At 34.4% G+C, this 144,179-nt stretch overlaps 5 protein-coding genes and 1 non-coding gene across 7 annotated transcripts; 3 read left to right on the top strand and 3 right to left on the bottom strand.

The window, feature by feature from the left end:
* Nucleotides 1-10,560: 10,560 nt before the first annotated feature.
* On the top strand, nt 10,561-65,128 carry LOC131843569 (uncharacterized). Its single transcript, XM_059192241.1, has 29 exons — nt 10,561-10,605; nt 14,722-14,777; nt 15,555-15,733; nt 17,757-18,135; nt 40,276-40,654; nt 41,107-41,262; nt 41,578-41,763; nt 43,869-43,993; nt 44,802-44,961; nt 45,385-45,474; nt 45,979-46,103; nt 46,560-46,680; nt 49,367-49,891; nt 49,923-50,042; nt 50,074-50,181; nt 50,213-50,335; nt 50,367-50,489; nt 50,521-50,643; nt 50,971-51,102; nt 51,559-51,696; nt 52,297-52,459; nt 53,342-56,134; nt 58,466-58,570; nt 59,148-59,263; nt 59,719-59,863; nt 62,147-62,263; nt 63,239-63,362; nt 64,046-64,202; nt 64,715-65,128. Exons 1-29 carry the CDS (start codon nt 10,561-10,563, stop codon nt 64,802-64,804), a joined length of 7,203 nt encoding a protein of 2,400 aa, XP_059048224.1. The 3' UTR covers nt 64,805-65,128.
* Trnac-gca (transfer RNA cysteine (anticodon GCA)) lies at nt 14,997-15,068 on the top strand. The gene has a single exon. It is a non-coding gene; the product is annotated as a tRNA-Cys (tRNA).
* Nucleotides 65,129-70,150: 5,022 nt separating the features above from the next.
* Nucleotides 70,151-80,790, bottom strand: LOC131843550 (inositol oxygenase-like). The gene is made up of 7 exons (XM_059192223.1): nt 80,709-80,790; nt 77,816-77,993; nt 76,715-76,923; nt 74,961-75,097; nt 72,588-72,722; nt 71,621-71,716; nt 70,151-70,569 (listed from the first exon to the last, which is right to left on the bottom strand). Exons 1-7 carry the CDS (start codon nt 80,721-80,723, stop codon nt 70,461-70,463), a joined length of 879 nt encoding a protein of 292 aa, XP_059048206.1. The 5' UTR covers nt 80,724-80,790; the 3' UTR covers nt 70,151-70,460.
* Nucleotides 80,791-82,567: 1,777 nt separating this feature from the next.
* LOC131843549 (inositol oxygenase-like) lies at nt 82,568-88,483 on the bottom strand. Its single transcript, XM_059192222.1, has 7 exons — nt 88,405-88,483; nt 87,656-87,830; nt 85,469-85,677; nt 84,643-84,779; nt 84,324-84,458; nt 83,317-83,412; nt 82,568-82,813 (listed from the first exon to the last, which is right to left on the bottom strand). Exons 1-7 carry the CDS (start codon nt 88,420-88,422, stop codon nt 82,705-82,707), a joined length of 879 nt encoding a protein of 292 aa, XP_059048205.1. The 5' UTR covers nt 88,423-88,483; the 3' UTR covers nt 82,568-82,704.
* Nucleotides 88,484-94,249: 5,766 nt separating this feature from the next.
* LOC131843543 (protein suppressor of white apricot) lies at nt 94,250-106,300 on the bottom strand. Of its 2 annotated transcripts, none has more exons than XM_059192213.1 (15): nt 106,052-106,300; nt 105,091-105,260; nt 104,584-104,744; nt 103,583-103,799; nt 103,293-103,354; nt 101,962-102,187; nt 100,960-101,139; nt 100,484-100,753; nt 99,474-100,208; nt 98,496-98,626; nt 98,029-98,119; nt 96,639-96,693; nt 96,492-96,527; nt 95,094-95,436; nt 94,250-94,391 (listed from the first exon to the last, which is right to left on the bottom strand). In XM_059192213.1, the coding sequence occupies exons 1-14, from the start codon at nt 106,243-106,245 to the stop codon at nt 95,094-95,096; spliced, it is 2,871 nt and encodes a 956-aa protein (XP_059048196.1). In that variant the 5' UTR covers nt 106,246-106,300; the 3' UTR covers nt 94,250-94,391. The 2 variants fall into 2 exon arrangements, with proteins under 2 accessions (XP_059048196.1, XP_059048197.1); XM_059192214.1 differs by lacking the exon at nt 106,052-106,300 and adding an exon at nt 105,856-105,949.
* A 554-nt stretch (nt 106,301-106,854) lies between these two features.
* LOC131843559 (eukaryotic translation initiation factor 4E transporter-like) lies at nt 106,855-142,931 on the top strand. Its single transcript, XM_059192232.1, has 24 exons — nt 106,855-107,308; nt 116,684-116,855; nt 117,174-117,252; nt 117,589-117,880; nt 119,538-119,667; nt 120,453-120,545; nt 121,601-121,669; nt 122,087-122,192; nt 122,499-122,660; nt 123,511-123,624; nt 124,260-124,368; nt 124,604-124,699; nt 124,751-124,840; nt 126,077-126,198; nt 127,101-127,325; nt 127,934-128,045; nt 128,469-128,587; nt 128,962-129,103; nt 130,518-130,690; nt 139,099-139,203; nt 140,017-140,091; nt 140,771-140,828; nt 141,855-141,950; nt 142,404-142,931. Exons 1-24 carry the CDS (start codon nt 107,230-107,232, stop codon nt 142,580-142,582), a joined length of 2,997 nt encoding a protein of 998 aa, XP_059048215.1. The 5' UTR covers nt 106,855-107,229; the 3' UTR covers nt 142,583-142,931.
* The last annotated feature ends 1,248 nt before the right edge of the window (nt 142,932-144,179 follow it).

The following is a 144,179-nucleotide window of genomic DNA, read 5'->3' as shown; positions in this document are numbered from 1 at the left end:
ACGTACTAAAACATTTACAAGTAGGTACATGGCGACGAGTTGAGCTAAAAGCGCGTTCTTTTATATTTTTGCCCGTCTCCTAAAAATCATCAAATGCGAAAAGTATTTTTAAATCACACCGGTAGTTTTAGAGATTAAGGCGTTAAAGTGTTGTCCTTCAGTTTTGTGTATCTTTTTTTATCGTGTAGAAAATCTTCAGAAGACCGTCCCCATTCAGACTGATGACAAGAGGGTGTGTGGGATTCTTACCCATTAAAAACCATACGGTGTACCTACGAGCGCCATCGCCGGTGTCGCGAAGTTTATATACCTAATAGTATTTCAGATGTTAGGCCCTATATATGTATAAATATATTAGAATGTAACTTTATCAGTACTGGACTGATACAGCTACATGATTGTGGCTACCATCATTTCACGATTGTAATCATTGATAAATATTTTTATGTCAATATTGACTAAACTTGGTTTTTGTGACAAGTGATTTATGATTTATTATGAACTACTATAGCTGTTAAACGTGACTTTGTCGCGTGGATCTTATTTTATTATTAATTTAATAATTTTTCTAACATAAATGTATTTAAATTATTCTTTATAACATTAGCTATCTACGAGTGAAAGTACCGTCAAAATCGGTCTAGCCATTTCAGAGATTAGCAAGAACAAGCAGACAGACAATAATTTAAAATTAATTTTTCGATGTAAGCACTGTATATACTTTCATATACATTTAGTGAAAAGCTTTTAAATTATAAACAGTCACTTAAATTTTATTTATTTGTATAGATGATAAAAAAATATATCAATGATTGTTTTGAGTTCTATTTCGTTGATAGTCCTCGTATAATAGTTTTTCTCGTATAACTTGTATGTTAAGAAAGAAACCTATGCTAATGGTATACGCTGGCGGAGCACTAGTGGAGGATGATAGGATTAGCATAAAAAATAAATAAGTTATAAACAGATGGACAGCGTTATATTTTTGTATTTATATTAATATATAGGTATTAGTTAGAACTATAATATAGTAGGAAGTAGGATATTGTGCCCCTGGCGTTAAAAATCTGAATAAAAATAGAATGTGGTAATATTAATGTTATTAAAATTTCCGTGTAGTGATGAATTCGTTATTTTTTGCTAGAAAAGGAAATAATCTGTATTCATATTAACTTAATATAAGCAGTTTTGAATAGTCATATAGTAATAATAATATAATAATCTCATGACAATTCACACAGTGTGTTGCGGGTTGAATATGATTGATGTTATTGGTAGAGACGATGTATATTACAGATGATAATATGTAGACTGACAATATGTATCCAAGAAATACCAGAAATCCTAATAGATTGGTACTTGCTAAAACCCATACAATGACACAGTACACAAAAAACTGTGAAAATATGTGTATAAGAATTTATAATTGTATTCCTGAGACATTGAAGACGAATAACAAAATTTTATTTAAGAAGACATTACGAGAATGGTTAAAAAATAAGGAATTTTACAGTTTAAAGAACTTTTTTTGACAATATATAAATATCGACTAGAGAGATTTTACTATTATTATTATTATTATTTCTTTCCGTATAGTTAATTATATATAATTTTAAACATTACTATTTTGCCACTACTATGGCAAAACACATGATACTAAGTTTTAATTACCATCTTTTATACTGTGTTTTTTGAGCAAATAAATTACTATTATTTACGTAAAAATATTGATCTTATGTACTAAATGACAGTAGGGAAATGTAAGGTGGGGTGACACAGTTTAGACACAGCAGTGCTTAGTAGACAGTATTGGATTTGTCTTACCATTATTAAATGAAATTATTATTTTGATTTATCTAGGTAACTGTTTCCCATACAGCGCAATCTAGACCCAAGTAAATAAAAAAAATATGTATCTAAGTGTTTATTTTAATTGTATAGTTATGGGCAAATCACAAGCTCTACTTAATTTGGGACCTGGTGGCGCTGTGTGAATTGTTAAGGGTTAATTAAATTTATAACTGTCTACTCAAATTGCAGTAGTTATTCTAAAGTTAAGGATAATTATAACAACTATTTTGATAAATACTAACATACCTAAACATTTATATTGTAAAACCATTACCATACGATTTCCGGTGTGCAATTTAGTATTCAATATAGGTAAATTAACCGGATATTACGTACAAAAACTTTAAATATTACACTTTTTAATGTAGTTTTAAAAATTTAACGGCCCTATGTAATACCTGTACCTTCACTTTGTTGAAGGTCAGCAGAAATACAGTTTACAAAACAAATGTTTATTGCTATTATTTGACGGCCTCGGTGGTCTAGCGGTTTAGCACACCTCCTTACTTCCGATCGCCGCGGGTTCGATTCAACACTTGTATTCATGAGTATGATTGTTTATATCAGTATGGACGTTTTTTATGTATTTTATGTACGTATTTACAGTATTTATATCAGTTGTCTAGTAGGTACCCATAACACAAGCTCTGCTTACATTGGGACTAGATGCCATTGTGTGAATAGTTCAGGGGTATTATCATTATTTAATTAATAACCAGTAATTGCACTCATACGAAGCTGAGGAGCTCGCCAGTTAACTACCGTCTCTCTCTAATTCTCCTATCTCTCTTCTCTATTCTACGGACTTTGCTGTACTATGTTTGAACTAGCGACCTACTACTATTCTATATATGAAATGTACTACCAATACAATATACTATATTGTATTGCTTATATACATTTCACAATGGGCCTGATGTATTGTATATGCATGCTACGTCATATGCGCTCAACCTTGTCGTTTTTGAGGTGTGCCTGATGGTAAGTAATCCGATCACTAAAATTATAGTTGTCTGTGCCACATAACATCTCTGGTATTGAAAATAAGCAATAATCCTTAGATGCCAATAGTATAAATACGAAAGTAACTCTGTTTGTCTGTCTATCCCGCTTTCACGTCAAATCTACTAAACCGATTTAAATAACATTTGGTACACATATATTCTAGACCCCGAGAAAGAACAGGCTACTTTTTAATGCCAGAAAAGGGGAAAGGGGAGATGAAAGTTTGTATGTATATCGTCATTCTTAAAGCTAGATACTTGACACTTATTTTTAGACTATATATTTATATATAAATAAATATGTTTGTAAAAATTATACCCTTAAAAGTATAAAATTAGGGCTAAAATAAAATAGGAGATGAAAGTTTGTATAGAAATTCATAATTTTTGCACTTCGAAAGCATGTCGGTTAATAATTAGGGTAGGCAGGAGCACCATGAGTTTTATCCTGCGACATATGACGTTGGACATGGGACTTGGAGTTTTCGGTGAGTAAGAGTCTCACAGTACCCGTTTGCCACCTGCTGGTCCACACCATGAGGGATTTTCTCCAAGTTAAAAGAAGGCGAGAGTACCATATCATTATGCGATAAAAAAATATAAAGACAGGGAACTCTTGACGTAAGAGGGCGCTTTCATCTTATTAATTTACGGAGGAAATAAATGCAGTCAACAAATCATAATACAGTTAAAGTTACGCCATAGTTACGGTCTGCATGTAGAGCGAGGCGTAGCGATTGCAACAGAAACGCCCACGCTTGCAACTTGCACTGGGCTGTTAATTCTTAATTGCGGTGAGATATTAAATAGTATCATACCTGTGAAATAATTCATGATATCTATATTATGTTATCTGTGCTAATATGTAATCACTAGCTAGCTAGCTACTAACTATACTAGCTGTCCCGGCAAACGTTGTTTTGCCATATAAATTAATAACGCTATTAAAAAAAGGGGTTGATGATAGAAGGGTGAAAATTTAAGATTGTATGTATTTTTGTATGTTGTGTCATAAAAAGAAACTAAAAATTTTGTCAAAAAAATAATAAATAAAAATTATTTTGTATTGATTGTAGGTGGACCTCTAACATTTAGGGGGATGAAAAATAGATGTTGGCCGATTCTCAGACCTACTCAATACGCTCATCAAAATTTCATGAGAATCGCTCAAGCCGTTTCGGAGGAGTATGGGAACGAAAACTGTGACACGAGAATTCTATATAAATATAAGATTTTATTCTGATGTATAAGCTATATTACTGTAAAGTTTCATCAAAATCCGTTCAGTAGTTTTGCGTGAAAGAGTAACAAATCTCCATCCATACTCACAGACTTTCGCGTTTATAATAATAATAAGATTAATTTATAGATATTATGAGTTCTCTTGTCGACCTCGGTGATCTAGCGGTTTAGGACACGGCTTTACTTCCAATAGTCGTGGGTTCGATTCGCATGGTACAAACATTTGTATTTATAATTGGCAAGTTTGATTCCTTGCACGATGCAAGTATTTGTATTCACAAATATGATGGTTTGTATTCGTCTGGGTTTTCTATGTATGTATTATTATGTTTTTAGTAGTCTAGTACCTACTAGACTAGATGGTGGTGTCAGAATTGTCCAGGGTTATTATAATTAAAGGCTAGTATAAAATAACAGGGATTAATGGAAAAAAACATATTACGCCGACCCTAAATAAATGTGATAAGGAAGATGTAGATGATGATTCTGTTCCAAATTTCAGTCACTGTTCCAAAATTACCACAGTAGTATTATCCTATGAATGTTATAAACGCAAAACATTGTGAGTATGGATGTTTGTTACTCTTTCACGCAAAAACCTCTTAAGTACTAACAAAAACTACTTAACGGATTTTGATGAAACTACGGTAATATAATAATAATAATAATAATTTTTATTTCAGACAACATGATCCATTGTGTTAGTAACAGCTTAATGACATAACTTATCCTATGTTAGTAATAAAATATATAATAAAATAAAAATATAGCTTATGCATCAGAATAACATATTTTTGCATTAAAATTTATATATTGAAATTTAACGCGGGAGTAACCGCGGGTACAGCTAGTATATAATAATGAGAAGCATTAATATAAATAGACTATTATATTAATAGACACTTATGCGTTGTACATGTTTGTTTTTGTATACATTACTCAGAAACAGTAGACAAAGATAATGGAATAATGGGTGTGGTTTTATCAACTGCCAATAGTCAACAATCGTCTCTACTAAAATAATCAGATTTATATCTAACTAGCTGTACCCGCGACTTTTTTCGCGTTGAATTTAACTTTATTTTTCTAAAATAAAAGTAGCCTAAGTTACTCCTTATTACATCAGCTACCTGCTAAAAAAAGTCCCGTCAAAATCGGTCCAACCATTTCAGAGATTAGCCGGAACAAACAGACAGACAGACAGACAAAAATTTTAAAAAATGTATTGGTGTATGTACCTTATTTATATTTATATGCATGTAGTAAAAAACGGTTATTTCAATATTAGAAAGAGATTCCAAATTTATTTATATGTATAGATAGTAGAAAAAATAAAGTCTGTCGTTTATCACTTACTTCTTTATAATTTAATTAATCTACTGCTCTTCTTTCCCTGGGATCATACTCATAACTTTGTGAGATTTTTTATTGTTTTTATATAAAATTCGCGTGTCGTAAGAGTTAGTTGCCATACTTCTGAGAAACCGCTATAGGTATGTATACTCGGTAGATCTGAGAATAGGTTGTTATCTATTTTTATACCGCTAAGTGATAAGGGTGGCCTACCCCATTTTTTTATTTTTTTTTATTTTTATGGCATTTTTTTTATTTTATGGCATAAAAAATACACACAAAATTTAGGTATAGCTACACCTAATTTTTCACCCTTCTACTACCAACCCCTATTTTTTAATAGCGATATTAATTTATATGCCAAAACAACGTTTCCCGTTGTCAACAAGTAGTAGGTATAGAACTTTGCCACTCTGGAGTGACTCTTACATTTCAAACAGTGAAAGATTTTCTCAAATCGTTGTACCTAGTTATTTTATTATTTCACATTTTTTATAACAGAATCCACTGTAGTTTTCTTCATAATATTTAGTATCCATAAAAAAATCTGCCAATCGTTTTATAACTTGACAGATTATCAAATATATACTAATAAAAAATATTTTATAATCTTATCTTACTGATATTATAAACGCGAAAGTTTGTGACTATAGATGGATGGATATTTGTTACTCTTTCACGCAAAAAATACAGAACGGATTTTGATGAAACTTTGCAATAATATAGCTCATACGTCAGAATAACACATAGGCAAACATTTAAAAATATTATGTAAATTGGGAGAAATATAATGATAAATGTCAAGTAAGTGTGATGCGGACGAAATTGCGCGGGTTAGCTAGTCTAATAATAACCATGAAATACATAGTCATAATATATTATTTTAATTTTTTTAACGTAACATTTCCTGCCCTTTACCACTCTTTTTTAGCCTTGTCTATGTAGGTAAGGTTGTTTGAATTGTATTCGAAAGTGATAAACTCATTTAGGTACCTACCATGGAAGATAGGATAACATAAAACGTTTTGTTATTAACCTTGCTCTAAATTTTATCTTATCAAGAGTGATAATGTCAACACATGTGTCGTTTGATAATGGTCATAGTGAAAAAAACCATGGGATTCAATATAAATTAGACTGGTCGGCTCTAATCACAATGACTGATTTAATCTTAGTTACTTAATCAGTTGATTGTGTGTTTAGTAGTTTGACTCAGAGTCAATGCTAGTTGGTAGTATTTCAATAAAAACAAAAAAGTAACAGCAATTATTTAAAAGAGCAACACGCAAGTTTCTTACTCGTTCTTCTTGTGATGAGATAGCTATCCGAATGAGCGGTAGATTAAAAACATAAGTACGACTATTTTAATGTGTTTAAATGTAAGTTTATTTAGATTAATTATTTTCTATACTATTCTACTTGAAAAGAAAAATATTGAAAGTTTCGCTCCCCATTGGTACTCACATTACAGATTAAGGAGGCATGACCGGATTGGCAACGTATGCCGACATTGGCACTCATGAAGACTTGACGATGTTACAGACGTCATGTATATGTATAGCCACTTACCATCAGGTGGGCGATGGCCAAACGACGAATGGTAAACAAGCAGACGAGCTTGTTGTCCTTCCAGTTACATAAAAAAAAGTGTTAAGGAGGTGCTATCGAATAATAATTTAAATTGTTTGTTGCCATTCTTACCTTTGATAAATTAGACGACATCACGTTAAAATATACACTGTCGGAGTCATCTGTACCACAGATAACATAATATTACATATCTATACCAATTAACTGTATTTTGTTTTAAATAGATAATAAGAGTATGGTGCTCCCCCTGCACTGCGGTCTACGCAGGCGGGACACGAGTAAAGGATGATAAGACGAACATGAGGTCAGATCAGTTAGCCTATCGTGAGTTCACTAGGAATATATTACAATGGTTTCCAATGAGGAACGTCGTGGAGGTCAATCTGACACGGTACCTTTCTAGCAATCGGTTCTTTTGTCCTTATTATTATCAATCCCATTCCTCACCGAATGACTGTATATATGATGCGAACAAAAATATGACATAATAGGTACATAGGTTATTTGTTTTTTTTTTTGTTAATTTATTTGAAAAAAGGTTGTATTATTATTTTAAATTTTCTCAGAACTAGCTTTTGTAAAAATATATATATATACATTTGCTTTATCATATGCTAAAGGAATTCGCGTAGTAGATGTGTCTTTAAGCTATAGTCGCCCTACTCACGATAACTAAAAAACTATTTAAGGAACTTATTACCACCCTTCAACTGAAATTCATTTCACAAAGATGCAAAGTAACCTGCCTGACGGCTGAAAGAGGTCAGACTGAGATAATTTCTAGAATGTTTTAATGTCATTTGTTTTGTATAAATTGTGTGATGACTTTATATATAAATGATATCATTGCAGTAGGGATCAATGACTGTAAATGTTTTTATATCGACTTCATAAAGGGTGCGGTGTGGGCGAAATATACTGTGGAGTAAGTGATAAACTTACTGCCAATACTATTTTTTTAACAGGACCTACCATAGTATAAATTATTAATGCAGGAAAATTAATTTATAATACTAACAGAAACTTGTATAACTTCTTCTTTGTAACTGCATTTCCTATGGGAAATTAAAATATATAATTAATAGTTAGTAGTAATTGTAGTTAATAAATATATTCCCATTTATATAACCAGAGTCTGTCCTGAATACTAATTATTTCTTGTTAGTATCTAGGTAATTATTTAATCAGAATAGTTGTTATCTCTTGCTCTCGCTTTCTCTATATGTGCTTACACTTGGACTTTACTAACACTACTTTATTAACACTCGGAATCTTTCTATTAGAATAGAATAGAATAGAATAGAATAGAAAATCATTTATTCAAATAAACTTACATTGAAGCACTTTTGAATAGTCATTACATTTTTTAATCTACCGCTCGTTCGGAAAGCTCATCACAAGAAGAACGAGCAAGAAACTTGCGTGTTGCTCTTTTAAATAATTTTATTATTACTTTACATTTTTAAGTTTAAGTGTGTGAATACAAACCACCAATTAGCACTAATTCTATTAAATACTCAAATAGAAATAATATTGAATATATAACCAACTGGTTAAACAATTAATAAGAGGAAATCAGTCATAGTGATTAGAGCAGACCAGTCCCTACAAGCAGCACCCGTTCACGAGTATGACGGATGAGCCAGCCATCACTGCGCTCGACCATATTTTAGGGAGCCCAATGACCCGGCCCACCACGCCGCCACAAGTCTGGACATTTTAGTAGCATGACTACTCAAAACACTAGACCACGTCAAAGCTACTCACAATTGCCATCTGATAGTTATAGTATACACATTTTACATAAGAATGCATGCGGCAATTAATACAAAAACCGCTACGCTTTCATATTTCTAAAATCAATCAATTAAATCAAGAAAGCAATGATATATTAGTTTATGTCTCTACATAACTTAGATTTATGTTCAATCTAGTCCGTTGAGTATTCGCAATTTTTATAAGCCACAACAATTCTTATATAGCACACTATCAAATAAACTTGCTAATGTGTATATACACTGGTATGGTATAATACTGGTATGCCACTACTCAGACATTACAGGAAACAAATAAAATAAGCAGCGACACCTCATCATATATATTTATAACGCTACAGTGGCGAGGATAATCATAGGGCTACATATTCTTTTATAAAAGAATGAATAGAATAAAAATAATCTTATGTGCTGCTTCATACATGCTTAATATAAATACATTAGAGTCGTATTTTTTTCATTGCACCACACATTCGGAAAGCAGACTCATTACACGACGAATGATAAAATGATATATAAAGTAAATTGAACTAAACATTAAATGTGGAAATAGACATCTTCAATATACTCGGAGCTTGACTTACAAATAGACCAATTGACAAAAATGAATTTAAAAGGAAGATTCCAGATAAACCAATGGACAAAATATACTTAAAAAATTGATCGCTTTTTCTTGTGACCTACACCAGCACAAGATTTGCAAATTTTAGCACACCTTAAGGCGGTGTCATTCAATACTCTTGTGGTAACTCTGTTTGGACGTAATTATTGTTTCGCTACACTCCACATGGGTGTCACACAATGCCGGCGAAAGTGCAAGGTCAGTGTTGACATGTAACTTCGTTATTATTTTATGTTTCAAGACAATAAAAATCTTAACACCTTTCTGTAGATCCCCGGTCAAACGGGAATCGTAATTACGACTATGACGATCTAACGCGAAGTTTCTGCCCCTAAAAGAGCCCTCAGAGTAAAGTCGTATCTGTCAAACAGGAGTTGACCTTCAGCCGCTCTATAAGTCCCGCGGGTATGGGGTGTCCTCTGCACTCACCCTCATTTTCGCCCGGGTAAAGCTGTAAAAAGGTCAGATGCGGCCAACAGCAATAAGGTAATAAATGAAATAGTTAAAAATATATTTCTACAGCTATGTATCAATAAACAAAAGTTGTCTGTCAATAATCTGAATGTATTATATTATAAACTAGCTGTTATCCGCCACTTTCTCCGCGTAGAATTTAATTTAACCATATTTTTTATTAAAATTAATACAAAATCTAGAGTTAGAATAGCCTAAGTTACTCCATGTGACATTAATTGTCTACGAGAGAAAGTCCCGTCAGAATAGATCCAGCCGTTTCAGAAATGAACAATAACATACAGAGTATTATAGAGATACAATTATTTTTTTAAATTAAGATATTGATGTAAGTACCATTATATGTATATCATAATTAGGCATTTAGTGAAAAGCTGTTTAAGAAATTTGAAATTACAAACAAACACTTCATTTTATATGTAGGTAAATAAAATTGAGGCGTCTGTGTGTGATCACCTTCAGTTATACCATAAAATCTTTTTTAATTCTCTTTTTTAATTTTCTTGTAAACTTATCACTTTGACATATATTATTACGTTACAAAGTACATTGAACAAACTGTCAATTTTGTCATCAAGTAAATTTGTTTACTTTTCAACAGCAAGTAATTTAAAGATAATATAATAATAAATATTTAAAGGCAACCAAAATGTGGACTGGAGTGCGCAGAAGAAGAGAATATCAGTTCATAGTTGTAAGAAAAAAAAATTCACTCAATCTCACACACCAACACCACAGATAACATAATCTAACACCCAGTCGATACGATACTGTAACATTACAGGAATATTCTTTCAATATAATATTGTGTACTATTATAATATTGTATTATATAATATTACTTTTAATAATATACAATATTACTATATAATATTGTGCACTTGATGGATTTCTATTGTTTTGTTTAATTACACTACCATTTACATCACAAATATTCGGTATGGAAACCTGACCACCGCTATTGGAAGCGTTGCCAACGTTACCGCTATTGGCGATAAAATTCCAAATTTTACCCTTTTTGCGACACAATGACGCCCTCAGTGGTTTAGCGGTTTAGCCGCTTTACTTCCGATGGTCGCGAGTTCGATTCCTCGCATGGTGCATTGGTATTCATGAGTATGATTGTATCGGTCTGGGTGTTTTCTATGTATATTGCGTATAGTATTTCCAAAAAAAAACTTAGTATTTATATCAGTTGGGCGTCGGTAGTCACTACATGGCGCTGTGTTAATTGTCCAGGGATATTTATTTATTGTTATTATGTATTGCCTTTGAACGCGGTATCATCAGGCATTGAATAGAGTTCCCATAAACCTTGTAAGCATATTGTGTTGATTGTTCAGCGACTAACAGTCAACAATGGTCCCACATATGCAATTGGTAGCGGAATTAAAGAAAATAATATAGAATAGAAAATAATTTATTCAAATAAACTTAATTTAAACACTTTTGAATAGTCATAACAATTTTTATTTAATCTACCGCTCATTCGGAAAGCTGTCACATCACAAGAAGAACGAGCAAGAAACTTGTGTGTAGCTCTTTTAATTAATCCTTGTAAGTTCACATTTTACAAGTCAAAACGTGTGAATACATATAAATTCATTAAGTAATGAAATGAACTTCCACAAAGTAACACCAAATTTGATAAAATATACACAATTATTTTCTTATGAATGGCAACGCGGAGTAAAATTAGTAGAGTCATGGGGCAAGTGTGCGCAGCGGGTAAGTGTACGCACTCGAAGTATTTCAAAAACGGTTTATAGGTACGAACTGATAAACCCCTCCTCATTAGCGCACAAAAGGCTATATTTAGTGCAACTTTTTCACTGTCCGCCGGTGAACCATTTTGTTTCCGTAAGTGAGTATTGTTTTTTGCTTGAAATATTGCGATTTTTGTCTTAAATGAGAGACTCATTCCTTTGTAATATATTTATATTTTGAAATCATGCTTTATACCATCGAACAGTACATTTTATGTAATATAAGCCGTGTTTAATCTTTTGGTGATGACGATTACGTAATATTGCTCAGTTCTGGTTAAATTTTATTTTGATGGTTTGGGGTAAGTGTGCGCATACGAATGTCGGGTAAGTGTGCGCATGCGAATACTTACCCCGCTCCGCTTTGGCTTTGTATTTATGATGCAATTTGTTATTTCAGAGTTTAATTATACATAAAAATGCCTCGATTATAAAAGAAATATGCCGGATAGAAGTGTTGTCACAGAGTAACAGCTAGAAGCTGTTAAAAGATTAATTTCGGAGGTTGGTAGCAAACGACAGTGTGGCACCCGCAATAATGAGTGTACCTTCGTCTAGGAATGAATATGTACGACTGTCATCCATCCAAGAAATACCGAAGTTGGCCTTAGGCATTTCTTGGATGAATGACTGTGATTCAAAATCGGCGAAAGAAAGGCAAAAAGTCAATCATTGATACTGTAAGTCCTTATAAAGTAGAATTGGAAAAACAAAAAACAAGAGGAAGAATAAATTGCCAAAAAAGAAGATACGACTTGATCTGAAAATAAATAAAATGATGAGCAGGAATTATTTTGCCCACTGTGTGGAGAAAAATACATATTTCCACCGAATGAAGACTGGATCCAATACAGCATCTGTAAGAGCTGGTGGCATGAACAATGCAATAACTTTGAAAAGGAATTATTTGAACTGATGTATTATTAGGTTGAGGATGTCTATTTTCTGGTTTATCATATGAGTCTGACTCTATTTACTGTATGTTACATGTTGCGTACACTTACCCGCACTACTGCGCACACTTACCCCTATACTTGGGTAAGTGTGCGCATTTAAACAGTTTTGATTTTGTTGATTTCCAAAGAATTTGTGTAAATGATAATTATTTATTTTGCGTTTAAGTTGTTGATTATTAAATATTTTATATAATAAACCTTGTTTTGTTCCAGTTAACTTCAAATATTTTATTATATGATACTTCAAACCTTAAGTGCGCACACTTGCCCCACGTGACTCTATATCATATGGTTTGTATATTCCAATCGGTTTAGACACATATGGGTATGAAGTCACGTGCTGAGCTAGGTTGGAAACATGAAACGCGTTAAGTAACTGATACCTTGCTTTGAAAATCTACTGATTCGGAAAACCGCATCATTCCCGTGGGACGAAGCGGCGTAATTCGAAGAACTATCTTATTTATATAAGCTCATATGAAACTTGTCTCGTATGCAACCTTCTAAACGTCTAACCGTGTTTCCGCTTTGAAATTTGAATCCACATGTCATGCACTTAACCTTCGTGGTCTAGCTGTTTAGCACACCGCTTTACTTGCGATGGCTGCGGGTTCGATTCCGCGCATGGTACTTTGCAGCCGTACTTAGCTTGGGACTAGATAGCTTGTATGAATTGTCCAGGGATATTATAATACACTTCCAAATTTATCAGTTAAATTAAAATAAAAAATATATTTATTTTTCAATAAAATTAATGATGATAATAAAAATTAAATATAAATTATTATTATCATTATTATGATAATCGCAAAGTCTCAATGAAACAATATTTTAAATTTAAATTTAATTAATGACTTGTCTAATATATAATCAACTTATAAAGAATTGATGATAACAAATTATTGCATCAAAGATAAGCTAACGCCGAAGTTCTGTAAATATTGAATTACTTTATTTAAGTCGGGAGTTAAGTGCAACAATGTTTAGAGGCTCTGTATGTATATATATATTTATTAATAGTATTTACATTCAATAATATTCATTCGTGACACGTCGTAATTGTTAATTAATTTAAGTGAACAATAATAAGTGAAAATGTTATCGGTTCTTTTATCGAACGTGTGGAATTATACCAAATTCCACTTGACGAATTTTATGTTAGTGTTACCATAAACAATTTCCCTTCATTTGTAATTCTGGAATAATATTCTTAATGACAATTTCATTTCCGACTTATTTTTTTACTTTCCGACTTATTTTTTTACCTTTTTGAAATTGTGTTTTCGTTAAACCAAAATGTGTGTTTTGACAACTGTGTTTAAAACGATACTGTATTTAAGAGAAAGGACAGGGTCTACTATCAATATATCATGTGAAGACGACCATCCTGCAGTCAGATATTTTGCACTGGTATTCTATTAAGAAGGATGCAGGACGGCGTCGATAGTAAAAGGAACTAGCATCCTTATTTTCAATGAACTATGTCGAGTCGATTTCCCTGTGGTCCCCCAAGAAGCCGTCATGGTTAATTTGTGGTTCGCCGCGATGAAAAATGAGGTCCTTAACAGAACCTTTAAGTTTCTCGTATATGTTAATGTACCATATCAAAGATTATCCAAGTTTCAGTTATTTGAATGGTTCTCTAGTACACTAATCTATAGTTTTTAGAGAGTCCTCTTTGTTGGTATTGTTCACTTATTTCTGCCGCTAAGCAGCTTTCTTTTGTATGTAGCGATTGTGGTATGAAACATATCATTATTGAAAATTTTTAAAATACCTTAGTACTTCGGAATTATAATAATGGTGACACGTGACAACATGGCTACTTTCCCTCAGATTAGGAGCTGAGGACCTTAGCTTGCTATACCAGTTACACATAAAAAAGAAATCATGATATTAAAAAAAATACTGAACGTAATTGCAGCACCTATTAAAATGTAGTGATTACTTGCTTAATGGTAGATACAAGAAATGTGACACTGGGTATTTCTAATGTGTATTAAATAAAATCCGGTCGAAATACAACGAAAATGGATGTATAACTAATTAATTTAGATTTATTATTAAATGTTCTTTTATTTGTTCCAGATCGAGGAGGTTATGCAGCAGAAGGCGCCGGGGGTGCCTAATAATATTCAACTTCAGTAAGTCTCGCAGCTTCAAAAGTTCAGCCAGTTTCTAGAACTCTGTTTTACAGATAAACATTTTCTAGAAGAAAGTAATCTATAAGCTAGTCTTATGTATAGCGCCATCTATCTTATTCGTGGTGAATTGCTTAGATGTTGAAGTAAGTGTTTAAAATGATAATAGAGGGCAGTAGTTACTGTAACATGCATACGCTACTTTCGTATTATGTTGTCATTGGGGATATAGCTCAGTGGTAGAGCATTCGACTGCAGATCGAGAGGTCCCCGGTTCAAACCCGGGTGTCCCCTATAAATTGTTTTTGTTTTGTTTTTTTTATTATCATAAATATACTGAATGTATTGTTTTATAATTGACGCAATGTACATATTTACGAGAAATATTTAACTTAAATACTAATAATATTTACTAAATCTAGATATCTTAAATTAAACGTTTAATTACACAATAGTTTGCCCATGGAGGTTATTTGTTGACAGTAGTTTATATAATTATGTCAAAAAGGCCAATAGAGCTTAAAGATTTTGTACTAGCTGACCCGCGCGTCTTCGTCTGCATTACACATTCCTACTTGTATTACATTTGTCATTATATTCCACTCAATTCATATAATATCTTTACCTATTACAATACTCTATTCATCAAAATCCGTTCAGTAGTTTTTGCGTGAAAGAGTAACAAACATCCATCACCCATACTCACAAACTATCGCGTTTATAACATTAGTATTTTATATAAAAAATATTTTTCTATGGTACTCTTATCTGTGTCCATAGACAATCCCAAACGAGCTCGAAGTCCCTAGCAGCCCGGCGAGGATTCTCGTCGAACCTCTTCAAGGCTACCTTCAGCTCGCGCAGCAAGGCGGTCCTTACCGCCCCACCGGAAGTCGAGGCAACCGCCAAGATAGGCAGCGCGGAGACCAAACCTGTCACTAGGAATAGGCCTAAAACAGGTAAACATTTACCTTTATTTTTTTTATCATCTCTCCTTTTCGTGAATCTGATCTGCTTTCTTTTTGTTACGTTACAATGGTAGCAAACAAGCATACGGCCCGTCTGATGGTAAACGGTTACCGTAGCCTATACACGCCTGAAACACCACGGGTGTGAGTTGCGCGTTGCCGACCATTAAGAAAACTTAATATATATCATAATTAACTAACTAACCTTAAACCCTTCTTGAAAAATTCCATGCTGTAGTCTCTCGAGAAAAACTCGGCAGGTAGTTTATTCCATAATTTAAGTGAACACGGGAGGAAGCCCCTCTGAAACCGTACTGTCCGAGAGCAATTAGGTTCCGGCGTGTGGGAATGTAGGCCCTGTAGATGGCGAGCGATGCGATGGTGAAAGTTACATAGCTTGTAGGGACTGGTCTGCTAAACACTATGACCACAGATAATATAATATTGCATTACATTACTTAACCAGTTGATTGTGTATTTGATATTATGACTCTAAACATGAATTAGATCTAGTTGGTAGTTTATATTCACACATTTCAACTTATGACTTAAAATAATTCCTATACATTATAACTTATAACTTAAAATAATCTTACGACAATTATTTATAAGAGCAACACGCAAGTTTTAAGGTCATGCTTTTTGTGACGAGACAGCTTACTGAATGTGTGGTTGATTAAAAATGTGGTTGATAATAAATATGATTATTCAAAATTGCTATAAGTTTATTTGTATAAAGAGTTTACTATTCTATTCTATTTAACTGGAATGGCAAACAAGCTTACGGCCCACCTTATGTAGGAGCCAGCCGTCGCCTATATTACATGAAGAGCATAATAGTCTTGACGCCGCCCGTCATGTGGCGCCAGTAGCACTGATATATTATCATTCCAAAGGACAATATGTTATACCTGTACTGTAATTTTATTGCAATTTTCAAAAACTGGATTCTACAGGATAGTTAGGTTTACATGAATCACATACTATGAGGTTAAGAGTCATACATTGCTGGGAACTTTATATAAAGGTTTTGGGTTGACAACATTCAATAATTAGAGATATTTACGCTTTTTCTTGATAGTTAAAAATTCGTTATAAAACGGTTGTTCACAAAAAATGTTCGCAATATAAATGTTTTTTTTTGTTTAATTTGTTAAATCGAGGAAGTCTTTACATTGAGGTACGTTATATTGAGGTTGCACTGTATTATGGTATTATCTTATCTGTGGTTATATTAAAGTATGAAGTACCTAAATTTATTATCAGCCATAATGATCCTCGTATTGTCCGATGATCAATTTAATAAATTGAAAATAGCATACTTTTTGCTTACACTAAAATAACATAACCAAAGAGTTCATTAATAAAAATAATAGTAATAATAATAAAATTATTTAAAAGAGCAACACGCAAGTTTCTTGCTCGTTCTTCTTGTGATGAGACAACTTTTCGAATGAGCGGTAGATTAAAAAAAAAATGTGATGACTATTCAAAAGTACTTCAATGTAAGTTTATTTGAATAAATGATTTTCTATTCTATTCTAATAACCTAGGATAATTCACACAATGCACAGTAGGTAATCCCATATCCCAACCCTAATTTGTGTTATACGTAGGTACTAAATTAATTATTGTTGTTAAACATATATACTATACCGTAATATCTTATCTGTGACTACTGACCACACATAAACTGGGAGGGAAGGGGATTTTTAGTATTGTGGAGTAATAACCCAATTGCTAGCAATGAATACCAAGTTAGGTTGATTTCCACGCGGTTCCCCCTCGAAACTATCATGGTAAATTTCTAAACTAGGTGTAGTAGGTAGGTGATAGACTGACTGATCTGATTTCATACTCATATTATTATTCTCCATTCCATTCATAATTAAAAAATATATATGCATAGACACAGGCAGACACAATGTATCGTATAATCATACTCATGGACATAAATGTTTGTACCATAGAGTCGAACTAATGATAAATAATAATAAAAAAATAACAATTTCAGCGCCGCCGTTACCGAACTCATCATCAAAAGTGAAGCTAAAGAGAGCAGATCATACCAAACCACCTCTAAAGAAACCTAACAAATTGTCAATTGAATTAAAGCGGCCGGACAAAACAAGTTTAAAAACACCCGATCCTGGAGGGAAATTATTAAAGAAAACCTCAAAAAATGACCTAAAACGATCAGACTCCGTCATTAAAATAGTCAAAAAGTCGTATGTGCCCGAAACTCCATCGGATAGTCTCTTGCCACCTTCGTTGAAACCGAAAGTGATTGATAAAAATGAAAAACCAGCCAAGATTGTTAACAACAATGACATTTGGATGAACGCAAATGAAATCAAAAATACTAAAAGACCAGCACCTCCGACTCCAGTGAGGTAAGATCTTATTTTATCTTTTTAATCGTAATGTTTAACATACATGTCTATTTATTCACTTAATTCAGTATGTTTTAAATAACGCGCTAAATAGTCAGGTAAACAAACAATAATGCTTAATATTTATATTATGAAAGCTAAATTGTATCTTAAGGTAATGATATACCGGTCATTATACACTGTGACTATCTCTTGACAGATGCACACGTGACGACGAATGATTGTTTTTTGTCTACAATACACCTATTTCTTTCATGCGCACGCTCTCTTTCATAGACGCCGGATTTGTACTCTTCACACTTGTACAATATTTTCCTCCATGTATAAACCGTCTAATTTAAACGATCGATTGAGTTCGTTATTATCAAGTCGGTAGGTAGAATCCTTTTAACTTACTATCGTAATAGAAAGAAACGTGATATATTTCTGTCTCTGTCTTCGGTATGAGAATGGAGCAAGCAAAAGCAAGAGACAGCAAGTTTGTTTGGTACGTTGGACCGTGAATGTTGTCCGGTGGCCCGGTGTTTAGTGTTTTCTATCGAACTTTTTTAAAACGAAACGAACTTTTTTCATATTTTATAATTATGGTGTGTTAATTAGTTTGTGCATATTTGTGAGGTGTGTTGTCCGTGATTGGAATTAGTGAAGTTATGTGTTCGGGTACAAGTAGCTACACCAGATGTGACCAATACAAGACAATTATTGTAACTATCTATTTGCTTGCTGTCGGTTTGATGGTGGGACATCAAACATTGGCATTATTGTATTGAGTGTCTATCTTGTAAAGCGTGATGTGAAAGTTGTAAAAATCACGAGTAATGTTCGGGGAATAAATTACACGGTGTTTGGAAATCATTTGGCCAATTGATTTCTATTCAATCCACATTACGGTGGCGACAAATTGTTCTCATACCTAGCAAATGTATTACGCATACGGCCCTAGTAAGATTTTTAAATGACTATTGTTTGTATGTGTGACTATTATAAATGCTATACTACAATGCAGTTGTGCTTACGTCACGAAACGCTTAACTTTACACTTGTTAACGGTGTCCAACTGTTTCTTACTTCCATTCTGACTCAGTTATTTTCTATATATTTCAATATGATTATATCTAATATCTTCTATTAATAATTACAGAAATATACGTAATTATTAAGAAAACATATCTAGTAAATATAACGCAACGTCGACTGCAACCAAACGGCACTGGATCTAAAATGGTGCCTGGAATGACCAGTTATTGGATCGTATCTACATATATCTACATATCGGATCATAGCATAATCATAATGCATTGAGGTGCCTGTTTGCATGCATTGCATAGATAATTCAGTACCAATCCAGACAACCGATCTCGAGAATGTAATGAATTCTGGAATTATGTAGGGCGGGCGAAACTTATATTACCGCGATCCGAGAACAAGAAACTTAATTTCATTTTTTTTTAGCTAATTTCTTAGCGTTATTTACTCATTTAAGTGTCTCTCTAACGTAAGAATATACCTGCTTGTAAAAATAAGAATCGTCTTATTTACAAATTTAACATTATTAAAAGGTGGATACAATTGTCTTTATCTGTATAAAGCTATGTTATGTTTGACTTTATGATAGGTATAATCTGCTTTTATTCCAAATTTAATTCATTTCCGTCCAGCCATTTAGTCATGACAAGTAAATAAATAAACATACACACTTTCATATGAATATTAGTATGAATTCGCTTATCTGCGATCTAAACTATCAAATCTATCTTATTCACTTACATTATGTAGGCTAATGTAGTATTATTGGATCAAGTAGAGGTCACAGATGTACCGGTAGTGATGCTATAGTTGCTTTCACCTTGATTCTTTTTTCTTTTGCTAATCGTTACAAGAAGCTATCTTTAAATCACGTCACACAAATTACATATTTTTTTACATTTGTAAGACTCCTGCCCACCGCCGTCTTAAACTAGGCTGGGGCCCTTGGGCACACACAAGAATACTGGGCCCTTTTGGAAAGTAAACAAAAAAGGTCATTAGGTAGAAGAACAATAACATTACTGATTTGTGAAAAAAGTGTAGTGTGCCCGACAAAAATCTTTTGAGAATGTTGTGTGTGTGTGTGAGTGTGCGAGTGTGAGAAAAATTGTCAGTCTTTCGGAGGCCCCCTGAGAATGGGTACCCTGGGCACGGGCCCCGTGTGCCCTTATGGTAAAGACGGTATTGCTCCTCCCTCTAGTTTGAGGTCACACATTTTGCAGTACACTAGTATACCAAATGAGGGGGAAGGGATAAGTAACATGGTCTGACCCAATTGCTAACAAAGTACTTTGTTAGGTTGAGCTCTACGCAGTTCCCCCAGGAAACCATCTTGATAAATTCCTAGTGCATTTGACACTATGGTTAGCCCATCGTACCTGACCTGAGCTTATGTTCATCTTAGCATTATCCATGGGCGCCCCAACAGCGTAAACTGGTTAGTGCAAGAGTGGCAACATTCATATAAAAAAAAAATTCATAACATATCAAAATTATTTTTTTGATGTTTTATTTATTATTGCAATTTAGTGTTATGTATTTTCGTAATGTTACTTTCCACCCCTTGTACACAATGTAACACTTTGTCGACTCCTTGTCATGCAATTTACACTTTGTCCACCACTTTCCCTTCTCTACAATCTGTGATGTAATTGTGGATGGCACCCAAGATATCACACTCTTAGTAATAGACTGTAATAACCCAAAACTTATAAATTTCGACACTAAAGCAAAATTTTAAAGTTGATTTTCTAAAATTTATAGTTTTCGAGTTAATACCTACGTTTTATTATCAAGTATGTGATGTGCTACGTTGCTGAGACATATACTATAGACTACTTAAATTGCTTGATTGCTAAAATCATAATTTAATTAAGGTCGTGTGACTATATTATATTTTTATTTAATAAATAGCTGATCCGAGGAACTTTGCATCCCATACGAGTAAGAAAGAGAGAAAGAGAAAACGAATAAATTTTCTCCGTTATCAGCATTTTTAATTTAGCTTCACTGCTATTAATCGTAGCATAATATAGTATACTTTATACCCTTTCTCGATACATGGGTTAAAATCATTTTTAACTCGAAGCTGAAGAGTTTGCTCGGTTGAACATGCTTAATCTTCAACCAAACAATCTCTTCAGCTTTATATATATATATCTATATATTAATACATGACGCAAAAACTATGAACCCTTTTATACGAAAATTGCGCGCAAGAAGGAGTATAAAATTTCGCACATTTGTAGTTTATAGAGAAGGAGTGTATAAAGCATATATTTTTTTAAATTATGTATAAAAATATACTAAATTAATAAAACACTTTTGTCTATGTTTAATATTGTTTCTCTTTAATATTATTTGTCTATAGTCTTACTGACTTTTATGTTAATTATGGCCGAATTTCGAGAACTGTGCGACCACTTGTTAATATATATTCGTTTGGTCGACCAGAATTTTTTTATATATTTGCTATTTTGATTAGAATCCCGTTTTCATTTTATAATTGCGCAGGTTTTTATTCACCCTTGCATCAATACTTGTGTAATAACTGGTTTTAAATTAGTATTGTGACTACACTCTCGCCCACAATGCACAGTCAGTGCAATTTAAAAACAATATTGTCGAGAGCAGCTGTTGTTGGATTGTGCAACTTTGTTACCAACTTATTTCGTTTGAAATAAAATTAAATTAACAGTTCAGCGAATATTTTATTAGCAAATGAATGAATATTTATTCCTTTCACCTGATGGATCCCGAGCATAATGTTATTTATATAAACTAGTGGTCCCCCAGTGGTCGAAATTCGATCATAATTAATTTGACATTCAGTAATACTATAGGCAAATAATACCTATTCTCAATTTGACCACAGACTTTAACAATAAACAAAATAGAATATATGTGTATGTTTGTCAATTACATGATAGTGTATGTAATTTTCTTTATTAAAATAATGAAATTATATACATAATTTTAAAAACTGTGCTGTTGTTTGCTACCTATCTAGTATAGTATAGTGATAGCTATAGTCACACAATCTAGCTACAGATGGGAATATGATCTTTGCTCTTTGAGAAGCGTAGCTTAATTGAATTTCACATCTGTCTGTTCATGCAGCTTAATAAGTCACATCGATTGTGGGAGAATTGTATATAAATGTGCTGAGTAGATTCAGCTCTTTATGGCTTTAATTAAAAACTTAATTATGCACCTATTTCTTAATATTCTAAGGTTCATAATGCCGAAGCAATGACGCGATGAATGCCGATTGTCCATTAAAAACTTTTAATGGACAATCGGCATTATCAGATAAAACCTATTTTGAATGTCTGCGATAAAAGTATTGACTAAGTAGGCTCGGCCTATTATCAGATTATGGTCTAAAACGTAAACGTAGGTTAATTTTAATTTATATTACCTATGGTTTAGTTCTCCGTTAAATATATGTTGAAATATATCGCCAGTAATGTCCTTAAAAATTACTGTCAATTTAAACTCATTAAAGGAAAATTGTAGAGATAATGAGTAACCTAAATTCTTTGCTATTGTACTTAGTTTGTGCTTATTGTTAGGTTAGGTTATTTAGTAAAGAATTTAGGTTAGGTCCTATTTGTTCTTATTATAGTACCCTAAGGTCCATCGTTAGATACAAACAAAAGGTTATTATTGGGTACAATATTAAAGATATTTGGTTGCTAATTATATCTACTATTTTATTATCCTCACAACATGGTTTAGTATTCGATTTAGTATTCGATTGTTTTTTTAACAAAGACAATGTAAGGGTTGCCATTCGATTTTTTTTAAAAATTTCTAGTGCTTACGTAATACTTGAACGGCCCCAAACTGTTTTCCATACTAAGTATAACGATAACGATAAAAATGGAATAAATAAATACATTAATTGATGCTATACATTATACTAGTAACAAAACTGGCTAAAATATAATAAAAAACGATCTTCGACTGATAGACCAAGTATAGGCTATAATTTAAAAACGGCTTAAATTTGAAAGTGGCTTAATAAAATTTATTATGCAGACCAAATACTAATGACTTGCTACAATATAAATAAACAATTTATTGTACAGGTTTTGTTTTATGTTCATTGTAAAATAGTTTATCAGGGGGGTTATGTATAAACTTATAAAGCAAATGTTATATAGAATAAGATCTTCTATAAACTTAACTAACTAGAAGTTTTTTAACAATACAACTCAAAATTAAAGTAAGTTTTATTAGTTTCTTACGTTTTGTAAGTTTTATTTTGAATATTGTTAAAAAAATGTAACGCCAATGTAGTAAGACGTTAGCAAGATGTCTATTTTTTTATAATTTGTAATTTAGAGACTTTTGTACGAACTATAAGTACTTAAGTCCCATTGTACTCTAAAGAATAAAAAATTCACTTTCCAGAGAAAATTGCCTTTGCATACCATCTAAAGGATCAGATCAACACTGAATGGCATCATCGAATATGTTTATTTTATGGTCTTACGTTATTCTATGTTGTTCGTGACACATTCCATCAACCAATGATATACAAAGCCTATAAATATTGTTTTTTTATACTACTATGGTGGCAAACAAGCTTACGGCCCATCTGATGGTAAATGGTTACCGTAGTCTATGGACGCTTGAAACACCAGGGGTGTTACGTAACTAAAAATATGAATTAAGCAGTGTCTTTATTGTTGAACGTATAGGTAAACGGTATAGCAGTTAAAAATAGCTTATAATTACCTTGTTATCTACATATTATCAGAGTACTATCAAAGAATATATTAGTTCATTATGTAACATCAAACGACCTAACTAATCTTACTACATCAATTTACGTGATCTCGTAGTTTTATTAAATGACGCATGTTACTACTTTGCTTCGCGAATCAAAATATTTGAATTAAGTACAAAGATAACAAATAATTATTTTATCTTTATTTTCTCTATCCATATAAAGGTCTGAATGAAATTGCTCAGTAGACTACTCTTTGTATTTGTTCATATATATTTACTATTTTAATTTTTTTATCTTTCCTATAAAGAGTATAAATAAATAACTCACGTTTAATGTTCTCTAAGTCAGAGACTTATTTATTTGATACGACCCGTCCCGGCTTCGCAAGTATACATTACAAGTCTTTGAATTTCTTGGCTTGTTTTACTATATCACTTGTGAAGGACGGGGACCAAGACGACGAGCAAAGAAAACGGCACCGGTATAGTCGTAAAATATTGTGTAATAATCACTTATGTTATATAAAAACAATATAATATTATAAGAAGCATAGATATTAAAAATGGTACAATTATAGTTCGCAACAACACTCATGTATTATACATACAAACTTTCCTCTTGAATCAATCTATGTATTACTGAAAACTGCATTAAAATCCGTCACGTATTCTAAAATCTATTTTATCTTTTAGAATAGAAGCGGCGACTTTGTTTTATACTATGTAAAAATCAAAATTTTTGGAACAGTGACCGATCGTCGTAATAAATTTTAATTAAATCTTTCATGTATATATGAAGAAAATAATAATGGATGTGTAGCCCATAAAAGTAACGTGACAAGGAAACCAGCCAAGATCTGAAATAAAATTTGAGTACAAATGTTGACCCTAATTCTTTCAGCGCGTCTACTCTGGGAACTAATACGCCAAATGGCTAAAGAAACCTGACACTTTGCTTTGTTATGTCTGAGATTTTTTTAGATAATATTGTACGTCAAACAATGGTACATGCGACGAGTCAGATCTGTGTGTAATTCGGTCGAATTAACAATTAAGAACATCAACAATTAAGAAATTGTACAACACAATTTATTAATTGTTGATGTAGAACACCTATGATACTGTAACAATTTACTGTACGTACTTTAATACAAATAATAATAATAATCTCAGAACAATTCACACAGCGCCATCTAGAATTCTAGACACAAGTTAGAGCTTGTGTTATGGGTACTAAGACAACTGATACATATATAGATATTTTTGTTTTGGTAAATACATACATAGAAAACACCCAGACCGATACAAACAATCATACTCATGAATATAAATGTTTGTGCCGGGCGAGAAATCGAATCCGCAACCATCGGAAGTAAGGCAGTATGCTAAACCGCTAAACCACCGACCATCAATGTACTTAAACCTACACGCGGGTCACAAGTCCCGGGAACTCCTAGGAGTTTCCCTCTTTGCGACACGATGGACTCTGCATCCGCACGGTGAACCCATTGAATGCTAAATAGTCTTTCTCACTCTCTTTGTGAGATTTAAAGATATAAAATAATTTGATTAAAACTATGCATTGATAACTAGTATACGCAAATAGTACTAGTATACGGAAATACGCTATACATTCTGCAATGACACTAAATTACTTACCAAGAATTATAAGAAAGTTAAGACATGAGGATAATGTAACGGCAAACATGGATTTGGAAACAATTTATTACAATAAATATTATTACCTTACTTTGTCTACTCTAAAATGATTAAATTCGAGAATTTTTTTTAAATTGATATAATTTAAAAAAATATTACGTGTAATAAATTCTTGATTGCATGTACCTATTAAAAAATTGAAGGTAAGTTTCTTTTTCTATCACCACGAGAAAGATTGTACATAATAATATGTTTATTCAGAACAAAAACATCTCGAGTCGACGCCGTCGTTCACGTGAAACATTCATAGCCATTCAATCCTTCGTAGCCTTGAGGTGGTTTTGTCTTGTTTTGTATCTGTAATTATGTCGATAATCATAAACGTATTTATATGTATGCTAATTGAAATGACTGTATGTAGGTTATTACGAATTAAAAAAATATTCACGACCTAACCACTTTGCAGATAATTTTGAAGCCAGTCTATGCTACAAATGTTTTTTTCTTGAAATATTAATAATAATAATTTATTTTCATACAACATGTTCCATTTTTTAAGTAAGAACTTAATAACAACTTATGCTATGTTAGTAATAACAAAAAAAAATGTAACCTTAAGGCACATGGCGTCTGTAGGTAGTAGTAGACTTTTACAGCTTCACATATGAATAAATGGAAATGAATATGCATATTATGAAATAAATATTACGCAAATATTAATTTTTAATACATAACCATTAGGTTTCAAATTTCAATTGATAATTTCAATTTTTTCAACTAATTTTCAATTCAAATCTTGCAAACGTAATATACGATTTCACTTTCGTATCCTTAAAATTAGAATTTACGCAGTATAAAATTAAGTGGCTTCCGCCGTCTGTTCGCTTAGATCTTTTAAACTATGCAACGGATTTTAATGCAGTTTTTAGCAATAGATAGAGAATCCAGAGTAATGCATAAATCAGCAACACAAATTCTTAGTTTTGTGACAAGTCAATTTGGAATTTTGCATGAGATAACTGAAATGGATGTTAGATTAAATTGTCTCTAAATTTACATAAAAGTCTGTAAATTAACGTTTATGTCATAGAATTGATTTCCAGACAAGAACGTTGATGAATATTTTATGTTACGATCTAAATTTGATATTGGCAACGCATAATTGAAAACATTACGTCCCCAGTTATACATGGCGTTTTTAGACAGACTAAGATCATTTTTATTTGTATATATAAGAGACGTCTTAGTCGTTTTTAGATTTATTCTACTTTAGCAAACAAATTAGAACATATTTTTTTTATTCTACAACATATGACAGTCATCAAATTTTGATTATTCTATACTAATTACATGCAGTTTATTTTTTTTCTTCTTTTGGCAAGACACTAGCCGTGTTGCCGTTTATTTTTATAATTTTGGCGGGAAATTTAGCCCGGTCTATGGTTAGTCATTCTATTGTCTCGTTTAATTTGTGACGTACGAGTATTGCGTTAGTAAAATCGTCGGTTCGCCTCAACTGTGATCAATAAGCGATATTTGATAACAGTTATTTGCACAAGTGCGAGCCAAGGATATGTTTTGTTCCCTCTACAATAACAAGGTTATACCGTGCGATCATTTTTACAGTGCAATTGTATTTTTCTAGGGGAGGAATCATATAATATGAATATTCATATTCATATTTCGTTTATAATCAATGTAAAAATCTTATATATGGCAAGTCAAATAATATTTATATCTTTATATTCAATTGAATATTATTTATTTTTCAATTAATATTCAATTTCATTACAATTATATTACTACGAAAGTCTACGACATAGAATAATGTCAGACAATAAAATAAATATATTAGATGTTGGTGCCATACAAAGCGTTTTAGCCGATCCTTCAGGTGGTGCGGTTGAGGCACTTTGCTCACTGGTGAGATAATGTAGTAATTAGTTTTAGGATACGGACTGGCATGTACTAAAGTTTATATAAAAGTCCCTGAAAGAAATTAAAAATATATTAATAAATAAAATTACAGTAATTAAATACGTACACAATACAATTAATAACAATACGTCATAAAAACATAATATGTTTGATATTAGATATTATAAATAAAGTAATTAATCACCTACTCCCAATTTCGTGCCAATTGCAATATGGTTAGTGGAATATACCTAGTAGTTACTACTTATGTTAAATTTAGTAGAAGTGGTAAGTAATTTAGTTATCGTCAATAAACGGATACTAATCGAAAATTAACAACAATAATTATACCATTACTGAATGTGGTAAGGTACCGTTCTGTTAAGAAATCATTAACTGGTAACTATATTAAAGTATGTATGTATGTATATACTTTTTTTTATTGAAGCATTAACGACACTGACCCTTCCATCGCAGCAAGAATCTGTAATTATTTTTAACGAGCTGTTAGCCGGAACATCGTCCGCATAGAATTTAACTTTATCTTATTATATGAAATGAAATATTTGATTTAAAGTAGTCTAATTTACGCTTTTTATTAGGTATTTGCAAGTGAAAGTTCTGTGAATATCGGTTCAACCGTTTCAGAGATTAGCAAGAAACGAACAGACAGAAAATTTCTGAATTAATTTTTTGATGTTTGTATATTCTATCGTAGGCATTTAGTGAAAGCTGTTAATTTAAAATTTAAAACAGATACTTCAGTTTTATTGATTTGTATAGATTGTATAAATATATAAAAAAAAACTGAATCCAAAACTATTTTGTCGTTATATGATTTTGAATGAAAAAATTGATGATGTATAGATATATAAAATTCAGTGCATGTTTTTCCGATAATGCAGCGTTCTAATAGCGTAAGGTTTTTTAAGTTATTCCAATAAAATATCAAACCATACTGATAATATTAGTTGAATTAAATAATGACTGCAACATAAACACGCCGGGGGACGATGTAACGCTGTTGTATCGTACAACGTTAGTAGCGAAGTGCGTCGCTCGCCGCACTTGTAGGGACCACACTATTGTATAAAATTTTTTAATGGATGATAATGGTATGGTGCATCCGCCTGCGCTTAAGGTATAACGCTGGCGGAACACCAATTGAGGATTATTGTATATTACACTAGCGAGCATGAACTGATGTCTGCGTAGAATAAGTGAAGTTATATTTTCGTTATCACAAGTAGCTTATGCCCTTCTTATACTTAATTAATTTCTTGTTTTAGAGGAGAGATTAAAGAAAACAGCTACTTTTATTCATAACTTACGAAATTTTTAATAATATAATAAAAATGTAATGCTGAACAACATTTATTTATTGGTTTTAGGTGTTGCTCACACCTTGCTCGTTCTTCTTGTGATGGGTCTGCTTTTCGAATGAGTATCTAAAATAATATATACATGACTATTACAAAAATGTTGTATATGTGAATAAAGATTATTACTATCTCTATTTATAAAAGACATGTTTGTCTTATAATTCCTTACAGTAAATAGATACAGAGTATTTGAGCCTAGTTCTTTTTGGCATCTCATTTTAGCAAACCAACTGTTCGACCACATCGAAACAGGTTCCAGTGCCTCTGCCTCGATGGAGGAGAAAGTAAACGGAGATTCGAGCAGTCAAAACTGTCAGTTACAATGTTCACAGAATTTGTTGCAGTTTTTTCTTTATGCAATAATGTAAATACGGTTTAAGTTTAATAATTCCATAACGGAACTGTAGAAATTGCCCAATATTGTTGTGTACATATATTACAATACATTAAACAGTGACTGGTATTCAACTGAATATCTGTATTAGGGTGGACAGTTGATGTTGCTATGGCTCTTATCTCTGAGCTCAGTGGGCTAATGATTTAACACACCGCCTTACTTCCGGTGGTCGCGGGTTCGGTTCCTCGCACGGTATACACATTTGTATTCATGAGTAAGATTGCTTGTATACTCTGGTTGTTTTTTATGTATATTATGTATGTTTTTACAAAAAAAATGTATCTATGTATTTCTATCTCAACCACACAAGCTCTACTTACCTTGGGATTCGATGGCGCTGTGGGAATTGTATAGAGATATTAAATATTGGTATTATATTATATTATTAGTTACAAATATTAAAAAGAACAAAACTCTGAACAAGAAACAGATCTAGTTATTCACAAGAATATTTTAATGCAATTTAACCTCTAGCCATTTTAAAAACAAAATAATATAATTTTGGCGCATGAGTGATATTTCTTTTAAACCCTATTTTAAGTGTCGAAAGTAATTGAAGTTATCTCGCGTCGATAATTTTTGCGACGGTCCTATTCACAAGGAAGTGTAGTATAAAAGTTCATTGTCAAATTTATGAGAAAGTTCAGTGTTTCTAATGAAATCAAGATTACATTTCTAATCGTAACAGGTTATTCGTATCTTATCTGTATAGTCTATTAATATTGAAAAGAATAATAGATATGAATGTAATCAAAAAATCGATTGCTGTATTCAATATATTAATCGATAACCTACACGAGTGTGAAATAGTGAATGCAAGCACCTCCTTTAGGTCATATCACAATGCTGTTACGTCCACTTTCTTGCCTCAATTAGCAATGTTGAGTTTAATAGACTGTAAAGTTGTTGAAAAATAAATTATCATATCTAATGTCTCATAAAAACCGTTGGAACCTAGTGATTACTCTATGACTTAAGCCGAAAGGTCATGAGTTCGAATATGGCCGATACCAATATCATACAAAATGTGTGTCAATTTATATGTCTAACTAATACTTCGGTGATGGAAATGAGGTTAACAAACCAAATTAATCCGAGAAAGTAGTGCTTGTATTTATGGTAGTTGTATAATTGGTAGAAAAAATAATTATTTTAGTAAATACATACATAACAATAATAGACATACTCCAAATATGTATTGCGCGGGGATCGAACCGATGGCTATCGAAAAATAAACCGCTAGACCACCGAGGTCGCCCAGTATTGCCAAATTGTACACGACAAACTAGTCAGATCGAGTTGTTAGTAGGTGAAGCTATTTAGATATACAAGTATTGCAGTATGACTAGTGATGCCAGCTTGGGTGTTTTCTTCCCAAATTTGAGGGGATTTTTGGTAATGGGAGAGATTTGGGGTATTTATGGGAACAAAAACACAAGCCTTTTGCCTAAAACGAACAAGTAGAACAAGCGGCTAAAAAAAAGTTAACACTTTCCAAACTTATTGAAGGCACTTTAAAAAATAATACCTACAATTTTGTGAACCGAAAAAAAAATTGGTGAAGCAGCCAAAAAAGGTCGTCAGAATACAGACTTTCTTTCTTCTTGGGGAATACCTACATTTTGGGGGTTATTGTCGACAAACGACAAAGTGATTGGCGGGGAGTACCAGACAGTCATATGGCAACACTGAGTGTGACCTCAGTAGGCCGCGACGCGGCCATGGCTGGTCATTCACCTGGAGTCGCGGCTGCTCAATCGGAAACCAATAAAAGCTAAAAACTTCCCGTCTCACATGATTGATTTTTATCTATTTATTAACTGTTTACTGTGAGTTTGCCAACGTTACGAGTTCTTGGAATTTCAGGGAGTAGAGTAGTGGTGTTGCCTTCGTGGAACCCGTTGTTTTCCGTTCCCGGAATTTCGCGAGGGTACAGTAGTTTTAGTATTTGAGTTTGGGAAAGTCGGAATATTTTAGTAAAGTATAGTAATAGAGCAGAAATAAGGACAAATCAATACACTCCAAATTTTCATCGTTTATAAACATAACATTAATACGTGAAGGAAAAAGTTTGGATCGCTTTTTAGGAAAATTACGTGGTATCCATTAAGTTTGACACATTTAAATTCTTATTAATATTTTTAAAATATAACCTAATAAAAATATATTATCAATAATTTTTTTTTGGGCATAAACACACACATCTAAAATTCTATACATATATGTATATATTCATGTAGTTGCTCTACATTATAGGTATATAGTCATTGATATTTTAAATATAGTGACGTTTTAACTTATAGATTACAATTACTACGCAAGGATTTCTTATACTTTGATAATATTATTGTTTATAGAGCAATCAGACTTGATCTGGGATCTAAAAGACAGAACAGAGGACTAGACTCCTAATAATTCGGTATTGGTATATAATAACTCAAAGCAGGGTTTCTTAATCGTCAGTAATATTTTGAGGATTACTTTTAAATTTGAACGAATTTGTTTTTATGTATAGAAAACTTATACATTATATAATAATTAGAAATTAACGTCATTGTATTCACTTCTTCACCTTATTTTTTTTAACATAATGTGTACGCTCTTGTACCTACAATTATAGTAAATACACATTCAGTCCGTACTTGTAAAGGTCCAGTAATAAAATGAAACGTAATATTGTCACATTCGTTAAACTATTCAATTATTCGGCTAAATTAGTAAAGTAGTGCGAGTTAGTGATTATTTTCCCATATTTTTTGCACCTACTTGTATATTGCAGTCTGCAAACACGAAATTGTAAACACTACCGTAATTTGTAATGTTCGACTATTCAGAACGCCTGTACTTGCTTGTGTTCGAAATCCCCTCTCGTTTTTCTAAGAAAAAGTGGACCTTTATAAGAAGCATAGCCACATATAGAAATAGAAATAATCTTTATTCAAACAAACTTAATAAAAACACTTTTAAATAGTCGTATTTTTTTATTCTATCACTCATTTGGAACGCAGACTCATTATATTTCGGTAAAGATTCTTTCGCCTGTAGATTACATTATCAGTAAGATGGGCTTATTTTATTTTCCAAAAATCATGCTTCCCTACAGTACCGGCATCCATACGAAGCTGATTATGTATTATAATTTTTTATACTAGTGCACCCTGCAGGTCCCTGCACTAACGGTTTACGCTAGCGAAGCACCAGTGGCGGATGCTAAAATGAGCATGAGGTCAGATCAGTTAGCCCATCGTGACAAATTCACCGGGAATTTATCACGATGGTTTCCAGGGGGAATTACGTGGAGGTCAATCAAACATGATATATTGTTTGAAATGAGGTTCTTAGTCCACATTACTAGCAGTCCTCTGCCCACGATATGTGATTTAGCAGAATCATGTGCATGATCTTCTGATTTCCAGGAAAGGCCTCCCTACATCCTGTCTCAACTTTGTAACTAAAGATCGAGATCAGCGCGATAATAAAAAAACCGGCTAAGCGAGAGTCTCGCATACTCGTGAATAGGGCCCCGTGGTCAGTGCACAAAGTTGTTCAATTTCACAATCTGAAATACCGTCAAGTAGGTTTGAGAATGTATTCTCATTGCGTTGCGTTTATCGCATGCCTACCGTTACATGGTATCTATCATTACAAGTTGGATCCAATTTATAGTCTAGTTGTTGTACGTAGTATGCATTGCAATGCCACTTAAGTTAGACTGTTTGGATGTAGGCCTGGTATCAAATTTCTTGTTGTTTCTAAGTTAATAATCCAACTAAATTGATCAAAAGGAAAAGGAGTGTTTTTATATCTATTTCTCTATATTGTCTGGCTGACTTGACTGTGATTTGACGGCGTTAGTGGTCTAGCAGTTTAGCACACCGCTTTGCTTCCGATGCTCGTGGTTTCGACTCCTCGCACGGTGCAAACATATGAATACATAAATATTGTTTGAATCGATCTGAATGTTTTCTACGTATATTATTATATAAGTATTTATATCATATGTCTAGTACCCATAACTCACACAAGCTCTGCTTAACTTGGACTAAATGGCGCTGTGTGAATTTTTCAAGGGTATTAGTATTATATTATCTTTTTCTTGGACTAAAGTCTTGCAAGACGAGACGAGTCTGAGAAGAACCCTATTATGGTTTTATTAAATATTGGACCAAATTATAGGATTAACCATACAAAGAACTGGTTGGACGCAAGTACAATGAAATTATAAAGGTTTAAGTAATTTGTCTATGGAATTCTAATAATACCGCAACGTTCCTCTCACTACAAGTGCATAGTATGATCAACCATATGGCTAGGACGGCAACTTTCTCTTTTAAAACTGACCATCACTTACGTAGTAAATACTGTATCGTCTGTACCATCGTACAGAACGGTAGATGGATTATTTATTAATATCTATAGCCTACTTTGCTATTCTGAGCTAGATAGCGTTGTTTGGTAATGATGATGAATTGAAGAATTACCTTCCCCCCCCCCCCTCCCCCCCCCGGTCCCCGTGAATGATAAAGGAATGAGTAACATCAGTAACATCCTTTGCTTAATTTGACTCTTACTTAAATCTTACGCTCCGCTTTAATCTCCTATAAAAAATTCAAAAGCTCTATTAGTAAAATAGAGTTTTTGATTGAAATTTTTATAGGCAGTCGTAGACATTCTTTGCATTATTTTGTGGCCCATATTATAAGTACCCTATGGAATAAAATACTTATAAAATTAAAGATATAAATTGTTTCTATGGTCACGGCACTGACGACAGGTATCAATTGATGAGCTGATTTATATAGAGTATACGCTATTAATAATCTAGGAAACTATTGTAAAATGGTAAATTTGAATTAAAGTTTGAATGTATTCTACTGAGTACTTTATATAAATCCGCCATAATGGTATTCGATGCGACTGGACTATTTTATAATAAATAATATTTAACATTTGAAGTTTGGCTATAGATCGTGTTATCGAATCTGACCTACACACAAAATTTTGTGTGTTAGCACACAAAATTCACACAAAAAATCTAACACATTTTATGTGTTAGCAAAAAAGGAGAGTCGACCGGTAGACTTCTTACGTTAAATTTACATATACTCAGCGAAATGAGGACTTGTCAAGTGTCGTATTTATCATAACGTCATTGCCTCCATATGGACGAATGAATTTAAATCTGAAGAATATCTTATTATAGTCATTTGGACTAAGTTCGCTGATACTTTTGAATAACCTAAAGTTATTTTAGAAATTCTCATAATCAAAATCAAAAATAATTTATTCATGTAGGACAATTTAGACGCATATGAATGTCAAGTTTTTGTACCAATATTTTTTTCCTACTGTCCCGTTCAATATAGAGATTCAATTAAGACGAGCTGGCAAGAAACTCAACTGAAGTTTTTTTAAAAGCCAGTATATTTATATTGTTTACTTATATCTATATCTAACATTATATGAAAATGCATGAAACACTATTGCCATGCACGTTTGTCATTTAAGTAATCATTTAGTGAGTATTGCTCAATAAATATGATTTAACAGATACTTTAACCATTAATATTAAAATACCTTTAACTACTCCATCCAAATGACTCTAAATCCTAATGAATATTTTTACTATTTCTTTTTTATGCCAGGAATGTGCATAATCATACAGCCTATTGATAGCAGATTGACTGACTGACACTATCTTCATCACCCATTGAGAACGAGGTTGGGAACGAGCTTTGGAACGAGCCCCTTTCCTCAACTCAACTCCGGGAGCAACAACCCCCGGGGTAAGAGGTTGACTGCTTCTCAGGGGCGGGTTCTAAAATCTAGGGATTTTATACATAAAAAAAATATTTTCCTAACTTAAGAGATAGTACCATACATGGGAACTGGATTTTATTTATTAATCTTTTTTTTAGTTAATTTTTTTATTCTCTATAGATGTTTTTTTTAATTACTTTTTATAGTAAATGGTTACCGTTGTCTATGATCGCCTGAAACACCAGGGGTGTCAGATGCGCATTGCCCATCCTTATCACAATATTGGATGTAGTTCTTTAGACTTCGAATTTTAGAGTCATTATTCTGGTATTCCTGTCTCTTACTTCATCAATACTACCAGTCAATGAATATAACAATATCCTAAAACAACCCACACGTGTATTTATGAAGTGTCATGTTGGTTTTAACACTGATAGACAGCTTCCCACCCTTGTCTTGTAAGAATACTTATCCGAAAATGGAATAAAGTCGACTGGCAACTCTAAATTTAGCCCACCATTATTCTGTCTGTAATTGGATGAGCGTGTTATTTATGCCTCCTGTGGATTCCATGGAATGACTCAACGTGGAGTCTGTATATCAAATTGTTTACAATACTGTCTGAATGTTACTTTAACGACGTACATAAAATAAAGAATATCAGACTTTGCGAAAGTCAGTTACTAATGTTCTTATCTAAAAAATTAGGGCGTGTTATTATATGAACTAGTGGCACGCCCCAGCTTTGCTAGAATGTTTATAACTTTTAAATCTGTATATCATTAATATGTAAATTATTATTGTTATAGGTTCTATTAGGTTGATAGTGTTGCCTAATAATAGTTTTTATATATATGTATATATGACGCTAAAAGTTAATTGTCATATTTTACATTTGAACAGTATATAAGCTGTTGATTGTTTAGTATAACTATGTAATATTATGTTATCTGTGGTATAACTGTCTTATTGACATACTAAATACTATGTCAAAGATAATAGTAGTAACATCGTAGCTTCCGCACCAGTAAATTACGTAAATATTATTTTTCTCAGACGGAAGTGTTGATAACGCTAATTTAAATGTAACGTTTTTATTTATATACCATTAGGATTTGTTTTCTAAATAGCTCATGTGAATTTAATTTTTTTATGGTAGATAATGGAATCGTGCTCTCACTTTATCTATACATATAATTAATAAATTAATTCTTTATCACTAAATGCAGATATATGGAAATACTTCCATATGCAGACGGTACCTACTTTGTCAAAAATAAATTTTTGTCGGTCTATCTGTTTGTTCTTGCTAATCTCTGAAACGGCTGGACCGATGATAACGGGATTTACACTCGCAGATAACTAATGATATAAAGAGTAACTTATGCTACTTTTATGTTAGAAATTCTATTTATACTAGTAAAAAAAGTTAAATTCCTTTGCGTTCGTATATAGTGTACTACTACATACAAATATATATGCACTGTATAGCTAATTTACAATAAGCCTTAAGCTAAACATTTATAGTGCTCAAACTGCGGGTCTGTCAAACGAATATTAAAGTAGTTAAGTGTTATATTATGTATCTGTGGTTAAACTCAATCAACAGTAGGCATCCAAGGGATATTTGTTTAGTGCTCAGAAGTATGAGCACATAGCTTCATTCAGCTATATGACTACTATATATACGTACATTAGATTAACTGTAATATATTTAATGTTTTATATATTAAATCATAATAATAATATACGTGGACAGTTTACACATCGCCATCTAGTCCCAAACTAAGCAGAACTTGTGTTATGGGTACTAAACAATTGATAGGATTTTTTGTATTTGTTATATACCTATATATAGAAAACACCTAGACCTATACAAAATGACTTACAAGAAATCAGATATTATAGTTATGTTAATAGTGAAAATAATGTATGTTGTCTATGAGAGGAACAATAAAGAATTTTCATTAATTTGTTGTTTTAGACTGGGGTATACGTTATTCTGGCAATAATATAAATAAGCTTTTATGCAACCGCTAGTCGATAGACACTAGTCCGCACGTACCGCGCCCCACTGATTGTACTGTTTTATTGAATTGAATCACGCACTGTCGCCGTCAAATGTAAATATTGGTATTAGTATGACACACAGTACACTTATGTCTAGTGAGCAGGGATGCCAACATTACCAGAATTCTCGTACAAATACTAGAGTTTTGGCTTACAGTACTGAGTTTGATAATTCATTTATTTCCAACGTAACTCACAATTTAGAAATAAGGAATTAAAAAATAACATACAAACTTGGCAATACGGCAAATCCTATTGCCAGCTGACTGATCAGCAAAACAGCTGAGGCAAACCTCAGCTGTTGCTGATATAAGTACAATCTCAATGAGGTGCACCTATACAGCGCTGGTTATCAGGAACCCCCCATTACTCATTAAAAAAACTAACATGCGGGTTTTTTCATTAATTTTTATCACGGATCACGGAGGCAAGCCGGTACTGTGAGACTCCTGCTCATTAAAAACTCGAAGGTATCCCGACAAAGCGCCTATTGCTGGAGTTGCAGGATCGAGTGTCAGTCCACTACTACTAGACTACGGCGGTATCAGCCCGCTATAGCCCCTTCGCTTGGCTTACAGTACTAGGACATTTTCATTATCGTACAAGTTGTTTGTTTATATTTATTTACAGACAAAAAAATTGTTAATATCGCCATGATGTTCGTCAATCTCTAATAGGAGAAGGCACATAAAGTATGCTAGATATTGATGTACTGAAATTAAACAAATACGAGATTTTCTATTTTTTTTCGTGCGATTGTATATTGTTTTAGGTGAGCAACCCTGCTAGAACGTACGCTAACGGGACTATTTGCAACCAATTTCCGTACGTCAAAATCATCAATTCATATGATACACTAGCTCTAATTGACAAATTAATGTGCATTTATAAGGATGAGTAGATGTCTGACAAAAAAAACTTGTTTAAATACAGAAATGATACAAAAGACAAAGGCTGTATGGGCTTTTAGATTCCTTGTATTGTCTATAAGGATAAATAAAACTAAAAATGAGACACTAGCTGAATTGAGAGCTGGATTGTTAGGGAGGTTTAGAAACCCTGTTTTTTGCAACTTCTTACAATAATGCTCGTCTCCAATCGGTAGTAGAATAATATAATATTTTGTTCAATAAAAGGGCTATCCAACACTATTTTTTTTTCAATTCACACCAGTAGTTCCGAAGAATTGACGCGTTAACCTAATAAACAGAAATCTTTAATTGTATAATACTAGTATAGTACTTTTGCCTCTTTTTTGTGCTACGTACGACTGTGTACCATACAATGTGGAGTCAAAGTTGTTTCTTGAATTTCATATAATACAGAATGATGAATATATGATTACAAATAATTAAAATAGGAAGATTTTACTTTTTAAAGTCGATTAAAGTATGATTCATGATACCCAGGATATAGGTGTGGAAACACGGAAACTAATAATAATTCATTGTACGAACAAAGGGCAGCGCGCAACTATAAAATAGAATATCCCCTATCGAGGGGAGCGCCCGTATTTGCATACCACTCCCACACAATTAGGGTGTCTAAACATTGTGGATAAAAATCCAAATAAATCTATACACCTATTGTATGTATTTTTTTTAATGGATGATTATGGAATACTGCTTCCGCTTGCGCTAGCGGTTGACGCTATACGAGTATCATGTTAAAATTCAGATTTAATAATATATTGAATAATTTGAAAATAATATTTTGTATACCGAGAAATAAACGATATTATATCTAATAAAATAATTATGTCTATCTCCGGTCGATGTTGGCACCCAAGGAACAAAATACTCTTTGGCACCTAAATGATTCCATTCTTGTTAGCCCAAATGGAAACACGAAGTAAAAGCTAAATCAGTAACCGGATTCCAAACAGTCATTGTCGCAAACAGTATTGCTAACACTACAATCTGTTCGGGATACAATCTGTCTAACAATATACAATCAAAACCAAAAGTTTTGTAGAATCCTCCTAAAAATAATACGTTTAGACCAAAAAAGTGTCCACGCAAAAAGTTCCAATTTGGAATAGTTGTTCAGCAGCAGTATTATTAATAGTATTACTGGCTTTCGGCTTAGTATACCCTTTACAATTAACCCTGTAACTACTAAAAATACCTCGTAATATTTTCATTTCCTGGTTATGTCCTGAATGGTTCAGAATGGTTCCTACGCCTAGTGCTAGGGGAAGCAGGCGTGTCCAATGCAACGCTCCCCGGATTACCGACTATATTGCATGTCTATACACTGTGTACAATAATTGTATTTAGTGCATAGTATGTATTAGTATACACTAAAATAAAGGCGATATATAGCTTTCTATGATTATTTCGAGTGTGTGTAATCATGAATAATGTTGATGAAGTATGTAATGGAAATATATCTATACTGCGATTTATAGCGTTTATATGTAGTGAACAGGATTATTATATAAAAAAAACACGTGTACAAGATGTTACGGGCTCTTTTGGTTCGTCAATCAATAAGTTACGGCTACGCGGATGGCGACGCGAGCAATACTACTGTGAGAGATGTAATAACTGAATAAATTTATAAATCAGAGTTAAATTTTCATACAAACATTCATTACCTAATTTGGCCTTACAACTTTTATTTTCAAGACAAAAGATAGCTCCATCACCAAGGTCGATACTAACTGTATAACAATAAATAAAATACATTATATCAGTTACGGTAATTCATCGGTCGTGAATATGTAATAATAAATTGACAGACTCTCGCGTTTATATTATTATATTAGTACTTAGTATTTGTATCGTAGTTTTGTTTACTTATATTTTTACAGTTACTTTTATAACAAAAGTCTCAGTGTCCATAGTGATAAACTCGAACGAAATGAATGAATGAATGAATCGTTATGTATTTTTAAATGTGAAATCATCAATTATTTTAAAATATGAAATCAGCAATCATTATAAACAAACTTAGTTATGGGTTTTGTTAATTTTTTGAATAAACATGTATCTTTATTGTTACATTTAATGTTACTATAGATTGCGTATAGCAAACGATAAAATATGACTAACTAATTCCGATCACGAACAACTAAAAGCGTAAAGTGTCAACAAGCGAATAATGAAATAACGAACTCAATCGAACGTTACCTACAAGCATGATATAAATCATCAAGATGATGAAGTTCAAGTCGTTGTTCCGTAGAGGACCGAGTCAGGGGAAGCAGGAGTCCACTCTCAAGGGCGCTCCCTCCGTCTCCAGTCTCGATTCAAAGCATCACAAAGTTGCTCCAGCACGAGACAAATCTCTCAAGATCTTTGGATCGAAAGAGAAGCTACACAAAGCACACAAGAGGAAAGATCTCGGGAATAATAATGCTGTTTTAGAAGACCCCGAATTGAGAGAAGGATTGGAGACGTATGAAGATGGACAGGTTAGGATACATGATTATGGGAGTGCCGAGGAACTGGGGTCCGTAGACGAGAGGGGGTCGCAGGAGTGTGTCAGTTTGCCCGTGACGCTGAACGCAGAACACATGCCTGGCTTCCAGGAAGTGGAGCTCAGGCCTAGAGAACCATCCGAGGTTAGTAGTAATTCTTTTGTGACCATTTGGTAATATCCAGGGTTAATCTGGTAAATGTGAATTAACCTTTTAAAATTATGACGTATCTGTTTGCGGTTAAGGATAGAATATATGATTATGTCACTTATGTTTTTTTAATCACACTAGCTCTGATACCAGATTTGTTCACGGTTACTATTAAAAATTTAACCCTTAAACAGAATGAATTGATTTTTTTATGTTAAGTAAAATTCACAGCATATATTTTTTTATGTCTGACTCCTATGGCATATTGCTTTTATTCCCTTCAAATCCAAATAGAAAAAAGTCAGAAATATAGTTTCGGGGTAAACACTCTTGTTTTTAATATATAAGTATACTTTTGTACAAATATACAAATAATATTTACCGTTCAGCTTAATCAGCTTTTAACATTATAAGTAAAAATAAACATATAACTTCATGATTTGCAGGCATCTTTGGCATCTGGCATTCGCGAGATCGAGTCGCTGCGAAGGGAATTAGAGATGAGCACCATGGAGCGGGCGCAACTACAGAGCAGAGTGGACGAGCTCCTAGAGCGCGCTGCAGATGCTGAGAGACTGCGGGCGGAACTAGAAAGACTGAAGGTTGGTACAAAGAAATCATTTTAAGGAATTTAGGAAAGAAATTAATAACCATGAACTACAGTTTTATACTATTATTGTTAATAAATGAAGCTAATGATTTGTAAACCGAATCAGTATAAGCCAATACACATAAAGTAGTTGTAGAAAATGGATCTTTTGTGCTAACTTTTGAATCGATCTTGAGTAATTAGACAGACATCCGCTGGTGTTCCGTCAGCGTACACCGTTAGCGCAGACGGGTGAACTAGACCAACAATACCAATTAAAATGACAATAATGCCCATTATTATACATAAGACATGTTGTTTAAAACAGTCAGCGGAAATAGAAAGAGAGGCGGCCCTAGAGCGTCTGGCGGACGAGAACGGCGCGCTGCGGGCGCGGCTGCGCGGCGTGGCACACTCGCCGCTCTCCGACAGCGAGAAGCGACAGCTGCTGCTAGCGCCGGCGCCGCGACGCATGCACTCATCAGCGCCCGCGTCCATTGCGCTTGCGCACAATGTAAGTCCTCTAGTTTCAGAATATACAGAGCTAACTTTTATTTATTATTCGATTTCACCCAAATGAATATTATAGCCTATATGTTATTCTGATGTATAAGCTATATTACTGTAAAGTTTATCACAATCCGTTCTGTAGTTTTTGCGTGAAAGAGTAACAAACATCCATCCGTTCTCACAAAGTTTTGCGTTTATAATATTATTAAGAATATGATTACTCTTTAAAATTTACTAAAAACATTATATAGAGTATGCAAAAGGTCTTACCGCTTAAGCGATGTCTTCCAGACAACCTTTTAGATGAGTAAAAGCTAAGGTGATGGATGGTGCATGAATGGAATGAATGAAACAATCGGTCATATTCGTGAACGGGTGCTGCTTGTGGAGACGGGTGTGTTCGGCTTACGGGCACTAATTAAAATGGAATATTCTAATTACTTTTTGACAAAATTATAGCATACTTGAAATGAGACTATAAGTCCTGCCGGTATTTTTTGTGTATTTGTAAAGGTTGCTGCTCAACAATCAAGCTGTAACTCAAAATTGATGTAAAGGGAGGGGACGCCCTAAGAAAAGATGGATTGTGTGAAAGATGATATGAATAAAAGAAGAGTATGTTCATATATGACGACCGATAGAGAGCAAGGGAAGAGAATGACATACTGCGCCGATCCCAAATAATGGGATAAAGGCAAGGCAATGATGATGTAATGGTATCAAGCTGACGGATCAAAAAAAAATTAACAGCCTTACGGACGTCACGTTATTATGTGACATCTACGATACCATTCATACCATTACTGTTTCGGAGGACTATGATGTCATGTTACGCCTTTTATCCCGTAATTTAATAGCTTAATCTGCACCCTACTGAAACACAGATCACAATGAAGCTGATTAGCACTGGAAATTAGTAAAATAGAGTACCTCAGTTGAATCTTTGTGTGTGGGGGGGGTTGTTTGTAATGTGGAGTAATAGCCACATTGCATAGCAATGTACTATGTCGGCTTGATTTTCACGTGGTTCCCCTGGAAACCATCGTGATAAATTCAAGGTAAATTAACCACGATGGGCTAACTGACCTGACCTAATACTCATCTCGTTATAATCCACTGGTGCCCCGCCAGCGTAAACCGTTAGCGTAGGCGGGTGAATTCCATTATCATGTATAAGAAAAAAAGTTGAATTCTAGTGCTTTATATTTATGAATCGCAGTCCATCAGCATGTACATATAATAATTACTTAATATAATTAAAATTAAAAATTAATCTATCTCACTGTAAAGTAAATATTACTTGATATTGGTAATCTTACTATATCTAGGAATCGATAAGATTTTCTACTAATTAAAAATTATGGTGACATTCAATGATAAAATATTAAGCATGCCAAATCTAAGAGGCTTAAATAATTAAATATTTTTTCCTGAAAATCAGCGCTTGAAACTATGTTTCTAGCATTATTCTGAGTTGTGGTCCACATTGACTCTATTTTCTAATGTGTAAATTGTAGTTTGTAATTTTTGAAGTCATTATTGTTATGTCAGTATGAGTCAATAAATAGTATTCTACTATTTTTTTTTTTTCGAAATGGACGGTCACGGTGGTCCAGCGGTTTAGTACACCGCCTTACTTCTGATGGTCGCGGGTTCGATTCCTCGCAAGGTATTAACATTTGTAATCATGAGTATGATTGTTTGTTTCGGTCTGGGTGTTTTTTTATATTTTTGAGAAAGAAAATATATGTATGTATTTTCATTAGTTGTCTAGTACACATATAACAAGTTCTGCTTAGCTTGGAACTAGATGACGCTGTGTCAATTGTCCAAGGTGTAGTGTTCGTATCTGTATGTATAAGGAGTAATAAAACCAAGCTTATCCGTCGAGTCTATTCTATTCTACACCAGAAAGCTTCTGCACTTCTGCCAGGACCTTGATTGACGATTTTAGTAGTCTCGGCTCTACGCACAACGTAAACGGCCCAAATGAGAGAGGCTAAATGCAGAGTATAGAGTCAAATTTACATTTATCTTCTTAATCTATAAATTTTTACTGTCATACATTTCTGGTGGAGAAAAATGTTAATAAATTAATATGTTCCACAGGGAGATGGGGACAGCGGTGATGCCAGTACCCCCGAGTGGGACAAACACTCCTCGTCATCACTCAGCGAGGTGTCCGTCGCCTGCCTACAGGACAGGATACAGCAGATGGAAGAACACCATTACAGGTAACAACATATTGTGCCTACACTTGTAATATTTCTGTCAACACTTGTGACCCTTCCATTACGTCTCCACTAACATAGATTTAAGTTCAGTCAAACAGTCTACGTCCGACTCCGCGTCGAATGTACGCGTTACTAGCTATGTAGCACACTACCTAATAAAGTTACTAATATACAATAAATAGTATAATTATTTCACTGGTATACTCACTACCTACATACTACAATAAACAATATCTTATGTAACGACACCTCATCACATAATATATAACGCTACAATGGTGAGGTGAACCGCCGCGCTACAATGTAAAAATGTTTTAAGATAAACTTTGCACGAAGTCCTCTGTTATCTCAGCCTCACCTATTTCTTTTATGCCAAACTCTCTTATGACGTTTGAAATACCAAAAGTGTCAAGTGCGCGTTGCTGACTTTCTATAGAGATACAATACCCTTCTTAAATATATCCATTCTGTAGTCTCTAGAGAAAATCACGGCAGTTCTATACACAAGTAGTGTGTACAGTAGGAAACTTCTCTGAAACCTCAAAGTCTGAGACACACAAGTTTCAGGGTGTAGAGACAGCGAATTTCCATCCGCCTTAGTGATTCCAATCACATAATTATTCTAAAGTTCAATAACATATCTATTCTATTCTATTTTATTCTATTCTATGCTATTCTATTAGTCCTCCGAAATGGCGACGATGGTTGCCAGTTTATACCAGGTATATAAGCAAAATGTAGATCATCATTCCATTTTAGAATTTGAATAAAGAATGGTTCTATACTGTTTATTTAATAAAATCTGCAGCACAAGCGAAGAGTTGCAAGCAACGTTAGCAGAATTGGCAGACTTGCAGACGCAGCTGGCGGATGCGCACGCCGACAATGAGCGACTGGCAGAGGAGAAACAGGTGCTGCTCGAGTCTCTGTGTCAGCAGACGGAGAAGTTGGAAGACAGCAGGACTAAGGTTTGTGGGTTATGATGTCAAACAACTTGTCTAACAGATAGACATTTATTTAAATTAATCAGTAACAATTTATTTATTTATATTTTATTTATAAACTCTTTATTGCACCAATAGAATTAATACATAAGAATTATACAGAAAAGAGATATGGAAGTACAAAAGGCGGTCTTATTGCCAGAAGCAAGAAGCAATAAAATTTATTAATTTTATAATTTATATAACACAACACAATAAAAACACAGAACTTTCGATATTTCAATGTTACTCCTCCGATCAATCCCCGTTTATTGGACATAAACGGAGATCGAAATTACGACGACCTGAAACGAGTTTCGAACCCGTGAGATTACAAATAATCAATACCTACCACCAACCTAGCTGACAACCCCTACCGTCTTGTATATATATAATTTGGTATTTCAGGTGGATACACTTCAGCTCCTGTTGCGAGAGGGTGTCGAGCCGGAGACTATACCAGCTGCAGATACTGAGCAGCTCTTGACTGTTTTAAAGGTATTTTTTTTAATAAGAACTCTATTTTCTAACTGTTTAGACTCCGTCATACTTGCGGTTCATTTAACTACAGAAACATTTGTTATGATATCTGTTTGTACTGCCTTTATATGTATTTCTATATGTATTATGTATGTATTTACAAAAAAGATATATTTAAGTATTTATATCAATTGTCTTGTACCCATAACACAAGCGGCAGAGCTTTGTTTAACTGTGAATTGTCCTGTTTTATTTATATATACATCTCCTCAACTATATTTAGTACTTTCATATTATATGAATGGAAATTTCCCAACAAATCCGAACTTAGTCACTTAGAGAATGCGCCACTTTCTGACCTCTGGTCATCTATATCCAAATATTGTTTGGAAGATACCTTAAGCAATAAGATCTCTTTTTATAGCCTATTACTATGTAAATTATTTATTTATTTATCACCATATGTATGTATTTTTATAGCTGCTTATAATAAATTTTCATTATTAATATTTATTACAACAGTTGTCGCAAGAAGAGCGACGTCACCTTCAGAGTAAGGTGGAAGAGCTCGAGACGGAGATAAAAGATGCCAAAGCTGCGTTGGAAGAGAAAACCAAAGAAAATGAATCGCTCACAGAGAGAATTAGGTGAGTTATTAGCTATGTTTTTTATTACTTTAACTCATTACAATAACACAAACCTATCAAAACAATATTATATAATTATAAACTCTCGAGTCAAATAAAAAATCTTTAATAAATAGTGACTAAAAACCATCTTAATCACGTTTATTGAAAATAAAGTAAAACTGCATCAATATTGGTCCATTCTTTTAGGAACTACGTTGCCTCAGATATACAGATACCTCCGACTTATAACACTGCCCTTTTTGCGTCGAGGTTAATAAAGAATCTAACCTATCTAGCTTAGCTATTGTTACCACGCTGACTGGCGACTTGGTATAGGATTTAGTATAGATTTTTAGTTTTTAGTCTCGATATGTGTGCTTAGCGTTTTTTATTAATTTGTTGTTTTTTTGCGATAAAAATGAATGCTAAGAAAATTGTATAGCAATTGAATCTACAAGTTTGTAAATTGTCTAGGATGGTGGAAGGTAATACTGAACGTCTGGAGACCGAGCGGCTGCAGTGGGAACATGAGGCTACCGCCCGCCAGGAACAGCTCCATAATCTCACCAACTTGCTGGATGCCGCTAAAGCCAAGGTAATTGCATCATAACTGTGTGATATACTTGACGTTTAGTTTAATTCAAATTCAAATTCAAAAATCATTTATTCATGTAGGACATTTTAGCCGCTTATGAACGTCAAATTTTTACATTCAAATTTTTTTTTTTCCCTACCGTCCAGTTCGGTATATAGATCCAATTGAGAAGAACTGACAAGAAACTCAATTGAATTACTTTTTTTTTAAAGCCAGTTTATTTACAATGTATATTTATATAGGTGTCTATGTCTAACATTAAATGAAAATTCAGTGCATGAACAACTATTGCCATGCACACTCGTCATTCAAGTAATCGTTTAGTGAGTAATAGGCTTTGCTCAGTAAATATGATTTAACAGATGTTTTGAATTTATTTAAGGGTAATTCCAACATATCCTTTGGTATCTTATTGTAAATTTTTATACCTATTCCCATAAAAGACCTATTAACTTTTCTAAACGATACTTGGGAACAGCAAGTTTGTCTTTAAATCTAGTATTAATATTATGAATATTGCTGTTTTTTGGAAATAAGTCAAGATTTTTATGAACATATAGGATATTTGAATATATAAATTGAGAAGCAACGGTGAGAATATTTGCCTCTTTGAATTTCTCTCTTAATGAGTCACGACTCTTCATAAAGTAGATCGCTCGAACGGCACGTTTTTGAAATATGAATATATTTTTAATATCTGCCGCTTTTCCCCATAGTAATATTCTATAAGAAAGTAAACTATGAAAATAACTAAAATAGACCAATCTAGCAGTATCAGTATCAGTGTATTGTCTAACCTTACGCACGGCAAAAGCTGCTGAACTTAGTTTCGCTGCAAGGCTTTGAATTTGTGCACCCCATTGTGTTTTATTATCTAGTGTGATTCCTAGAAAGACAGTAGATTCTATAAATTCGAGAGATTCGTCATTTAATTTAATATAGCAATTAGTATTAAAACTTTTAGACAGAGAAAAATTAACACATTTTGTTTTTTTAGCATTTAACATAAGATCGTTAGTTGTAAACCAGTGCAGGAGACGCCGCAAAGCACTCACATCGTCATAATTATTAGTCATTCTATTAACTTCAAAAATCAATGAAGTATCGTCTGCAAATAATACTATGCCGCATCTATCCTGCATGGCATATGGGAGATCATTAATGTAAACTAGGAATAAATAATAATGGACCGAGAATGGATCCTTGAGGTACACCCATTTGCACAAGTGACCCGTCAGACGTAGCGTTGCTAACTTTCACTTTCTGTACATATCAGATAGATAAGATTTTATTAAATTTAAAGCATTGTCTTTTACGCCATAAAAAGCAAGTTTTTTTAGTAATGTATTATGATCAACGCAATCAAAAGCCTTAGGAAGGTCACAAAAAACACCTATCGCATCCATTTTAGTTTCCCATACAGCAAATACGTGTCTAAGCAACTCTGCACCTGCGTCTGTAGTTGAAAGACCTTTGGAAAAACCGAATTGACTATTGTGGATTAAATTATTTAAATTGAAATAACTGACAAGTTGCATAAGGATTATTTTTTCAAAAATTTTACTGAGTGCTGGGACTATAGATATAGGTCTATAATTTATTGGGTCACTCCTATCTCTAGATTTAAAAAGCGGTATGATTTTACTAATTTTCATTATGTTAGGAAATTTACCCTCATCTATACATTTATCGAAAATAAAAGAAAGAGACGGCGCAATAATTTCCATTATACTATCTAGTATTTTAACAGATATACCCCATAGATCCTCTGTTTTTTTATTATTAAGCTGTTTAAATATTTTCATTATTTCTACTGATGTTGTATGTCTAAAGTTAAATACAGCTGATGACTTGCTAACATTGTCTGTTAGTAAAGTTTCAGCAGCAGACGGGGAAGATTTTAGAGCCTATGTCGTAATTAATGGAATATTAGTAAAATAAGATTCCAATGTATCCGCGACCCCTGTGTCGGAATTTACCAATTTGTTATTAATATTTAAAGCTATTTTGCTATTTTGAAAATTAACTTTTCCAGTTTCGCTATTTATTACTTTCCAAGTGGCTTTTATTTTATCTTTAGATTTAGTTATTATTTTACCTAAATAGAGAGACTTAGCTGAATGACAAACCTTTTTAAATATTTTCGAATAAGATTTTACCTGTTCATGAAATAAGGGATCGGATATATATATAAACGGAATATAATATAAACGGTTACAGATCTATCAATTCAATCAGTCGCGTGGCTTTCTATCAAGGGATCTCTCTGAGAATAGCAGTTCCCAGGATTTCTGTGTTCTAGGCGATAAAGAGGTGACATAGATACTATAGGGGAGACATATATATAGAGGTGTCCATGCTGACCTTCAGCCGGTCCATAAGACCTTCCGCGGAGTTGGAGTGCCATCTGCTCTATCTCATCTGCCAATCCTACGGTGAAGCCGTAGGCTAGCTGTGGCCGACGGCATTAGAGTACTACGAAAAAAACAATAAATAAATAAAGGTGTCCATGCTGACCTTCAGCCGGTCCATAAGTCCTTCTCGGGGTCGGAGTGCGATTTGCCCTCGTCCCCTGTCGTCCGGTGAAACCGTAAGCACCAGAGGGCAGGCGCGCATGGAGACGCGCTGGTCACAAAAAAAAACGACGACGCGCTGGTACACACCCTCACACCTACCTCATACATAGCATACGGCGGCGGCGGCCAATGGCCGAGCGGCTGGCGCACGCGCAGCGACAGCTCGACCGCGCGCACTCCGACGCGCGCAAGCTGCACGACGACGCGCTGGTACACACCCTCACACTTACCTCATACATAGCATACGGCGGCGGCGGCCAGCGCGCGCCCAGCGAGGCACACGCCCACGACGGGCCGCAGCGCCTGGCGCCGCGCAGCGACAGCTCGACCGCGCGCACTCCGACGCGCGCAAGCTGCACGACGACGCGCTGGTACACACCCTCACACCTACCTCATACATAGGAGCGCGCGCCGCGCAGGCGCGCAGACGCGCTGGCCGCGGCGGCGCACGCGCAGCGACAGCTGACGCGCGCAAGCTGCACGACGACGCGCTGGTACACACCCTCACACCTACCTCATACATAGCTGGCGGCGGCGGCGCGCGCGCCGCGAGGAAGACGCGCTGGCCGAGCGGCGGCGCACGCGCAGCGCGCCGCGCGCACTCCGACGCGCGCAAGCTGCACGACGACGCGCTGGTACACACCCTCACACTTACCTCATACATAGCATACGGGGGCGGCCAGCGCGCGCCGCGAGGCAGACGCGCTGGCCGAGCGGCTGGCGCACGCGCAGCGACAGCTCGACCGCGCGCACTCCGACGCGCGCAAGCTGCACGACGACGCGCTGGTACACACCCTCACACTTACCTCATACATAGCATACGGCGGCGGCGGCCAGCGCGCGCCGCGAGGCAGACGCGCTGGCCGAGCGGCTGGCGCACGCGCAGCGCGCGCAAGACGCGCGCAAGCTGCACGACGACGCGCTGGTACACACCCTCACACTTACCTCATACATAGCATACGGCGGCGGCGGCCAGCGCGCGCCGCGAGGCAGACGCGCTGGCCGAGCGGCGGGCGCACGCGCAGCGACAGCGCGACCGCGCGCACTCCGACGCGCGCAAGCTGCACGCCGACGCGCTGGTACACACCCTCACCCTTACCTCATACATAGCATACGGCGGCGGCGGCCAGCGCGCGCCGCGAGGCAGACGCGCTGGCCGAGCGGCTGGCGCACGCGCAGCGACAGCTCGACCGCGCGCACTCCGACGCGCGCAAGCTGCACGACGACGCGCTGGTACACACCCTCACACTTACCTCATACATAGCATACGGCGGCGGCGGCCAGCGCGCGCCGCGAGGCAGACGCGCTGGCCGAGCGGCTGGCGCACGCGCAGCGACAGCTCGACCGCGCGCACTCCGACGCGCGCAAGCTGCACGACGACGCGCTGGTACACACCCTCACACCTACCTCATACATAGCATATACCATAAACGATGATCACTGATTGTCGCCACCCATGAGAACTCGCAACACCAGCAGAAATGCAAATTGCATAGCATTAGCGTAAGCGTTCCTTATTAGACTCCAATTAATTTCAGCTCATTCCAATGAAGATGGAAATTACATCAGCTTAGTTGCCTTCGAGCTGAGGGTTCGCAGGTGGGAATTGGCCTTGCCTTCATTCGTTCTATAAGTCATTCCGCAAATTTGCACTCTTTTTCATTTTCGCCCCGTGAAGATATATTATAAACATATGCCAATATTATAATTTCAGGTGTCGCGTAATAATGCCAAATCGACAATATCCGAGCTTGAATTTCAATTGGAGCAGCTGAGACAAGAGAAGGCAGCTTTGCAGGGCGAACTGAAAACCCAACAGGACAATGTCGCTGAATTACAAGCACAAGTAAGATAACCTCGAAATATATTTAATTGTTTGCCTGTTGGTACCCGGGTTACAAACGCCTTAAAACTCGAGTCGTAACTCGATTCCAGCGGCGACACCTTTAATGTTAGTATACTCTTGGGACAATATCCTGCTTTTTAGTTGCGTAGTGTGAGTTAATACCTGCTTTTACACGTACGCTAATTCAAGCGTGAATAGGTTTTCACACAGGAATGAATGTGCATGTAAATTTAGACAAAGAGAACGAGAAATGCTACGCGCGACGCCAGCTCGCGCAACTTACTTTTTTCAATCGTGCGTGTTTTACCGGCTTTTGGCGACATTTGACTATCGAACAAGCTCGATAGAGTGAACAAAAATAGTACTCAAATGCAATCCCTGACGATCGCAAACGCTGGCTTTCCCCCATTAAAAGTGTGCGTACAAAGGCAGCTAATTCCGTAACGCGGTTGTCAGGTGCAGGTGACGGCGGACGAGAAGCTGTCGCTGATGTCTCGTGCGGGCGAGGCGCTGGCGCGCGCGGCGGAGGCCGACCGCCACCTGCAGGACGCCCGCGCGCGCCTCCACCAGCTCGCCAGGGACCGCGACCGAGACGTACGCATCCATACCATACCCTACTATATACAATACAATACTAAATCATTTATTCAAATAAACATAATTTAAGCCCCTTTGAATATTCATAACATTTTTTTTATAATACTAGCTGCCCCTATTATCCTCCCTCGCCATTAAAATAGGGTTTCATGGTAGAAGCGTGAAAATTTAGGATTATATATACTTTTAATGCGGACACATAAAAAAATATGGCATAGTCAAAGAATTTTTTTGGAATGTGACTTCCTTATCACATAAACAACCTATTGTCAGACCGACCGCGTATACATATAAAATTTTATTTTATCAATTGGTTGTTATTGTCCTTAACTTCATTTCACTACTTAATGGACGTACATAAAATTGATAATATATTATCAATTTTATGTTATATTTACAATAAATTACTGATTTTTGATCCTTCGAGCCGGATGGCCGAGCTGATATTGCTGATTCATAAGAAAATGGCAATTATGACTTGTTAATTTTTTAGTTTCTGTAATTTTAATTACAGAGAAATAAAGATTTTGATTTGATGAAAATATGAACACGTTCTCGTTTGAAGTGTATAATTTAAATATATCTCTGACAATCCAGGAAGCGGAATGGAAACAATTCGAAAGCGATCTATTAATGACTGTACGCGTCGCAAATGACTTCAAAACAGAAGCGCAGCGAGAGTTAGAACGGTTGGTCTCCGAGAACAAGATACTAAGAGATCGAATTCGGCTGCTCGAAGATCAGATTCACTCGCTCAAAGGTGAGTTGTCGAGATATAATAGTACGATAAGGATGACGTTGCATGTTGTAGTATTTTAAATTCTACAGTATAGTAGAAATCGCATACATATTTGTACAGTGGACTTTATAACTTAAAAATACATATGTAAATAATTATTGAAATTTAAAGATTAATATTACATGTCCTTTTCTATTCTAATACGTAAATATGACAACATTTGCTTTGCCTTTGATATTTCGATCATAATTATGTTGTGGAATATTGACAAACTCTTTTTACCTTTTGACCTTTCTACCTTTTTAACCGTATTTATAATGATATTATTCCATAAATACTGTTATTGTTCACAGCAGAACTGTTTTTTTTTAATTTAATATTCAGTAATTATTTTTATATTTAGAGTTGGTGATTTTTTTACAGCCGGCGCTTGTTGGCAATCCATCGACAGTTATTCCTATTATACGTTACAATGTATTTAAATTAGTTCACTTTAAATTTTATAAATGTGATTTCTGCTATTGTACATTGCAAGTTGTAGATTTGGTTTTCACAATCACGTACTATAGTAATTTTTATATAATCACTGCTAATTGAATCTAGTAAATAAGTTTTAGAGATCTGTAGAAGGTATTGGGTGTGATTATTATTGCATGATTGTTTAAACATATTATACATTATATTAGAAAACTTTAAACATACATGATATATAACAACACAAGTTCCCATTCATTACGACTTTTCCTATTTTACTTGACAGAATTAACGGGCAATATCATGCACTAATTCTGTGTAAAGCTTCCGTTAATTTACTTGTAAGATCATAAACTAACAACATATCAAATTGTGTAAACATGTTAGTATTTATGAAATGTCTAATCTCGATTTAATGTACCAAAACAGGTGATAACACGTCTCAATCTGTGGATAGTATTCACAACTATTCGGATGACGAGAAAAAATTATCAAATGAATCGCTATTAGACTATCAAAGTGATAGTTCAGCAATAGATGTATTTAAAAACATCAGGACTAGATATTTATCTAGAGTCCATAGTGTATCTGATCCTTCGCATAAAGACACGAGTGTAGTCGAACAGGCTTTCTGTAAATTAAACAGCTCGCCAGATTCTAAAACTGATATAAAAATTGAAATTAAAGACGTTACGGTGGATGAAACGGACGATACAAGTTTGCAACTAAATTTAGATAATGCGGTAATAGAAAATGATGCCTTGCGTGAACCAGTTCTACCTCGCTTTGAGAACAAAGAATTTAAGAGACAAGATGCTGTAGATATCGATTCTATCACCAAACAAGACATTAATGATGACAGGCTGCATTCACCAAACATTTCTGACGATGTGTATTACATAGATCTAGATTGTAGTAAGCATCATGAAAAGTTGGTCACTCAGTCTGAGCATAGCAAAATTGTGACACCGAAAGAAAGAACAATTTTTAGTAGAAGTTTTTCCGGCATGTATAATGGTAAACCAAAGTCCTATAGTATGGATAATTTGAATTATAATGAAAAATCCAAAGATAATTTGAAAGAGGCTACTAGTATAGAATTTTTAGGTACAAGTTTTACGTGTAGTGAAATATCTTTAAATACTGTAGGTTCAGACAGTGTCTTCACGTCGCCTGTTGATAGAAATAATACGGCGTTTAATAAATTGATTATAATGGATTCTCCAGTTCAAACGGCCAGTCCAATAGCGAAATCAACAGAAAACATTTCTGGCTCTAAAAATGATGGTAACGCCAGTCAGTTCCAACCAGTCAGCAGCAGACCATCGGTTGAAAAAGATGTCTCCAATAAATTCGAAAAAGATATTAGTACAATACCAATAGTAAAAGCCGAATCTATTCTTCCTTATCCGTATCCACATGACATAAAACCATCAATGGAAGTTAATACCTTCGTGCAGTCGCTAGAAAAGCCTACTAACAATGCAACTCTTGGTCAGGAAATTGAAAAGGACTTAAAGAAAGCAAATGAAGATATAAAGATGACCTTTAAAGCAGCTATAGATAGAATAAAAGGAACAAGTAAAGATAAGAGGTCTCCATCTCCGCCTAAACCGAAAAAGTTAAATGTAAAAACTGAGGTTAACATAACGACTGATAAAAATCATGTTAGTATTGTTGATTCAATTAAATTTCCCATTTCTAGCTCAAAAAAATATGAAAAGAAGAATGATGTAGGTATAACAGTTAAAACAGCGGAAACAACAAGGCACGCAGATAAGTCTAACGTAACGGACATTGTTCCAGATAATGTTCATAGTAACAATCCTTTTATACAATCCATGGAAAACAACATAGGTACTTTTAAAAGTGAAAATGAAAAAATTGACGAAAATGTTAGTTATCATTTGAAAATTAACACTGTTAATGAGGTACCAATCAGTCAAAATAATACAAATTCAGCATTAATGTTAAATAATGCATCCACAATTAATATTAGACCTATGACCGGAAGACTTAAAACATTTGTAACACCAATAAAAATAGTAAATAGCACTGGTAGTACATCCCCCATTATTTTAAGTCCTGTTTTAATCCATCCTGTAATATTTAAAACTCAAAAACCCGATGTTGATATTAAGACAGATGGTAAAAAAGGTACGGTATATTATAATGATATAGATCAAGTCATTACACAAGAGAACGTTAATGAACATAAATCTGTAACACATAAGAGTGCAAGCGACGATAATAATAACATTAACGCTAATACTGATCATTCAAGTAATAAAATTGATAACTCTCATATCAGCAAGAAAATCATATATCAAAAAAATTTAAAGGCAAAGCAGTTACCATTTTTGTCATGGAAGAATTTATCCAATGAAAACATAACAGAATTGAAGTCGTCTACGTCATCGAAGGTTTCATCTAAACGTACTGAAACAGCATCTCTGCTTCCTAAATCAGATCCGAAAGCTAAAGTGGGAAAATTAAGTAAGACTCCAGAGTGGTTGATCGATAATCAGTATTATCAACCCGTTGAAAATGTTTCTTTTATTATAAACTCGAATCAACCATTAACGCAACCGATGACCCAATCACAAAACAATCCTACTACAAAAGATCCGATACAATTCAATAATACAAATCCATTTTTACCATTAATACCACCCAGAAGAGATTCAGATCAAGAGCATTATTACGAAGAGATTGGACAACCTATATCAACCACGAATAATAAAAACATAGCTGATGATGTTAAAATATCGAACAAAACTAAAAACACAGTAGATGAATTTTGTTCAGTGACCCGTGAGGAACTTTTAAAAGTTCCGAGAAGACCCAAGAAACCAAAGAAACAACAGATTCCATTATCTAAACCGGGAGAACCTCCAAGTATTGTGAAAGAGATGGCAGGGATTACTAAGTCAGTCATAACTTTGTCTAGAGTCCCTAGTGCAAAAGATTCGTCCAAAACACCCAGTGCGCCTTTTGAAGAAATCGTACACAATTTAGAAAAGAAACCTCCTTGTCCGGAACCAAGAATAACTGATGTGACTTTAAGAAAAACGTCACTACAGAGAGATGAAGCATTCAGTGTAGATATGAATACAGGGTCATGGCCCCGAAACCCTAAACCATACTGGAAAACCTTAGAACACAAGAGGCTGTCGCATCCTATAAGATCGTTGAACGACCCCTCGCCGCCTAGACCGCTACGTAAGTTGGAAGGCTTTTGTCCCCCAAAAACTAAACGTGCCAGTGTGAGATTGTATGTAAATAACTACGTGTATATGTTCGTTACGTTTTCTTTAGTGTAGTATATCACAGTTATATCGTACCGAATTTCTATAATGTTGCTACAATATTTTTCTACTAATTTGATAGTTTTAAGACATTGAATAGCAAGTCAGTGCGATATACCTTTACATTTGGTTTTGGTTTCAGTAATGACGGCAATAAGGTGGTGGTAAATGTAAAAGGACACGTTATTTTTAAGTGATTGTATGTCATAGCAAATGCACGTACAAACTGTTTCTGTACAAATATCTTAGATTTGAACAAACTTCAGTGTTTTCGGATGTAACATTAAATGGAAACATTATTTGATATTATGCTCGTAAAATTTAAATAATTCTATCATTTTTATAAGTCCAAACTAACTTTCGCCTTCTATTTTAATATTATGATTTTGTGGCATTTGATGGTCTTGCCTACCTTAGATGGTATAATAAGATGGTAGAATTTTAATAATTTTGTGTTATATGTATAAACTAGATATTAAATCTTTCCCCTTTGTAGTAAATTGTAATTATATAATGATCAATTATAACTGACAAAATAATTAACAAGTAAAATTATCCGGTCTCATACCCGACCCAAAGCTTCCCATAACGCTTAGAGCATTTCTGCGCCGAATTGCTAGAGAAAGATTGTAGATCATTTAAGAAAAAAATATTGAGTAACACTCTTTTAGATTGAAAGCAATTACAATTAGAATAAATGCGTGTTTGTATGAGCTGCTTTGCTTGTAGCTTCTAGTGGTAATTACCTCCATTACCACTAGAAGCTACAATTACTGCTTTCTTGATGTGTAACATCTATCCTCTCTCTCACATTAAAATCTGTGTGCGTGAGTTCGGAACAGGAATCTGAACAGAACAGGAATCTGGCGAAGCACGCGCTATTTGATTTGGCCAATTATAGCGCATGATACAACTTGGCTACCATATGGTACCAACCCATTTTTCAAAACGTTGGTAAACAGATATCAGTTTACCAACCTTTTGAATATATTATGTGGATGGTGGAACATACACATCATATGCAACCACTATAAGGGTCGCTGTTTTTTTCATAAGGTTGGTACACAGATGATAAATGTTACACAGTATATGATGCTGCCACTGATGCTGGTTCTCGCGTTTGTTGGTGTTAAAGGTTTTCTTTTCTAGCTAACAGTAATATATCCGTTAAAAGACAGACAGCTATAACTTTCTTCTGCACATTAAAACATAAAACATTTAAAGAAATTTATTAGCAGTTGCACTTATAAATAATTATGTTGTTACTGACAACCTCTATGATTATTGGTAAGGCAGTTTGATTTGCACAAGTGAAGGCAATGGTTTAATTGTAGATCTAGATCGATCTAGAATTTATGATGTGCGTTTTTCTTTGGTTTGGGTCTGGGTGTTCTGATTGTGCTTTCAACTATTGTGTGATTTCTATAAATCTTATATATTTTGTAACCTACTTTGAGATAACATAGCAATGCGGAATTTGAAAAATGAATCATTGTAATTTTATTTACGATTTAGTTTAACTTGTTTCACGCTTAACTTTCCTGAAACATGAATAGTTTGTTTGAATACCAGTTTAAAGAATTATGATACCCGGCATACTTTGTTCCATCCAGACCAAAAATCTTTCCTGCTAGACAAGAAGGAGTATCGCTCAAAGTTATGTAAATTGTTATTGCAAATCAAAGGTGACACGCCAACAGCAGCGCCATCTATTGAGTCTCCCGTTGTCTTTTCAAACCATACCGAAACTCATTGATATGTACGTTATGAATGATATGTATGTACCACGTATTTTTTTTCTATATGTGGTCAGTTTAGGAGGAATTAGGTAACAAACATACGTACAGAAGAATTATGTGTTTGAGGTAGACTCTGTATAAAGTTGTCTTAAAGGCACCTATATCTCGCCTACAAGCGCCAAGCAGCTTGCTTTAAGAAGTGTTTGAATTGAAGGACGAGATAAGGCAGTGAAATTACAGGGTAAGAACGACATTATAGTAGTCTCTATCTATTCCGCCTGAATGGCAACATATATGTGGACATAACCCATCAGCGTCCTGCCACTGAAATATTGAAATAGATAATTACCAAAAGATTTGCTACCTTTACACATACCGCTCTTTCACGTTTTCATGCAGGAAAGAAAGTGCATGTGCACCTGTTCCCAAGTGAAAGAATATGTCGTGTAAAGAAAGCTAATAAGTTCCAAGAATGTGTGAGGGTAAACTGATATTGTAATGTGCAGCGATGCCGCCGCGGTCCGAGGAGGTTCCTACACCGCCTCCGTTACTGACGAGTGCCTCTCTGCAGGACATCATGGCGACAGCTGCATCACACCGGAGGACCAAAGGTAAACTGTCTCAAAATAATAATAATAAGATTATTGTTATTCCTTAAGCAATCTTTTATAGACAATCTTTGGATGGAGAAGAGTGGGCGAAGTTAATAAGTGGCGCATACTGGATAACTAAGCTCGAATTTCTTGGGAAGATTTCTTTTCGTGTAAATATAGTTACACTACGCTATGTAGTCCCATGCTAAGCAGAGCTTGTGTTATGGCTACTTAACAACTGATAGAAATACATAAATACATTTTATTTTAAATACTGACTACTAATACTAATAAATCTAAGGAGAATTAACACAGCGCCATCTAGACCCAAGTTAAGCTACCTAAATCTTGTGTTTAGGGTACTAGATACAAATACATAGATTTTTGTTTTCGTAATAGCATACATATTATACATAGAAAATACCCAGATCGATACAAACAATCATACTCATGAATACAAATGTTTGTGCCGTGCGAGAACTCGAACCCGCGACCGTCGAAAGTAAGACAGTACGTTAAATCGCTAGACCACCGACGCTGTCAATATTTATAGGATATAAATGAAGCTGTATGTATTATTCATTAATTTGTTTAGGTGTAAGCCGGCAAGACTCACGGTTGTCAGTGAAATCGCTGATAGAGAGCATAGAGAATGCTGCAAAGGCAGCTAAGCAGTCGCCGGCCACTACACCCGTTGGAGAATGGCCACAGGTATATTCAGTATATATATTGTTATTTTATAACAATAATAACGAACCTGACAACACAGTCGGAGTGTATTAAATCTACCGCCGAATACATATATAACCACAACATATATACATACTGTATTTTGTAAACAAAGATTTTTATTATTCATATTGTAAACCTAGTCTTAACACGAAGAATTTTATGGTAAATGAAGGTATCCACCTCTCTCTACGTGGTGGTGGAGGTGAGAGAGAGAGATCGAGAGGGATCTAGATTGCGCTAGCCATGATCAGCTCGTGAAAATATCTGTGTTAAGACTCGTTAAATATTAACAATATAAATAATATATATTAAATACGAAAGTCTAATTAATTTCTATTTGTAGATTTTGAATATTTAGAGTCATATATTATTAATTTGAAGCCTAAACAAATAGGACTTAGGTCTAATGAATATAAAAAATACTTTGTCGCCAGCAAACCACTGTGGTAGCAGCTACAAATACCAGCATGAAGAACGGCCTAACAGAGACATCATCAGCGCCCACTAATGGACTCTCCAGTAACACCTTCGCCAAACCACCAGCAGCCAGGAATTCCCGACCACCACCCTTAAACAGTGGTGAGTTGATATTTTAGTAAAAGCACTCTTAGTAACAAATGATTGGGTTTTTTAATGCTTCAAGAATAGTTATAGGTCTATACAACTAATAAATAATACAGGGTTAACAATAATTTACTAGTTTTTTTCTGAATTTTAAAATGAAGACTACTGTAGTGATGCCTATAGTGACTCCCATTCAGGAAACATACTGTAGACTAACTATGCTATATAGTATTCAGTGGGTCACCATACATGACTAGGTTGGTGACAAACAAATAATTCAAGTATAATTTTAATGATGAATTAATGATTATCCAATTACTTTAGAAATTTACATTAATTATTAACTTAACAGTAAATTGTCAAATTACCTACTAATTCAAATTCGTGAACACAATAGATCTAAGCAGGTCGTATTACTACAGGTCTTAGCACCTGGCAGCCCATTTTCTTTTACTAAGAATTAATATATCTAAAATATTCCAGTCTACGGTGGATTATTAAAAGAAGGCGATCTTTTATAAAAAAATACTCTAACAGTTAGGTCATTTGTTTATATTAGTCGCTGATAATAATTTTAAAAGTAATACTCACAAGAATTCATTGTATAATATAAAAATGCAGTAGGTCGATATGGTTAGAATGGATCTTATATGTGTGCAATTTATTTTATCCTATTGTAATTATATTATGAAACTAAGTAGGTGTAATATATTAACATTATTGCAATTCAGTATTTTAATCATAGGCGTACCCAACTTGTTGAGTTTAGGCTGTAGATATTAATTTTACTCGGAGAAAGTTTTTTCAGGAATTTGTATATAATATTTTATAACGTTTTTTAATTGGTGGGCAGCTGGCCTCCACCTTTCTCCAGACCGTTCTCCTTGAGTACGCCCATGATTTTACCTGTATTAATATCACAAAATGTACTAGATTTATATATATATAACTGCATGTAAGTCGTGGCTTTTTATTTTCTTACAGCATGGCGGCATGAGACAGGCGCCTAGTATTAGTGTTTATAAATTAATGTATCCGTTATTCTAACTCATTGTGTGTGCGTACGCGTCCTGTAATTACAATATTGCATGTGTGCACCGTTGTTTTTTTTCAAACCCCATCGAATAACTGTTGAGTGTTAGAGTAAGCTCATATTATCGACGCAATTTGATTGGCGCATTGGTTGCTACGCTCCGCCTTCTTTGCAAATACGCCAATCGTCGTCGAATCAAATTGTCGTACAGACCCGTCGGTATGGGCCGTCGGGTGTGTACGAACTTGATAATGTGAGCCCGCTTTTAGTGTTCCTATTCCTTAAGTAGATTGTGTTTCATTTATTTATTTGATTCTTGACATTTGTTACATTATGTAGACATATCTTGTGTACTTACAAGGGGACTTGATGACTTTGGGGTCATCATATACGTCATAAATATTTTAATTAAAAATATATCATTTCGGTAGATATACAATATCAATGTAGATATACATTCAAAACAAAAAATAATAAAAACACATTTAAAATGTAGTTCTATCAATTATGTAGAAAATGAGAACGAAAACACTTATTATTTAGTAATTGTTTGTATTATTTAACATTTTTGGTTGCTATTTATTTATGCTTCATGAGCGTGGACAAATATTTTTTATAAGTGAAATTGATTCCTATTATATAAGTGCGCTTCATGTTTATTTAGGCAATGCATATCTTCTCATTTCTGTCGGGTTTGTGCCAGGTTTCCTATTCATAGAACTATAACATTTACATATAACCATAGATAAAATATTGCTACATATATTTTTTTCTATAGTTTAAATTAGGGTTGTCCCCTTTTGTAGATGTTTATTTTTTAATAATCATGGACTCTACACTATTGTATTATATTTTATTTATTTATCAGTTTTTCACATAATATTAAATTGTTTTCCTATTCTTAAATATTGAATATAGTTATGTTATATTATTCCCTTATCGGAAACGGAAATAACGCTGTTCCATTATTTAATCATCTTTGTAAATATATATGCATTTTATAAAACAGTTGCCATTTGTATACGGTTAAGTATATAAAATGACTGAGAACATATTATACAAATTTATAAAAACTTTCCTAAAATAATAACCAATATTTCTAAAATATGCAGTTTTTATATTTTAATTTAAAAGAAAAACTTTAGGTGGCAACTCTAAATGCGTAAATACTAACACGGTGAAGGGTTCCATACTATAATCGGAGGCTGGCACTTAGCCGTGATCATATTGCTTGCGTTGATGTGTCTAACTAACGCGTGGGGCAGAGACGGCGCCGGCCCCGGCACCAGGGTCCAACATACCGGACGAGCAGCGTGCACTGGCCACCTTGCAGCAAAAGGCCATAGAATCGTTCGTCAGGAGGAACAGCTATGGAGACATTTGTAAGTATTTAATACTTATAATAGGAACCAAGCCCATATATATTTAGAACACAACAGTTCTTTTATAATACTATATACTGTAACTTTAAAATAATATTACAGGTGGTACATATATTTTCAGTTTGATTCGCGTAAGGGCAAACTGTTAATCGTAGTGATTATTTACTCATAATCATAGAATGGATTGAGTTTATCTGGAGAACCATACATTTATATTCCAAAATTAGATATTTTTATTTTAATACAAATAAATAATGTGGTGGTTAAATATAAGAAAAATCAATTCGGTTGCCTGTGTTGTTTTTATCCATGAAGAATAATAGGCAAAGGTCAAACTGTGTATAAAGCCAGCTTCATTTTCTATATAATTACATGTAATATTTTTTGTATAAAATTATACATTCTGATATTAACTATAGTCAAAATGATTATATTATAAAAAATATATATTTTTACTTAATCTATATAAGCAAACTTTTTTTTCAGTGTCCAGTCTTTAATTCCTAACATAATGAAATTGAGCTTCAATTGCATGTTTATGTTGTGATAATGTTACACAAAATACATAACTAAAAATGATTTGGTAACTCCTTAAATTCTAACATATATTTTACTTTTCACGTATCTTAACTATACATTGTATGTACGGGTAGGTCTTCCTTCATTAGGAATAAAATACCAATTTTTACCTTTTTAGCATTATATTTGTAAGGAATATTAGCATAAATTTATTTTTAAGGTTTTGTCCTCATGGGCAAGCGCGCCTCAAATAAAACAAGCAATTTTCATGTGAAATTGTGTAAACTTTTCTTTTTTAGCACTATATCATGCAAATAAGTGATTGATTAGGACCATTACAGATTGTTACGTATATTAAGTTATGGTTAATTCTCATAAGATTTCGCATGTTACAAAACGTAGCGTTAATTGCTTTGTGCAGTAGATATTATGACTATTATTCTATGTTATAAACAGGTGAGAGAAAGGACCCTCTCAACGCGTTACAAGTGAAGAATGGTGGATCGAAACGCAACGCGTTACTCAAATGGTGTCAACAAAAGACATTCGGTTACAACAATATCGACATCACGAACTTTAGGTGAGTGACATTTTACTACAGTTACAATATAAAAATGTGTTTCCCAACCTTTTTGTGACATAGTACACCTTAGCCTTACTAAGATTCTATATAACTTTGTTTGCTATTTAAATTGCGTAGAAAAAAAAACTAGTGTATGAATTGAGGTCAAAGAAACTACATTTTTTATCGAATGTAAATCAATAAATCCATAATTTTTAGAGATTTGTATTCTGAATAAATTTCATAAATATTCTGAATTGCATCAACCCCGCAGTAGCATTTGCCCGTACACATAAAAGTACACGGAAGACCCATCAACAGTCTCCAAATAACTATTAAAAATACACATATCGTATTAATACAACGGGTGCTGCTTGTAGGGACTATCTGCTCTAATCACTATGACTGATTTCTATTTTTTTCTTTTTGATATTTAATTGAATTAGTGCTAATCGGTGGTTTGTATTCACACACTTAAACTTAAATTGTAAGTAAGAATAAATTATTTAAAAGAGCAACACACAAGTTTCTTGCTTGTTCTTCTTGTGATGAGACAGCATTCCGAATGAGCGGTAGATTAAAAAAATAAAATGTTATGACTATTCAAAAGTGCTTCAATGTAAGTTTATTTGAATAAATGATTTTTCTATTCTATTCTATAGTGTTTTTGTTATTTCACGTTTTGTTAAAATTCAATGCAGCTCTTCGTGGAACGACGGGATGGCGCTGTGCGCGATACTACACTCGTACCTCGGTGAGGGCCGCGTGCCGTACGCATCGCTGTCGCCTCACGACAAGCGAACCAACTTCTCCGTAGCGTTCGCGGCCGCGGAGTCCGTGGGAATACCTACCACTTTGGTTAGTAACTTATCTATTTTATATATGACTAGCTTTGTTATTATTATTATTACTTATTTACATATACATATACATAAATACCGTATAGACTAACATACATTTGAAATAATATTTTAAAACTAATATATTGATCTTGTCTGTGTGGTCAATGCACAAACGACAGCAATCTGCCACGATAGCGCCAATACACCACACCCTTATAGTGACTTTGACCAAATAAAGCAAAAATATTCAATAATCTAACTCCAAAAAGGGAAAGGAAAAAGTTTAATCATTCTTGCTCCAAAAATGTCCATTTTACATACAAACTTTCATTAAGGGTAATATTTTTACAAACTTTAATGGTCTATTTATTTATATTTAATGTGGCCTAAAAAATATTTCAAACCTTCTAGTTTTAAAAATACCACCCTTCCCGACCTGTCAGAAATGTAAACTCTGAGCGGCCGAACTGTAGTCCCGAGCGCCACTTGTTTTAAATGTACACAGAAAGATATTCCATATTATTCTAGAACATTCAAGACATGATCCAGCAAGAGAGGCCCGACTGGCAGCAAGTAATGGCATACGTGACCAGCATCTACAAACACTTCGAAACTTAAATTTATTGACTATCGATAATTGTTTATCGTCTATTCGATTTATACCTATCGAATAATTTATCGACTAAATTCGCTACATCATCGTAGTATATTGAGGTGTAAATTTGAAAAATTGTCAAATAATGTTATAGTTATCTAGACAACATAATACAAATCGGTTATTATGAAATTATATATCCATATATACTATATATAGGCATATACATGAGAACTTCATGAATATAAAGAATCAATAATCTGAAAATCTACCAAATGTACAGAACCTAAAGCATATGAGGTTTAATATTAAAATTATTAAAGAAACCAATATGTATAACACTGAGTCATATACATATTATGAATATTGGTGAGCATTTTATAATAAAATATATGCGTTAAATAAAAAAGATAAGCTCTTTTAAAACAACTTATCTTAAATGCTTCAAGTCTATATAAACTGTGGTTGATACAACAAGATTAGAATTACATTCCTTAAATGGTAGCTTTTAATGCGGATTGTGATATTTTTGGAAATGTAACATAGCCGGCGTTTTGCTATCGGATCTCGGAATTGCCTTTATATGGCCTTCGTAACTAGGTTTTGTGTAGGAAATAAGGTAAACACTGTCACTTTGTTGTTAGTAATACGTGAAAGATATCTGAAATTTTCCATAAAAACCCAAATAAACTTATTTTGTTGTATATATGTTACTTTTACGTTTTACTAGCTGTGCTCGCAGTTTAACCGCGTTAAATTTCAATAAAAAATATAGCCTATATGATATTCTGATGCATAAGCTATATTACTTTAAAGTTTATTATATATATCCATACTCACGAACAAACACGTTATAATATTATTAAGATATCTCTGCGCCCTAAAGTTGGCAGATTTGGCGCAATTCCAAATGTCTCTTATTTTATTAATAATTCACGCTAATTATTAAAAAATACAGAACAGGAAATATTGATATACTTATTATGAACAACAAAGAGTAGTTAACCTTATAGGTGTAGAGTTCCATAAACTACATGACATATTACTTGACATATGGCGTCGGAAATAGTAGTAACTATTCTTTCAGTATAAAGAGTGCTATAAAGATAATATAAATGTAAAATTAATAATTTTCTGTAATCCTCTGAGACCCCCGAATGATAAAAGAATTCTTATAAATTGCAACTAAGAAACGCCTTCATCACGTCAGCTATCAATTAAAAAAACGCATCATAATCGGTTTTGTGTAATTTCTTTTGACGCTATGTCACAAACAAGCACAGACACATAAAACTTATAACGATCCTTTTTACATCGGGGTTTCAAAATTATAACGAATGAAGTAACTACAGATTATGTAAGGATTCTTAAAAGTAAAAAAAAAAATATAGTTTATGGAACACTATGTTTAAAACGTCTTTCCATTATTTAAAGACTGATACGATTTGTAGTGTCGCATGTACGTGAAGATGATGGTACATGAGACGGAGCTTGAGTATAATGAAATATAATTATTAAAAACATCTAGGTGTAGGTAAAAATAAAATTGTAATTTTGACAATTTTTAACGTCGACTCCTGCTGTTGTACTCATGTTTTATCATCTTCATTATTTTCTGTCTGAATGTATGTGTATGTAAACTAGTTTGTTACTCATTTGTATTCAACTATGCCACTGTTTGCCACCATCGTGGTATAAAAAAAATGTCTATTTAATTTTACTTATTTACAGAGACAACTATTTGTATTATAAATCGTTCATCGTACAAAAAACGTCCAGATTATTTTTTGATATAAAAATACAATATTTCCGTCCTCATAGACATAGTAACTATGTTTACATCCAATTTCATTAAAATTTGCTCAGCAGTATAGTTATGCTGAGGTAGCATACAGACAGATATTCACATTTATTATATTAGTATGTATTATTACACTGACAGAATCCGTGATAAATAAATAAATATCTCTGGACAATTAACACAGCTTGTGTTATGGGTACTAGACAAACTGATATAAATACTTAGATACTTTTTTTTGTAAATACATGCATAATATACTTAGCAAACACCCAGACCAATACAAACAGTCATAGTCATGAATACAAATGTTTGCACCGTGCGAGGAGTTGAACTTGCGACCATCGGAAGTAAAGCGGTGTGCTAAAACGCTGGACCACCAAGGCCGTCAAATATATATTACATACATTATATTATAGACAGAAAATACGTACGTGCAACTAAGTGATTGGATTATAATGCCTTATAGGAGTGATTCTAGGCCTTGATTTGTGTACGTAATGTTTACTATATCTATATATAAATATAAGTATATACCATATTAATTACTCTGTATCTAGACAGCTAAAACTAAGCACTTTGTAATCTAATATAAAGTATAATTTTGTGTACTCGCAGAATTGTGAAATATATTTTTCTAATACTCGAACTTGTTCTTTGAACCAAAAAATTACGATGAGAACTAGTTAGAGCAAAAGTATTCTACGCTTAATATATTTACTTATATTAGTAGTTTTACTATCGCACGTTTATGCATATTCTTGACGATGTATATGGTACAGCTTAAGTATGCTATTCCGGCCTTTCTTATATACTAATTCTGACGTAAAGTCTAATCATAAAGCTAGGTCACCGTTTCATTATGAACACCATTAATTATGTGAACTGTTGTATGCTTATAATATAACGCATTAAATCGTTAAATTGTGAATTGTCTATGGACACAGATAATCTACTGCCAATACTGACTAATCAGGGACGGATAATAATTTCACGAGCGTCAAATTCAGACAGATTGTAAACACCTTGGTAAGAATACGTTTTAAATATAGTTAGACTTAACACGTAAATAAGTGTATTTACTAGATCAATAAAGGTAGCCCGTGACCTCTAGTCGGAACCTCGAGAGGGGTCTTTATATATATCATAAAATTATTTGTGTTAAGAACCGATTGTATTAATAAAGTGTATTAAAAACAAAAGTTTCAAAATAACTAAGAATACGTTTATTCACAATTTGACAGTTTCAAATGGATAAATTACGAACCATCAAAAATTAAAATATAGCTGAGTTCACAATTCACAATCTCCCGAGATTATTGTAATCTAACGGTGTTTATAATTATATGTTGTGATATATTTATATATCTTGCTATTATATACGTCAATGTATTTTCTAATCTGCAGCATTTTTACATTAGTAATGTGATATTGTGATATACAGTCTTTCTATTTTTAATATTTAAACAGAGCATGTTCGAGCATGTTCATATTTAGCTGATTAATGGCAGTGTATGTAGTTTTGTATTCTGAATTATTTATAATATGAAATTATTGTTTATTGTGATTTATAAACAATTTTCACATGTATTTGTTATGTGCATGTTAAACTTTCGCCCCATGTTAATCAAGTGTTGTGTATTCAATTTATGATAATATTATATTCCCCTAACTCACACATATTATTATAATACTATACACTATATATACTGCAGTTGTAATTGCTACTAATTTGTTTTCATGAGGTCTTTCTATTTGTTTCAATTTTACAAAGAGGCAATGATTTTGGTTTTGAACAATTGAAGCTGTGTATTAATTATAGTTATTGTCTATTTTGAGAGAATGTATTTTTGTAAATATAGCTTAAATAAAGTTCCTGGTTTAATTATTTGTGCGACTTTTATTTTAAAATCTTTCATTTATATCATTCGAATTAATTGTATTGGGACTTTTCCTCATGCCCTTATGCGTTACTACTATATCTTAGATCGGAAGGTCGAAAACACCTTCGTGAAGTTTTAATTTTTATTTAAAAGCTTTAAATAAAAATTAAAAATTCACGAAGGTTTTTCACAATTACATGGATTACATTAATTTATCATTTTACTTCAATTATTCACTAACTTCTAATTCCATGGTAGTATTCCTTTGTATGGTGACGCAGTAAGAATACATTATATCATCCTTGTATACAGTATAACTCCTTTTCAAACCATATAAATATATATATATAATAAAAGTTATATACACAGGCTATAAAGCTGGTACTAAAACTCCAAGCTGAGAAAAAATCGCTAAATAATGCCTTATTTCAGTATTGCCTAATAATTTTCAGCTACAAATAATTCTAGTCTCTTAAGGTTGAATAGCACTAGTATAAAGTCTATGACTAGAGTGGTTACTAGGGCTATCCTCCTTGTTTATTGTCACTCTAAAAAAAACTGAAAAATCATATATGTATTTGATAAATTGTAAATAATAGTGTTAAAGTGTTCGTGTCGTGTCGTGTACCTACTCGCCCGATCCCTTCCAGTTTGTGTCGCTATCTGCTTTCGTCTCCACCGCTTACAATATTTGGTAAGCCACTCTAGTTATATTATAATCTACCTGCGAAATCAGGTATAATTTCCAAGGGATCTTTAAAAGAAACAGCTATTATGTAACTTGTAAGCATTTATTTATTATTCGTTAAACTATTGACAATACTTCATACTCTGATATATATGTAGGTATATTTATGTATCCATATGTGTCTGCAGACCACAGGTTTACAAATATTGCCCTATACTATGTAACATTATCTTAACCTAATTGCCAAGCACCTTGCCAATTAATCGAGACTAAATAGTTCTCTTATAACTATGATTAGATACATCTTCTTAGCAATGTCCCAATGATGTCGGGTTGGCTCTCCTAATTTTGCGGAGCCAGGACAATTTGTTCTGGATTGCCGGGTCAGACAATTTTTAAGTTTACTCATGCTGGTCCACCAGATGACAGGAGGTAGTTAGTCCTCTACATCCACTACGTGCGGTAGTCTTAATGTTTTTTGACCACATAATCCTTGACACTTCGCTTTACATGCCCATACCATATGAGGCTTTCGATAACTTTGTTCGTTATTGAGGCCAATTTGTAAGAGTAGACACAAAAATAAAATGATTTATTTCCACCTTTAGCACATATACAATACAACAAAATATTAATACAGATTTTTTTTAAATTATAAATTGGTTCGTACAAATTTTGAAAAATAATATGTTATTTCAAAAAGTGGTAGTGTTTCCCAACCTTTTTAGTGCCATGAATTTTTATTCATTCATTTATTCTTCTTAATACGTCCTCTATTATTATTTGTTGTGGTTTTATGTACTGTTACATATATAAGTATTATTTTCAAAATTACATTAGTTATTTACTTGTTATTATAATCTTATCTGTAATTATAATCACACAACAAGATATTACGTGTACTGTATTATCATATAAGAATAAATTGTATTACACACAAAATACAAGATCTCGAAATCATTCCGAACTGACGGTCATATCATAAGAGTCATTTTAAAGATATTTTGAATTTGAATTTGAATTACTTCAGCATTTTGTAGGCTTAACTCTTAACAATAATTTGAAACTAAACCTACTCTAGTAACATCAAAAACCCGAAACTGACTTCCACTCGGGAGATGAACCTACATACTATCAAGGGTACCTTTAATGTTCAGTAGACCCCCATACATATTACAACATTCGTTGTTATACCTATCTATACTCTACTTCTATAACTCTAGTGCTCCGGCTTATTGGTAACGTCATTTCATGATAATAATACTTTGTATAAATAAGTTTCTTAAAATCTTATATATAGTCATAAATAATTAGAACTCGAGTACTCCTGGTAAATATTTGTCTATGAGCGATTCATAGTAAGGCCACAGTGCCGCGACGTCCGGAATAGCAGCGCTTTTAGTGTATAGGTCATATCGACTGAAATAAACAACAAATGCATTATTATTTAATTATTTTCTTATTATCGTCTGTACATACGATACGAAATTAAGGAACAATATATCACTGGTGGGAAGCGCCCTGGATCATTTGGTAGGTCTCGCCAACTGTTTTACCACAGATAACATAATATTGTTTTACTCTGCACACGACTCCACGTAACCATAGGTGAATGGAGTAATGGCCAAATCATGATAGTTACATTATACTAGTGGTATTTCTGGTTATGGCACCTTACGTATGTTTACGGTTTGTTACTTATATTAGGTACAAGTCGTAAATTGACTTTTTATATTATTATAATAATGCTATGGGAGGTAAAGTTTGTAAGTTTGGATGTTCGGAGTAAACTCTGATACCTACTACTGATCTGATTTTATATCTGATCTGAAAATTCTATTAATATTGAATAGCTCATTTATTGAGGAAGCCTATAAGCTATATAACATCACGCTACGATCAATAGAAGCGAGGCTAGTATAAAAAATGTTGCCAAAACGGGGAAATGTAACGGTGACTAAGTTGCTCGGATCATATAGTCTCAATATATAAACTCAAAGGCGACTGACGTAGTGATCTATCAAAGCACAGCCCAAACCACTGAACGGATCGGGCTGAAATTTGGCACGCAGGTAGATGTTATGACGTAAGCATCCGCTAAGAAAGGATTTTGATTAATTCCACCCCAAAGTGATAAAATAGGGGATGAAAGTTTATATGAAACTTTGTCAATTAAACCGATCGAACTGAGACTTTGCATGCATAAAGCTACTATGATGTAGGCATCTCCTAAGAAAGGATTTTGATAAATTCAACCCCTAACGGGATAAATTAAGCGAGGCAAAAGCTAGTAATCAATAAAAAGTAAACTACACATTAATACTTATTTATTTTCTTATTATCATCATGTTAATGTATATTTTAATAAAACATTTGCCATCATCATGTAAAATTGATGGATTGACTTAATGATTCAAATTACGGATTTGATACGGATACGGATCTAATATGGATTGAATAGAATACTTACTTGAATTTCAGGACGCTTTCTCTAATCTTCTCGTCTCCATCTTGGAGTAAATGTTTATAATCACCACCCGCATGCCAAGGATAGAACGAATGATATCTGAAATTGATACAATCTAATTTGTCACAGTGGAAGTTGGTAAGTATGGATAATTTTTTATAACTTTTTTCAGTCAAAACTATACGACGTAGGTATGCAAATTAAATAATTCAGTGCATATTTAAATCATATGCTAGATTATCACATAAGACTCAGTACAATACTGGATTAATTCAAAAATTTCAAACATTGAATAAATCTCTTTAATTCTTTAACTTTAAAGTCTAATTTCAGCAATTTGAAACTTTTGAACCTAGGTGTTATAAGATATACTAAAACTTTTTATTAAAATACACGTGAGCAGCGCTTATTTCATTTAGTACCTAATATATACTACGTAGATAATAGAGAGCTTCATAGTCTAGTAGTTTATTACTCTGAACTGCGTCTAAAAGTTCTTAAGTTTAAATCTGGAACACAAAATTTCTGATAGTCTCTCCGGTGTAGGATATACCGATATCGAACTAAAATAAAATAATCCGATAGATGATAGGCTCTTCTAGACCCATGCCACCTTGGATTCAAATATACCCAACGAAATGTTTCGGTGTTTTGTATTTAGTAGCTGTAATCACTCAATATCTAATATTATTTTTTAATATTGCATTTTCATGTTTATCTATTTAATTCTGTATATAGATAAACTTTAAAAGTACAATTTCTTATGTAACTGAAATAATCCAGAAGCAAATGACCCACCTAACGGAAAGTGTTAACCGTCGTCAACAGAAATGAACGTGACCATGGTATTACATTCAAGGCAATTGTAGAAAGATGTTATATGAAAAGTGGTAACTTTCCATCAAGTGGGGGCCATTTTGTTTGCCGTTGCAGTACCATAAAATAGAGGCTTTAAGAGAGTACAAATAACCTGATCATGTAGAAGGCCTCTTTGGGTAACTTGGCCTTGTTGTGTATTAAAAATCTGTAGAGGTACTCGTCATGTCCCCATGATATCATCAAATTCTCCAGTCCGCAGTTCGGAGTGTACATCCCGTATTCAGTACTAAAAAGAAAAAGAAAATTGTTTATTAGGTACATAGCAATTATAAATTTAATTTTTAAATTTTAAGTTACATTATATAGGTTTATATTAATTTCATAGTACCAAATAGGTCTCGGCTCAGCATATGTCGGACGCGGTGCCACGACGCTGGTATTCTGCGGATACCTTCATAGATATATTAAATATAATAAAATAATAATACACATACATACATAGATCTAGGCGGATAACACAGAGTAAACATTTACGACATACTACCATATATAAATAACATAAATATAAATATCAAACATAAATATCACAGTACTGAAACATAAACATTAAATTAACTGTATTCTTTTTCTTCATTATTACCTACTATATTTCATTCAACTTATGGGATGGTGATTATTTGCAAAATATCAAATTTAGAAAAAACGGCGTAGTATAAAATGTTATTTAGTAATACACTGTATTAAGAATCGAATAGAATAGAAAATCATTTATAAACTTATATTGAAGCACTTTTGAATAGTCATTATCTACATTTTTTTAATCTTCCGCTCATTCGGATCATATACATACCGCTCATAAGAAGACGTATATTAGGAAAAATCACGGAATTTTACCACGATTTGTTTATTATATCTCATGAATGGTCAGGGGGCCATCGAAATACAGAAATATAAAAATTCCAACCCGGAAGACGATGTAATGCCTGGAATCCAATGATGGAATCAATTAAAGAAAAAACGCGATAAGAAAGTGTATTAAGTGTACGTGAAGATACTGTGATTATAGTTTGCCGAGGTGAATATCGAGAGAGTTTCAATAGTAGCAACAAAGACGTGAGAAGGTTCACGAATATGTCTGCCCATAAAAGATATTATTTACCATCTCTACCCGCTGCTCTTCAGTTTACCGGTGAATAACCGGGAGCAGCGTGGCGGTTGTAACATTTATGAATTATCTGGTACTCGATTAAAATAAATAAAACGTGAAAAATACCGTAATTTCTTCTAATTACACCTATAAATAATGACTGCGTCAAATATAAAACTGTATTAAGTTAATAATCTTACAGAAATATGTGTATACTACCCACATTTTTTTTAGATTAACATTAGTCTATGTCCGTTCCATTGCTACAGTGTATTATACATACACGTCAAATACTAATAAGAGTAATGAACAGATAGACCGACAGACATACTATGGATTCTACAATATTCGTAACCTAATAGATAAACACACCTATAATATGGAATAATAATGGAATAGCTAATTTTGCTTGAACGTGTTTTGAGTTACCAGATGCCAGAATAAATCTTTTTGTAACTTGATAACCCAATCTTTAGGGTTAACAAAATTAAATATGATATGTCCATTCAGAATGAACAACGAAGAATTAATGGCAATAATAATATTCATCAAATCATGAAATAAATGTAGGTATACAGACGTAAAATTATCTCTTTTTATGGAATAACAGACAGAGAACACTATTATAATCATTAGAATAAAGGGGGTTTTGTGTTAATCTCTTTAGATAAAGAAACGTAGGTACTTGAACGTGGTTATGTCTGGGTGATTTATCAATGTACAGTCTCAACCACAGGGATTATAAATCGGGTTTGTAAGTAGGTGCTGTTCGTAGCTATAACTATAACATATATATATATTTGATAAAATTTATATGTACATATAAATTTTATCAAATATTTTTTAATTAAATTTAATCATTTCAATCTATTAATGAAATTAGACGAAAGAGATAAGGCCATGAAATTAAAGGACATGGAGGCATCCTGAGGTATCCTTAGTTATCAAGAATGACCACGCATGAAGGATACTACGGGAGACACGTGACATACATATAAAAATATAGACAACGGTTACCACTTACCATCAGGTGGATCGTCAGCTTGTTTACCATACTAGTTGCATAAAAAAGTAACCAAAGTAATAATAAAAAATAATTGCAAGTAGTAATAATAACTAGGATCAATTTACATAGGCCCAAATTAGCAAACACAGCTTGTACTATGTGTACTAAACTGATAGAAATACTTAATTTTTTTATAGTTACACACATAAAATATCACCCAAGAATCCAGACCAGATTATACTCATGAATACAAATGTTTGTATTGTTCGGGAATCGAATCGACAAATCAAAAGTAATGTACCCTGCTAAACCACACATGTGTTATACCACAATCAAATGCGTTACGTAATTAAGCCCAAATGATCTCTTACTTATACTTAGGGTTGTAAGTGTCAGGATTCTCCTTGAAGCTATCGTCACCGTACACAATGTTCTTGCCCCACTTGCAGCCTACCACGAAGGTATCACCGACCACGCACCATTGTGGTTCGTCGTAGAAAGCCATCACCTACACAATCAGTAGACAAAAGAATATGTCAAGTTGTCAACTCTAATGTGTTGTTATTTCTAAGTGTGTCTCTATAACTGCAACAGCCATGTCACCGTTATCTGGATATTAAAATATAAATTACTTTAGGTTCCCACAGATGTCGAATACAGGATGAGAGGCATGACCTCTTAGTCCTTTATAATGGCAACACGTCACAGGTGTCCGTAGTGCTATCGGGTGAGCCGTCAATTTGTTATTCCAATAACTTAAAACATTATCTTGCCCGGACTAAATGAATCTTCTCATATAGGCAATATAAAGTATCGCTCAAAAACGCCATCTATCGAGTCAAATTGTATTTCCAACGCATCCAAGAACCAATAGAAACATACATAAAAAAATTATCCCAATTGGTCTAGCCGTTTAGAAGCTAGGAATAAATAATTAAATTTGGTTCACAATCAATGATAATATAGCGTAATATGTTACGTTATATCATCATTAATATAGCGTAACACATTATGATCAGTATTCTGAATTATAGTAAGAAGTTAGATATTAATTGATAATTAAACTATAAAATAATATGAATCATTCGGAAATACCAATTGTAAAAAGTATAATCAGAATGGTCAAAGTTGTCGCATAATAAATACCAAACAAACCTGACAATGAATTACGCTTTAGAATTTGGTGAGGTTAAGTACCTTTGATCTAATTAAAATTTTCGATAACCTACAAAATCTGCCATTTATTTTGTAATAGAGGTTATCAAAACACTATATTATTGCGAACTTTTTTCGCTAATCGAAAGACGTCACATTTATCTACTAGAGTCTAATAGAGTAATGAGAGAGACAAGCAAATTTTCCAAGACTTCTGAATCTTTGGAACGCGTAAACAACACGACAGGCGTACCATAAATATTATGTTTGCAAATAATCAGTATCATTATTTACAGACGGCCGAACACACAAATAGTGTTTCCTTTCTTTAAACTTATCAAAACATTATATTATTGCGAACTTTTTTCGCTAATCGAAAGACGTCACATTTATCTACTAGTCTAATAGAGTAATGAGAGAGAAGCAAATTTTCCAAGACTTCTGAATCTTTGGAACGCGTAAACAACACGACAGGCGTACCATAAATATTATGTTTGCAAATAATCAGAAATATATTTATTTAACATTTTAATGTAATAAAGAGGAATGATATCATTATTTACAGACGGCCGAACACACAAATAGACATTGACATTTATAATATATTTATGGAAAAAGTAGAAAAAACTTAATAGGTAATATTTCCAAGTATAGAAAACTAAATTCTTAGCAGGTAACATGGGCTGTATTTTATTTTAAAAAAATGTTGTATTGTGTTGAGTTAAATATTTTTTCATTTTTGTAGGACGAAAGTCGCGGTAAACACTCTACCACAATAATTGCACCCTTGTGATGACAGCTTGTTAAACATATTTTATTTATCAACTGTGTTCTTTATAAAGACATATTAATTTGTTTTTGATAAAACGTGCACTTATTTTGAGAATAGGCGCAAATAACTGCAAAATATGATTACTATTTTTAAGGATTTAAATTAAGTTTTTAAGTTAAATTTATTTTATTAACTTACCTTGCCTAAATCGTGGATGAGACCCGTTAAGTGGAACCAGTCATCATCTGGATAGTCTTCTCGGATCTTTTCTGCTGTTTGGAAAGCGTGCACGATGTTCGGTAGGTCAGTGTCGGGATCCGATTCATCTACGAGCTCATTTAATCTGATCAAAGCATCCTTTATTGTTGATTTGAAGTGATTGAACTTCAACCATTTCTCCATTTTACCTGGAATTGTTTAATAATAACAATTTATTTAGAACCCTTATTAACTATATTAAAACCCATATTTAGGGGTAAATTTGTATTTTATGGATTACTATCTCAACATAACATTTACCTGAGGTATAGAGGTAGAAAAAAGGCGTTTACAAGTACGTGGTGAAAATCCTTTTAAAATATGAAATAAAGTATTATCTAGCAGCCAATGTACACTAATTTTATTTAATTTTTTATTTATTTAATTAAAACTAATGAGACCTACATACAGTTTTTACCAGGCCGATGTCATATCTACAGATATTAATGAACACAGTAGATATGTTATCTCAGGCGTCCATAGGTTATGGTAACCATTAACCATCAGATGGGCCGTATGTTTGTTTGCCACCATCGTAGTATAAAAAAGGATATTTAAAAATTTTATATTATTACGTCTTTAGACCTATATTAATTACACTAGAAAACAAGAGAGTTTTAAGATTTTTTCTGCCTATTTGTATGTGCATGGCTAAAAAATTATTGTATAATATTGTATGCAGTTTTTACCGATGTATCTATCTAACTAGAAATCTAACTACAACAAAAATATAGTTTTAATTTTATCGTAGTATAATAGTATGTACACAATAGTAATAAATATAAATAATAGATTCAAGGCCGAGTCGCTTCATTCATATCTAGCTGTGCCCGCGGTTTCACCCGCGTTAACTTTCAACATAAGATGCATAAGCTATATTACTGTAGAGTTTCATCAAAGTCCGTTCAGTAGTTTATGCGTAAAAGAGTAACAAACATCCATACTTAAACTTTCGCGTTTATATATTATATAATATTATCACAGATAATATAATAATTAAGATAATTTGATTTAATATAATTAAATTCCCTACTCTCTTACTTTTAACGAAGTCTACAGTCATATTGGTGTGCATTTCGTAGTAAGTCCTCCTTACACGCTCTCTGATGGGGTCGGTGTTGTCTATGGTATAGTCTCTGAATGCATCTATAGGTTTACCATCGTACACTTGCTCCGGACGCAGCAGAAGCGACGGGTCCAGAAGGGATATATGCGAATCCTGTTAGAAACATTACCAATCTCTTCATTAGGTACATTATCATATATTATGTGGATTAAACAGGGTGTCATCACGTCATCATGATAATTAGCATCCGTCCGTCCGTCTCTAAGACGTCCATATCCATCCATATCCCGTCTGAAAGACGGCACAATGCAAAACTGTATTACAGCTGAAATTACTGAGACAGAAGTACCCACGTAGTGTGGAAAAATCTTCAAAATCCCCTGCCAGAGTGGTGACGAGTTATGTGGGATTCTTAACCAGTAAAAAGACAGAAGTATCCAGACAAAGAAGGACGACTTTGTACATATATCTCGTTACCAAAACATTGAAATATATAAAACACTAGCTGTCCCAGCGACTTCTGCGTGGTATAGTGACTTTACACAAATAAAGAAAAAATATTTAATAATCTAACCCAAAAAGGCCAAAGAAAACACTTTCATAGTTCTTATTTAACATTAAAAAATTACGAATTTCCATACAAATTTTCATTCTCTATAGATATTATTTTAAGGGTAAAATTTTCACAAACTTTAAATGACATATTTTATACATTTAATCAACAGCTTAAAATATTATTAATAAAATAAGTTTCAAGCCTCTAGTCTTAAAAATAATGATACTTCCTTACAACCTTTCATCTCCCCTTTCAATCCCATAGACCCCTTTTTTCGATTTAAAAAGTAGTATATCCTTTCTCAGTGCCTACACTATCTGTGTACTGAATTTCATTTAAATCGGTTCAATAGTTTTGGCGTGAAACCGAGACAGACAGACAGACAAAGACAGAGTTACTTTCGCATCAAGAATTGTTATTAAACTAGAATTACATTAACCAATATTGAAGTATATTTGTATTTTAGAGAGCTCGTATATTACTCACAAGTTCACGACCGTAATTATCTTTAATATGTGTAGGTATACATCATATGTGTGACTAGCTGTTGCTCGCGGCTTCGCTCGGGTTAAGAAGTATTATTATTAATCAGGTATAGTTTTTAGGGATTTACTTTTGTTTCCATTCTTAGGGGATGTCTACGTCATAGTAGCTTTATGCATGCCAAATTACAGCCTGATCTGTCTAGTGGTTTGGGCTGTGCGTTGATAGATCACTGCGTCAGTCATCTTTGAGTTATATATATTTAGATAGGACAAGGATAAAATTACCACAGATAAAATAATAGTCGTATAGGTAATTTTAACATTAATAAAATTAGTATTTTGTTAAAGTTCATTATTTGTCACGATGGTTTCCATAGAGAATCGAGTGAAGTTCAAAATGACATGGTTCTAGCTCTTTTAGCTAAAGCAAACGAATTCTTGGGAATGCTAATTGTTAGCATTAAATAGAGGACATATTAGATTATCACGCTATAACGTGATGTTATATATAACTATAGCCTATCGCTTATAAGCGATGTCAATAGGCTAACAAATATAGATTTTTTAAAGTACCGGGGATTACCCCTAAAATATAATCTCAAACTCGCAAATTTTATCTCTTTATAATATGAGTATAGATATAGTCTTGTTTGTATTTATTATCAACTGCTATATTATACGACGTACTAATACAAATATTTTTTTTATTAAATTGGTCCGACCTAGTATATAGAGAAAGAGGACATCTTCATTGGATACTAAATATGGAGTCCCAACAGCTATAAAACTAATCATAATAATAAACCTGACAATTCACACAGCGCCATCTAGTCCCATGCTATAAGCATTTCTTGTGTTATGGGTATTAGACAACTGATACTGTACTGGTACTGAAAATACTTAAATACTTTTTTCGTAATGTATAGATATTATATTAAAAAACCCCTAAACCAATCAATCATATTCATGAATACAAATGTTTGTATCGTGTAAAGAGTCGAACACGCAACCATCGGAAGTAAAGCGCTGTGCTTAACCGCAAGACTACCGAGGCCGCCAAAAGGTATCGTATCGAACCTATCTATATAATTGTATGTACTTATCTATACATCTATACATATAAATAAAATTGGAGTATCTATTTGTAACATTGAAATAACCGTTTTTTACTACATGCGTAGAATATAAATACGGTACATACACCAAAAAACCGAGTTTTACAATTTTTGTGTGTCTGTCTGTCGGTCTGTTTGTTCCTGTTAATCTCTGAACTGTTTTTGGCAGGTAGCTGATGTAGTAAGGAGTAACTTAGGCTACTTTTATTTAAGAAAAATAAAGTTAAATTCCACGCGGACGAAGTCGCGTGTACAGCTAGTTAACTAATAAATATATAAGTCGTTATGTCATTTAAAGAAACCACTAACATCTATTTATTTACTAATTTAGATAGGTCTGTAAATTCCAATTAGATAATTTCAAATTAACAAATAATAGTCATATTAGCAACTGGACATACCGTGTTTTGACCGCCTCGGTGGTCAAGCGGTTTTAGCACACCGCTGCACTTTCCGCTAGTCGCCGGTACGATTTCTCGCATGGTGTAAACATTTGTGTTCATGAGTATGATTGTTTGTATCGATCTGGGTGTTTTCTATGTATAATATGTATGTATTTACGGAAAAAGTATATCTATGTATTTGTATCAATTATCTAGTAACCAGTAACGCAAGCTTTAGCTAGTTAAACTAGAGTCTGGCGAAATGGAAATGGCGCTGTGGGAATTGTCCTGAGATTATTATTTTTATAATATATAGATTAAGAACTCACCAGTTTTAATTTCATGTTGATCGTGTTGGTCGGCCCTCAGAAAAACACTGAATAAACTCTGTGTTTTTGCATAACATCGTTTTATGCTCAAGATATTAGATAATGACAGGGTCAATTATACGACCAGAGGCTATCTCTTTATACGTTGTTTAGTATTTCATCAAGTACGATAAACTAGAATTCAATATGATTCCGTATTTTAACTCTTCTTCTTTTAATTTGAATGGCTTCCAACAAATAAAGCCGGTGATATGTTTTATTATTTTATTTTGACACAAAACACCAACAATTTTAATTGTTTGATAACAATTGTTAATCAAAAAGTTTGCCGTCTTGGTTCACGACATAACTTGAGACTGACTTAACCGATTTCATTCTTCTCTTCTGTATTATTTTCTAATATTTCGTGGAAAGTTCTTACGGAACGATAAATCAAGAAAATTTCTCAGAAAATTAAAAAAAAATCAGAAATTTCAAAACTTTGGGCGTTTGACAGAGCTATTACTAAAACGAAGTTATTGACTCAACTAGTTTAAAATAATAATAACAGGACAATTCATACAGCGCCATCTAGTACCAAGTTAAGAGTTTGAATTTTGGGTACTAAAATCTGATAGAAATTGTTAAATTGATTTTTTTTGTAAATATACAAATAATATTCATAAGAAATACCCAGACCAATAGTCACGTTTATCATGCAAGAATCGAACCCACGGACATCGGAAGTACGATAAGAGCATAACCGCTAAAACACCAGTAAATAAATATCGATATTAAAATCGGTTGAAAATACATTATTGAATTAGAATAGATAATAGAATTCTACTTCTAGATTGTCAGAAATATAAATAATATTGAATGAAATAAAGTTTGTATAAGCACTTTTAAATAATCATATTTTTTATATTCATATCATCATTCAATCATATTTAAAAAAAATCAAGTAAACTAGGTAACTAATTAGAAAATTTAACATAGTTTTTAAATTTTCTTACAAACAATCCGTGAATAATTTAATATTAGAAATGTAAAAAAACTCAATACTTCGGGTTCAGTTTTATATAGTAGTAGTAGTGTAGTATAAGTATTTCACTTGACTTGTGACTTGGTTGCTACCCACTAACCACCACCACTAACTCTTTAGATATTAAATCATATCATAGTTTATTAATTTGACGGATTGTAAATTTATAATATTGATTCCTATTTTATAATTAAAGAGACATCAAATTAATTAGTACCAGTTGTAAAAGGATCATTAACTAAATGAGTAATTACCAACTTTTTAATAAAAGCTATATTAAAATTTAAGTAATTACATATTTTTATTTATTTATTTAATTCAGGCTATATGGCCTATATTATAAATAACTTATAGACTAACATACATAAGAAATAATAATATATATAAATTCAAATTGTCTCTATGGTCACGGCACTAACGACGGCAATCTGCCACGGTAGCGCCGGTACGCCACACCTAGGCGAGGAGTCCTCCTTCTTGAAGGTGGGCATGTTGGTGGTAACCCGGGCCACGAACGCTTTGAAGCTCGCGTTGTGACTCTATTTCAGCTGCGTCCTCCTCAATGTCAGGTTAGTTTTGGTCCGGATATAGTCAACAACGTCCTTCCTTTTTCCTTGATGGCGTAGTGTAGGCGGGACAGGTACATTGCCGTGGTCAGTGTAGCAGCACGCAATAGAAAGTTGGGCCCAGTCGGTGCTATGTGTATAACATATGCCGCTGTTAAATCCGTCATATCTACTTTTACCATTAGATTATGTGCAATAAAATTATTTAAATAAATAAAACAAATATTTAATCATTTATAATTTATTATGCTTACTTATTATGACATGATTATAATTAAGTACAATTTGAAATTATAGACGTCGTATAGCCATTTTTATACATAGACAAGTCATTTTTCTTCCGTCTATTTCGTTTAGGTACTTTAATAATTAAGTTTCTTTTAATAATTAAAATAATTCTTCGCTGTTACCACTCACAAACGCCAGGTATATACTTATCAATTAGACCTTCGTAGTATGGCCATAGGGCTTCGATGTCCGGCACATTCTCACTCTTTGTGTATAGATCATATTTACTGAAACAAGAAAAAATATATTGTAAAATAGCTATTAAAATTAAACATTGTAAATTATGTTATTATTATTGTTATTGTTCTATAATAAAATATTAAATTGCGTACGAAAACATTATTTCAGACACTTATACAAAATTAATAAAAATACCTACAACGTATTCCAAATTCAAATCAAACGCACAGAGTAGTGCATCACAAATACAGATAAATACGCTAAAATTATCTCCCATCGATACATAAAAATTAATAAACAACATCCAAAATTTTTTACTTGTGCAGAATGCTGACTGCTTGGGACTATGATATATTTCTTATAAATCTTTCTAACATAGTTAACTAACTCACTTTTACGTTTATAATATTAGTAGTAACACAGATAAGATAACATAATACTAAGAAGGATTAAGAAATATAAAGCATGTAGTTATTATTAGTATTTAGTTATTTACTGTATTTCTAAGAAAATGTATATCTATAAAAAAATAATAGATACGTGTACTTACTTAAACTCAAGCACCAACTTGAGCGTCTCCACATCTTTGCTGTTGCTGAGATGACGGTAATCACCACCTGAATGCCACGGGTAGAAAGAGTGGTACCTGTCAGGGGACAATTCAAATTATAATTATGTGTGGAGGGATTGCTAGTTTGTTGCAATGTACTATGTCAGAACGACCTCCGCGCAGTTTCCTTGGTAGATTGCCATTTGCCAAGATGGACTAACTGATTTCATCCTCATTTTATCATCCTCCACTAGTGTCTCGCCAGCGTAAACCGTTAACGCAGAGTGCACCAAACCATTATCATCCATAAAAAAATGTGTAATTAAAATGTTTTATTACGATGTTTCTTTTTCAGAAACTAGAATGATCGACAATATATTGAACTATAGAATTTTAAATTATATTTGACTTTGAATTATATTGAACTAAAACAACGTAACCATCATAAATTTAAACAATTAAAAAAAGATACTGAGTCAAGCGCGATCATTCAAACACACAATGAATTATATTTCATAGGTAACGCAAATTTCATTGTCTATTTATTGACACCAGCAGCGGTTTAGCAAATCAGCTTGATTCGATGGTAGCAGATTCAATTTCTCGCACGATACAAACATTTGTAGTCATGAGTATTGGTTCGGGTGTTTTTATAGCTGACCCGCGAAACTTCGTCTGCATTACACCACTTACTTCACTTATCGTCATATCTCGCCCAATTTACATAATATCTTTTTAATTTATAGCCTATGTGTTATTACTGATGTATACGTTATATTACTGTAAAGTTTTCCATATGTCCGTATCCATACGTATATCCGTATATCCGTCATCCATACTCACATACTTTGCGTTTATAATATTAGTAAGGTTTACAAAACAAAATATATTTTATAACTTCTATCAGTTGTTTAATAATATAATAATATCTATAACATAAGCTCTGCTGGCTGGATTAGATAGTACTGTTGTCCTGAGTTAATATTATTAAAATATAAATATTATACCTGATCATGTACAGTCCACTTAATGGTATCTTAGAATTGTTGTGACGCAGAAACTGGTAAAGGTACTCGTCGTGGCTCCATGACATCAGTAGATTGTCCAGGCCGCAGTGGGGCTCGTATATACCGTATTTTGTGCTAAAAAATACTTTATATTTTATCGAATTAGGTGTGATTTTAAGGAAGAGTTTTCCATTTCATTACTTAATGGAATTAAGAATGCATTACTTCAATTGTTTATTCATTAAATACGCATACCATCAGAAAGGCCATCAGCTTGCTTGCGATTTCAATTACATAAAAACTTATTAATAGATCTTACTTATACTTAGGGTTGTATGTATCAGGATTGTCCTTGAAGCTTTCAGGTCCATAGACTATGGAGTCCGCCCACTGGCAGCCAACAGGGAACGTGTCCCCCACTACACACCATTGGGGTTCGTCATAAAACGCCATCACCTGACAAAGTTAACGTGAAATTATCAGATAAATATGGTTGCGAAAGTGATGTCCTTGGTGGTCTAGCGGTTTAGCACACCGCCTTACTTCCGATGGTCGCGGGTTCGATTCTTCGCACGGCACAAACATTTGTATTCATGAGTATGATTGTTTGTATCGATCTGAGTGTATTTACATTAAAAAATCTAATTATTTATATCAATTGTCTAGTACCCATAATAGGCTCTGCTTACCATGGGACTAGATGGCGCTGCGTTAATTGACTAAAAAAATATAGAATTGCAAAATCACTTCGAATTTATATCGTAAAATGTATCAACCCCCAAAAAACTCCTAACGCCTATACTTACTTACTTAGGCTGAGTGTTGAATAATTAGTTTGTACAAACGATTTTGTTTATGCATTTACTTACAGTACCAACTAATTGAAAAGTTGATTGATGAAATATATTCAAAATTATCTTTATTCCAATAATCTTAACAAAAGTAGGTACTTCTGAATAGCATTTTTTTTATTCTATCACTTATTCCGAATCCAGAATGAGCACAAAATGAGTAAGGACGAAAATTGCCCACTGCTCATTTAATCGAATTACGTGGGATATGATAAGTTTTCAACACAACGTTTATTTTGACCAATGCCTTTAACTAACATTGAAAAGTATAGTTCAATTGAAAATATATCTCACCTTTCCCAAATCATGAATGAGACCAGTTAGGTGGAACCAGTCGTCATCAGGGTGATCCTGTCTGATCCTCTCGGCTGTTTGGAAGGCGTGCACGATGTTCGGCAGGTCAGTGTCGGGGTCGGATTCATCCACGAGCTCATTTAACCTAATCAGGGCATCCTTAATCGTCGATTTAAAGTGATTGAACTTGAGCCATTTTTCTCTCTTTTCTGTTAAGAAATGTGTAGACATTTATCACCATTTCCGTGAGTGGGACGTGGGTACGAATCTAACTTAGACATTGCCCATAGAACAAAGTTTATATTCTGTGTTTTTATGTAATGACATACATGAACAGCATCACAAACCGTTATGCAATCCATGTGGATACCGGAGGAATATAAGATGAGATGCCGTATACTGCAATTTCACTTCCTTCTCTCACCTATCAACACAGCTTACAAAACCGGCAGAAATATATGGGAGGAAACACTTTCTGTAAAATCGATACGATTTTGTAAACAGTCTACTTAGTGACTTTAGTTATATATATACTCGTAGTAATATATTGTTGTATCAATTTAAGATGTTATTTGTTTCTACCCCTGGCATGCGGGTGGATATTATAAATACTTTTTCAAAAACAAAGAAGACAAATCAAGAAGACGTCTTAGAATTTAAGTAAGTTATCAACTCCTTCTCTGTTAAACCAATTGGTTCACTGTTGAAGTGATATTACTATTAGTTTTAGGGTACAATGGAAGCACTTGCATGTACATCGTATGGTTTTTAGTGGGTAAAAATCCCACACACCACCCCATCCGTCCGGCAAAAATCTTTTGAAACTTTACCACACGTTTATAAAAATGGGTCCCTACAATGGTTCTGGCATCTACTTTTGGTTCGTACAAAAGTCCTTAATTTACAAAAAAAATATAAACAAAAATCCTTCCGGTATTTTGAAATTTGATCATTCATTCTATAAATAAATTTTATTATTATGTTAATTTATTTCTTGTATTATGCTATATCAGCTCGTATCTTTACATAGTATAAAGAAACTCGCCGCTGTTATCTGTACGCCTAGGTCTTTTAAATTATGCAACAGATTTTAATGCAGATTTTCAGCAATAGACTGAGTACCTAATTGAAGAGGAAAATTTATGTGTATAATACAAGCATGTTATAGTACAGAAAGGCCAATAATGCATCCGTGCGAAGCTAGTTATTGTAATTCAATTGAAGTAAATCTAAGCTGTGTTTTGATTGGCCCACCAGACGATTTCTTACAAAGGTTACATCAGCAAACTTATTACCAAATTCCTAGATATATTTTTTATTTTTCCATTGCGATCAGCTTTAAACGAAAAATAGTTATAAGATAACAAAATAAGTACCTATTTACAAATTAAATATTTAAAAATATCACTATAAACGAGACCACGTGTTATTCATTGGACGCAGTGACCTGAGCACTTGACCGAGGCACTTCATCAATAATGAATGGACGCAGTGTATGCTAAATACGAAAATAACCCGCTATAGTTATTATTAGTATCATTTATATAAATGGTTATTGTACGAGTAATATTCACGTGATGACAATTTAGGAATCAAACGGGGCGTGATTTGATAAATATAGATTTGTTTTTAAGTCATTTTGATTTGTCGCTGTCTCATAATTTGTAGTTGCAGTCGTTTGAGTTTGTACAAAGACGTCTACATGGGTATTCCTTTTTTTACTCTCTACTCTAATCTAATGCTGTTTGCTGCAGCTGGCCTATACAGTAGTATACAGCTTCACCGGACGATAGGGGGCGAGTGCAGATGGCACTCCAAACCCGGTCCTTTCGTATAGAGCGGCTGAAGGCCAACTCCCGCCTGACGGATGGGTTTTCCTATCTCACCTCTTTCTGCCGCTAACCAGGATGCTTTCTAAGCTGTGTATCAATTCAAAGGGTAATTAAACTCCTGTGATACTACTCATGTGTTGGGGGAAGGAAATTAATAGTAATGTGGGTTGCTGATTCTATTGCTAGCAATGTACCATGTCAGGTCGACCTATACGCGGTTCCCCTTGAAAACCACCGTGTTAAATTCCAGGTTAATATATCATGAAGGGCTAACTGACCTGACCTCATGCTCATCTTATCTTCCTCCACTCGTGCCCCGCCTTTGGTATGACACTTCGACGCGAATGCAACTTACGTTTCACTAAATCAACGGTGACATGTGTGTGCATCAAGTAATAGGTCCTCCTCACGCGTTCCTTAATTGGATCTGAATCGTCGATAGTGTAGTCCCGAAAAGCATCTATTGGCTTGTCGTGAAATACAGGTTCAGGACGAAGAAGCTGCGACGGGTCGATAATGGAAATACCTTTCTGCCAAGCATATACAGAAGATGATTTAATTTTTTTTCCACATAAATACAAATTATAATGGAAAATATTAATTATGATAATCTTTACATCGTATAAAACAAAGTCGCCGCCGCTGTCTGTTCGTTTAAATGTTTTAAATTATGTAACGGATTTTCATGCATTTTGCAGCAGTGTATCTACTGCAAAATACTACAGTGATTCAAGAGAAACATTTATATGCATAATACGCATGTATCATTTTGTTATAGTGTAGAACAAGCTGAGAAAAAGCTAAGCTATGCAGGGATCGGCTGCTGGTAATTAAAATTTTATAGTAAGATAACACCGTTTAATAAATTAATTAACAATGATTTGTTAATTAAATAATGAAACGATGACATCGTAGTATACAATAGGTACACTTCGTTTTCACTCAATATTCCCGCCAAATAGAATAAAATTTTGTTGTAACTATTTTTAACAATGTATCTATACTAGGTTTACGGCATTCCTCGGGTTTTTTTCTTTATTTGTTTTTATTTTAGTTCTTGTTATGCTATTGTAATCTTTTAAAGAGAATAAACAATCTACTTACTATATCAGCAGACGCCATTTTCTCTTGTTTCAACTAACGATCCTTTTAATAACGTATTCAGTAGAACAATAACTTATATGATACCAATTAATTTATTTTATACCTGAGACGCTCCTCATGAGTGCTATCATTTGATAGTATGGTGATAATAGTAATCCTGTAATGCAAACATATACTTAAGTGTGATTGTCATCTAATCATAACAATGCATTGCTGTGTGGTAGAAATTGGTACTACTTACAAGAGCTAGACTGAACGAACTTGGCAGTCGAACTTGGCAGATGAATACACATGTCATGTGACAACTTGACCACTGAGACGTCAAGTAATTTGTTTGTGTTCAGTGCATTTGAAATGTATATATTATAAAGATATAATTGTTAAAAAAGATACAATAACTAATTGGCTAATTGTATTGTAATATGTATATTGTAAAAATATTGGCCGGAGGGAGAGGGCGGCAGAGTGTTAGGGAGGCGGCATTTTTACGAAAACAGTGAAGATCCGGGGCTGTCGCGTGGGTATCTCAGTCTCACATAATTCACCTGCCAAGCAGCTTGCCTTGTAAGCTGTTACGATTGTAGGGTGAAATCATAATATGAGAGACATGACATCTAAGTCCTCCTACATGCATGTGTATCACATGATAACGTGATGGCCGTAGTTCATGTAAATAGGCGACCATTACCGCTTACCATCACGCAGCCGGTCAACTTGTTCACAATTAACATTTTTTACAATTTTTGTCTGTCTCTCTGTTTGCTCCGGCTAATCTCTGAAATGGCTGGACCGATTTTGACGGGACTTTTTTTGGTAGGTAGCTGATGTAATAAGGAGTACCTTAGGCTACTTTTATTTTAGAAAAATAAAATTAAGAACCAAGCAGACGAATTCGCGGGAACAGCTAGTAACATATAAAAAAATATGATAGCACCGAACCTGAACCATGTATGTTAATTATAGTAATGGATGCCTATTAATCAGTTTGGAAACCGATTAGCCTCTCTCGATCCTGAGTCAGATAACGCATAAAATAAAAAAATAATACAATTGGGCCTGTAAGTGGGAAAAGGTTAGTAATGTGGACTGATGATTTCATTGCTATGTCAGGATGATGATGACGCAATGTACCATGTCAGGTTGACCTCCACGCGGTTCCTCCCGGAAACCATTGCGATAAATTCTTGGTGAATTTGTCACGACGGACTAACTGAACTGATCTGATGCTCATCTTATCATCTTCCACTATAACGTTACCGTTAGCGGGGGCCAATATTCCATTTTCATCCATAAAAAAAATTTGGGGCTGTAACCTTATGATGGAAGTGTCCACTCTACAAAAAAATCAAACATGAACCTAGTTTTTAACATGAACACTGACATCAGACATGAACACTGTATCTCCATAGTCGAGCGAATTTGTGAACCCACTGTAAACAGTAAACATCTTCTAGACCCAGCGTAAACAGAGCTTGTATATATCCATACATATTAATCATACATGAGTGAATGTGATAATCCATGACCTTATACATTTAACTTATATATGTAATTATATAATTTTATAAGTATATTTATACATTTGTATGTATATTATTTTTGTGTATTAATCTATTTCATATGTCAATTAAAATTCCCTGTCTAACTATATCTCATCAACGCGATGGTTGACTGGTAGAGAATGCCATCAGGCATGAAATCCGCCATGTATACAATTTTACGTGCAAAATAATAAATACATCCCTTTTCGAAATATATATATAAACAATATAATAAACACAGGACTACACAGAATCATAATCATAAGTACAAAATGTTTGTATCGTGTGAAAATCGAATCGACTATCATACGTCTGTTAAAGTGCTAATTGATGAATCAACAAGACCGTCAAGCAGCATATTTTTTAAACATGTTAAATTGCTTTGTAATATTTTTTCCATATACATACATATATAAGTATGTATATATAAAAAGTAGGTAGGTACATACGTTTCAGAATATTACAAAACATCTTATTTGCAAGTAGATAAGATTAGGAAGCAGTCCCATAAGCTTAGTTTTTACTACGTCTTATTGTTGATATCTATATTATAGAATACAAATGTAACTGGTGGCTGTCTGTACGTGGAAGTTTTATTTATTTATTCTGTTGCAAACAAAAATGTATACATAGTGGATTTAATGCTTGATGGCACTCTCTACCAGTCAACCGTCGCATTGATCAGAGGTAATAAGATGGTGCACTTTAATAATTAATATAACAAATAAGAATAGATCAATACGGTGAATATAGTGCATGAAGGAAGGAAGGAAAATGCAGGAAGTGCATTCCAAAGATTGATGGTGTGAGAGCTTGAGATGAGAAATTAGAGTGATGAGAAGATATATGTGAAAATCTATTATTGGAAGACTTTATTGAACGCACACAAATATAAATATTAGCGGCACCATCAAAGCTATTAAAAACGTAATAGAACTCAAAAAAATATTTTTATACCGTTGTGTGAGCTAAACTCAGAAACGGTTTAGCTGATTTGTGTAAGGTTTTAGTATTACGTTACAGTACAGCGCCATCTAGTCCCAAACTAAGCAACGCTTGTGTTATAATTATTAGACAACTGATATTTATACATTTTTTTTTGTAAACACCAGACTATATATAAGCAGTCATACTCATGAATATAAATGTCTCGTGGGAGGAATGAAATTTATAAACTATTATTGTTTCTAATACCTACTACGGATACCAAGTCGCGGGCTGAGCTTGTTATTGGTAAGTATCTATCTATGTTGGCGGCTGTCACTATTTTGATATTGAAGTAAGTACTTAATATGTCAATATACACATGATAATAGTATTTGTTAAATTGTGGAATTCTTTTAAATAAGATAAATTATCTGCTCAATATATTTAACTACATCCTTTCTAATATTATAAATGCGAAAGTAATTCTCTCTGAGTGTCTGTCTGTCTCTCGCTTTCACGCCAAAACTACTATACCGATTTTAATGAAATTGGGTACACAGATAGTCTAGACCCTGAGAAAGGATATAGGGTACTTTTGAATGCGAAAAAAGGGATGTAAGGGGTTAAAAGGGGAGATGAAAAGTTGTATAGAGGTATCGGCATTATTAAAGCTAGAGGCTTGAAACTTATGTCTTAGACTGTTGTTTAATTATAAAATTAATTTGACGTTATAAATAGAGTCGAAGTTTTTAACAGTTTTACCTTTAAGGGGGTAAAATAAAATAGGGAGTGAAAGTTTTTAGGGAAATTTCCTCATTTTTGATGGTAGAAGGATGAAAGATTTTTCTTTGGCTTTTTGGGTAAGATTATTAAACAATTTTCTTTATTTGGTTAAGGTTGCTATTCCACGCGGACGTAGTCGCGAGCACAGTAATTTTTTTTATAAAATTAGAATGGTAAATAACCTGACGGCCCATCTGACGGTAAGCGGTAACCATCGCTTATATCATAAACATCACTATGTATATCACGTTATCATGTTCCATCCGCATTACTTATGCGTTACCATTCTATAAAAGACTAAGATCATGCCTCTTATCCTGTAATTTTACTGTCTAATTGCACCCTACAATCGAAACATAATATTATAAATGCGAAAGTAACACTATCTGTCTGTTGCAAAGCAAGCTGGTAGGAGACTGAAATAGTCAAGACTGATCTACCCACTCAGACGAATTTTTAGTCTACCTTGAATATAGATATCTACTCTTTTAAAAAAAGCTTTAAAAAATATAGATAAGTCGTGATTTCAAATTTGAACGACTCCAAAATAACTGTGTGTTAATCTATATTTCTGACTTACTCCTAGGTTATGGAAACAACGGTAACACATACGAATGGCAGGTTTGATTGATAGCAAATTTACGTCCCAGCGTTTGGTCATATCAAGTTTACGTTAATCAAATCAAATCAAATGGAAAATCATTTATTCACGTAGGACATTTTAATCGCTTATGAACGTCAAATTTTATGTATTAATATTTTTCCCTACCATCCAGTTTAGTATAGAGATTTAATAGTGAAGAACTGGCAAGAAACTAAACTGAAGTTATTTTTTTTAAAAGCCAATTTGTTTCCCTCGTTTACTTATGTATGTATCTAAATTCTGTGCATGAGCAACTATTATCAGACAATGCTTCTTACGAACCCTTTTTTTTTCAGACTACTATGTCCGAATGACACTCCAAACCTGCGGAAGGACTTATGGAGCGGAAGAAGGCCAACTACCGCCTAACGGATACGACTTTAGTCTGAAGGCACCGCTAGGGGTTCGAACCTCAGCTCAGGCCGTCGTGATTTCGAACCCGTCTGGGTCTGGTATAGTAGCCGTGGCGATATTATTATAACATATGGGTAGTGGTAAACATTATGATTATGAAAACTACTGTACCAAAAATTCTGGCACAGCGGTCGTAACTGTTATAGTAGAGTGACTTTTAATAATATGGATTTATATGACAAAAATGGAATTTAAAGGTTTACGTACCTTTTGTTCAATACCACATTGATTATATTGCCTATTTATAAATATCGTTATATCTTTGAATCTAGGAGATACATTTGTAACAGGCAAACATATAGCTAAAGAAACGGAAGACGACTGAATTAAATTGTAATGAAGAGTACAATTTATTTCAGTCATTCAAAGAGATGTCCTTTCAAGACAATATAACAACGTCATCAGTGTTTGCTCATACTTGTCTACTTATACAGGGTTACTGGTAACTCGACGTATTCCCGTCAGGACGTGATAGAGGAGCTCAAATGCAATAATTTTGACCCTATATACGTCAAGAGTTGATAGTTTTCGACTTGTTTTGAATTTTGAGATTTAAAAAAAATATCCAATTCAGCGTCTTTAGAATATTATTAAAAAATTGGCTTGTTGAATGTCTTTCAACCTAATTCTTATGTGTAGAGGACGTGGTAACAAAATATAATAACTCACAAAATACCCATGAATGCTTAATAAGTAATAGCTACGACTACAAATGATTTTGTTTTGGTAAATCAAACGTTACTTGAGTTTAAGTGCCATGTAGCTTAAAAAAATATGAGTCTAAGCGTACAAATTACAAATAAAACTTTCTTATTAGATGACATCAAGACTTGTTTTTTAATTTATGATAATGGATTAGTGCACTCGCTTGCGCTAACAATATACGCTAGATGAGAAGGGAGTGTAAGAAATGGGGAATAGTAACCAAGATTTTTACAATGTTAAGTCGACCTCCACGCAGTCGCTTCTTGAAACCGTTGATTAATTCCTAGTGAATTCATCACGATGGGTTAACGGCCTAACTTCATCCTCATCCTATCACACTTCACTAGTGATTTGCGTGCGTATACCGTTAGCAGAGGCGGGTGTACCATACCATTACCATCCATTAAAAAAAATATGTAAGCCGGCGGGACACCAGTGGAGATGGTAAGATGACATCAAGGCCAGTTCTGTAAGTCCGTAGTGGCAATTACACCAGTAATTTATTACTATGTTTTCAAGAAGGAACTGCGTAGAGGTCACTCTATTATCTACTCTATCTAGGACGCATTATTTAATTTTGATTAGTTATTTAATATCAAAATTCATATGTGATATCACAAAATTAAATATGGGGTATATTAAATTTCGGAGGAGACATCTTAGATTTTGTGATTTTATACACGAACTTCGTGAGTCGTCCAACCATTTATCAATGTCACAATATTGTCGCCCCCTCCACCCCTCCTAACAGTCATTAATGGAACGCACCTTAGCATAGGAATAGTATATGGGTACCATACACGGGAATAAATGAGTTACACAAATTCTGCTCCAATCTATTATATAATTTTATTTACTTAATACAGCTTTATATACAATTATTCTATATTACTTATTTACATATAAACGTTAAAAATCCCTGATTACAGCACTTGTTCACGGAGTCTTGTCTTTTTTCAGGATCATTTTCAGCCCTGAAATAAAAAAATCAATAGAAACAAGAATAAGATACTTGGGGATTTAGTAAACAACACCCTATTCTCAAACTAAAGGCACACAGATAATTAGAAGCGGTTGAACGAACCGTGCCGATAACTCCCGTTCGATTGGCTCTCAGCCCTTTGCCCTCTGCTGTAATGTAATACAATAGGTACCAATACCAATAGGATAAGTTGTACCAATATCAGTATCATAGGTTGTACTAATACCAATATAATACTTTGTACCAACACTAATATAATAGGTTGTACCAGTAATACAGAAATTACAGGATAAGAGTCATGACCTCTTAGCCCAGTTGCAATGGCAACGCACAAGTGCTATCACGGATGCCACATGTTAATAGGATTCTCGTAGTGTCATTGATGTATATAGGCGACGGTTACCACATACCATCTTTGATATGAATGTAATTGAAGAGCTATCAGTTTCAAGAGGGGGAGGAGAACAACAAGGCACAGTTGCGTCAAGCAAATTAAAGAAAGTTGAAGACGTGTCGTATCAAAATATAAAAAGGATGATAGAAGATTGTGGGAATTAGCTAGAGCTCCACCGACAAGAGCGTGACTCTTAAATTATCAATGAATAAATACAGTGAACATTGCGTAAGAATTATTAATTAAAAAAAACACTGCTCTATACTAAGAAATAAAAAAAAATCAAATTTAATGCAATACCTAATCATTCTTTGTAGATGGAGAACATCCTGAATCGCTGTCACTCGACCATTCTCCTTCACTATACTCTCTTTCCTGTTTCTTATTCTTCACTCTTCTTGGTTCCTGTTCCTCTTCCATGTCATCGGATGAGGATTCTTGCCTTAAACTGTGCTGTATAACATCATCTACTTCTTGGAGCCCTAATTCTTTGGTAGGAGAAGATGTCCTTAATTCCTTGAGAGTATTTGTCAGGTCTATATTAAGAGGTGGGTCTACTTCTATTTCCACTTCACTCCTTCTTTTCCTTCTGCTCTTCGAGGTGCTGCGTTTTTTGTCTTTCTTGCGCTTTTTCTTCTTAGATCTGGAAATAATAGGAATGTTTTATTCTAAAATGAAGATAATGGGTAACAATCAATATGCAGTAATAAGTTTGCGCAATATCGTACAAAGTTTGTACAATGGGTGCTCATGCATTGCGTGTCATTTGCATATAATAAAGCAGTGAATTTTGCTAACTGCGCTCCATTGTAAACCATTTTTAAAGATCAAATATTTATTTAATATGATTTCATCATGATATATACTGGTGGTCTAGCGATTTAGCACACCGCTTTACTTTTGATGGTCGCGGATTGGATTCCTTGCACGGTGCAAAATTTTTATATTCATGAGTATGATTGTTTGTATCAGTCTGGGTGTATTATATGTATATTAGGTATATATTTACAAAAATATATATAATTCTTAATATCAGTTGTCTAGTACCCATAACACAAGCTCTGTTTACCGTGGGACTAGATGGCGCTGTGTTAATTGTTCAGGGTTATTTAGTTATTATATTAATAAATTCATATATTAGGACATAAATACCCCATCAGTTAGTAACTTTTTTTTAACCTTATGTTTGCATATATATAATCATTTTAAATATAGAGTGAATCCTGTGTTATCACTCATGTGTTGTTACTTCAGAGAAATAATGCGTCGTGTCTCCATACCGTGTAAATTCACTGCCATAACTCAACCTTTAACCGATAAACAGCTTACTTAAACAAGCTGATTCGCGGCTGAAATAGGCGAGATTGAGGCAGTTTCCACGCAGAAGACTTTATACAAAGTGGACCTCTGTAAACTATGTAACATCATCTATACATATAAATAAAATTGGAGTGTTTGTTTGTCATATTGAAATAACCGTTTATTACTACATGCATATGAATATAAATACGATACATACATCAACATTTTTTTTTTTTAATTTTTGTCTATCTCTCTGTCTGTCTGTTTGCTCCGGCTAAACTCTGAAATGGCTGAACCAATTTTGACGGACTTTTATTTTAGAAAAAACCTCTAATTAAAATGTTTGTTAAATTCCACACAGACGAAGTCGCAGCTACTTAAATATATAATATTTACCCATCGTAGTCCGATTCCTCGTTCTCGTCCGATGACCTGAAATATAACATTTTGTTAATATAACAATTTATAATTATGTTATATTGCCTACTGTTAGCAATCAGGTATAGATATATATATATATATTATTTAGATTTGATAACTTACTTGTATTTTCTACGTTTGCTTTTCCTGTGAAACCTGTCTGAGCCATCTTCATAACCTATAATAAAAAATAAAATATAATATACAAGCAATACTCGAGTATGATGGATGAGCCAGTCACCACTGCGCTCGACCGTATTTTAGGTACCCCAATGACTCTGCCCACCACGCCGCTTTGGATTTCATTTGCAAATGCAAACTTCAATTGCAAATCTTTTGTGTAAATATTTAAACGGGTATAAATATTTAAACAATATGTTATCCCAACAGCCCAAAAAAAAATTGAGATAAATATAAACAAAATAAAAGAAAAGATACTATTGTACCAGATGGGGTAGTAGTAGGGTAGAAAGCCGTTGTCAATTGTCGAAGTACATAAAAGCGACAGTAGACATGCCTATATTTCAATCGGTATATTTTTGTTTGTTAACGGTGTTTCTATCACCGGAGCGTCAGTCATAACGATAAACAGATTTGAACTAAAGTGTCTCTTTAATATAAAAAATACAATTAAATGTCGCACTCGCCTTGGAATTGATCTGTATGCGTCACGGAATGCAATGGGATAAAAATACACAATTAATTACAAATAGGTCAAGTAATTTGTTGCTAGTAAATCACAAATAATGTTCATGTATGTAATGCTAGCTGTGCCTTGAGGTTTCATGAGCGTAGAAATATAGCCTATGTATTATTTGATGTATAAGCATCATTCATTCAGTCATTCTAAAGTTTCATGAATAATAAATAAGCCTGGACAATTAACACATCGCCATGTAATCCCACGGTAAGCAAAGCTTGTGGGTACTAGACAACTGATACAAATACTTAGATAATTAAGCTAGCTGAGCGATGCAAACAGTCATACTCCTGAATACAGATGTTGGCAACGGTTACGAGTAATCGAACCCGCGACCATCAAAAGTAAAGCGGTGTGATAAACCACTACACCAACGAGGCCGGCGACTATAACAATTCTTCTCTTTATTTTTATTACTTTAAGTAACGTATTAAATTTTCGTGTTTGTTACCAAACTCTTCCGAAACGGCTATAACGGTTTTTATGAAATTTTGCATGTCGGGTAAGTCTGTGAATCGGGCAACATCTATGTTTCATACCCCTCAATGATAAGACTGACCCACCCCCAAATATTTATTTTTTATTACTTTTTTTTATTACAAATTAGTGTTGAAAAATAAATACACTTCACTAACCTATTTTTATAGCGATATTAATTTATATGGCAAAACCTTTGTTGGGTCAGCTAGTAAATAATATCATTTGAGTTCAACTTCAGGTTGTATTATACTTAATAACCTGTTAATAGTCTAGTTAGTACTCTAACTACTTACAAATAGAGTATAGTTTGAAGTAAAACTAGTGTAATACTACCGTATCTGTCTCGATGCCGCCGCTTTTCTCGTCGGCGACGTTTCTCTTCCTCGTCAGCCTTTTTTCTACGTAGTGACTCCAATGTGTCCACCTAAATGATTGTACAAAACAATATATTTATTTTAATTAATTATATTTATAATACTTTATTGCACCAAACTTAATTCTATTCAATTTATTTACTGGAATATGTGTACATAATGGTCTTGTAATTATAATAATACTTTCATACATACATACATTATTTGAAAAAAGTGCTAATCTTTGTTTAGGAACATATAGCATCCATTTATGTCTAAAATGGTACAACAAATTAATTATTATATTAATTAGACATAAAAAATGACAGACTTAAAAGCAACTGTCACTTTTTTCAGACAATCTTAGTACAGGATATTATAGGAGGCATGACATCTTATTCTCCCTGGCAAAAAGTCCGAGGACAGAATAAAAGTCAGACAACGCACCATAGCGCTAGCGAGTGAGGTGGTAGGCAGCGCAGCGGCGGCGGGATCTACACCAACTTTCTTGAGAAACTCGGCCGCTCGCCGTCTCCTCTCTTGTTGCTTCGCTCGTTCCCCTTCTGTTTCGCACTCACCTACAAATATTCAGTCATAATAGTTTAATCTATGTATAATTTATATTTTTTAATATCACTCAACGATGATCTTACAATCTATCTTTATACAAAATAACTCGTATTTTTTTAGAAACTTAAAAATTGAGGTAAAATTTGTTTTTTAAAAATACAATTTAGATTTCGCGCTAAAACGCTACAATAGCAATGGCGTCGCCTACAACGTTAACCTTTCGGAAATACTTAACAAGTGACAACTTACAGTAGAGGTGATATGTTTGTTTATTGGAAGTTTTTGAAGGCAAAATTGATTGCCAATTTTTGGTGGCAATCAAATTATGAGTTAGTGTCATCATGCCTATTACATATAAGAAACCAAATCAATACTAGGCTAGCGAGCCTATCTAATTCTAATTCTGGGCTAGGGAGTGCCCTATTATGTTGGATTCTAATATAACGACTGAATGTTGTGGATATAGCAAACATTGCGTCCAACTCGACGTTGACAACTGATAACTACGCCCATCTCAGATAACAATCGCGAAAATATATTATTATATATAAATATTTAAAAAAATATATTAATAATTATATAAATATATAAAAATTTAAGATTTCGTTTGTTTAAACACTAATTTTGACACTACAAAATATTCTTATAAATGGTTGTACGACAAATAGGCATATACGCGCAAATAAATAGATAAATTATTATTTAACGATTGCTCTAACCATTTGTAAATAAATTGTTAGTAATATGGACTAATGACCCTATATGTTGCATGATCTTATGCTTATCATCCTCCACTGGTGTCAGCATAAACTGTTAGCGCAAAAGAGTGCACCATTCTATAAATAAAAAACTAACCTTTTGTATCTGATAAATCGCCAGTCAAATCAATAAGGTCATCAGAGTTGTCCTCTAGCGAAATAATCTCATTCTCCAATTCCTCTTTAATAACCCTCTGCCTCTTTTTCTCTTTATCAGCCTCTCTTTCTCTTTCCCTTTCCTTCTCTCTCTTTTTTTCTCTGTCTACGCTTCTCCTATCTACTCTCCTATCCTTTACTTCCTCTCTACTTATTGACTTGGAATGGTATTCTTTTTTTCGGTCTTTATCTTTATCTCTATGTTTCTTCTTTTCTCTTCTAGGACTGGACCTCTCCCTTTCTTTATACTTTTCCTCTTTTCTCTCTTCCTTCTTTTCTACTGCAGGTTCAATTTCTTTTACTATCTCTTCAATTTCTTTTGGAGTATTGTTTTCTAATTCAGTTGCCACCAATTTTTCTTCTTCCGTTGGTTCCTTACGTATTTCTTTCATCTCGGGTACTATTATTGGTTCTGGTTTTGGTATTGGTTTTGCGATTTCTATAGGCGCAACTAATTGTACCTCATTATTTTGTGTAGCTTCTATCTTGTAAACAACAGCTGACGGTATTATAACTGGTGGTATTTGAGGAATGGTCTTCGGTACTTCCTTTGGCTCTTCTACTTTGTCATTCTGTTGTTCAGAATCGTCATCTGAACTAGACTCGTAAGGGAGAGCTGGTTTTGGTAAAATAGGATCTGGTTCCTTCAGTTTCTTTATGGAAAACGATACAGGCACTGTTAGAAAAAAAAAATATTTTAAAGTATTATAAGTAAATAATAATAATATTTTAACTTGTATCTAATGTTTGTCCAGAGTGAGTGATAAGACCACCTTTTATACTAGTTTTTTTAATTAATACTTTTTCGAAATGAAAAGTATAAGTAAAATTTAAGTAAAAACCTGGACAATTGCGCTCATCCTATCATACTCCACTGATTCTAGGTGCCATTAGTGCAGGCTGGTGCACCATTCTTTTACCATCAGAAAAAATATACATATAAATACATACCAGAAGACTTTTTCTGTTTCCTCTCCCTGCCTTTGCCATTCACATCAACCCCTCTTTTTGACTGCATCAGTCTTTTGTAATAGGGGTGATACACATTGTCAGGGTCGAGAAAAGTGAACCTTGGATCGTTTTTAGCGCGGACTATCTCGGCAAACTCGTCGCCATTTCGTGCGACATACGCCGCCATTTTGTCGATCACCGAGTGCACGTCCTCAGGAGGTTGTACTACAGGAGGTTCCCTACTATCAGTTGAGGAAGTGTCATCAAAATCTGTAAAATATAGTATTTATATATAATAATAATCTTATATAAAAAATGAATATTTTTAAGCAAACCAGACGACTCACCAAATGCGTAATAGCTTTATGCGCGATGTTAATACTACGATGAGTATTAAAACCTTTTGTTGTAGAAATGCCTTTTTAACTTAGAGATCTAAGTTCAAATTCGGTTGAAGCTACCTTGATTACACTTACCAGACACGTCGCTGTCGCTGTCAGTATCATAGTTCTTCATAAGACTGAGTCCGGTGGACTTTAGCGGCGCCGTTGTCTCTCTCTTCGGTTTAGATGGCGCATACTCAGCCATGTACTGCTGGTAGTACGCCGCGTACTGATCTTGAGGTGTTTGAGGAGTTCCAGCTACTAATGATGGCGCTGTTATAATAACCAATTAATTAAATTTATATATAATTCTGTAACAACTTCAAAAAGCATAAAATCCTAGTTGTATTTGAAATTGAAAATGCTAAACAAATATTGTAATTAAGGTTTTTATTATGTTTAAAGACTATAATTGTAGGCACTCTCTGAAAAAATAACTTGACAATACATCGAGCTACCGCATATGACTGTATGTGTGTTTATTTTATATAATCTAGTGATAATAGATACCAATAATGAAAAACCTTTATATTTATTATTTATACAGGTTAGAATAAATCAGTAATTATTTAATCTGTTAGTTTTTATATCATATTTTTTAAAATATATATTAATTATACAGTTTCATACATGTTTATTATTTTAATAAATCTTTATTATATATAAAATATACATGTCACTGAACTGATTTCAAATTCGATTTGCACATTGTGTGTAAATCAAATTTGATCAAATTGATCCAACTTGAAAGATAGGATAGCTTACATCTCAATTTATAGTCGCAATATTATTTAACCTTAGCCACAGGAACGCGTGGCTGGGTCTGCTAGTTATATATATTGTTTTCTAGTTAGCAAGAACCTAAGATTAGGTGTAGGCCTCTTTAAAAGATGTCCATTCAGTAGGCTAAACTATTATTATCCAGTACGCAGACCTTCAGTTTTTATTTACATATTTCTAATATAAACATAAATTTCACTTTGTTAATATATACATAAATGCACCGTCACGTCTACATATCTAATTTGTCACGATTAGAATTTCATCATTTGTTCACGCAGTTTAAAACCGTTTGTAACATTAAAATATACTTACCACGATGATTGACATCTTCAACCTTATTATACATGACGGGGGCGCGAGATATCTCCGCATTACATCTCGGCGGTAAAGGTTCCGTTCCTGGGGGCGCCACTTCCCCTGGCGCCAACTCCGGCGTGTAAGCCTCGTCCATGGTCGCCTCTCCCCGCATTTTCGATATAAGCATGGTGTAATCACAGTCTGCTGACGGTTTGTAGTGTATACTAGGTATTGATGGTGCCTGTAATTACAATTAATATGTGAAGCAAAAACGTTGCAGTCATTTTTTTTATTTAACCGATGGAGAAGTAAGTAATACACACTATATTCTCTATATTCACACACATAGTTTACTAATAATTAATAATTTGCGGGGTCAGCTAGACCCCGCATGTTTTCTTTTGCGGGTTCAACAAATTAAAATCGCTATTAAAATGGTGAAAATTTAGGGTTGTATGTATGTTTTAATGTTTTATTTTTAATAAAAAAACAAAAAAAATTTAGGGGTGAACAACCCTTATCACTTAGGGGTATAAAAAATAGATAATAAGACCTACTGTATCTGATCATACAATTTCATGAAAATCCGTCAAGCCGTTTTGGAGGGGTATGTTAACTAACATCCTGATGCAATAATTTTATATATAAGAAGATATTAATAAAAACCCAGCCCAATTTATACAGCCCTATTTAGTTTCAAGCTTAGCAGAGCCTATGTTATTGATAGACAACTGATAGAAATACTTAGATAGTTATATAAGACTCGTTTGTTACACTGTTTCATGCCTTAATGGTGTAACCAATCATAATACTATTTGGCACATATTATTTGGGATGAGATAACATATGACTGCCAAACATGGGATTGCACAACAAAAAATTTGAGTATAATAAAGGTATGTCAAAATAACATGGAACGAAGTATTCTAAACATCAAACTTAGAGACAAAATCAAACTCACTAATATAAGAGAAAAAACTGACAGATGCAGTCAAAACCATTAAGAAACTAAAATGGAAGTGGACAGGACATGCAATAAGAAGTAAGAAAGAGAAATGGACTAAGGATGTTATAGATTGGTATCCAAGAGAACAAAAAAGAAAAAAGGAAGACAGAAAAAGAGGTGGGAGGGTGATATAAGGGCAGTGGCGGGACCAACATGGAGAAGGAAGGTATTGGACAAAGGAGCCTGGAGTCTTTTGGAGGAGGCCTATGTCTTGGGACAAGCTGATGATTGTTAGCACAAAGGCTATAAATAAAATAAATAAAATAAAAAAATTTGGGATGAGAAGTCACAGCACAGGACAGAAGCAGTTAAATAAGGTATAGGCAGGACATTTACTCACGGATTCAATAACCGTTGATGCTAAGCTGGGATGTAAATACTCTTCAGGTTCGTGAGGCTTTTCTGTAACAATAAATTGAAAATAATATATACAGCTGAATTTAGATCATCCTTAATATTTTTATGGCTATAGCTTATTGATAAAAAAATGTAGTAGATTAACCAACTGTTAGACTAGTTTCTTTGTCGACTTACTCTCCTTTTTTCTGCTGGTCCTAGCCATTTTGTTAATTGATAAATCACCAATTAACCAAATCCATAATGGATTGAATGGAATGATATATAACTCACCTTCAATAACTTCCACTTTCTTCTCCGGCCATTTCCCTGCTTTAACCAAAGCTATCAATGCAGTATAATAGGGATGCAGTACAGAATCCTTGTTGAGGAATTGGAACTGTGGATTGTCACCCTGTTTTGTCTTGATGAGTATTTCCATCTGGACTCCTTGGAGAGCAATGAAGTTAGCAGTCTTCTCAATTATGGCATTTTGTTTCAAGGAGTCAGGCTGTAAAATTACATTTAATTCTATAACCAGTATGGTAAACGAGCTGACTGCTTGCTTGATGATAAGTGGTTGTGTGTTGTGGTAGGTGGTTGGTAAAACACCTACATAATGTGATAGAAACTTGTAACTATTCTGATAAAAGACTGTCCAAATTTCAAACATGACAATGCCGGCAGTGGACTGTTCAAAATCCAGGTTTTGAAGAAATATGTCAAAATATAAGTCTGTATATTGATTACGTTTTTTACAGTTCTCAAAAATTTTTAAACCACTAGGTCCACATAACCTATTGTTATTTTTTATATGTGGAAGATCATCAGTTTCACAATAGATTTGTGAAACTGATGATCTTTCTTCACTTAAGCATGCCTGTTCCACAATTCCTGTTCTTTTTAGCCAGAAGGTCTGCATACCTCAGTCTCACCTATTTCAGCTGCCAAGCAGCTTGCTAAGGTTACTTCCAATTATAGGTGCCATTAGCCAGTGAAATTACACATTGAGGGGAAGAGGCATCACATCTTAGTCCATCATGGGTGTCATATGATAATGTGATAGCCATGATTGTTCTTCTGTTCATGTACGACATGTGGCAACAGTTGCCACTTACCATCAAGTAGGCCATAAGCTTGTTAGGAATTCCAATTTTAAAAACAACATTGTTTTATGACCTTAGTCTAAGAACACTGGTAGGAAAGTAAATCTCAATTCAAGCCGTAGTAATTTAATTCCACATTGCATTGAAATAGAGGGACAAAATTTATATCTATATGCTTTCTTTACTTACCAACACTACATCTACTGGTAATAGTGCTTGGAAAGAAGGTGTCGGCAGGAACGGTTCGTCGACCTCAGTTGGCTGCGATACCTGCGCCGGCTCCGAGGGAGTATCATAGTTGAATCCAACTTGTCCATAACCAGCTGCATGGAGACGCTTCAGCTCCTCTTCTGTTGAGAACATATCACACATGACTACAACATCTAATCCCAAAATAAGCAGGGCGGATGGTGGATTGTTATTAATGGGAACTAATGTCTTGTTTGTCAGACCATCACAATATCATCAATAATAAATTTGTAAAAAGAAACACTTACAGCTCATTAATTAAATTACAAGATGTGTGGCCTGAGGCAGGAAATTCAATATTGAAGAATTGAAACTGTTTTTTATTGACGGCCTCAGTGGTCTAGCTGTTTAACATACCGCTTTACTTCCGATACATAACACAAGCTCTGCTTACTATGGGACTAGAACGTGCCATGTTATTTGTCTAGGGGTTAATTATTTATTTACCTTTGTACATTTCCTCTTCATCCTCATCTGTGTGCAGAGCTCTGTATCTTTCTTCATCGCACAGCTGTTCAACTTCCAACTCGTTCCTTGTGAGCTCTATGCGCCAATCATACCCACCAGGGGGAGCCTCCAGAGACGACAGCTCATGCAGGGCACCTCTTGCGTCATACCTGTTCACATATATTCAAGTTTGAGAATCAGTGCTTCAATATAAATTTATTATTTTAATTATTTACTTCAACTAAGTTATTTTTATTTTCTAGTGAAAAAGTAGAGTGATCATTGTAAGTTTATTCATGTCTGTTTGTCTGTCTCGCTCATGGCTCTTAAAACTGATGTACGAATTTTGATGTTGCTTTGTTTGAAAGCTGACATAAATGAGATGGTTAGCTAAAATTTATGAAAATCAATTAAGACTAACAACTAGTTTTTTAGGTGGCAAAGACAAGTTTCACATATTTTTAATTTACAGAAATGATTCATTAGTAAGTTCAGTTAAATATCCTGCTTGATAGGTAAAAAATATTGGTTATGGTACAGAAAGCTTTAATAATTTAGGTATAATCACATATTCTTTGTTACTTTTCACCAGTTTAAAAAAAATACTATAATGAAATTATATCATTAATAAACTGATCAATAGAATTGTTAAAAAAAAATTGTCATAATGGAAACATTGTTGCTATGCACAATGCAAAAAATCTAGACATATTTCCAGACACAAAATGCGGAATATTCAAGGATACCGTTCCAAATTATACATACCACCGAAGTTCATCACCATAACATAAAGCGCGTCGCAAGCGCCACGCACAAGAAGTCCATCCCCGGTGCTGCTTCAAACATCCTCTGCGAAAATCTTAAATATCTTCCAAAAATTTAGTATTTCCTGGCCGTTTACTTTATTTTAATTATTTTTAGCGCCACAGTTAGCAGTCTTATAGTAAAAAACAGTTCGAACCTGTCGATTTTCAACGTTTCATCCCCCATCCACGGAATGAGGTGTTTTCCTTGATCAATGTGCAGTGCTTTTTCGTTGTCCCTGAATAATTTGCATGAGTAGCCGAACACAAATAGGTCTTCTTTCTTCTCCTTAAACTCACTTTTACGTAAAATACCCGATTCACTGTGATTTCCAGTCCATTTTACCGACATTTTGATATCAAAGTTTGGTAAAAATTTAAATTAAAAATATCAATAAAGCTAAAACGCTATAACGTAGTATAATTCATTTCAATTTGATTGCTATTGACTGACAGTGACTGACAGTCGTGCATGGCCGAACATGACAGTATTTGACAATATTGGTTGCGTTTAGAAACTACTTATTAGTTTGATTTTGTTCTTTTTCTTTTATTATATAAGAAGCAGCATTTTAATTATAATTAATGTTGTTCCCGTTAATCGAAGTAATAAGATCTATTATTTAAATACATATAGTAATTCTTTATTACATATCTATTAAGTTGATTAAATTTATTAAAAGTAAAATTTATATTTACTTTAGGATAAATAGTTTATTTAATTTTGTTATTCATTTACAAAGCTCTTATTCTCATTTTTAAGCATTATTTAATTGCGATAATATGAAGTAGAAAAGAATACTAATACCTGCAATGTAATATAAATTAGCACAAAGAACGCCGTTTTCCAATAAAAAAAGGAATGAAATGGCAACTGAATATAACCCAACCAAAGTCAGAACCTTAATGTGTAAAATGATTTTGCTCGTCACGTAAAGTTTTCAAGTGTATTCCGAAATCAAGGGTATAATATACGTTCAAAAGGCATATGGCGGACGTTTTATATATTTTTGCATCGAAAACTGATGAATTCTTTTAGTTATGAGTATCTTGTGACCGCTAGAGCGTATTTGTTAAAATTAGATGGTAAACGTTAGTTTTAATGTGTAAATAAATATATTATAATCTAGAGTCTTGTATATATTGATAGTATTTTAGTGCGTGGACGTTTTGATCCGTATTGAAAACGAAAAGTCTGTGATATAAACAATACATAGGTGATAGAATAATTTCCTGTACTATTTGTAAATATTGTAAAGTTATTTTAGAATTCTAACAAAGTTAATATATTGAGAGAAGACTGAAAAAATTGTGTTTGATCTGAGACCTGCTAGCTATGTCAGCTGTGAATTTGTTGTCTTCTTTGAAGGAGAAACCAATCGTCGAAAATCCAAATGATGGCCCCAACGGCGAAGGTGAGTTCATTATGATACATACATTATTCAATAATTATGCTAAATGTCCCAGTTTTCTTAAATCCCAATTTCTTTGGCTATCAAATATTAGAAGCCTCAATGTTTACACTATAAAAATCTTATACAATTCTAATTGAAAGTTGCTAATTAGCGTCCTATTTTTGAACATTATGAATTGCTTACAACTATCCTAAAATACAATGTCATGTTGACTAAGGGATTAATAGATAAATTAGTTTCATTATCAATTGAAACAAGTAGAAATAATTATGTTAATATTGAATCAGGTAAGACTTTCTGAATTGGTAATAAAGATGTTATTGTTGTTATTTGTTGTGTAATGTTTAAACCTTAAGGAAACTGTTTTTTTCTAATATGAAGGTATCAAGATTAAGTTATAATGGAGGTAATATGTTGACTATTGTCCTAAAATTCCTAAGTAAATAAAGAAAAAAAGATTATTTTCTTTAAACACACTATGTATAATATAATGTGCACATCTAAAGTGCTTTGTATAAGGAAAGTGTAGTAGTAAGGAAATTTAAATGAATATTGACAAATTATTCAATATTGTAGGATGAGTTGATATATCATTACATAGTATAAAACAAAGTCGCTGTCTGTCCATCCGTATGTATGCTTAAATCTTTAAAACTATGCAACGGATTTTGAAGAGGTTTTTTTTAATAGACAGTATGTATGATGATGAATATTTATATATATAATACATGTACACCTGGGCGAAGCTGGGGCGTGTAGCTAGATAATTACATCTATAATCTGGTATTTCTTGTGTATTAAAGAAATGGTAAAATGGTAGGGTGTATTTTTTTAATGAAATAATTGTGCATGTAATGACATCACTCATCCACCCGTTTTAGCCATTTGGCTAATACTTCTTTATTTCGAATGCCTGTCCCCAATTTTATTTGGTTGGGTTTGGAATTCTTATGACACTACTACTACTTACTACAGGATGGAAAGTGAACAAATTTAAATTAAATTATCACCATATAAGCTATATTTTTAGATTTAACAGATTTATGTTTATCTTTCTTTTTACTATTATTCTCCTTCCAGTAATCTCCACTACCTTCCCATTTAACCTCACAGTCCCAGAATGTCTATCTTTATTCTAATCATTTCCTCTATTACTTCGTCCAGTTTTTCTGAACTCAATAACATCCTTACATTCCAAGTACTTATTTGGCAAGGATTTCGCATGATGACGACCGGTTCAGCTTTGCTTCTGCCCCTGCCGGACTTGGACCACCACGGCATATTACATTGTGGAAGCCCATTGGCAAGAACGTTACTATATTCCACTGACAAGAGCATAGCTCTTAAATTATGAATGAAAATGAATTTCTTTTTACATCATGCAAAGCTGGGATGGTAGCTAGTAAAAATATATACATTGATAAAACTTATATACATGTACACACACACCTCATTTTACCTATATTTCACATTCTCATCCAATCTCCATATATACATTTCACTAATCTGTCACCTCAATATTATAACAGCTTAGCAACTTATAACTTATGCTATAATGCATAGCCATAGAGCATTCCTAGATAAATAGGTTATCCAACAATAAATGAATATTCAAAATATGAGGAGTAATACTAGAGATTATCCCTGTACATCCAAAAACTTTAACTCATTATTATTAATACAGATCACATTGAATTTTTTTTTATGAATAATAACCCTGCTCAATTCAGCATCTCGTACCAAGCAACAAGGTAACTGATAGAAATACTTTAAATTTCTTTTGAAATACAACATAATATACTTAGAGAAAACCTTTTTTTTTTTACGAGGGGAAAATCCCTCATGGAGACCCGGCCGTCTCAGGGGTTGGACGGACGGGTACTGTGAGACTCCTACTCACCAAAAACCCCACGAGCTGGCAATCAACCGCGACCCCAGCGGCGGTCGCCCGCAAGCGGGCCCTTCTTAACGCGTGGTGGGAACTCTTCCCAGTTCCCCCGCCTCCGCCTACCGTGGGGAAGACGCACCGGAATACGGGATGCGCCTCCCCCCCATCTCGGCTCCTGTTGTGTGAGCGGCAGACTTGAACCCCTGAGATTGCCGCCCGCTCCGCACGTGTCTCTACAAGAGAAGAGTCATAGCAGGAGCGGGCCATCAACGCGACGCTTAACGGCCTGGACGGGCCCAACCTGGGCCCATTGTCCCAGCCTGCGCCGGCCCCCTTCGCCGGACTATCGGCCGACATAGTAGCAATATCCCGAAGGAACTACTACTATCCCGCCCAGGGCGTACCAGAACCAAACCATTGCTCGGCCACCGTTCCCCGCGGACATATCCACGAGGATGGGGAAGCCTCCCAATGGCAGGAACATACGAGGAGGTTGCCCGACTCACGCACCACTTGGAGAATACCTAAACAAACACAAACATTAATACTTATGAATACAAATTTTTGCATCTAGCTAGGAATCAAATCTGTGATCATCAGAGGTAAGGTGATGTCTAGACCATCGAATCCATCTTTACCAATTCAAATTGATTTTCACACATATTTTCTTGATATGGGTTTATATATATATTTGTATTGATGTATATTTATGTTTTGAATTTGCATCCGAAACTAAGAAATGTATTTCAAATTCCTCTGCTCCATTTCAATGTTGATTGGCCATAAGGGAGTGAGAAAAAAATGTGAGTATTCAATTATGATGCATTGTTGCATTTTTTTTGTTCATAATAGATACATTTTTCAGAGAATGCAAAATTGTTTAGGAGAATAAAATTTAAAAAAATTCTCACCTATAGAAACCTGGCTATCAGTGAGTTACCATGTTTAATTTTATTAAAAAAAATAGTGAATAGCACTGGTTGACTATTTCTAGTTCAATTTAACTTTTGTTTGAAAGCAATGGACAATAAGGACATAACAGACATCAATTGTATTGAACTAAAACAAAACTTAATGGCGTTGGAATAAAGATAGCCTTTATTCCGACGCCATTAAGTTTTAAGAATGAAATACTGTGCATATAGTAGTAATAATAGACCCTAACAAAGGACTTTGTGTTTGAGAGATCAAAATGTGCATTCAGGGATGCAAATACTGTAGGGATTTGAAGGTCAAGGGTGGCTGGCTCCCCTAATGTAGGTACAGTTATTACGTAAAATGTTTCAACTAGATTGCAATTTTTTTTAATGGATTATAATGGAATAGTGTTCTCGAATGTGTAACGGTATACGGGGCACCAGTGGACGATGACGAATTGAGTATGATGGTATGTGGTCAGTTAGCCCATTGTGGTGAATTCAATAGGGTTTAACCACTGGTTTCCAAGGTGGACCGCGTGGAGGACGACCTAACATGCTACACTCAATTGAGGGGAAGGGGATTGTTAGTAATGTGGATTAATGATCCCATTGCTAGCAATATACCATGTCTGGTTGACCTCCACGCGGTTCGCCTTGGAAACCATCGTGATAAATTCCTGGTGAATTTGCCACGATGGGCTAACTGACCTGACCTCATTCTCACCTTATCTTCCACTGGAGCCCTGCCAGCGTAAACCGTTAGCACTACAAACTAAAACTACTACATTTTATGCAATAAAATTTCATTTAATTTCATTACCTTGCTGGTAATGCTACTACCAACAATCGCCTTCCCCCTACTGTACAATATGAACATGAACCATTTAAATTATTTGTTGTACACAATGCCGCAATAGAATATCTTCTAGTTAGCAAGTTTCATGCACCACTATTTTGCTTGGCTTTACTCCAAAACGTACGAAATTAAATACATTTATTGTACAAAAAATATTTACGAGTGCTGACAATATGCGCTCTCTGTATTTGACTCTTTAATTTGGTTATAATTATATGAGGATTATTGTGACATTGTTTCACGAGGTTTTAGTTTAAAAAATATTATATTGTAAATCTTTATGAAAGGGATCGTATTCATCATCAATATTGGGAATCGTTCACGATGAGGTTTACTATCCTGATTTAAACTGATATGTCGCCGGTTCCAATCTGGCCAACACCAAAAATCTTTATGTGTCAAATATGTCTAAGTATTTATATCAATAGGACACGCATAACACAAGCTCCGCTTACCGTAGGACTAGATGGCGCTGTGTTTATTATTCAGGGATATTTATGTATTATGTTTATGGATTGATATGTATACCAAACTCACAAAAATATGAGCACCCTAGCTAAGCCGTTACTTGGTCAACCGTTTTTAGGAAGATAGAATATACTTTATTTGCAGTAGACAGTCGAGAAAGACCCAAATGATATATTAAATTAGACAAATATAATTACAAAAAGGCGGTCTTATTGCTGAAAGCAATGCTGTCTTTAATGCGTAGGATTGCCGTCATCTGTGACCGAACAGACAATTCAATATATAACTTTTATAATATCAATTCATACGTATGTCAGTCTATAAGGTGTATATAATATGGGTCTAGCAGCTGAAATAAATAAAATAATGTTCTATATGGTATATTGTTTTCTACAAAACAATACTTTTCAAGGCCAAACGAATTGTCGTGTTGATATTAAATGCAGTATAAATTAGCATGGTATAATACAGTGGCCACTGTCGTGGCTTCAGTCGTTTGTCACTTGAATAATGTAGAGGGGTTATTAGGGGCCATCATAAATTGCGTCACACGAAATTCATATTTTTTACCCTTCCTCCGTTATGTCACAGTCGGTCACATTTGTCAAAACCCCTTCTCAGTATGACGTTACATATTGTACTGTTGTATATGTGGACTGTAGACTCAACGTCTATGCGGTTCCTTAGGAAAATCATTAGGAATAGAAATAATCTTTATTCAAATAAACTTAAGCACTTTTGAATAGTCACATTTTTTTTATTCTACCGCTCATTCGGAATGAGACGCATCACAAGATGAATGAGCAAGAAAATTGTGCGTTACTCTTTTAAATATTTTGTGATACATATATATACTCTTTTATATACATTGTGATAAATTCCTAGTAAATTTGTCACTGACTATTTGACCTGACCATGTTCATTCTATCGTCCTCCACTAATGACACCACCAGCGTAAACCGTACAGCAAGCTGGTGAACAATCCATCATCATCATTCATTACCATCCATTAAAAAAAAAAGAAATAAAAGTACGTTGTACGTTGTGTAATCTTGGCGAAAACATCGCTCGCATACCCTGCAAATAATCATTATTGAAAATTTTGAATTCCAAATTTTTTATACCGCTACAAACATAATGTTGATTTAACGGTAAAGAATTATTAATAATTTTGGTTATTACTCATTAAAACTACTTAATATGGCAATGTGTTAATACAAACTCCTAAATATTACGAGAGAATGAAAGCCATAATATTTTGTAAATACAATTATATATTATAAGTCAGTCGCAATAATCGTAAACAAAAACAATCGTATACACTGTTTTGTCATTAATATATCTTTACTTAGGACAGCAAAGATTATTGAAATTATCTACAATCAAGTTTTGATACAATTGCGTTATTTATTGTAAATATGCAGGTACACATAAAAAGAGCACGAAAAATAAAATGTATTTTGAGGGTACACTGTATGTTCTGGTAATGGTAGCGGTTACGCCAGCCGACCTTTCAGTTTTTGAGAACACTGCGCGTTATCGTGATCTATAACTTCGCCATCATCGCGATTCAGTGCTACGTAATTTGGACGCTAATCGTTACACGTAAATTCGTGTGGTCTCGACGACAAATTAGTATTAATATTTTTATTTTATTGTATTACTTAGTTTAATTTTAGTTGTTAGTAATTTTACGTTAGGTTATAATATTTGAAGCCGCCATTTTGTTTTGCGTCGCGTATATTGCCGCGATAAATATGGTGAGCAAGGAGGTTTTAGCTGTGGCCGAGGTGAAGAAAAAAGATAGAAGGAGACGTCGTAGGGCGGGAAGTAGGGCCGCAAAAAGACGAGCAAGGAAGGCAGCAACTCATTTGCTATTAGATAAAACGTCTCCTACAAAATGTGCGGTACATGTGTTTCTGTTGCGGTATCAGAGTGCATTGAGAAAAGTGCCCGCGCAGCTCCCGCCGAGGGTTGCGTCTGGACCGCCAAGCAAAAGAGTGAAGCGTGTCTCGTGGCGTAAGTTAATTCTCTTTTCTTAAAATAATTTTTCGCGTCCGCATATCGTACGGTGTATGTGAAAATTGGTTTTAATTAAATGCACTCTAAAGGGGAAAGTTCTGGAAAAGATCAAGTATAGTTATCTGATCAAGTCACTAAACTGAACAAACCGGAACATCCACACTGAATTAAATACAAATATAGATAATATAAAACACATTTTATTAATTATCTTGGATAAGTGGAGATAATAGTAAAAAGGTCATCTATGGAAATCCACACGCTCCGGGGTATGTCAACATGTGCTGCCGGAGTCTTACAGTTTAGAAATCCTAGAGTTCCATTTCTTTACTTTTTGCCAGGGTTACGTGAATACGCTAGCATTCCGCAACAATTTAGGCCTAGTTGATATTAATTTTTTTATTTTATTTAATGTTATAATACATTTTCTTTCGTATGTTAAATGTTCTGTAGTGCATTGGTATTATAATATATAAAAAATTTGCACACCTGTTTACAGGCTGAAAACGTTGGACATAATCTATACAAATAAATAAAATTTAAGATTTCGTTTTTACTTTCAAATTAACATCTTTTCAATAAATACATATAACAGTATATACGAACATTATTTTTTAAAATTAATGTCTCATTGTTCTTGCTAATCTCTGAAACGGCTGGACCTATTTTGACGGCCTTTAATTAAATATTTTTTAAATGTATTTCTTTCGTGTAATTTAATTGGCAGCAATAAATTATTATTATTATTTTTTCTATTCAATTCGCCCGGCGCGACGGTACTGACTTGGTTCCTAGGGGCAACCGCGTGGAGGTCTACCATTATGTTTTTACACCACCGGGGGGGGAATTGTTGGTAATGGTGATGAGCGTAGGCAGGTGGGGTGCGTCGTTTCAAATTTATATAAAAACATAGGGTAAACAAAAATGTCTATTTTTTTATTAGCGGGTTTGGGCTATTGTAAGGTTTTTGGACCTGTAGCACTGCAACATACGGACAACATTTTTCAGAGTTCGCTACCTAAACCTGTCAGCGACAAGAGTTGAAGGATATTCTTAGGAAGCGATGGTTTTTATCTCCTCATTATAGAGTATAAACTTTCCAAAGGAGATATTACGTTTACGCATGGGTGGGCTACAACCACATAGGATGTATAGTGGCATTTCCTCTTCTGAAAACGAAAGTGTCTAACTCGTTATGAAAACGAAATTATCATATTAAAATACACTTTAAGTCGTAGGAAACAAGGATTTGTTTGATGTTGTCATAGCTCACGGGAGGCGAGCCAATTTTACACAAATCCGTTTCAGGGTGACTGATCAAGACTAGCTTTATTATATGTTACAGTTGACGGCCTTGGTGGTCTAGCCGTTTATCAGACGGCTTTACTTGCGATGATCGTGGATTCGATTCTAAGCACGATGCAAATATTTTTAGTAATAGGAATATTTTTTTCTATTCTGGGTATTTTCTATAAATATTATATGTACATGTATTTTAAAATATGTATTTTAGTTTTTGTAGTCTAGTACCCATAACACAAGATCTGCTTAAATTGAGACCAGTTGGCGATTGTATGAATCCAAAATTATTATTACTAGCTTTCCGCCCCGGCTTAGGTGCAATTATTGTAGGATCAATTTCGTTAAGATAATAGGATATTAGCCTGAGTTACTTGTCGGGCTATTTGAGATTTGAAACACTATACTCGTTTTCGTGATGCAATGTATTAAATTAATTCACTTCATACAAATCAGTTTTAGTTGTGAAAAGGTAGTAAACAAACAAACACACAATCTCATTTATAATATTAGTAGGTACACAACTAGATGACCAGTTTTTTACATGTCAAGCTGGGTAACCAGTTAGACCAGTCATTTAGTTGAAAATTAGAGTAATTTATTGTTTAAACCTGCACGAAAATGCTTTCATTAGTTGTGTGACCGGTCGAATGGTTTTGTTATGCTCTGGAATAAACTAGTAATAAATTAATATATGTATCTATCTATCCTGAATATATACAGTATTCTTTATACGTGTAAATTCATGCAGATTTAAACATTATTAAATTATATTTTTTATTAATTTATATTATTTTTTACTAAGTAGTCTAACTATTTAGTACCTAATTACGTTAGTATTTTTTTTATATAAAACTAGCTACTCGCCCCGACTTCGCACGGGTGTATGTATTATATATAAAAACCTTCCTCTAGAATCACTTATGAATTTAAAACCGCTTTAAAATCCATTGCTTAGTTTTGAAGATTTAAGCATACATAGGGACGGACAGACAGCGACAGCGACTTTGTTTTGTACTATGTAATGATAATGATGAGCATATTTCATTCTTTTATTTCTTCGGCGTTTGCGTCTACGGTATACGCTCGATTCTGCAGAGAATTAAAATTTATTTTTGTTGTTATGTTTATTTTTTGTAGTTTTTTTTTAATTGAGTGGAGTTTGTTAATAAATTTGAGTTATTTAGTTTAAATTGTGACTTTGGTGGAGAATATGATTTACATTTACCACTTACGGTACAAACATTTGTATTCATGAGTATAATTTTTTTTTCTATATATATTAAGTATGTACTTACAAAAAAAAGGTTGTATATGTATTTATATCAGTTGTCTAGTAACCATAACACAAGCTCTGCTTAGCTAGCTTGAGACTAGACGGCGCTGTGTGAATTGTCCTAAATATTTTTTTTATTGTCTGTAATACAAATAAATGACTTTCTCACTATATAATAAGATTGTTATTCCAAATAATAGTTAGTATATGTGGTATTATGAATCATGCAGTGATGTCGTGTTGACTTGCTACAACTGTAGTTATCATGCACCCAGCTTCCGATAGAACTGATATGAATAAACTTTACTCATTCACCACCAACTGTCCTCGTACAAATACGAGAATTTTAATCTTCGTACTCTTTTGTACGAGATTTTGGCCTACGATAATTGGTCAAAATATAGTATGGTGTGTATGAGGTAAGAAAGACCAATTGAGCTAATATCCGAGATATATATATGTTTTTTGTACATGAGTGTGCGTGTTATGCATATATATATATATATATATATTTGTGTATGTGTACATAGATATGTATCGTAATGTTTGGTTGTGTATAAATATTTCAATGCAATTGTTCTCCATGTTTTTCTTTCTCCTTTCTGTAATAGAATGGTTTAACATTATAACTTTTTCGCTTTGACAGGTCACGACGACACCCAGGCACCAAGTGGGGGCAGTGACCCGGCGGTCCTCGCGGTGGGTCCTGCGCGGCGCCCGCTTACCTACACTAGAGAAGAACTTATGCGCCTGCGCAACTCACCACTCGTCAAGAAGGGGCTCGAGAACGCATTCGCCGGTTGCGACGCCCTGGCGCTGTGAGTGATTCATTGTTTACTAGCTGTGCCTGCGGTTTAACCCGCATGAAATTTACATGTTATTCTAATGTATAAGCTATATTACTGTAAGGTTTCATCAAAATCTGTGTAATAATTTTTACGTGACAGAATAACAAACATCCATACTTAACTTACTAACTTTCTCGTTTATAATATTATTAAGATTAAGATTTATTTCAGGCTACTAAGCCTATATTATAATACCTTATAGTAACGTAACATACATATGAATGAATATTATAAAACTATATTACTATAATATTGAAATTGATCCTGATTACATTATTTATGTTACAGGGTGTTGAAACGACGTTCCGATTCACCGAATGAAGATGATAGAGGAGCGAGGGGGGACGCCCCCAACGAAAACCATAAGGTAAGCGTCGGGTTGTCATTTGTTATGACTCAAACTAAACAGAGCTTTTGGTACAAATGATATACATACAAATTTTCAAAACTCTAGGCCTAAAAGTAGGTAATTGCTAGTGTATTATAATTATTAAAATGTTACTATCTTTTGCTTGTATCTATATCTGCTCTCTTTGAGCAGCGGAGCGGCGGTTCCGGGGGTTTGTTAAGAAGCAGTAGTTAGTTTAGTAGCAACATTATAACAAAACCTTGTCAGTCATCTTAGAAGTTTTGACCGGGAGGATATAATTGACGAAAATCCATCTGGCTCGCAGACTATAAGCGGATCGTTGTATATCGATAGGGCGTGTACGGGCGAGACCGCGAGCGGCGGTCGGCGGATCCGCGAGAACGCGTGCGCAAGGAGAGCGAGCCGAGCGGCGGCGGGGGCGGCGGGGGCGGCGGGGGCGGCGTGGGCATCGTGCTGTCGCCGCAGCGCCGCTCGTTCACGTCGGGGTGTGGAGCGCCCGCCGCCGCGCTGCCGCACGTGGCGCCGCACGTGGCGCGCACGCGGCCAGACTCGCCGCTCTCGGCCGCCGCGCCCCCGCCCGCCGCACCGCACCAGCACCACAACGCGCCCGCCAAGCCCGACCAAGGTACCGTCGTTTTATAATATATATATATATACTAATCGTTTTTACTTATGTATACCTATAAAAGCTAGGAAAGATCGTTGATGTTATATTCCTGCAAAAATCTGTATCTCTTCAAAATTGTCCTACACTAATCATATTTGCTGTGTTTTTCGCTAAACGGCAACTGATTTTGGGGGCGCTATTGCGCTTCTCGGCACTCTAATAGCATGTGAAGCAAAAAGATTGTACCCCTTTTATACGAAAAATGTGCGAACAAAGGAGTATGAAATTTAGAACTTAAATTTTTTTTAAATTGAACCTAAAAGTACATTAAATTTATAAAAAAAAATACACACACTAACATGTATTTCACTCACATATTTATATATAATTTTACCTTTACCTTTTGTATAAGTCTGTGGTCAAATTGAGAATAGATTATTATTGTTTGATTTTAATATTATTTGTCTATAGTCTTACTGAATGTCAAATTCATTATGGTCAAATTCGACCACTGGGCGACCAGCAGTATTTCAAAATAAATAATGGCTTACATTGATTCAATACATGTATTTTATCATGTTATTGTCCTGTGTAGGCCTATATAGAGCGTGGCATACACAGGTGATGTGAGTTTTGAGATGTGACTCAACATTGTATGGTGTTGCCTACATTTATTTATTTATTTACGTCATACTAAGTCAACTTTACAGTCTCCCACTATGTTTACTTACTAAGATTGCATACATATACATCAGTTACTAATATATACACGAATTAAACTAGGAAAAAAAAACAATCTTAATATTACATACTACATAAATAATCTACTGCCATCCTAAGTAACTCGAGGAAACAAGTAAATATGTCTAGATCTGGAAATCGACTAATTACACCATTGAGTAGACTCAATGCCAGAGAAAATCCCACCATCCCAAACAAAAACACATGTTTATGTTACAATTTGGCTAAGAAGTGTATACTTACTATTACAAAAGGGTGTTTAATCCTTAATCGTCCGTTAGGCGGGAGTTATTACTCGGGTTTAGTTTAAATAATTAATAAATGTGATTATACCAACATATAATGAAACCCAATCTGATATTTTGGAAAAAGTTTAGTCTAAATGACTGGAGAAACAAAGAAATAAATTCTACCAATATAAATTCTAAATGTTATAGTATCGGTCATATTTTTTTCCATGTATAATATAATAATAATATCTCAGGACAATTCAAACAACGCCCTCTTGTCCCAAGTTAAGCAGAACTTGTATTAGGGGTACTATACGACTGATGTAAATATTTTTTTGTATATAAATATATATTTGCACCGCTAACAATTATTTTCACCACCATTCATGGTTAACTGCTGATAATGCCGCATGGTGTTAAGTCCGCCATATGTACTTTGGTATTGTGTGCATTTTAAAGTTATTTAAATAAATATATAGTATGTGTACTTAGAAAACACCCAGACCGACACAAACAATCATACTCATGAATACAAATGTTTTCACCGTGCGAGGAATCGAACCCGCGACCATCGATAGTAAGGCGGTGTGCTAAACCGCTAGACCAATGAGACCTTCAAATATGAATACGTTTAATCATACGTACATTTCGTATACCTATTTTATCGATGATCTATGGTAAAGTGATTTACTTTTCTGATTCAGCCGGAGGACGACGCATCGGGTCCGGGCGGATCATGGTGCGGGACGTGCCCAGCGGTGGCTGGGAGGAGGGCGAGTACCCGCGCCCGGAGCCCTACCGCCCGCCCCGAGACTCCCGCGCCAACAACGACAGGTACGCCCCTCCCCATGTCCTGCAACAACATTGCTGGCATACGTACCAGCTCCCCCGTCCAATTCAAACGGGGATCGAAATTACGACGGCCCGAGCTGACTCGAGTTGTATCCGTAAAACGTGAGTTGGCCTTCAGCCGCTCCATAAGTCCTTCCGCGGGTTTTGAAGGTCATCTGCACTCGGTATCGTCCGGTGAAGCTGTAAAGGACAAAGAAGCGGTAAAAAAAATAGACCATCTGTGATACCGTAACCTATGGACCCCTGAAACACCAGGCGAGCTATCTGCAGTTTTCCATCCCTTAATGTATACCCTTCTTGAATAACTCCATGCTGTGTAGTCTCTAGAGAATACCTCGGTAGGTATTTCATACAGTGGGAAGAAGCTCCTGTGAAATCACACTGTCCCAGACTACCTTATATGATTACAACCGTATATGATTATAGAGTATAATCGTACGTACTACTTCAATTACTAATACTGTTGTTTTCTTGGTAACTAATTTTTGTTTTTACTACTATAATTACTGGACTACTTGTAAGTTACTGAAGTCGGAAGAAATTCAATATTTAAATTAAATTTAATATATACAATAATAATAACTACGTCTAAAAATAACTGACACATATATAAAGTATTTGTGTATTTATTTCGCTAATGACCTTACAAAACAGAAACGAAGTTCAGGATTAAAATTACATTTAATATTAGGTTAAAAAAACGCAACGCCTATATACACAAAATGATCTTAAAGTTGATTCACCTGTATTGTTTGTTGTGATTGCAGATTTGATCGCCGTTCGTTCAGCCGAGACTCCTATTCCTCTGACATCAAGAGGGAGCGGGACGATCGATTCAACAACGAGAAAACGCGAGACAGGTAGATAAGTTCGCACTATTTATGCATCTACTGATCCGCGCAATTCCGATCGATCCCCCGTCCAATTCAAACGCGGATCGAAATTACGACCGCCTGAACCGAGGTTCGAACCTATCGAATATTTTTATTAATAATAAAAGTTCTTCCGCGAATGATATTTAAGGTAAGCTAAAGGCCAGTAAAAATTAATATATATTATAATTTACGTATTATCATATTAATTATAGCGCACTAGCTGTGCCCGCGGTTTCATCCGCATGAAATTTATAGCTTATGTATTATTCTGATGTATAAGCTATATGATTGTAAAGTTTCATTAAAATCAATTCAGTAGTTCTTGCGTGAAAGAGTAACAAACATCCATCTAGCCATCCATTCACTTTAAAAGCTTCCGTGTTTATATTATGAGTAAGCTATATTATTTAAAGTTTCATCAAATTCTATGATAAATTAATATATTTGTAGATATTGAAGATACGGTTTAGCTAAAGTTAGCATTCCTTCTAAATTAGAACCATAAATGTATTTATAAAATAGTTTTTTACACAATCTTTACGTTATATATTACTACTGGTTACTAAGTATATGAGTCATCAAAATTCTTTACAAACAAAATGTTTCAAATATTTTTAATTTATTGTATTTATAAAAACTGTGTAAATATTTTTATTACTTTTTAACAATTGTATTTATTAATATATCATTTATAGCTGATTGGCGGGGCTCCGTATAAAAATTTGTTTGAAATAAAGTGAAAAAAAAAGCATTAATTGTTTCTTTATTTATCGGTCACTTATAGTTTTTACAAACAATCAAATATACACTCTCCTTGAGAACTGCCTTTTTTTCGGCAAACTGAAAAATCATTTAACAGGTAATGCAGGAAATAAAGAGATAGTTTTGCTTTGTGAAAAAAAAAATTGCACGTTTAGCTAATTTTTGCTTACGCACGTTTGGGGACCCGTGGCCATGGGCCTCGTATAATTAATACAGCAGATACGGCGGTAGCTACTCCCATGTATAGTATACTGATTAATCTGTGTGTATTGTTGTAGAGAGGACAACCGTAGATCTGGTGGTCGCTTTTCTCAACGACGTTTTGAGAAAGAAGATGAACCCGAATGGTAAGTATTTGTTATATTTAGCTGTGCTAATATAGCAATTTGATTGTCTTGCTTCTCCTTTCCTGTTCAATCGTGCGTGGAGAGCGACCTGACATGGTACATTACTAGCAATGGGGTTATTAAACCACATTACACAATCCCCTTCCTCCCGATATAGTACATTGATAGTATATATAATGGGACTAATTACTGGCATGACATAAACATTAACAGATTACTAACATATTCAAAATAAAAAAAAAATACAAACTTGGTCATAGAAGCTGCCTCAGCTGTTGCTGATATAAGCACAACCGCAATGAGGTGCACCTGTACAGGCGCTGGTTTTTAGCCAGCTCTCAATCTCTTTGTCTCCATTACTAAGAATAACTTACCATCTCTCCATGAATTACGTTTTAATATAATGATTTTCAACAGGTTTAGTGGAGGGCCGACATCTCAACTGGAGACTATTGAACTACGCGGTTTCGATGAGCCGATAAAGAAAAACACCAAACAGAATAGTAATAATAAAGAGACTGAGGTGATTATGACATATACATATACAGAAACAATTGAGAACTGGCAAGAAACTTAACTGTGTTTCTTTTTTTTTAAAGCCAGCTTATTTATCTTGTGTACTTATATAGTTCTCTATGTCTAACATTAAATGAAAATCCCGTACATGAACAACTATTGTCATACACGTTTTATCATTTAAGTAATCATTTAGTGAGTATAATAGGCTTTGCTCAATAAACATGATTTAACAGATGTTTTAAACAGGAAGTTGGTCTTTAAATTTAGTATAAATGTTATAATATGTATTGTAATTATATTGCTTGTACAGAAATGGAACAACAGCGGCGGATCACGGTCGCCAGCCGCAGATCGAACCGAGCGGTCGGAAAGGTGGCGCGATACATCATCGCCCAACGACTCGCAGCCAACGATCAACGCCAATGCTAACAACAACGGCAACAGCAACAATTCTACCCACAACCCAGCCAATGTAACTATCAAAAACTTTGTACCCCTTTTTCGATAATTGCGCGGACAGAGTATGAAATTTCGCACACTTATATAGTTTATTTACAGAGGGATTTCAGAATACATTTTTTTAAATTATGCATTAAAAATATTCATGTATTTTTAATGCATAATTTAAAAAAATATATTAATAAAAGGGAGGCAATAAAAACGGTAACAATAGGCAACAACTACTACCATGTATTTTAAAACATTTTCTAAAATCGCTACCATGTATTTGACCCGTGCATATATACTTTTTTATTTATTGTTTAAGTCGGTGGTCAAATTGAGAATAGATTACTGTGTAGCCGTTGCGAAATTTGTGATTATAGAAGTATAGTTTTTGACAATAGAAGCTTAATAATCGGAAAGTTATAATTTAAAAAAATTTTGGTCTGGTCTAGTCGAATGAATGAATGTTATGGTGGAATTAAAAATATTTATTTATATATTATTGGATCTATATACCGAACTGGATAATAGGGAAAAAATTTAAAATATAATGTAAAAAATTTGACGTCCATAAGCGGCTAATATGTCCTACATGAATAAATGATTATTGAATTTGAATATATATTAAAAACTTAGAAATATGAAGTTCCCATGTCAGACTTAACACCTCGAGGCATTTTCTCCCTGTCAACCATAGGGCAAACAGAGATTCATTTGGCTGGTACAATATTAAAATGAACAATGTACAAAAAAGTTGAAATTAATATTTATATAATTTGATTTTAATTTAATATACGAGTAGAAATATTTATAAATATAACTACATACATATATGCACCAATAAAATATGTGTAATGAATATTTCTTATTCTAAACAGGAGAACGATTCAAGTATGGAGATAAAGACAGAGGAGCCGCAGCTGAACAACGACCACCCTGAGTTCAATCTTGACGATTTCCTCAAATTCGATTCCATACCTGATGTACTTACTGTGAGTAAATCTACTTCTCTATGCAATTTTAGCATACATATATATTAAAAGAAATCACAAAAATCGAAACGAATAACAAAATATTAAGAATTTCTTTATTTTTTAAGTCTGTTGAAAAGTCCATTATTATTTAAGAAAGAAATACAGTTGAGCTGTGAATCTGTATATTTTGTAATCATGTACAAGCTCATTTAAGTTAAAAATAAGTAATGAGGACTGAGTTTCTTGTCTGTTTTTCTTAATTCGAAAATACTCTGATTTGACATAAAAGTCTGTAATAGACCTAAAGATATATTGATTTACATTTTTTTATTATTAACCACAAAATATAAGTTAGAAGTTGGCAAATTATAATATTACTCATTTGTGATATTAGTATTGTAATTATAGGGTATTATATAATGTATTCATGTGGCATGAACGATCTAATAATGTATTATGAAATTTTAAATAAAATTGCAATGTTTTCATCTTTCACGATGACCGTTTCGATTTCACGGGAGATTTTCTTCAGGGTGAGTCGTCATATGGTCTCGCCTCACTTTACCTCCCAGAATACATCAATATAAATACAAAAACTTATAAACTTGATTAAAATTTTGTACTTATATATAAAAATTATATAATTGTAACAGAACGGCGGTGGCGAGTCAGAGGGCGGAAGTCGTTTCAGCCGCTGGTTCCGACCCGAAAGTCCTACTAACGATAGACACTACGAACGGCTACTGCATAATATTGTTGATGGTAAGTATCGTTTATTTTGAATGGATTGGATATGGATTTTTATGTAATTGTAATGGCAACCAAGTGAAATAAGAATAATGATTAAGAAGTTAATTTTTGTTTACGCAAGTTGCGGGCCCCGTATAATTGATGCGGCAGATACGGCGATACCTACTCCCCTGCAGTCCTCGAATATGGTCATGTTACAAACATGATTAAACACAAAATATTGTACTTACTATTTTACTTGTCTTAGATTTAGACAGCACGACGCATATAGAGCAGCCGATGAACTCTGGCATGGGCGGCGGGTCCCCGCAGCACGTGTTCGCGCCTATCTCCCCGGCGGGCGGCGCGGGGCCCGGCGCGGGGCCCCCGGGGCCCGGTGCCGGGGCGCCGGGAGGGCCCGCGCCTGCCGCCCGCCTGCCGTCGCTGCTCGACCTGCTGCGGCAGGCTAACGCCAACGCCAACGCCAACGCCGACCACAGGCCCGGTCAGTACCCACTGTTTATCCATCTATGTAGTGTCGAATGTGTCAGGAAATGTCAAATAATTGTCTGGGGGTCGAGCACTATAGTTTCTTACTAATAATATAGGTTAAAGTATGAAATTGCCCTTCTATAGTAATACACTCGCGAACAAAAGTATGGAATTACTTAGTTGGAATTGAATCCGCGCGATCTTGAGTTTAAAGATGACAGTTTAACTTTCCAAATGGTACCATTTTTATTATTCTTAACTAGTTATTGAGTAGGTACTCAAGATCGCACGGAATCAATTTCAAGTAAGTGATTCCATACTTTTGCTCGCGAGTGTAGATACTTTAAATTGACATAACACTTTCATGGTGTGATGTTTTCGAATAAAACTTTTTTCACAGGATACATATGAGATTCTTCTTTTAAAAAATGTGCAACATTCAATTTTCGTCTTTCAGTTGCTTTTTATTTAGCTTAGATGTAAAAGATGGATACTTTGAGTAGCCGTGTCATTTATATTTATATGTTTATTTCAAGCTTCTAGATACAAATACGTACATTTTTTTTGTTCGTGAAGCAGAATTTACGTATGTGTACATCCAACTGCCAAATAAAAGATAATGCAAGAACAACGAGAAAGAATAAGTTAGTATTGCCCAAAAGTAACCTAACGTTATTTCAAAGAAATATATTTTAATGGCACATAAAATATTTAATGGACTACCTACAGATTTAATAGAATTCTCAGGACAACATTTTAAAAACAAATTAACTAAATGGCTGTTAGTACACTGTTTCTACTCTATATATGATTATTTCTATTATAAATACTATAAATAAAAATGTAATGTAATGTAATAATAAGAATAAGAATTGTAATAATGATAATAATAATAATTGTAAAATCATTGTATAATAATCATTAAATATTAAATTATAATATAATTGTTACAGCGTATGTAATTTTTAGGCTTAGTAATAAAAATTTGCATGCCTACTGCAAAAAGGCATATTACAGCGCTGCCTGCTGATATCATCACTGTGGCTGTGTTTACTTATATCTGTCTGTAATGCAAATAAACGACTTACTTACAAACCATATTAATTAAAATATATTGTGGTCGTTAGCTCACTCAGATACTAGATGGCGGTGTAGTCATTGAATTCTGCATTAGCGGGGCACGCTTGCGAACGTTTTCCGTTGACGGTAACACTCAATATCTAAAATTAATTTCATATATTTTATTTAGCCATGAACTCAGCCGGAGGCAAGATGCAAAGCCTCGAGGAGTTGGAGGCGCGGTTAAGACCTCAACACCCGTCTGCTCACCATCCAGGGCCTGACCATGACCTCTCTGCCTTCAAGCGACTCGTGAGTTATTTTTTTTATAACGCAATGTTTTTTTTTATTATTCATGGAACTAGTTTTGTAATATAGCACACACTTTTAAGAATAGTTATGCTTAGGTCTTATTATAACTTAGATCGAAATTACGACAGCTTGAGCTGAAGTTGGAGAACCTAGCGGTGCTTTCAGACTATTTATTGATGGGATTAGTTTTGCAATATAGTGCATACTAATAATAGGTATACTCAGGTTGTCTCATTATAACTTAGATCAACATTACGACAGCTTAAGTCAAAGTTGATGACCCTAGGGTCATCACATCACTAGTGATGCCCTCAGACTCACGTTGTATCAATTTGGTTATATATAGCATTATAATAGTTAAATTAACGCAATTTTTTAAAATCATTCGTTCATAGTTTGCTATTACTTTTTGCATAAGCAGTGGAAGTGTGGAATTACTTGAAAATTTAAATAATATCTATCTGAACACCAATAGTTTTCGGATAGATATTATAATTTTTATAAGGCTCTAGATATACATGCACAGGATGTACATGTATTATACATATAAATCTTCCTCTTGAATCACTATCTATTGCTAAAAACTGTATTAAAATCCGTTGCGTATTTATTTAATTGAGGCTACTTAATTTCAATATAATTTATGGCTTATAAACAATATTGAAATCAATATAAATTGTCTGTGTGGTCACGGCACTGACGACGGCAATCTGCCACGTTAGCCCCAATACAGTAGTCCTTCATGAAGGTCAGTATGTCGGTGGGGACCCGGTGACTCGACTCCACTTGCGTCACCCTCAATCTCAGTTTACTTTCGGTCCGTGTGTAGTGGACAATGCCCTGTTGGCTATAAGTTAGAGGGCGTAGTGAGGGTGTAGTGCTAGTGTGGTGTGACGTCACAGCTGGCGCAGGTCTCGGGCGGGCACGCCGTGCCGGCGGCGGAGCCCGCGCCGCGCCCGCCGCTCCACCACCACCCGCACCACCACCACCACCACCACCAACCGCACCCGCACCACCCGCAGCAGCAGCACGCCAGCCTGCTGCAGATGCTGAACAAGGCCGCCGACCACAAGCACCAGCAGCCGCAGATACCCTCGGAGCTCCTATACAAGCTCCTACAGGTTCAGGTATGTGCATATCCACATATGTCATTACTAGCTGTGCTAAATTTATAGCCTATATGTTGTTATTCTGATATATGAGCTATATTACTGTAAAGTTTCATAAAAATCCATTTCGTAGTTATTGCGTGAAGGAGTAACAAGCACTCATCCATACTCACAAACTTTTGCGATTATAATATTAATAAGATAGTAATTTGAAAATAATAAACAAAATTTCCACTTAGTATAGTATACATACATAGAAAGATCAACTCAAACAAACTTATGAATATTATTGCTAGTATGGTATCTACACCCATACTGCGACACATGTCTCTCTAAATAAGGCATTATCTAACAATATAGTTTAAATATAGTTTGGACCTCTGTACCAAATAATAGAAATAGAAATAATCTTTATTCAAATAACTCAAATACAAGCTCTTTTAAATAATCAAATTTTTGTATTCTACGAGTACCACTCATTCGGAACGCAGATTCATCAGAAGAAGAGCAAGAAACTTGTGTGTTCTTTTGAATAGATAATCTTTCAAGTTGTCGTTTAGAGGCAAAACACGTATCGCAATATGGGTGTAGATCTTAATTTGATATATGTATTTGATTTGTTGTAGCGTCAGCAACAACAACAACAACAACACCAGCAACAACAACCGCTCGATTTAGGTATGCACAGCGCGGACAGAGAATTGCTGCAGAGGCCTGAAGCTCAGGCAATCGTACATGGTGAGATTTGTTTCTTTTTAACTAACTTAAAAAACTGTTATTAACTGACTTTAGTTTAATTTTATTTTTTCTTACTTTTATTACATGCACATCTGTGACCCACACATCACTTCCTGTGTCACGCTGTTTTGGGTTGACTGGAAGAGATCTCATTTAGAGATAAGTCCTCCTTTGCAAATAAAATCTGTGACATATTTGTGACAATATTGAAAACCTTGTATTTGAAAGTACAATAAAGTAGAAGTAGAAGTACACTGAAGCAGGAGGTTTCAATCGGTTGTATTTTTAAATTTACTTAAAATAATTAATAATTGTACTTTATTTTTTACTTTACCTTCAAATACCGTTAGACTTTTTCTACGTGGACTAATTACGATTGCAGCGACAACATGGAACATATATGCGATAAATTTTGTTTGGCAGGTTTGAAAGCGGGAGAAATTACTGTGCAACATCTCATTCAGCAATTAAGTAACCCTGGGCTGCAGAGTCGGCATCGGGAACTTCTACAGACCATACTCAGGCTTTACCAGCAGAGACAGGTGATAATAATAGTTTTATATTTAGATAGAACTTTTATTTACCAAACTCGACCAGAGGTAGAGGTTACTTGGTGGAACAATATTAAGAAGCAGATGGACCAAGTATAATCTTACTACTCAGACAAAGAACAGAGTTCTTGGGCGAAAAAGTACAGGGAGACCCGACCCCAAATAAAATGAAATTTCTTTATTAATCTGCTCACAGAATAAAAATAAATATGTATACACACTAAGTACATACACTACTATGTATAAGTATATAAATATATAACAATGAGCAAGAGAGAGGCAACAATGGACAACCTTATCGCTGACAAGCGATTTCTTGAATTTGATCTTGAATTGATTTACTAAATTGTGTCCGTGTTGTTCAGATGGGCGGTTCTCCGCTGCCGGGTGGCGTGGCGGGCGTGGCGGGTGTGGGGAGCGTGGGCGGCGTGGCGGGCGTGACGGCGCCGCACCTGGTGCTGCCGCCGCACCACCAGCCGCTGCGACTCTCGCCGTTACCGCATCCAGGTATGATGAAATTAAATTTACTTATTTTATTTACACAATTACATACTCTCCGTGAGTATTTACAGTATAATATCTGTATGAATCTCGATGAGGTGCGTGGATGTAATAGTTAAAAACAATTATAAAACACCTAATTATAAATTAAATTGTTATAATCTCGATATAATCAGCGGTTAATCAAAATCAAAAGACAATCGTAACCTTGAGATCACAACGTTCTCTATTTGAAACTGATGAAATAAAATATTGAAGCGGTTTTGTTAATTATTTCTTTGGAGTTTCCAACACATACCAATGCACTCACCAAGGAATAGACATACGCAACTACTAGTATGATAATTAATGTCATAGAGATTAATGATAATTACCTACAGTATGAAACAATTAAAGTTACAAAAAACACTACATCACCCGTCAAAAGACTGCATTTTGATACCTGTAGAACTGTACGAAAATTCCTGGAAATAGATGAAAATGACATAAGATCTGTCATATAATTGAAAAGGCTCACAATAAGTACGCACCGACACTCACAATGAGTGTGTGTGTGTACACACACTCACTCGCGTTTAAGGTTCTACACCGGGGCAGGGCAAATTATCTATATTTATAATCACCAAGTTAAAAATAACTAAGCTCCTAAGTATATCCTTCAATTCTTATCCCTGATGGGCTTAGGTAGCGAACTTTGAAAAAAGGGAAAGCATAATAGATCTATGTGTGTCGTAGTGCTACAGGTCTTAACATGTGACTATAGTCAAAAAGCTTCAGTAAAAAATAAAATTACCAAGTACTGGGACATGAAATTTTTCACAAGTTAAAAAAGATACATAATAATAACTATAAAAAACGCTTAGATACACCGTGTGGTTTTAATTACCAAGGGGGGGCGGGGGGGTCGTTTGAATGTTATTCACACTATAAAAGGTTTTGTTTTAAGATTTTGTATAAAGCTACAGATGACTTTATACAAAATCTTGCTTTAGCCTAATGATTTGTTTATTTATAACGGACGCAGCTTTCTGTGTGTCACCCATAATGGCCACCAGCCCGAATACTTTGACAGTTCATCACCCAGGTAAAGTATTTCAATAATCTTGATTTTAATTTAAATAAAATACGTCCATAAACTCTATTTGTATAAAATACTCTTTGTGGATGTGATAATGATTACTATAAGGCAATTTATAGTTAATACTACGAATTAGGGATATTGCTAAAGCAAAATTGTGGTTAATGATATTGCTATATATCATTAACCACAATATGTATATATAAGTTTCATCAAAATCCGTTCAGTAGTTCTTGCGTGAAAGAGTAACGAACATCCATACTCACAAACTTTCGTGTTTGTAATATTATTAAGATTAAGATACGATATATTTGCTAATAATGTACACTTTGTTATAACCAGGCGTGCCGCCACGTATACCATCACCTCGCGAACTGGTCGCCCACACGCAGTCCATAATGCAAGGCGCCCTCATAAAGAAGAAGCTAGAAGAACAGAAGGAGAACTTCCGTCGCCGGCATGAGATGCAACAACAGCCGAAACAGTCTACACCCATCTCTTTTACACCCACCTCGGTGAGAAATTTTACTAATATTCCGTTTCAAATAGAAATAATCTTTATTCTTTTTATTTCTAAACTTAATATAAGCACTTTTGAATAGTCAAGTTTTTTTTTATTCTACCGCTTATTCGGAATGCAGATTCATCACAAGAAGAATAAGCAAGAAACTTGTTTGATTATATTATACTAGCTAACCGCCATTGTACATGTATTTTACATGTAAACCTTCCTCTGTATAACTCTATCTATTGCTAACACATTATAGTATTTTCTCTAACATAGTTTATGTTAGGGAAAATACTATAATGTGGAAGCGTCTGGCTCGTATATGTATGCCCCTGATCGGGTTTCCTGGGCTCCTTAACACGGGCCAGCGTCCAGGTGATATTTTCTCTAGATTTCACACACTGTTACACTTAGTTTATAATTAATTTTTATTATAATTAGGAAACGTACTCGCGCTAGCCATGGCGGTCTGTACTGACATCGTACTAATATAATAATCTGTGCATACGAAGATCGAAGGGACCAGATGGTGGAAACGACTTTATTTTATACTATATAAATATATCGCCTCAATTACTCAACACATTACAACATGCATTAACGACCTCAGTAGTGTACTGGTTTAACACGACGCCTTATAGTGTTCGATTGATGGTCGCCGGTTCGATTCCTCGTACGGTGAAAACATTTGTTTACATGAGTACGATTGTTTGAATTGGTGTGGGTGTTTTCTATTTATATTATGTATTTATTTACAAAAGGTATTTGGTGCGGCGGTGGCTATGATCTAGCCTTCTTCGATGGACTATATTGTTGTATAGGAAACTGGCTGGTCAAATATGAATGACTTACCCTTACTTCAATGTGCTTGTTCTTCAGTGGGCCCACACGGTTACGGGAATCTCAGGAATTCACTCAGGTTGATTACAACTATTAAGACATGCGTGCGATATGAGTGCGACGTGCGCGCGCGGCAAAAGCTATGACATCACTGATTATTGAATTAGCCGGGAGGGGTGTCAATGCACAAGACAAACCAGGTACGCATCGCGTTTGGCGTAACCATGCCCCCCGCCTTGACATAATGTCAAAGTAAAATTAACAAAAAAATAAAGGAACTACATAATTGAACCTTATTGCGAATGCGACAAATACAAAAAACAAGAAAGAAAAAATACAAAAAATATCAAATGCGGAATTTACTAAATAAGAAAAATGCAAAGGATTTTAACTTAACTTATTAACCTATTATAAATGCGTACTACCTATCTTATAGAATACATATTATTGCAAAGGCAATGGACATAATTTTACCACTGGCCTTTGAAAAATACCAGCCTTTGTTTTGACTGAGGCAACGCGAATAATGCCATCCTTACCCTTATAAACTCGTGTTATAAGACCAAGAGGCCAATGTAATGGAGTTAAATTCTCCTGCATAACAACTACTATCGTGCCTTCCTGGATAGGAAAGGCCGGCGTGTTCCATTTGCGTCTCAATTGCAACGTATGCAAATATTCACGATGCCACCTCTTCCAAAACGATTGAACGAGTTGGTCTAAAAGCTCGTGTCGTTTCAAAAGATGAGGAATAGCGTCACTTACGTCATGTGCTGGGAAGTGTTTTAGCGGTATAGTGTTAAGAAAATGAGCAGGTGTCAATGCTTCCAGGTCCGACGGATCTGAACTTAAGACGGTCAATGGGCGAGAGTTTAATAGCGATTCTATTTGTGTAAGAACAGTCGTAAGTTCTTCAAAGGTTAAAATTTGTAGCCCAATGACTTTACTTAGATGGCTTTTGACACATTTTATATTACTTTCCCAGCATCCTCCAAAATGCGGTGCGTTAGGAGGGATAAGGATCCATTTAATTCCATTGTTAGCTAATTCCTTATCCCAAACAGATCTACATTCTTGCGATAAAAACAAATAAAGTTCACGTAGGTAGGATCGTGCCCCTATAAAATTAGTACCATGATCCGTATACATGCATTGAATAGGACCGCGGCGAGCGAGAAAACGTTTTAACGCGGCGAGAAAACAAACTGTACTCAATTCACTTGCGAGCTCAATATGAACAGCCCGAGTGGTTAAGCACGTGAATAAGCAAACGTATGCTTTGCGAGTGGTTATACCACGACCGCGATAAGGGGTTACAAAAAACGGACCTGCGAAATCACAGCCACAATGGACAAAGGCTTTAGGAACTTCCTTCATATAGTGCAGGCAGATCACCCATCGGTGGGAATGTAGGACGCGGTTTATTGCGGAAACAAATATTACAATTAGCTACGATCGTGCGAATCATACGTCGAGCTGCGAGAATCCAATATTTAGTACGTAGTATTGACATTAACAATTCTGGGCCTGTATGCAGGTTTTTACGATGAAAGTGTGTTACAATTAATTGAACTATATGATCTCTGCCCGGAAGTAATATAGGGTGTTTATAATCGAAATCTTCATCAGAATGAGTCAGACGACCACCAACTCTTAAGAGATTGTCTGATAAAAATGGATTTAATTTAATTATTGATGCGGTACAAGGTTTGTTATTATTTAACTTGCTAATATCGTTTTTAAAATGAAACCCCTGCACAGCGCGAATAATTATACGTTCGGCGAAATCCAAATCGGAACTGGATATGACGCCGCGTGGAAGAATGTTAGCGAACTTATAAATATAACAAATTACACGAAGTAATTTCATCCATGACGAAAATTTGCGAGCGAGCGAATATAAATAAGGTTCCATAGAATCTTCAATGGTAACCAGTGCGATAGGTTTTAATTCTGGAATGTCCGATGAATCCGCAGCAAGAAATGGCTTAATTGGCCATTGTCCCTTTGGTTTACAAATCCATGGTGGACCATTTAACCAAAGGGGGTGCGTTGCGAGTTGAGCAGGACTCAGTCCCCGAGACAGGCAGTCACTGGGATTGTCCGTGCCCTTAATGTGATAAAAATGCGTTGGTTCCATGTTTTCATGAATTTGCGATACTCGATTCGCAACAAACGTATGCCATTTGTGTGGCGACGAGTGTATCAATTTAATGCGACCGTAGAATCCGAAAATGCGAATACCGATTCTATGGGGTATCTTGGCGAATAAACTTGATAAATAATTTTGATTAATTTAGAAAGAATTACAGCGGCACACAATTCCAATCGTGCCAAAGCAATTACCTTTAATGGTGCTACCTTTGACTTGGCACATAAAAGTGTAATATTTGAAGTACCATCTGGCAGTTCAATATACGCGTATACACAAGCACCATATGCGCGTTCGGATGCATCAGCAAATCCGAGAATGTTTAATTTGCAATTATCAATAACACCTATATGACGAATAAATTTAATGTTAGAAATGAGTGGTAATTCAGATTGGAATTGATTCCACGTGCGAACAATTTTTTGCGGGGGCGTTTCGTCCCAATCGAGTTTAAAATCCAAAGTTGTTTAATTAAAAGCTTTGCATATAATATTATAGGCGCGACTAAACCTAAAACATCGAAAAGTCGTGCGACTGATGATAAAATATTGCGTTTGGTGCATGGACGATTAATGGGAGTAACTTTAAATGCGAAAACATCATCTGATGGAAACCAACATAAACCTAAAATTTTAAGCGTTTCATCCTTATCGAATTCCAGATTTTGCGAAAAACGATTACTTTCTGGAATGTGCTCTAAGACCTTTTTACAATTGCTAGTCCATTTTGCCAGTTCAAATCCACCAGTCAAAAATAAAGCGGTGAGCTCTGATGCTGCCTGCGAGGGATCTTTACTATTCTTAACTGAACTAACAACATCATCAACATATATGTCTCTCTTTACAATTTCATGCGCGATTGGAAATTTATTTCCTTCATCGGAAGCTAACTGAGCTACAGTACGTAATGCTAAGTACGGGCTGCAACGTAAGCCAAATGCAACTTTATTAAATTCAAAGACTTGGAGCGGTTTATTAGGACTAAATCTATATACAATACGTTGAAAACAACGATCTTGCGGGCGAACTTTTATTCGTAAATACATTTGTCGCACATCAGCTGAGATGGCGACTGCGAACAATCTCATATTCAAGAGAATAATAAATAAATCCTGTTGTAAGGAAGGACCTGTATGTAGAATATCATTAAGCGAAAATCCAGTACTAGACTTCGCGCTTGCGTCTAGTACCGGCCTTATTTTCGTGGACACTTTGTCCTCACGTAAGACTGCGTGATGCGGTATAAAATAACTAGGGCTGTTATTTTCAATTACGTCTACGGGAGAAATATATTGTTTTTCTATATATTCGTGAATTACCTCATCATAAAGGTATTTCAGTTGCGGTTGCGATGCGAATTTACGTTCCAAATGATAAAATCTGCGTTTAGCGATATCGAAAGAGTTCCCTAAAGACTTAGAACTATACTTAAATGGTAAAGCGACTTCGTAGTGACCTGATTCGTTACGAGTGGTCGTTGTGGTATAAAAATCTTCACAGTATTTATCGTCTATACTTGTTATTGGTTTGCGATCTACTTCTTCAATCTCCCAAAATTTGCGAATATAATACTGAAACCTCGCACGAAGTGGTGGAACAGAACGAGAATGAAGAAGACGTAGAAGTTAAGGTGGGAGCTTCACCTAAAATAAGATAACCGAGAACAGTCTCCAACGCGTTTGGAGTACCAGGTGAATTTATAATTTTACCTCCAGACAAAAGGGTCGCGAATAGATTGACACCAATCAAAAGGTCAATTTCTGATGGTGTTCCCCACGTATCATCTGCGAGCGGAATATTAGTTAAGTAACTGAGCGCGCCAACATCAATTTGACATGTTGGTAAGTTACCTGTTATTTTATTCAAAACTAAAGCGCGAATATTATAATATTGCTCATGATTAAATCTCGATCGGAAAGAGAGATCAACTGCACCCTTAACTGGTTCAGTGGCGCCACCTATACCCTTAACGGTGGTATGTGCGTCCGGCTGCATGGTTAAACCCAATTTTAAACAACACTTAGAAGTAATATAATGCTTTTGTGACCCGGGGTCCAATAAGCAGCGAATGACAACATCACTCCCATTACGAGCAGTAGCAAATACCTTGGCAGTAGCAAGTACTTCAGTCACATACGGCTGCTCATGAATGGACGATGAAAGCGTGCATAACGACTCCTTGTCTCCACCAGTGGTGGTTCCAATAGGAACGGGAGTTGGTTCTAATCGTGTCTGTTGTGTGGGTTGTGTGTGCGCAAGCGGAGGCAATTGCGACGAAGAAGATGGTGGTAATTGGCGACCGTGCGTAGAAGATGTCTGTGCGTTTTTCGTACCCTAGATACTTGCGTAGGTGCGGAATTATTATTTTTAAAACAAAGCAACGTATGATGTCTCGGATTGTTACAATTTCGACAGGCGGAAGTTGATTGACAACTGAAAGAGTTATGTTGACTACTTAGACATCTAGTACACATACGGTTAGTTTTAATATAATTAAATCGATCATTAATTGTGAAAGTTGAAAATTGTTTACATTTATATAATTGAGAATGTGAATCACCTTTACATAAGGAACAATAAATGCGTTGCGTAGGATTAGTACCTAAAAATGTACGTGGCGATCGAGCGATCGATCGTTGATGCGTGTGCACGACCACTGGCGGACGCGGCGGCGGGACCGTCCAACTTGGTAGCGGCAGCGGCGCCGGCGGTGCGGTTACACGTGCGTTGTAATATTTTTACGTGTTGACGTATAAATTTTATAAAATTTTCAAACTGCGGTATGTCATCTTCTCCTCTAATTGATGACTCATACGACTGCGCGGTAGCCTGATCTAATGCCTTTAATCCCATATAAATAAATATAAAATCATCCAGCCTTTCAATTTTAAGTTGCTTTAATGCTGCGATAGTCGACGAGAAAGTATCAATAAATTTTTCTAAGTTTATTGCCGAAGGACCGTTAATTGATTTTAAAGAAAATAATTTATCTAAATATGACGTTGCAAGAGAGCGTTTATCTTGATACTTGTCGATTAAAGCTTGCCACAATATAGGATAATTTTCGGCTGCTGGTACTAAGCCAGCACACAGATTTCTAGCCTTTCCTGACAGGTGACTCATAAGATAATGAAAACGTTCTGAGTCCGAAAAGGATTCATTGTCATGAATAACCTGTTTGAATGTTTCGTAAAAGAAAGGAAATTCTAAAATATCACCTGAGAAGACTGGTAACACAATTTGGGGGATCCTTACTGATCCCTGTTTGTTGTCTGGTAAAGCAGACTGACAAGCGGGAGCTGGAGTTCGCGAAGATTGAGGTTGTAACGAGACCGCCATCATCTTTATAGAATAAAACATTTCGTCAAAAGCGGTGAGAGATTGATAATTAACTACATAATCAGGGTTTAGTTCCAAATTAAGGAGAATAATTTCATCGACAATTTTAACATACTCGGTGCGCATTTGATCGATCAGGCTAACTTTTGCAATAAAAACATTACGATGTTTCTCCATTTTAGTTTTCAAAGATAATTCATAAATAGACTGAAGTTGCGAAAAATATTGTGCACGTTTTGCTTCATACATTTTTAATTTTGCGTTTGTGTTAGCCATTATTATTATTTATATATATACTTCTTAAAAAATAACAAAGGAAAACCAATAAATGCGATATATAAAACTATGTGCGGTAATAACGTACAACTATACCTGTACTACCGTAAAAGGGCGAGCGATAAATATAATAATAGAATAATAAAGTATAATAGGTATTTAATGTACTAAATACCTACAAGAAAGACAGAAGTACTTGTAGCGAAAATAAAGTACACAAATGCGAGAAATGATGCGCGATATAAACTAGCATACATAAAAAATATATGCTTACTATGCTATAAAACTACTAATTAATAATGCGAAAAATAGGTACAACTATTATCTATATATACCTATATGCGAGAAAAATAAAATAATGCATAAAAGCAATATTTTAAATATGCGGTGCGAGAAGTAAATCACAATAACGTTTTAAACACTAAAGCGCGTGACAAATAAATTTATATATACCTACTCATAAGCGGTAGTATGTAGGTACATAAGTGCGACAATACGGAATGTAGGTATCGACCATACATCTACAAAAAAAATATGCGAGCGAAACATAAACTATACATAAAGCGAAATCGAAGTGAGTGATGTCATAGAAAATCAGATAATATATCTATAATTATAACTAAAAGATATAAAATAACTATGTTCACAACTATTATTTTACGCGGGAGTAGTCTAAAGCGTTGTTGTTAGTCACTGTGTCGATACACCACGTATAACTTAATCATAGGTACGTAGGGCACGATCTTTAACCGACATGTATTGTATAAAACAGCTATGCGAACTAAATACCCAAACAATTTACAATAACCAGCGTATTATACGGCGAGTACTGCAAGGAAATAAAATATCTATTACGAACAGAAATAAAATCGCTGCTTATCAATAATTATTCAGATTAAATAGTGTGCTTTCCCTGCTCACTTTCTTGTGTAAAGACTACGGTAACCAACACTAACAATCTTAACATTCAAACACTACAATCATCATACATAATATTCGACAGGTAATATTGTTTCGTCAAATAGTATAACGACAACTATAATATTTCTAGAAGCTTCGATCGATCGAACAATATCGATATAATGCGGGTGAATGTGAAATTAAATGAACGAAACAACGCAAACAGATATAAAGCGAAATTGAAGAATTGACTGCGAGTTATGAACAATTCATAAGCGACATAAATATAAACTTATTTATTAACGAAAATACCAATGTATCGTTATATTTGTGCAACCGTGGTATGCAATTTGAATAGATCCTATTACATGCGCAATAAGGTTCAATATTACATGCGAGTCATTCACTCGACTTTCACAATAGGAAAAAATTAAAACAAATTTTAAATAAATAAATTGCGATTCCTATTGTGATCCGGCGACGGAAGGCCAATAAATGGTGCGGCGGTGGCTATGATCTAGCCTTCTTCGATGGACTATATTGTTGTATAGGAAACTGGCTGGTCAAATATGAATGACTTACCCTTACTTCAATGTGCTTGTTCTTCAGTGGGCCCACACGGTTACGGGAATCTCAGGAATTCACTCAGGTTGATTACAACTATTAAGACATGCGTGCGATATGAGTGCGACGTGCGCTCGCGGCGAAAGCTATGACATCACTGATTATTGAATTAGCCGGGAGGGGTGTCAATGCACAAGACAAACCAGGTACGCATCGCGTTTGGCGTAACCAGTATTTATACTAGTTGTCTAGTACTCATAACACAAGCTCTGCTTACCGTGGGACTAGATGGCGCTGTGTTAATTGTCTAGGGTTATTTGTCTAATGGAATATTATTAATTTTAGGTTCTACGTAAAATGACAGCGGAGAAGGAATCAGAAGCGCCCAGTCCAAAGCAGCAACAGTGGGGGCAGCCCTTGAAGATGCCACAAGGAAGGCCCATAGTCAAAGTTAGTATTTTTTTAATCGGGCTGTGCTTCAGTCGTAATGTGGATACTAGTGAAATTAGTGATCAGAGACATGACGTCTTAGTTCTCTGAAATGGGAACGCATGAGTGCTATCACAGGTATCACATACTGTTCGTATACCTATATGGCGACTATTACCACTTACCATCAGTCGGCCGTTAGCTAGTTTGACCGACAGCCATAGCAGAGTCCCAAAAGCCCAAATGGCATGTCAGGTCAATCGCGATTGCCAATATTTTTCCTGGATGTATTGAGAAGCAACAGTGAGGATATTGGTTAATCCATCTACGTAAAAGTAGTGAGGATATGTTTTGTTTCGTATCCACGGCCTCGGTGGTATAGCGGTTCAGCACACCGCCTTACTTCCGATGGTCGCGGGTTCGATTCCTTGCATGGCACAAATATTTATATTCATGAGTATGATTGTTTGTATCGTTCTAGGAGTTTCCTATGTATAATATGTATGTATTTACGAAAAATATATATTAATGTGTTTGTATAAATTATCTAGTACACAAGATTTATGTAGCTTAAATCGGGCCTAGAGGGCGCTGTGTGAATTGTCTTGAGATTATTATATTACTAGCTGAGGCCGTACTTTCACCCGCGTTAAATTTCTATATATAAATTTCAGTAAAAAATATAACCTATGTATTATTCTGATGAATAAGCTATCTTATTGTAAAATTTCAACAAAATCCGTTCACTAGTTTTTTCGTGAAAGAGTAATAAACACCCATACTTACAAACTTTCGCGTTTATAATATTATTAAGATTTTTATTATATGTTATAGGGCAATCAAAGTGGGGCGCCTCCAAACATGGCCTACGCACCCGACTACCAGCAGCAATATCTCACGCAGCAACAGGTTAGTACTTCGCCAATCTATATTAAATGCAATAATCATCAGTCCACTGCTGGGCATAGGCTTCTCCCAAGGCACGGTCATCAGCTCTTCTTGTCCATGTGCTGATATAGGTGAGACTGAGGTAACAACGTAGACGACTTTTAGGGTTTACCTCTGATTGTAATCTATTGTTAATAAATAAAGCAGTCTGGGTTGTTACGACATCTGTTATCTATCTATTATCTATACATATAAATAAAATTGGGGTGTCTGTTTGTAATATTAAATATAATAATAATAGATAAGGTGTAAATGTATATTATTATATACTAGCGACCAGTCCAGGCTCCGCACGAATGCATTAAAAATCGTTGAAATTCTCTACTTGTTCTATACCGCAACAAGCATGTATATATATAAACCTTCTTGAATCATAGATGCCAATATCTATTGCAGAAAACTGCATTAAAATCTGTTGCATAATTTAAAATATATAAGCGAACAGACTGGGGCGACTTTGTTTCATACTATATAAAGATATAATAGACTCGAACATATGTACTTATTTTTGAGCAACAGAATATTCGCAGGCACTCTGTAGCTTCTGCTGAGTTAGACTTCTCATATAAAGCTACCCGTATTTCTATTTTTATAATTTTCAGTAAGATAAGATATTAAGAAAAATATTTTTATGTTGCAGCAAATGGTGGGTGGGGTGCGCCCTTTCCCAGCACATTCGCAGCAGAGACAACAGGTTAGTTATAGCTAGCTACAGGGGCGGATCTATTCTAAGGGCTTTTTGGACTGCAACTACAAAGGGTCTCCAATCTCCATTCAAACTATATTTAGAGTATAAAAAAATATCTACAATGTTAAAAAACCTATCATTAGGTTGGCAACCCTGAGATCAATCAACCCAGGCAAGTGCGCGTCTATCGAAAGGAACGGGGAAGCTGGTCGTTTTATTTTTTTTAGTTAGTAATATAATTAGATAGGCCCCTAAGCAGATTTAGCTCAGGGCCCGACAAATTCACAATCTGCCCCTGGCTAGCTGTATGTTGGGGCACCAGGTTTGCCAACCTCAAATAATTAGCATGTTAGGAAATTTTTGGAAATCTGGTGTAATCTTATTTAGGCGCCATTTGGCACTCTCGTGCAATGTCGTATTTAATACTTGTATGGTTATAATATTAGTATCATTTTGAATTGACCCTTTTTCCTTTCACCCAATTTTGACTGATTTCAAAAGGTGGTTCTCGATATAACAATTGTTTTGTGTTTCTGAGAACTTAGGAAGATGAACCAGTTTGATGATTCTTTTCTTATTTATAAGATGATGTTTCTCATATGGTACCATATATATTCGATGATGATCTAACTGCGATTTGATTTGACCTGTCACAGCCCTATTTAAAAAATGCAAAAACCGAGCAATATGTTGTGTCAAATTTGTCTCCGGGATTAAAAAACTAACTATAGATTTGATAACAGCACAGACACAAACCTCGATTTTCTGATTTGACAATTTAGAATATTGACATTGACGTTTTGTTATCAGTAGTATAATATACTGATAGTTTACGTAATTTATTTATTTATTTATTCTTTTGCACACAAAAATGTATACATGGCGGACTTAATGCCTGATGGCATGACTTAATACGTAATGTTGTTTTATTGATTAAATATATTATTAATGCATAATGTACAGAGTTCTTACTTCACGTATTAATATTGTGATGTACCCTAACTCCTGTATGTATGTACATTTGTATATTTGTTTTGTCCACAGTATAATAATGTGAACAATATGCGCGGTGTGGCCGGCGGCGCCACATTGCAACAACTCCTCGTGCAATCACACCAACGGACGCTCAGTGGTCAGTATTTAGTATATAGTAATGAGTATGAGGTCAGGTCAGTTAGGCCCTTTTTTTTTTTTTTAAGATAGGATTAGTTCCCCGCCAGCGTAAACTGTTAGCGCAGGCGGGTGCAACATTCCATTATCATAAAAAAAAAATAGGATTAGTTACTCCACATTATTAACAATCTCCTTCCCCTCACTACTGCCTGTATTTGACTGCCATATCTCGTCCGTTAGCATGCTAAATTTAGGAGAAGTAACTGAGACAGCGATGCCTACCTGTAAGTTGGTATAATTATTCTATTGTAAAGATCAGATTTAATCCATGTTTAGTTTGTTTTTGTTGGATAAATGCAATAATTTTTAACCGATTTTTTAAATTATTTCACCTATATTAAGATAACAACGTGGAACAAAGCTGTATTCCACACGCTGTGACATCTAGTAAACTATGAAACTATTTCCATAGAAATGGCAGGCGGTGCAGGTTCGGGCGGCGGTGATAACCAGCTAGCGCGGTGGTTTTCTCCAGAATTGCTAGCGCGTGCCTCCGCGGGCAAACTGCCCTCTGTCCACGTGCCCAACGCACTCTCCCTCGAAGACTTGGAGCGGCATCACCACTCACCAGCGCCCCCTGTCCGCAACTGAACCGAACTGCGCCAACGGTATTGACAGCCCTCGTCCGTTCAGCAACAACCCTGTTCGACCGCACTCGATGACTTCGAAATTGAATGTGTTAGCAAATTATAGCCAATTAATATTGTTACCATCGAATATTGTTCGTTTTATCAACGGTAAATATTGTAAATTCATTCGATATTTAAAAGGCAGATTTTTCTTACTTGTCGTGTTCAATAATGATAAAATTAAAAGTAATAATCTAAAATGGTATAAAAAGCATTTATCCTAGCAAATTGTATAGTAATCAGATGTTTTATAATAAAAAGATTTTAATAAAGACAAGTAAAGAAAAGTAGACTTGCCATTCAACACAGAATATGAGATATGGCGCAAATAGCATTGGTCGTTTTGAAATGTTGATAAACTAATATAAAAATAAGAATGTCGCTGTGCCAGTCATTCTTATTTTTATGTCATGTATTCAACGAGTACAGAGTTGAATCTGATATTATTCAACTTAACAAATTCTAGTAAATATTTTGGATTGTGAAATTTAAAAGGAATTTGTCGTTCCATTTAAAGATTTCTTATTATATTGTGTTTTAATACAAATACATATTCGATAAAAAAGACTAAATGGTATTCTATGTAAAAACAATCAATTGGATTGATGTTTGTCACCATTACAAACATTGAAGCAATATAACAATATACCTCGTTAAAAATATTGTCGGAAATATTCTGTTTATAGTTGGTATATGCATTCGATCAAGAAACTAGTTTTAAAAAAATAGATTTTCCTAAATCAGTTGTAAATTCATATTATTGGACTGAGCTGAAATTGATATTGATGAATTTTATTTATTTTTATTGTATATTATGAGTTTTTGATCATACATCAATTTCAACAAAGATTCCTCTCTGCTTGCAAATAATTATGTTGTATCGATATTGGTACATCATGAATAAATAGGAACAACTTTTAAAATACTCGATAAATCAAATTAACACGATTGTATCAACAATGTGAATTGCATTTAATTCGGGATTTGGAAACTATTTTGGACTATAAGGTAGAAGCTGATGGTAGGGATGCAGTTTTTGGTGTATTACTTTTTATATATATACTAGTTTTTAGATTTGGCAACACGTAATAGTTACAATTTAGTTATAATTTTCCCGCCCTCTGTCAGCTCCCTTCTATACATCCAGTGCGTGTATGATTGTGAGAAATGAATGAAATTGTATTGTAATGTATTCGCGAAGTATTTATGAACTACATTCTCAGCCATGGTCATAAACAAGATGTGCGGACGCATGGGATGCATGTATAAACCGTCGAAATTAAACTCACAACGAGCCCGCCTAGTTTGTCTTGCGTCCGGTACATCTGAAAATGATGGGTTGATATTACGCAGAGCGTCTCTAATTGTGCATGTGGGAGTGTCAAAGAAGGATGAGTGTCATGAATGTTTGTCTATGGTTGTGTTTGTAAACAGTTTTGTTACTAAGTCATTTTCGTGAGGAGTAAATATTTACGTTGGAAGAGTAAATAAAGAGATATTTGTCATTTTTCATGTCTATACACTTATTGTTAGGTAGTAGACATTTTAGTGTGACCTTT

This window comes from Achroia grisella, unplaced genomic scaffold, assembly GCF_030625045.1.
Source record: "Achroia grisella isolate CSIRO2021 unplaced genomic scaffold, CSIRO_AGI_Agris_v1 utg319, whole genome shotgun sequence".
NCBI lineage: Eukaryota > Metazoa > Arthropoda > Insecta > Lepidoptera > Pyralidae > Achroia > Achroia grisella.
This window is presented reverse-complemented; position numbering and strand designations above follow the sequence as displayed.

Bases quoted from the DNA above. Each gene is read 5' to 3' on its own strand.
- LOC131843559 (XM_059192232.1), top strand. From the start codon at position 107,230: ATGTCAGCTGTGAATTTGTTGTCTTCTTTGAAGGAGAAACCAATCGTC. The intron at 122,661-123,510 runs GTAACTATCAAA...TATTCTAAACAG, and splicing joins CTACCCACAACCCAGCCAAT to GAGAACGATTCAAGTATGGA. The intron at 126,199-127,100 runs GTGAGTTATTTT...GTGACGTCACAG, and splicing joins TCTCTGCCTTCAAGCGACTC to CTGGCGCAGGTCTCGGGCGG.
- LOC131843569 (XM_059192241.1), top strand. From the start codon at position 10,561: ATGTGGACTGGAGTGCGCAGAAGAAGAGAATATCAGTTCATAGTT. The intron at 43,994-44,801 runs GTAACAACATAT...TAAAATCTGCAG, and splicing joins ATGGAAGAACACCATTACAG to CACAAGCGAAGAGTTGCAAG. The intron at 59,864-62,146 runs GTGAGTTGATAT...CGCGTGGGGCAG, and splicing joins ACCACCACCCTTAAACAGTG to AGACGGCGCCGGCCCCGGCA.
- LOC131843543 (XM_059192213.1), bottom strand. From the start codon at position 106,245: ATGTCGGTAAAATGGACTGGAAATCACAGTGAATCGGGTATTTTACGT. The intron at 104,745-105,090 runs GTAAATAAATAA...TGTTCTCAACAG, and splicing joins TGAAGAGGAAATGTACAAAG to AAGAGGAGCTGAAGCGTCTC. The intron at 102,188-103,292 runs GTGAGTAAATGT...TTGTAATTACAG, and splicing joins CATCAACGGTTATTGAATCC to GCACCATCAATACCTAGTAT.
- LOC131843550 (XM_059192223.1), bottom strand. The intron at 75,098-76,714 runs GTAAGTTAATAA...CTGATTGTGTAG, and splicing joins TCATCCACGATTTAGGCAAG to GTGATGGCTTTCTACGACGA. The intron at 72,723-74,960 runs GTAAGAGATCAT...TTTTCTTTTTAG, and splicing joins ACTTACAACCCTAAGTATAA to TACTGAATACGGGATGTACA.
- LOC131843549 (XM_059192222.1), bottom strand. The intron at 83,413-84,323 runs GTATAATATTTA...GTCCCCTGACAG, and splicing joins AGTGGACTGTACATGATCAG to GTACCACTCTTTCTACCCGT. The intron at 82,814-83,316 runs GTAAGTACACGT...TTCTTGTTTCAG, and splicing joins AAGTTGGTGCTTGAGTTTAA to TAAATATGATCTATACACAA.